General features: G+C 50.3%; 1 pseudogene; it reads right to left on the reverse strand.

Annotated features, from left to right (window-relative positions):
• Nucleotides 1-23,250: 23,250 nt before the first annotated feature.
• LOC116958202 (discoidin domain-containing receptor 2-like) lies at nt 23,251-107,205 on the reverse strand (annotated as a pseudogene).
• Nucleotides 107,206-144,179: the final 36,974 nt, after the last annotated feature.

Genomic DNA, 144,179 nt, shown 5'->3' on the forward strand with positions numbered 1-144,179 from the left:
ACGTTCCAGCGCCTGATGGAGCTGGTCCTCGCTGGGCTCCAGTGGGATTCCTGCCTGATTTACCTCGACGATCTCATTGTCGAGGTAAATCAGAGGATGAGCATCTCGAACGGTTGAGGGTGGTCTTCATGATGCGAGCAGCAAACTTGAAGTTTAAACTACAAAAATGCCACCTGATGTGCGATTCCGTTTGTTATCTTGGCCACATTATAAGTCGCTCCGGTATTGCTACTGACCTCGAAAAAACAGACTGCGTCCACTCTTGGCCCATCCCCAGCTCTGTTGGGATGTGCACAGTTTTGTGGGCTTTGCCTCATATTATCGGCGGTTTGTTACTAGGTTCGCGTCCATGGCTAAGCCCCTCCATGCATTTACAGAAAAGGGATGAGATTCCACTGGGGGGATGCAGAACAGACCTCGTTTGATGCTATCTGTAAGGCCCTGATCGATGCTCCTCCCTTGCGGTATCCCGACTTCTCCGTGCCATTCATTTTGGACATGGACGCCAGTAAGACGGGCATAGGATGGGTGTTATCGCAGGTGGTTGACGGTATGGAGCATATTTTGATTTAAAGCTTTCGTGACTGCAGGGATTCTTATTCTTGGTTCTTTCGGTAAGGTCACGTAGAAGGGAAACAATAAAATAATACAAATATAATACAATAAAATTCTCACGACGTTTCGACTGCAACACAAGCAATCATCATCAGGTGTGAAAACCACAACAAGAAAATTTGAAAAAAGTGGCGTTTTTTTAACGTTAGCATCACGGATAGCGATTTGACAGTTTGTTCAGATGGACAAGTCCATCTATGTTCGGAAAAGAGGAGGGGGGAGACGAAAAATAATGGATGCGGTCTGAAAGCCACCTTAAGCGTGATCAATCAATTAAGACCCGAAATGGTTTATCAAATCCTTCCAATGATTGCTAAGCCAGAATCCATCTTCTTGGTTTAAATTGTCTCTGTGTTTGTATATGTGGAAAGCCTCATGAACGAATCTCTCATGGTAGCCAGATGACTTGCAAAGAACCTCTGTCTTGGAGAAGTTAATGTCATGTGAACCTACTGAATTATAACAGTGATCTGCCACGGCCGAGGAGTTGGTCCTACCGTGTTTCAGGTCTGCTTTGTGTTCACGAATGCGGTCTGAGACATGTCGTTTGGTTTCTCCAATGTCACTACTACCACAGAGGAAACTTTGTTTGTAGACGCCAGGGTACTGTATGTCCGGAATCACATATTTTACAGATGGAACCAGATCACGGATTTTATGTAATGTGTTGAATCGGACCTGGATCTTGTGTTTATTCAAGATTTTGGAGATCTTTTTTGTGATCCCGGCAATGTAGGGTAAAGTGATGGTTTTAAAAGGATTCTCAAGAGGGTCCTTCTTCATGGTATGAGTGATAGCTTTGCGGATTGTGTAGTCGGAATAACCATTAGCCTTAAGAGCTTGGTGTACGTGCTTGAGTTCACTGGCTATGTGTTCCTGGTCGGATATGCATTGGGCTCTATGGTGCAGAGTTTTGATGAGGGAATTCTTCTGGGATGGATGGTGGTGGGAATCCGGTTTCAGGTAAGCATCCGTATGGGTAGCTTTCCTGTAGACAGAGTGGCTCGTTGAACCATCAGGTCTCTTTTTTATTAGGACATCCAAAAAAGGTAGCGTGCCATCTTTTTCGACTTCCATGGTAAATCTGATCGCTGCGTGTATGGAATTGATGTGGTCGAAGAATTGATCTAGAGCAGGCCGGCCATGTGGCAAGATGACAAAAGTGTCATCCACGTACCTCTTCCATAAGGTTGGGCGCAGAGTGGCAGTCTGGATACCGTCAGTCTCAAATTTCTCCATGAAAATGTTGGCTACAACCGGAGATAGGGGGGAGCCCATTTGGGTGCCCTCAGTTTGTTTGTAGAAAGTTTCATTCCAAGTGAAGTATGTATTGGTTAAACAGTGTCTCACCAGGGGGGGTACCTCAGTGTTTAGTTCTTGATTAACCAAGTCTTCAATGATTGCGATGGTGTCCGGTACAGGAACCTTGGTGAATAAGGAAACTACATCAAAACTGACAAGCAGGTCGTCTGGGGACAGGGAAATACCCTTGATTGTCGATACCAGGTGAGTAGAATTTTGTACCACAGAGGTGGTTTTTCCAGTGAAAGGTCGCAGGATTTCAGACAGAAAACGAGCCAGTTTGTAGGTGCGGGAGTTGATAGTAGAGACGATGGGACGAAGGGGTGTATCTACTTTATGTATTTTTGGTAAGCCGTATAATCTTGGAGGCCTGGCAGCAGAAGGTTTCAACGACAACTGTTTGGTTTGATCAATTAATGCGGTTGAATCAGAAATGCTTTTGTTTGTTTTCATGACGAGGCTGTTGGTGGGATCTCTTTTTATTTTTGTATAGCTGCCATCGTTGAGTAATTCTTGAATTTTGTTGTTATATTCTTTTTTATCCGCGGTACAAAATTCTACTCACCTGGTTTCGACAATCAAGGGTATTTCCCTGTCCCCAGACGACCTGCTTGTCAGTTTTGACGTAGTTTCCTTATTCACCAAAGTTCCTGTACCTGACACCATCGCAATCATTGAAGACTTGGTTCATCAAGGACTAAACACTGAGGTACCCTTTCTGGTAAGACACTGCTTAACCAATACATACTTCACTTGGAATGGAACTTTCTACAAACAAACTGAGGGCACCCCAATGGGCTCCCCCTATCTCCGGTTGTAGCCAACATTTTCATCGAGAAATTTGAGACTGACGCCATCCAGACTGCAACTCTGTGCCCAACCTTATGGAAGAGGTACGTGGATGACACTTTTGTGATTTGGCCACATGGCCGGCCTGCTCTAGACCAATTCTTCGACCACATCAATTCCATATACGCAGCGATCAGATTTACCATGGAAGTCGAAAAAGATGGCAAGCTGCCTTTTTTGGATGTCCTAATTAAAAAGAGACCTGATGGTTCAATGAGCCACTCTGTCTACAGGAAAGCTACCCATGCGGATGCTTACCTGAAACCGGATTCCCACCACCATCCATCCCAGAAGAATTCCCTCATCAAAACTCTGCACCATAGAGCCCAATGCATATCCGACCAGGAACACATAGCCAGTGAACTCAAGCACATACACCAAGCTCTTAAGGCTAATGGTTATTCCGACTACACAATCCGCAAAGCTATCACTCCAACTATGAAGAAGGACCCTCTTGAGGAGCCTTTCAAAACCATCACTTTACCCTACATTGCGGAGATCACAAAAAGATCTCCAAAATCTTGAATAAACACAAGATCCAGGTCCGATTCAACACATTACATAAAATCCGTGATCTGGTTCCGTCTGTAAAATATGTGATTCCGGACATATAGTACCCTGGCGTCTATAAACTAAGTTGCCTCTGTGGTAGTCGTTACATTGGAGAAACCAAACGACATGTCTTGGACCGCATTTGTGAACACAAAGCAGACCTGAAACACGGTAGGATCAACACCTCGGCCGTGGCAGATCACTGTTATATTTCGATTTAAAGCTTTCGTGACTGCAATGATTCATCTTCTTTGGTTCTTTCGGTAAAGTCACATAGAATGATAATAAAATAATAAATTGATAAAATAAAATAACACAATAATATTCTCACGACGTTTCGGCCACAACTCAAGCGGCCTTCATCAGGTGAAGGGGGCGAGACTGTCTGGTAGGACAGCGCTGGAGTGAAAGAGCCACGTTCAGATACGGCCTTTTAAGCTGTGTGAGAGGAACAAAGCGCCTTGACAAAGGAATTAGCATATAATTTAGCATTGAAATGGCTGAATGATTAGCTTGTGACTGGTCACAGAAATAGCTATGTTAAAAGTTAAAGCATACACACCTGCAGAGGCACCCATTGTTAAAGGAATTAGCATAGAATTTAGCATTGAAATAGCTAAGTTAAGGCATACACATCTTGACAATGGAATTAGCATAGAATTTAGCATTGAGATAGCTGAGTGATTAGCTTGTACCTGCTGCAGAAATAGAGCTTGTACCTGCTGCAGAAATAGCTACGTTAAAGTCAGAGCATACACAATCACCGAGGCCCTTAGTACAAATTAAACAGGAGAATTTAGCATTGAAATAACTAGGCGAATCCAGCATTGAAACAACTGAGTGATTAGCTAGTGACTGGTCACAGAAATGACTACACATCTGAGCTATTCACAGTACTATATAGTGAACCAATACAAACTAAAATATAAATTACCTTCATGTTATCAATAAACTCTATATTCTCCAATCAGCTAAGCTACCAACAATAAGTCGTTATATATCACAATGCTATATGGCGAAAAAATGGGTGGATTCTTACCCTCAAATTTCAGCACCACGGATAGCTACGGGCCCCGTTCAGACGGACGAGTTCGTCCATGGTCGGAACAGAGGAGGGGGAGAGAGACAGCTGCGAGGCCCTAGTATGCTCCATGTTGTAAAACTATACCATTAACCGTGGTGTGAGAGGTATTAAGAGGCAATGCTGGCGAAAGAGCTGTGGTCTGAAGGTCATCGTAAAAATACAATTAATTAAGAACAGAAATGATTTAAAACATCTTTCCAGTGGTTACTAAGCCTGAATCCATCTTCTCGGTTGAAATTGTCTCTGTGCTTGTATATGTGAATGGCCTCATGAACGAATCTCTCATGGTAGCCGGTTGGTTTGCAAAGAACCTCCGTCTTGGAGAAGTCAATGTCATGTGAGCCCACTGAATTATAACAGTGATCTGCCACGGCAGAGGAGTTCGTCCTACCGTGTTTCAAGTCTGCTTTGTGTTCGCGGATGCGGTCCGAGATATGTCTTTTGGTTTCTCCAATGTAGCTACTACCACAGAGGCACTTTAGTTTGTAAACGCCCGGGTACTGTATGTCTGGAACAGCATCTTTTACAGATGGAACTAAATCACGGATTCTATGTACTGTGTTGAATCGGACCTGGATCTTGTGTTTGTTCAGGATTTTGGAGATCTTTTTAGTGACCCCTGCAATGTAGGGTAAGGTGATGGTTTTGAGTGGCTCCACAAGAGGATCCTTCTTCATGACTGGAGTGATGGCTTTGCGAATTGTGTAGTCGGAGTAGCCATTAGCCCTGAGAGCCTGGTGTACGTGCTTGAGTTCACTGGTAATGTGTTCCTGGTCGGAAATGCATTGGGCTCTATGGTATAGAGTCTTGATGAGGGATTTCTTCTGGGATGGATGGTGGTGGGAATCCGGTTTCAAGTAAGCATCTGTATGGCTAGCTTTCCTGTATACAGAGTGGCTCATTGAACCATCATGTCTTCTTTTAATTAAGACATCCAAAAAGGGTAGTTTGCCATCTTTTTCGACCTCCATGGTAAATCTGATGGCTGGGTGTATGGAATTGATGTGGTCGCGGAATTGGTCTAGAGCAGGCTGGCCATGTGGCCAGATGACAAAGGTGTCATCAACGTACCTCTTCCATAAGGTCGGGCGTAGAGTGGCAGTCTGGATGGCGTCAGTTTCAAATTTTTCCATGAATACGTTGGCTGCAACCGGAGATAGGGGGGAGCCCATTGGGGTGCCCTCAGTTTGTTTGTAGAAAGTTCCATTCCAGGTGAAGTAAGTGTTGGTTAAGCAATGTCTCACCAGGGGGGGTACATCAGTATGCAGTCCTTGATGAACCAGGTCTTCAATGATAGCGATGGTGTCAGGTACCGGGACTTTGGTGAACAAGGACACCACATCAAAACTGACAAGCAGGTCGTTTGGGGACAGGGAAATGCCTTTGATTGTCGATACCAGGTGAGTAGAATTTAGTACCGCAGAGGTGGTTTTTCTAGTGAAAGGTCGCAGTATATCAGCAAGAAAACGTGCCAGTTTGTAGGTGGGGGAGCTGATAATAGAGACGATGGGACGAAGGGGTGTATCTTCTTTGTGTATCTTTGGAAGGCCATATAATCTTGGTGGTCTGGCAGCAGAGGGCTTCAACGAGAACTGTTTGATCTCATCAATTAATGCTGTTGAATCAGAGATTATTTTGTTCGTTTTGGTGACCAGGCTGTTGGTGGGATCTCATTTTATTTTTGTGTAGCTGCCATCGTTGAGTAGTTCTTGAATTTTGTTGTTATATTCTGTTTTGTCCATGATGACAGTGGCATTGCCTTTGTCGGCTGAGAGGACGACAATATCATCCCTATTTTTTAATTGAGATAATTCAAAACGTTCGTCTTTGCTGATGTTGCTGGGTGGCAACTTAGCGTTTTTGATGAGATCAAACAGTTCTCGTTGAAGCCCTCTGCTGCCAGACCACCAAGATTATATGGCCTTCCAAAGATACACAAAGAAGATACACCCCTTCGTCCCATCGTCTCTACTATCAGCTCCCCCGCCTACAAACTGGCACGTTTTCTTGCTGATATACTGCGACCTTTCACTGGAAAAACCACCTCTGCGGTACTAAATTCTACTCACCTGGTATCGACAATCAAAGGCATTTCCCTGTCCCCAAACGACCTGCTTGTCAGTTTTGATGTGGTGTCCTTGTTCACCAAAGTCCCGGTACCTGACACCATCGCTATCATTGAAGACCTGGTTCATCAAGGACTGCATACTGATGTACCCCCCCTGGTGAGACATTGCTTAACCAACACTTACTTCACCTGGAATGGAACTTTCTACAAACAAACTGAGGGCACCCCAATGGGCTCCCCCCTATCTCCGGTTGTAGCCAACGTATTCATGGAAAAATTTGAAACTGACGCCATCCAGACTGCCACTCTACGCCCGACCTTATGGAAGAGGTACGTTGATGACACCTTTGTCATCTGGCCACATGGCCAGCCTGCTCTAGACCAATTCCGCGACCACATCAATTCCATACACCCAACCATCAGATTTACCATGGAGGTTGAAAAAGATGGCAAACTACCCTTTTTGGATGTCTTAATTAAAAGAAGACATGATGGTTCAATGAGCCACTCTGTCTACAGGAAAGCTACCCATACAGATGCTTACTTGAAACCGGATTCCCACCACCATCCATCCCAGAAGAACTCCCTCATCAAGACTCTATACCATAGAGCCCAATGCATTTCCGACCAGGAACACATTACCAGTGAACTCAAGCACGTACACCAGGCTCTCAGGGCTAATGGCTACTCCGACTACACAATCCGCAAAGCCATCACTCCAGTCATGAAGAAGGATCCTCTTGTGGAGCCACTCAAAACCATCACCTTACCCTACATTGCAGGGGTCACTAAAAAGATCTCCAAAATCCTGAACAAACACAAGATCCAGGTCCGATTCAACACAGTACATAAAATCCGTGATTTAGTTCCATCTGTAAAAGATGCTGTTCTAGACATACAGTACCCGGGCGTTTACAAACTAAAGTGCCTCTGTGGTAGTAGCTACATTGGAGAAACCAAAAGACATATCTCGGACCGCATCCGCGAACACAAAGCAGACTTGAAACACGGTAGGACGAACTCCTCTGGCGTGGCAGATCACTGTTATAATTCAGTGGGCTCACATGACATTGACTTCTCCAAGACGGAGGTTCTTTGCAAACCAACCGGCTACCATGAGAGATTCGTTCATGAGGCCATTCACATATACAAGCACAGAGACAATTTCAACCGAGAAGATGGATTCAGGCTTAGTAACCACTGGAAAGATGTTTTAAATCATTTCTGTTCTTAATTAATTGTATTTTTACGATGACCTTCAGACCACAGCTCTTTCGCCAGCATTGCCTCTTAATACCTCTCACACCACGGTTAATGGTATAGTTTTACAACATGGAGCATACTAGGGCCTCGCAGCTGTCTCTCTCCCCCTCCTCTGTTCCGACCATGGACGAACTCGTCCGTCTGAACGGGGCCCGTAGCTATCCGTGGTGCTGAAATTTGAGGGTAAGAATCCACCCATTTTTTCGCCATATAGCATTGTGATATATAACGACTTATTGTTGGTAGCTTAACTGATTGGAGAATATAGAGTTTATTGATAACATGAAGGTAATTTATATTTTAGTTTTTATTGGTTCACTATATAGTACTGTGAATAGCTCAGATGTGTAGTCATTTCTGTGACCAGTCACTAGCTAATCACTCAGTTGTTTCAATGCTGGATTCGCCTAGTTATTTCAATGCTAAATTCTCCTGTTTGATTTGTACTAAGGGCCTCGGTGATTGTTTATGCTCTGACTTTAACGTAGCTATTTCTGCAGCAGGTACAAGCTCTATTTCTGCAGCAGGTACAAGCTAATCACTCAGCTATCTCAATGCTAAATTCTATGCTAATTCCATTGTCAAGATGTGTATGCCTTAAGTTAGCTATTTCAATGCTAAATTCTATGCTAATTCCTTTAACAATGGGTGCCTCTGCGGGTGTGTATGCTTTAACTTTTAACATAGCTATTTCTGTGACCAGTCACAAGCTAATCATTCTGCCATTTCAATGCTAAATTATATGCTAATTCCTTTGTCAAGGCGCTTTGTTCCTCTCACACAGCTTAAAAGGCCGTATCTGAACGTGGCTCTTTCACTCCAGCGCTGTCCTACCAGACAGTCTCGCCCCCTTCACCTGATGAAGGCCGCTTGTGTTGTGGCCGAAACGTCGTGAGAATATTATTGTGTTATTTTATTTTATCAATTTATTATTTTATTATCATTCTACGTGACTTTACCGAAAGAACCAAAGAAGATGAATCACTGTTATAATTCAGTAGGTTCACATGACATTGACTTCTCAAAGACAGAGGTTCTTTGCAAGCCATCTGGCTTCCATGAGAGATTCGTTGATGAGGCTTTCCACATATACAAACACAGAGACAATTTAAACCAAGAAGATGGATTCTGGCTTAGCAATCATTGGAAGGATTTGATACACCATTTTGGGTCTTAATTGATTGATCACGCTTAAGGTGGCTTTCAGACCGCATCCATTATTTTTCGTCTCCCCCCTCCTCTTTTCCGAACATAGATGGACTCGTCCATCTGAACAAACTGTCAAATCGCTATCCGTGGTGCTAACGTAAAAAAAAACCGACAATTTTTTCAAATTTTCTTGTTGTGGTTTTCACACCTGATGATGATTGCTTGTGTTGCAGTCGAAACGTCGTGATAATTTTATTGTTTTAGATTTTTATTATTTTGGTGTGGAGCATGTCGTGGCTTATGGCAGCCAGGTACTATCCCCCGTGGAGCAGCGCTATTGTGTAACCCGTCGCGAACTGCTCACCATTGTCTTCTTCGTCCAGCATTACCGGCCGTACCTATATAGTAGACACTTTACTGTATGTTTGGACCACGCAGCGCTCCAGTATGCCTTGAAGGTCGATCAGCCATCGGGCCAATTGTCGCACTGGCTGGAAGTCCTCCATGATCATTCATTTACGGTTGTCTACCGGAAGAGTATACGGCATGGTAATGCTGACGGCTTGTCGCGGTTGCCTCTCGTCGGGAAATGCGCTTGATTCTTGGGTTCGGGGCATTGCAAGCCTCCTGACCAGGGATCGCCTCTGTCCCTCACTGCCACAGCGGGTCCTGTCGTTGACGGGCAGGTGGCATCCCACGTGCCCGTCGCACAAGACGCACTGTTGGGCCTAAGTTCGGACGAATGGGCACGTCTCCAAATGGAAGACATCTCCCTCCTCGGCTTACGCTACCACGCTAGGGAGTTTTTTGGCAATGGGGGTCGGGGGGGGGGGCCCATTTCGTTCGTCATACGGGATGGCCTCCTCATGATGTGGGATAGTGGGTCGCGAGCATTTAAACTGGTAGTGCCCACGTCCTTGCGAGGTAAAATTGTTTGGGCCACCCACGAGCGCCTTCTTCATTTGGGCATCCCCAAAACGCTCGCTACTCTCCAACTGGAGTTTTTTTTCCGGGCATGGCGAGGGATGTGGCTGACCTCCTCCAAGGCTGCACTGAATGTGCTCACCGTAAGCTGCCCGCGAGACCGCCTTGCCTGTCTTTACAATCCATTTGCGTCTCCCGGGTGAATGAAATTGTCGTGTTGGATATTTGGGACCATTTCCAGCTACTCCGCTTAGTAATAAGTACCTGTTGGTTGGGGTTAAATATTTCACCCAATGGGCCATGGCCTGGCCTCTCCCAAACCAATCGGCAGCAGCCATCAAGGAGGACTTTTTCCACGACTACGTCTTGGATAAGGGCGCTCCCAAACGGCTGCTGACCGATCAAGGGAAACACATTTCGTCCACCTTTTTGCGGAATGTGTGCAGCCTGCTTGGCACACATAAGATTCGCACTTTGCTGTATCATACTCAGACGGATGGTATGGTTGAGCGCCTCCACCGGACGCTCACCTCTATGTTAAGCCACCAGGTATGCGAATCATAGATTGATTGGGACTTCCACATCCCCGGCACAGCTAACGCCTCAGCCCAAGTGCTGGCCAAAGAAATTGTTAAAATCCCCCTGGTGCACAGATGCTCGTCCCCTTGCGTCTGCGGAAACAATTCGACCGGGAAACGACTGCTGGAGGGATGCTGTTAGTCCCCTCCAACAAGGCGGTTTGAGGTCCAACTTTAGTGTATGTGCAGATTTTAGTGGCAAACAACCAGCAACCATTTATCCAGGTTTTGAACGTCGGTTCAGAGACGTCCGTCATACAAGCAGGTACTGTTTTGGGTCACGTGTTGCGAGGGGGGAAATGGCGGGACTGTGGGGCAGGGTGAAAAATGTGACGAGTCATGAATTGATGCGTTCTGGTCTGAGAGCCCAGATTTATCCCAGGCACAGAGGCTCGAGTTGCGTGCACATATAAAGGAATTTTCAGACGTTTTTAAAAAACTAAATAAGATATTGGCTGCACACCGCTGTTATGTCATCACATTGATACGGGGAATGCCGCCCCTATTCGCCAAAAACCCATACAGATTAAGTCCAAAGGAGAAAGACCACGTGCGTCATGCGGTCGACGAGATGTTGGCCGCTGACATCATTTCCCCATCAATCAGTCTGTGGGGGGCCCGCATTGTGCTTATTAAAAAGCAGGATGCGAGTCTGAGGTTTTGTGTCGATTTCCGCAAACTCAACAAAGTCTCCTTGGCTGACGCGTACCCGATCCCACAGATGGATGACTCTTTGGATGCTTTGTCAGGGACGCGTTTCTTCTCCTCCCTTGATTTGTTGTCGAGGTTCTGGCAGTTGCCCTTAACTTCTGTTGGCTCGGGATGGCAGGAGATGTCCATAATATTTGAAAAGAATGCATGGATTGCGCTCGTCGGAAACCTCCGCCAAAAATGGCTTGTCCCCTTCTAAAATCGATCAGCGTGTCCCGTGTGAACGAACTCATCGCGCTCGACGTGCTCGGCCCATTTCCTACCACCCTGCGGGGTAATAAATATTTGTTGGTAGGTGTCGAGTGTCTATCTCGGTGGCCAATGGCCTGGCCGGTGCCGGACCAGTTGGCTGCGACGATTACTGATGGTTACGTTTGGGATAAGGGGGAACACTTTTTTATGGACCAAGGCAAAACATTTTCTTCTAAATTACTGAAGGAGGTATGCGATCTGTTGGGTGCTAAAAAGGTTCACACCTCGCCCTATCACGCACAGACTGACGGCATGGTGGAACGTCTGCACAGGACCCTGACATCCATGCTATGTCAGCAGGTCAATGAGGACTAGTCTGAACTGTGACCCGCACGTTCCAGATGTTCTCACGGCGTACAGATTGGCCCCTCACGCCTCCACCAGCTTCTTGCCATTTCTTCTTATGTACGGGAGGGAGCAGGATCCACCAATTGAGGTTCAATTGAACCTGGAGCAGAGTAATAATAAAATGCCTAGCCCCACACGCCTTACCCTCAAGTGGTTATCAGAAGCAAGGGAAGCTTCTCGAGGGAATTCGGCCTTGCAGCAAACTGCAAACCAACGTCTAGTTGGGCTCCAGGAATCTGGAACTAAATGGTCACCAGGTGATATGGCTTCGCTTCACTGCCCTGAAGTTCCAGTAGGTGCGTCCCCCAAATTGTATAAGCGTTGGTGAGGCTAGGTGGAAATTATAGAGATAACATGTCCACAAAGTGTATGCATCCAGTTCGGTCGCAGGCACTGGTTTGTGCATCCGTCGCGACTGAAACCATTTTTTCCGCCGGACGGGATCCCTTCATCTCCACTACCCAGGGGCTGTGTGTTGGGTGCGCCCGATGAGCTGGGGTGTGTGTTTATGGAGGCTGTCCCTCAGGGGATTTCTGGTTCTCCGTCAACAGGATCCCAGCATCTAGAGCCCTTGGAGCAGCTGGTTGCACTGACCGGATGTTGATTGAGGAGAGAGGAGCGGGCGTCATCCACTCCTCTTGCTGGACTCCCTTCTTCTTCTCGGGAGGGGCTGCGCTCGTTAGGCCATCTTCTAACTGTCCCTGGGACCCCCGTGAAGCCCACCCTCACCCTGCCTGGGGGTCCGGCGATGAGGACTCGCTCAAAAACTGCCCGCTTTAAGTGACTCTCCTTCAGCCGGCAAATTGTCCTTACACCTTCTAGATTTAAAGCTTTCGTGACTGCAATGATCCATACTCTTTGGTTCTATTCGGTAAAGTCGCGTAGGTAAAAAATTAAACAACAAAAATCACGACGTTTCGGCCACAACACAAGCGGCCTTCATCAGGTGAAGGGATCAGGCTGTCTCGAGGACAGCGCTGGAGTGAAACACGGCCACGCTCAGACCGCGGACCTTTAAGCTGTGTGCGAGCAAACAAGGTGTCCTGACAAAGAAATTAGCATAAAAATTGGCATTTGATTGGCCGATTTTAGAAAAGAGGTGGTGTACGTGCCGGTGGACTTGCCGTTTGGCGCGGGGGGGGGGGGAGTTTACCTATTGATGGTGTGAAAAGGGAATTTATAAGAGCTGCGAAAGTTTGGGGTACCACTACTTGAAAAAATATACTGTACCATTGAAATTAGTTTAATGTTTAGTTCCATTTAGAACATCTTTCCAATGGTTGCTTAATTTGAAACCATCTTCTCGGTTGCAATTGTGTCTGTGTTTGTAGATCTGAATTGCCTCGTGAACAAATCTCTGATAAAAACCCGTGGGTTTGCAAAAAACCTTGCTATCGGAGAAAATTATATCGTGATCACCCACAGCGTTGTAATAGTGATCAGCCACGGCAGAAGAATTCGTTTTGCCGTGTTTCAAATCTGATTTGTGCTCGCGAATTCGGTCAGAGACATGTCGCTTTGTCTCCCCGATATAGCAATCACCGCAGGTACAACTCAATTTGTAAACCCCGGGGTACTGTAAGTCAGGAATGACATCCTTCACGGATGGGATCAGATCACGAATTTTGTGTACTGTATTGAACCGGACCTGGATCTTGTGTTTGTTTAGAATTTTGGAAATCTTTTTAGTAACGCCTGCTATATATGGTAGTGTGATGGTTTTGACCGGAGTATCAAGTGGTTGTTTCTGTATGGAGGGAGAAACAGCTTGGCGGATGGTACGGTCAGAGTAACCATTCCTTTTGAGGGCCAGGTGTACATGTTTTAATTCACTGGTCAGGTGGTGTTGGTCTGAAATGCAATGAGCCCTATGGTATAAAGTTTTGATGAGATAATTATTTTGGGCTGGGTGGTGGTGGGAATCAGGTTTCAAGTAGGAATTTGTTTGGGTGGGTTTCCTGTAGACAGAATGCCCCAATGAGCCATCAGGTCTCCTCTCAATAGAACCAAAGAGTATGTCCTTACACCGTCTGGTTATGGTCACACTCGCATGCCGGATGGATCATTGGCTGATCCTGGCTCTTATTGTGCTCGTGGGTGGTGACACACATACAGGGGTGAGATTGTGCTTGCTGCCTGGAGGTCGGGTCGGCCCTTGTACATAGCTAACATTTTATTTTAGGTATCTGTGTGTCTATGGGTCTCTGTGTGAGTCTTTGGGTCTCTGTGTGAGTCTATGGATCTCTGGGTGAGTCTATGGGTCTCTGTGTGAGTCTATGGGTCTCTGTGTGAATCTATGGATATCTATGTGAGTCTATGGGTCTCTGTGTGGGTCTATGGATCTCTGTGTGAGTCTATGGATCTCTGTGTGAGTCTTTGGCGCTCTGTGTGATTCTATGGGTCTCTGTGTGAGTCGATGGATCTCTGTGTGAGTCGGTTGATCTCTTGAGTGAGTTTATGGGTCTCTATGAGTCGATGTACATATGTATGTGTTTATGGATCTTTGCGTGAGTCTATAGGTCTCTGTGTGAGTCTATGGGTCTCTGTGTGAGTCGATGGATCTCTGTGTGAGTCGGTTGATCTCTTGAGTGAGTTTATGGGTCTCTATGAGTCGATGTACATATGTATGTGTTTATGGATCTTTGCGTGAGTCTATAGGTCTCTGTGTGAATCTGGGTCTCTGTGTGAGTCGATGGATATCTGTGTCTATGGGTCTCTGTGTGAGTATATGGGCCTCTGTGTGAGTCGATGGATCTCTGTGTGAGTCGATTGATCAGAGTGAGTCTATGGGTCTCTGTGTGTCAATGGGTCTCTGTGTGAGTCTATGGGTCTCTGTGTGGGCAATCGGTGACTGAAGTGAGACCATCAACGAACAACCCCGGTGCAATTACAGTAAAAGTTAGGGCTGAAACCCAGAGGGAATGCAGGATTTCAGCAGCTCAGCATCTTTGACCTCCGAGCCGCAGGTTTACTGCAATATATGAAAAAAAATGGAATAGGTGTTATCCTTTCTTGCAATAAAATATGTGTTAAGATGTTCAAACACCAAATGAAAATATTTTGCAAGGAATCATGTCTGCATTAACCACACGTACTTGTGATGAACATGCAAACAAAAACATGCTCTGATAATATATAGGCATTGTCTTTGAAACTGATTGGTCTACACGAGAGACAACCTTCTGTAGGGCCTAGTCTCACCAGTGTCCGACCAGAGAACGCCAACAAAAGGCAAACAGTGTAAAGACAATGCACTATCAGGGCATTTATAACTCGCAGTGAACATCTTCACACAACCCATTTTTATTTGTTCATGCTTTGATACTGGCAAAAACGTTCCCGGCAATTCAGTCCCCCCCACCCCCGCCCTTTGATGCTAATGTAGTGCCATTGTTAGGTTGTATGTATATTCACCATTAACCTTACCTGCAGTAGCGGACATGCGTCAACAGGGCGTGGTAAGACAAAATAGGTGGGATGAGTCGGGCCCTTGGGCGACCAGAGACCCCAGACCCCAAAGGGGGGGGGGGGGCTGGGGGGATGCCGTCATGTTCCAGGACCCCCTAGAAAGTTCCAGAAGGAAGGTGTGGCTAGGGGCGGAGAGTCTCTGGAGCGTGTATAAAAGCCATCCTGAAGACCTAAAGAGCCACCCTGAAGAGAAGAGTTCAGTGGGCAGAACCCGAACCCCTGGCTATGATCCGGTTCAGAACATAACCAGTATAGGGTTAGTGCAAAACCAGAGTGGGGGCACATTAGTCCAGAGAGGCTACCTCCTTAGGGTATCGGGTGTGAGGGGCCATGACTCCTTTGTATTGTGTACCCATAGTTGTAATAAACGTGTTGCCTCTAAAGAATTGTCTCTCCTCGCGTTGGACCCACTACATTTGGCATCAGAAGTGGCCATGGAGACAAGATGGAAGAATCGTACCAGGAGCCCGGAAGAGGACGAAGACGAACCAGCAGCCACGGGGTCGACAGCCTCGGCTGCAGACAGCCTTCCTCGGGGAAATCCACTGCGGGGAGGCTGCGGCAGGGGAGGGGGAAGCGGCGCATCAGGCAACGGACGTTGCCGCCGCCGGCTCTACAAATCCCGCCCAAATTTTGAAATTCCTGCCAAGCCAGGGGGAGCTTTTGCCGGAAGCCAGGTGCATCCTGGGGCGCACGCAACTTCCGGTCCCAGCAGGGACCAATCAGAGAGCACCGCGTCATTAACGGCGCGGCGGGCTCAAGAGGCCGCAATGTGTTAAAATTCAACACGGTAAACGGCACTGGTACGGTCCATCCGTCGCGTCTTAAGTCCTTTGTCGACACACATACTTCATCCACACTACACGGGGGCCGAGAGCGTGATGTGTCCGACAAGCCAGGTCATGCGTCCATGGTGCCTGACTCTCAGCCCAGCCATTTCATTGCACCCTTAGGTGACGCAGGAGTGACATTGCCACGGCCGTCCATGCCGGCAGCTCCTGAGGACGAGCACTCACCCACCCTGCCGGCAATCCCCCATGTTGATCTGGTTCCTCCCGACCCACCACTCCAACCCTCTGCCCCTCCAGATGGACCAGCAATGCGGACTCGCTCAAAAACTCAATATTTTCATGAACCTACCCACACTCTCACGGCCTCCGCACCGCACATTTACCCTCGCGTCTGACTGTAAGTTTTTGTTTGATAGTTATTCTCGCCTTTGTCTTGCCGTCGGTCGGCATCTTTGTCTTGATTGATTGTGCGGGTGCGGTTGCACATATGACACCTTGTATATATGTGTATAGTGTATATTTGTACAAGTGGGCTGGGGTATTTATGTGGGACTAGTCGTTTTGTTGCTTTTCTCGTTGTTTGATTGAGGCAAACGTTCTCTTCAATGGTTTGTTAACGTTTTTTAATTGTTATATTGATAGCCAGGATGGCTGGAAGCTACAAGGGGGGGATAATGTAGTGCCATTGTTAGGCTGTATGTATATTCACCATTAACCTTACCTGCAGTAGCGGACATGTGTAAACAGGGGGTGGTAGACAGGCTAGGTGTGATGAGTCCGGGCCCTTGGGCCACCATGGACCCCAGACCCCAAGGGGGGGGGGGGGGGCTGGGGAGATGCCGTCATGTTCCAGAACCCCCTAGAAAGTTCCAGAAGGAAGGTGTGGCTAGGGGCAGAGAGACTCTTGAGCGAGTATAAAAGCCGGACCTCTGAACGGGTCCGGCAGTCCTCGTCCACCTGAAGACCCGAATAGCCACCCTGAAGACCTGAAGAGAAGAGCCCAGTGGGCAGAACCCGGACCCCCTGGCTAGGGTCGGGTTGAGAACATAACCAGTGTAGGGTTAGCTCTATAACCAGAGTAAGGGCAGATTAGTCTGGAGGGGCTACCTCCTTAGGGTATCGGGTGTGAGGGGCTGTGGCCCCTTTGTGTTATGTACCTATAGTTTGTAATAAACGTGTTGCCTCTAAAGAATCGTCTCTCCTCGTGTTGGACCCACTACACTTACACACTGTTACCAACACATTCCGTGAAATGTGTTTAATTCTTCACAAGACCATTTTAAACAACACACATATACACGTGTGTGTATATATAGATGAAGTGGAATAAATAGGCACATGGGGGTAATTGGTGAGATTGCGTGGGAGCAGGACAGTAGGGGGTCATATTGGGACGATGAGGTAACGATTGGGCCAAGGACGGCTGTGATTGGGTGGTGTTGTTGTCAGGGCTGGAGTGTGATTGGCTGGTGTTGTTGTCAGGGCTGGAGTGGCGTCTTGAAGTCTGGCGAGGTAACACGTGCACGGGCACGCGGAGCGTCGTTGGGACGCGGGTTAATTAATTGGAGTGTAATTTGAAGTGGGGATAAATTGGGGAGACGTGAGGAGAAACAGGGGTTGGAGTCGGGGGCTGGACGAGGCAAGACGTGGAGCAGCTGAAGAGAGAAGCAGCCAGCAGTGGAGAGAGCACAGTGGTAGCGGAGAGCAGAGATGAAGCAGTTAGCAGTGGAGAGAGCACAGATAGCGGAGAGCAGAGAGCAGAGACGAAGCAGTTAGCAGTGGAGAGAGCACAGTGGTAGCGGAGAGCGGAGAACAGAGACGAAGCAGTTAGCAGTGGAGAGAGCACAGATAGCGGAGAGCGGGGAGCAGAGACGAAGCAGTTAGCAGTGGAGAGAGCACGGTGATAGCGGAGAGCAGACACGAAGCAGCCAGCAGTGGGGGAAGCACAGAGACATCGGAGCTGACGGAGAAGCGGAGTTTGGAGAGACAAAGGCGGCGAGCGAGTCGAGCGAAGCACGGCGAGCGAGCTGTGGCAACAAGGGAACTGTGGAGCATCGAGGACATGCGGGGAACCGTCAATAAAGTGGCGTTGGGAGAAAGACAATAGTTGTCCGAGTGAAATCAACCACTTCATATATATAAGACTGGAATGCCCCCGGAAAAAAAGACCCATCACGAAAGGACGAGACGCGATCTTAAGCAAATGTGGGGTCGTCCATAAATGACGTCACGCACCTATGGGAAGGGAGGGGGGTCAGACATTTGTGACGATGTGTGATGAGGGGGGGTTTGAGAAATGTGACGTCACATCAAAATGGGAAACTTTAACTAAATATAAACAATAGAATTGTTCTCACAACACTAATTTTGATACATTTTCATTATTGACTATTTGATTATTTAAATGTCTGTCACCTTTTATTGATTCCATGAAGGAGCATTTTGCTTCTCCATGGGAGAATGGAGAAGCATAAAAAAAAAATTTGAATGATTGTTATTAAACATTTTGATTTTAATGATTCTACCAGGGCTTTTCATTCTGTGGAATGAATATGTGATTGTTATAATTGTACTCTCCATTTTGCTTCTACAACAAAATTTCAAGTATTTTTGTTATAGTTATAATTACTTTTAATCTTTTATAATTATAAGATAATTTTAATATAATATTCTGAACAGCTGCAGTTTTAGTTAGACGTTGAATATTTTCAAGTGAATTTTATGCTAAATTTCAGCCTTCCAACGCCTTTTTAATAAATGTTTTCTCCTACAACATCAGAATTCAGCGCCACATTAAATACCCACTACAATGAAAATAGTTTAATGTGATTTTTAGCATGTTTTATTTATATTTTGGGGGGGGGGGGCAGAGCTTTGTGACGTCATATTTGAGGGGGGTCTGACTTTTTGTGACGCCGTGTGATGAAGGGGGGAGGGGGGGGGCAAAAATCAGTCAAAATTGCGTGACGTCATTTATGGACGGCCCCTTTGCATGAGCAGTCACGTGTGGCAAGGGTGGTACTAGTGGTGACTGCTCGTAGCTCATAGCAAGAAGGGCGTGGGTTCGATTTCCAAGTCGGGTGCCTTTCTGTGTGGCGTTTGTGTATGTTCTCTCCCCGTTATGCAGTGTGTGCGAGAGGGTGCCAGTGATAGGGCGTGAGAAGTGTGATATAGTTAACAACCTGCTCACGCTCTCCCCTGCTACGTGTGATAGCACAACGAAATGGCATCAAATCGGCAGTCAAACGCCCGACCTATGGTATCCTTGACTTGATAAGCGACAATAAAAATCGCCCTTCCCAAGGCCCAAGAAATGTGCAACTATAACACATTTAAAAACTGTTGCCGTTTCCCTTCTACCAAATGAATGAGAGTGTGTGAAAGTGAGTTCAGTCGGAGCCATTCCCTGTTTACCTTGGGGTGCGACAGAGATGTCCTCTGGCTCCTGCACTATTTAACGTCTTCTTTGATAATTGGCTGTACCGGAAAAATTTGCACCTGGTACAAATACAATGGGAGGCTGATCGATGCCCGGGTGCGGTCAAAGGATAGCTCCCGATTGGTCAACCATGTTATATGCGGCATAGTTGGGTCTCGCCTCGACTATAGCAACTCCGTCGTAGTCCGGTCCTCCTCTGGCAACCTCAACAAACTTCAAAGACTTCAAAACAACCTGGCACGCGTCGTCATTGGCCGCACTCATCCCCGTCTCGACCCACTTGCCTCTCTCCGTGCCCTCCACTGGCTACCCATTGCCAAGATCGCCTGCCTCTGCCACCATGCCTTCACATCTGCCTGCCCCCCGTATCTCTCTTCATTATTGACGATTTGCAGCACAGCACACCTTTCAGTGCGACTCACGAACTCCTCTTGATACCAAGATCCAGGACGGTCACGTCTATGCGCCGTTTCTTGGTGGCTGCCCCAAAAGTCTGGAACGCCATCCCTCTGCACATTCGCAGCATAACCTCAATCGTCTCCTTCAGGAGACACTTAAAAACTCACCTCTTCAACCACGCTTTCGAGTGAGCCTGAGCTTGGCTCTGCACCTCTGAGTTGCGGCAAATTTGCGGCCATTACGTCCGCAAATTTGCGCGCGTTGTAAATTGCATTATTATATGCCGATGATCTGGTACATGCTGTACACTATGAGGAACTGCAGACTATACTGCTGAACCTGGAGCATGCTAAGAGATGGGGCATTATCATCGGTCCTGCAAGAACAAAGCACTTGCCTGGATATCGTACGTTATTAAATACTAGCTCCCAGTGCTGGATTATCCTAGGAGCAAAAGCAGCTACGGGCCTCGCATTTTCAAGGGCCCCGCGCTAAATGCTTTCAAACTATCAATTCCGGTTCAGTGATTCTGCACTTGCTCTATTACTATAGTACCATTCCGCCTTTAACTTTTATGAACGGCTGGGTGTTTAAGGTTAGCGATTTGTCGCATTATCTGGCTGTATAGCAAATTAAAACATACAATTACTTTACTATGCAAGTAAAAAATGTGTGTTTTAGTATTTACGCGTGTTTTTTTTAAATTTAGAGCCCCTTTATAACATATGCTACAGGCCCCACACTAGCTTCATCCGGCACTGCTAGCTGCAGTGACTGTAACATTTTATTGGAAGGAAGAGCGTTCCAGAGAGCTGCATAAGCGCATTAAGAAGTCGTCTTTGTTCCATGGCTAGCCAAATGCCGCTGCTGCGAGGATGGCCAGGGTAGTTAAAACTAAAAACGATAAAAAATGTTTTTATTTTTATTTTACCAGGTAAGGCCCACTGAGCAGCTATATAGCTCTTTTTTTCAGAAGCGAACTTGGCTATCACAAATGATAGCTCAACGAAGTGGCTTATCATCATGTGGAAATTTATAGCATCAAATACTCTAAACGCGTGATGTTTCTAAATGTAGAGGAAAAAACCGGAGGGACCCGGAGAAAAATCCACGCGACCACAAGAAGGGAGACACACAAACTCCAAAGAAAACAGCAGGCGTAAGAATGGGGATCGAACCGACAACCTCCTGCATACCAGGCGAGGGAGTTAACGGCTCCTAGCCACCGTTGGCGTGGTGTTGGTTTCAGGTACACTGAGATTCAGGGCCTGGCTCCAGCTCCACTCAGATGAGGTTGAGTGGGAGAGGGGCAACAGAGCTGTTGATGTGTGGGAGCCACCAGAGCAGTGATTCACCGATACGGAGAGGAAACCACACCCCGAGAGAAATGATGAAAAAGAGATAGACAACATATGTGGGCGACCAGCTGGAGACGAGATACGGATTAGTGGTCACATGTACGTGTGTGCGTGTACATTAAACTTCTTTCGCACCGTCCGTAGCCAACCGTGCTAATCGGAGGTGCGTGGGAAGGACAACAAACTATGGCTTGTGTGAGTCTATGGGTATCTGTGTGAGTCTGTGGGTCTCTGTGTGACTCCATGTATGTGTAGTGTCAACGATTCAGAGACAGAGTTTCTAGGAGGCACCTATATTAACAACTTCCACGGTCTCGTCCACACACTCTCCACAGCTTAGCCTAGCCCAGGGGTGGGCACATTTTTTGACTCGCGGGCCACAATGGGTTCTAAAATTTGACAGAGGGGCCAGGCCAGGAACAGATGGATGGAGTGCTTGTGTGAACTAATATAAATGACATGTAAAAATCATTACATGAAAGGATTTGGCCTTTAACAGGTAGCAAAGCATTTATTTGCAAGGCAATTTAACAAATTGCACGAACATGAACAATACAAAAACATGTCGTAACTCCCGGTCAAAGTGCGCCATCTAATGGGGAAATGGGGGCATTACAGGAGAAAGGTAAAATTTAATTTAATAATAGTAATATTTGGACAAGTTCGGCAGGCCGGATTTAAAAGCCCAACGGGCCATATACGGACCGGGGGGCCGTACTTTGCCCATGTCTGGCCTAGCCTGTACACAACACTGATGGCGCTGACTGAGGTAGTGGGATATCTAGCGGAGACGGTCAGCGACGATGGCGACGAGACGACAGCAATGCCGAGACGAGTCCACTCCCAGAACCGGCAGCCTCGAGCTCCTGCTCTCAGCTCCTTTTATGCTACCAGCACGGCCTGGCTCCACCCTGCTGCCAGCGCGGCCTGGCGCCTCCCTTCTCGAACCCACTTGCAGGTTCCAGGGGCCTCCCGATGGGGTCCTCCGTGATCCTTACCCTAGTTCCTCCTCTCTGCCAATACACCGTGCACACCCTCACCGGCGTGTGTACTGTCTATCCACCACAATTGCCGCTGCTGTCCACCAGCTGGCGCTATTACACTACATGTGCAATGACATGACACCTGCTGGTTAGAAAAGGGAAGCACGGGAACAGGCACCGCTGAAACAACATCCAATCCGAAAGGGAGAGGTATCTGGGCCAAAGGTAATCGGCGGGCCTGGCCGGGATACTCCGGGAACCCGCTCGAAGATTCCACGACAGGGCGTGGCCAGAGGCGGAGCCTAGCCAGGCTTGCGGTGATATAAGAGGGGGCGGAGGAGGACTCAGGGGTTCATGTGTGGAGTCTTGGGTCCGAACTCCATCGCTGCTCGCCGCCATCTCTCTCCGTCGTGGAAGATCTCTTGCATCTTCCATCACCCTCCCCGGCATGCCGCCATTCAGCGGCGTGGCCGAGTGCAGATGGTGGAACTATGCCGAGTGATCGGCCGTGTGCGTGTGTGTAACCCGTAGAGACGCTAACATCCAGTGTTGTACTCAAGTGAGAGATAAGGTTGGCCTGTGTTGTGCCCGTATATGAATAAAATAAGAAGTACCCTCTACACGAGGTGTCGCGGAAGTCGCTCATTACATGTGTATGTTGAACTTCTTTCGCACCGTACATAGCCAACCACGCTAATCGGAGGTGTAGGGAAAGAATAACAATCTATGGGTCTCTGTGCGAGTCTGTGGGTCTCTGTGCGAGTTTATGGTTTTATGTGCGAGTCTATGTAAGTATGTATGTTGAACTTCTTTCGCATTCTACACAATCATGCTTATCGGAGGTGCTATGGAAAGACAACACACTATGGGTCTCTGTGTGAATTTATGGGTCTTTGTGTGAGTCTATGGGCCTCTGTGGGAATCTACATACGTATTAACATTGAACTTCTTTGGCACCATGGTAATCGGAGGCACGGAGGAAAGAACAATCAAGTATGGGTCTCTGTGTGAGTCTATGGGTCTCTATATATGTGTGTACATTCAGCTTCTTTCGCGCAGTACGTAGCCAACCGCGATAACCGGAGGGGCGGGAGAAGGACGACAGGAGACATGATCATTCCAGGCTGCGCAATTGTGTTTATTGTAATGCTCATTTACCCACGAAATTATTTTTTATGTTAGGAGAATCCTGCCAAGTTTTCACAGTAGGGGGGTAAAGTTGCCACGTGTAATCCCAATTGTAATTCCGGGGGGGGGACCAAAATAGAACAAGGGGAGAACACACAACAAACTACACGAGGAAAGGCACCCGCATGTGTAACCTAGGCCCTTCTTCCTGTGAAGCACAAGGGTCACCACTGCGCCACCCTGCAGACCCTGCGATGCCTACGTATGGTGTAACTTGGCCTGGTGGCAAGCGCTAATTCTATCATTATAGCAGCGATTGGAAACATTAAAATTACACCAGTCCCTCAGTTCACGGTTTGTTTTAATACATTCCACGAAAGAAAAAAACACAAGCGAACCGAAATAACTGTTAATCGAGTACAGGAATGACACGATTGGCTGAGGGCATGGCTCAGCCCCACTTATGGGTGCTCAGATTGGCTGAAATGGGCGCCACCGCGTGCATAACATAAACATGGTACCGTTAGTAAACATGTTAAGGTCAGTCTAAACCATGGGGGTCCCTATGGTAGGTGTAACGTTAACCGCAAAAAAAAAGTTAACCGACAGTCACCGTTAACCGAGGGACTATTGCATATAAAATGACAGTAGCTTCCAGCAGAAACGAATACAAAGCCACGTTAATACATTAATGCTCTCTTACGTGTGCACCAGCACGTGGATTTAAACATTTACAGCTTTCGTCGCAATATATCTCTCACTTAACTTAGCTGAAAGAAAGACGTGGCAATACAGTATATTAAAAAATCAGCGTTCACTACCACTGGCAGTATTGATATGTTAGGAACGTTAGTCCGAGTTCAGTAATTGGGCCCTCAAGCGAAGGCAGCCTTAGATGAAAATAACAAGTCTAGAAAGAATCGATGTGAATCTTAGGCTAATGAACCCTTAGAAGGCCATTGGGAAACCAAAGATAAAAGATGCCTGAAGTTATTTTAAAGGGCACCACAGTGCAAGTTAAGGGAAGGCAAAGTTCAGGGTTCACAGGTAAATGGCCACGTTAAGGCTCAATAAACAAGTTAAAGACCTGAGCCAGGTAAAGGGATCGTTGGGTAAAATTAAGGGAAGCCCTTACTTATGGTGCTGTCACCTTGACGAGAAAACAACCTAGAACCTAATTCGTAGACAAGGGGACGATTGTGGAAAAATCAGGACAGGTGGCATCCCTAACTCAGGCTTAGGTGAAAAGACCTATAAACAAGTGAAGGAATTCTACGTATGTATGCTAAACGTCTTTTGTACTGTACATAGCCAACCGTGCTAATCTGAAGTGTGGCGGGGAAGGATAACAAACTAAACACAAAAAGCAGTTCTAGAGATATGAGTTTTTCAATCTAGATGATTTAAAAGTGCATAGCTCCAGTGGCTTCCAAATATCAGAAGAGCGTTCCAGACGGCCGCGGAATCGCGTCTGAAAGCGCTGCGCGTTGACGTGACCGTCTTTGTTCGATGGTTAGTCGAATAAGGAATTCATAATCGAAGTTAAGAAGGGCTGTCTGACCTAAATGTCCCTTAGTCAAAGGGGAAGCCATGAGCTGAAGTTAAACTGTGCAAACTTCCTGCACGTAACATCACATTCTTCAATGTGCTAATCACCGCAACATAACTACTTTCGTCTTACAAAGTTTTCAAGTTCCTAGCCCATTAAAAGGCATGATGGCCATATAAAGGCCTCAGCTCTAATGATTAACACAGGGCAGCCTATAAGCAGAGCCCGAGAGACCCTGCCCCAGCCCTCCCCCATCGCCTGGACACCAGCTCCACACAGAAGGGTAGGGGATCTAGGCAAGCGAGGGCACGTGCTCGGCCTAAAAGAAAACGCAATGGGGCACAGCCCTGCAAATTGCATTCTCACACTGCTTCAGGCACAAGGACCTCCACTGGAGGGCATTTGGCCTACTCTTCCATGCCAGCCAGACAAACTGAACCCCACGAAAAAAGACCTGCCGGTGGACTGTAGTGAACCCATTTACACCGCTGGGTGGACAGAGGTGGTGGGGGAGGTCGGCATCTGAGAACAATTTTTTAAACATAATTTTCATTTTACCAGGTAAGGTCCCACTGAGCTGCTATGTCGTAGCTCTTTTTTCAGACGTGACCCTGGCTATCACAACGAAGTGGCTTATCATCATCGTGTGGAAATGTATAGCAATCCAAACACTCTAAACGCGCGTTTCTAAAGGTGGAGGGAAAAAACCGGCGGGCCCGGAGAAAAATCCACGCGACCACGGGGAGAAAGAAAGATGCAAACTCCAAATATACAGCAGGCATCAGGGTCGGGATAAAACCCACAACTTCCTGTGTACACTGCGGCCTATACTTAAAAATATTTTTAGGCATTTTAAAGAGGCAAAAAAGGTGAACTTTCGAGTTAATATCCAAGCAGTTTTTATACTAATGAGAACAGAAAATTCCAGTTTTCTTATGGGATATGTGAATTATATACGTGAAAAAACACATGTGACAGCATCCATCTAATCACAGTGTTGTTGTTGAAAAATAAATCAAATAATCCGCGTGAATATTGGGGGAACATATCAACGCAGCACGTGGAATCTGGTCCTTCTATGGTGGGACAATCGTTTTATCATCCATGAAAACATGAGCACCGACTTAGTGATGTCGTGGATCATGGGAAGAATTAAATTTGTGAAAAAATGTGGAGATTACAGGGTAAGCACGGCACGTGACGATGGACTTAATCTCTATTGTTGCTTTTGTAATCCGTGGTACACCACAGCAGAGTGGAAAACACTTCGCGGGCTGCAGAGCCGCGATCTGTCGAAGTGGACGGGGGATAATTCAGAGCTGCAGGGAAATCTGTGACGGTGAAGTCGTTCGCCAGCATTATCTTTTTGGTGTTGTATCAGCGGACTGGCTTTAACTGACGTGACTCGTGAAACGGAAGAAAATAATAAAATTCCATTTCTTTTTCGAATATTTCGATATCAAAGTCCAAAAAAGAGTTTTGCTCGAAATCCAAACATTTATCGAGAATTACTTTAGTCGCGGGTAACGTGCGGCACTTCTCGTGTAATCCACTGACTATTTGAGTCACTGAAATCCAAAAAACATTTCATGGACTCATGGACATTGCGCAGCTCTTCCCTCCCATAATCCACGGCACACCACGGAGGCACGGACATTTTCTGACATCGGCGGTGTTCTACGAATTTCAGGATCTGTGATGATACGGCAACCCCTCTGCCCCCCCCCCCCCCTACAAAATCAATGCAGATTGTTGTAATTCTGTCGTATTATCATAATTGTTGTTGTATAATCGTCGTATTATCATAAATCATTGTTGTTGTATTATCATCATCATCATCGTTGTTGTATGATGATGATCATCATCATCATCATTGTTGTATTATCATCATCGTTGGTCTTCAGGCGATGGAGGTCAATGGACGGCTCGGCTGGGGTGGGGCGGTGTCACGTAGGTGCGTGTTCCGTTCGGCACTCAGCGCGCGATGAATCTCGCCAAAGTCGGGACGCTGGACGGCGTCACGCACCCAGCAGCGCAGCATCAGTGCCCGGACGCGCTCGGGACAAGCCTCCGGCTCTGGCAGAAACACCTGGGGGAGGGTGGGGGATAGGTGAGAGGATCGCACGACGCAGATGTCGATGCGAGAATAAAGGCACGGGCGTCAGTGTCGTCATCATCGAATGGACTAAGTCGATACAATACCCGTAATTCTTAGTCCAGGTCAGAATCAGAATGACAGCAGTCCCTCCTGTAAAGGTAACCGGTTTATGGTTTTTGCGGTTAACGTTTTCGCCTCACGTTAAAATGTTGACTAACGGTACAGTGTTTCCGCTATGCACGCGGTGGCACCAGATTTGGCCAATCTGGGTCTGCCCCGAGACCTCCCGTCAGTGAGCCTTCGACACTTCACGTGGCCTCAAAGTGCACCGAGCACCATGGTGACGTTACTGTCACTTCGTGGCGAATGGCGGGTATTGGTGTGTGTGGAGCAGGAATGTTGTTGTTGGCACGCTGTACTATGAACCTGGTGACCCGAGTCGATTCCCGCTCATGGCCAACACCAGTGGCGATCATCTGAACTGGTCTTGGGCCTCCTCTAGGTCGAATCAACCTCAAGTGAGTACCGAGACAAAGGCGGTCGGGTGTGGTGCTGGCCACCGACTGCCTCATGTGCCGTGCCGGCCTTCATAGGTGCTACTCCCTAAAAGGACTTGCCTCAACGGTCTGCTATGTCTATACGGGGGATGTTTGTCTTTGTGTGTGAGTTTCTGTGAGGTCTCGGGAAAGGAGAAACCCCACAGGTCAGATAACATCATGGGGTTGGCAGGGTGGCGGTTGCACCCGGCTGGGGCTGCTGTGCCTCAAATATTGGGGAAAATAGTCACCCCTTGTTCGTGGCCGGCTGATTTTCCATTTGTTGATGAAGTGCAAGGAGTAATCTGGAGCCTGAGACCAGGTAAAGGACCACTCCAAAATCAATTGTACGGTTGTGCTGCGTGGTTACGCTGTGTGGTTGTGCCACGTGGTTACGCTGTGTGGTTATGCCACGTGGTTACGCTGTGTGGTTGTGCCACGTGGTTACGCTGTGTGGTTGTGCCACATGGTTACGCTGTGTGGTTATGCCATGTGGATGCGCTGTGTGGTTGTGCCACGTGGTTGTGCCGTGTGGTTGCGCTGTGTAGTTGCGCTGTGTGGTTGTGCCACGTGGTTGCACCGTGTGGTTGTGCTACGTGGTTGCTCCGCGCGGTTACTCCGCATGGTTGCGGCCGTGCCCGTCACCTGTTTTCCCTGGTTGCGAAAGAATTCCCCGGCGTTCTCTACCACCTGCTCGTCCGTCATGCCGCAGTACGGCTGCGTGCGGCACAGCGTGAACACCTCCCACAGCGTCACGCCGAACGCCCACACATCGCTCGCACCGGTGAACTTGCCCTGCAGCGCAGCGACATCACAGGGGCAGGAGCGGGGGAGAGGCACAGAGAAGAAACAAAACTATGATGATGATGCCAGTTACCCAGGAAAGCTTCACGGTGGTGGTGGTGATGATGATGATGATGATAGTGGTGGTGATAATGCTGCTGATGGTGGTGATTGTGATGATGGTGGTAGTGAAACAACAATTTTGATGGTGGTCGTGGTGATTATGTATGTATGCATGTTTAACGTCTTTTGCACCATACGTAGCCAACTGTATGTATATTGAACGTCTTTCACACCATAAGTAGCCAACTGTATGTATATTGAACTTCTTTCACACCATATGTAGCCAACCGTGCTAATCGGAAGTACGGGGGTAGGACAACAAACCACACACAAAAGCAGTCCTAAGGAAATGAATTTTCAATTTAGATGACGATTTAAAAGTGCATACCTCCAGTAGCTTCCGAATATCGGAAAGGAAAAGCATTCCAGACGGCCACAGAAGCGCATTTGAAAGTGCACGATGCAGTGACCACCGTCTTTGTTCGATGGCTGAGCCAAAAGCCACTGTTGCTGCTGCGAGGACGGCCGGAGTTTGCATGATAATGGTTTATGCTCCTTGATGAGATCGGCAAGGTATCGTGGCTGAGCCAAGTTACGGAGACTTTCTTGCCTTCCACACAGACGCGCTTTGCAGCTCGCTTCAAGGACAAGATTTGAGTCTCGTGTCGATATTGACAACAGGGTTGCATTCTTTCCCGGCCATGACTAAATGGTCAATCATTTTCCCGGAGTCCCCCTGTCGAGCTTTGCTAGAAGGACTGAATGTTGTCCGCACGTCTCAAGTTGGAGATCCTGCGGCCTTCTTGCGAGCAGCTCACCTCACTTCAAAATCTAAAAAAGAAAACTGGCCCCTTTCTCACGGCCACTTCCTGCCGAGAACGATGAACAAGATGTGACTAGAGGACAAAGAGTGCCCTGGTGGAGCCCTCCCTTCGCAAGGCGAGGAGCCGCACCGACGCACGCCGGTTGCTGCCCAGTCTCGCAAGGGCGTTTGAGCAAGCAAAATGTGGTGGACGCAGGCGCCACTTCCAGCATCGTCCATGGGAGAGGGCGCCACGTGTGGTGCCAGGTGGAGGTGGGGATCAGCGGTGCCGAGTCGAATTCCTTCTTTCTTTCTTGCTCTGCCGGTGATTCAAACTCCGGCATTGGCTCTCCCAGTGGGCCGCCTGCATGGCCTGGTGAGTTTAGTAGTTTAAACTACTAAACTATTAGGTAAACTTTGATTGATTGGTGTACTGAGTTGGAGGCCTCAGCAAAGGCCACAAAGCACATGCAGAGTCGCCGCTACTACACTTCTCTGGTGTTGGCCACTGTGATCCTTGAGGATGGAGATCTGAGATGACGTGCCATGGCCTGGCTGAAACCCCACCTGTTCATCAGCTGCTTTAACCTGCTCGGCCTCCTTCAGGATTCTATCCACAGTCACATTCTTTGGCATGCAACTCCATGGGGATTATCCAGCTTATTGGTTTCACTGACACAGTCTTCGGTTGGCAGAAAAACACAGTCCCAGGCCACACCAAGATTGAAAAATTTCAACAATTTCAATTTTATTTTATTTTACACCTACGTGACTTTAGCGAAAGAACCAAAGAATATAATTTCAATGTGCAATTTTTTTTAATTGACGGACCGTGCGTTGTCTTGGTGTGGTCTGGGGCTGTTTTTGCTGCCGAAGGAAGATGATCTGTGTCACTGAAACCAGCTGCCGGATGATCCTACACGGTCCCTCAATGAAAAAAAACGTACATTAGTTGTGTTTATTTGTTCAATTTTAGTGCACAATCAATAAAACATTTTGCATTAAAATTGCTCAAAATTGTTAAATTTTAATTGCCAATTTTTGATTGAGGGACCGTGCGTTGTCTTGGTGTGGTCTGGGACTTGTTGCTGTCGTTTTACTTCCTTTACAAACCTTGGGAATTGATGACGCAATTTGAACTTATGCCACTTTATTTATTTATTAAAAGGGCACCACAGTGGCTAGGAGGTGTCATCTCCCTCGCCTGGTATGCAGGTGGTCGGGGGTTCGATCCCAACCCTGACGCCCCCTCTATATTTGGTCGCGTAGGATTTGTATCTCTGGGTCCTCGGGGGTTTCCCCTCCACATTTACAATCGACATCACGTGTTTAGAGTATCTAGCTGGTATAAATGTGCACGCGATGATGATGATGAGCCACTTCGCCGAGCTATCAGTTGCTTGCCAGGTCGCTGCTGAAAAATATGTGCACAGTAGCTCAGTGGGCCTCACCTGGTAAAATAACAAAAAGGTTTTTTTCTAGACTTCTGACCGATCTCGAGCTCCTCGCAGAGGTTGTCAACTTGCCGCTGAATAGTTACATTGGCACGGTTGGCCAGGTACGGTGAAAAAGAGGTTCCACATATGGACGTTCTTGTATAGTGACAGGAGAACAATGCATTTAAGGATGGACGAGGCTAGGAATCTGTGGCTCCCTCTCTCTCAGTCTTTCATTGACAGGATGCTCTCCGAGGCACTCTCATTTTCACCCTTTCTCACCTTCTCCATCTCACCCTCAATCTCCATGTCACACCCTCTCTCTCACCCTCTCTCTCACCCTCTCTCTCACCCTCTCTCTCACCCTCTCTCTCACCCTCTCTCTCACCCTCTCTCTCACCCTCTCTCTCACCCTCACTCGTACCCTCTCTCTCTCACGCTTGCCCCTCTCACCAGCAGGATGCTCTCCCAGGTACACTCACCCTCCCTCTCACCCTCCCTCTCACCCTCTCTCTCACCCTCTCTCTCACCCTCTCTCTCACCCTCTCTCTCACCCTCTCTCTCACCCTCTCTCTCACCCTCTCTCTCACCCTCTCTCTCACCCTCTCTCTCACCCTCTCTCTCACCCTCTCTCTCACCCTCTCTCTCACCCTCTCTCTCACCCTCCCTCTCACCCTCTCTCTCACCCTCTCTCTCACCCTCTCTCTCACCCTCTCTCTCACCCTCTCTCTCACCCTCTCTCTCACCCTCTCTCTCACCCTCTCACTCACCCTCTCACTCACCCTCTCACTCACCCTCTCTCTCACCCTCCCTCTCACCCTCCCTCTCACCCTCGCCCTCTCTCTCGCCCTCTCTCTCGCCCTCTCTCTCGCCCTCTCTCTCGCCCTCTCTCTCGCCCTCTCTCTCGCCCTCTCTCTCGCCCTCTCTCTCGTCCTCTCTCTCGCCCTCTCTCTCACCTTCTCTCTCACCCTCCCTCTCACCCTCCCTCTCACCCTCTCTCCACCCTCACTCGTACCCTCTCTCTCACCCTCCCTCTCACCCTCTCTCTCACCCTCTCTCTCACCCTCTCTCTCACCCTCTCTCTCACCCTCTCTCTCACCCTCTCTCTCACCCTCTCTCTCACCCTCTCTCTCACCCTCACTCGTACCCTCTCTCTCACCCTCCCTCTCTCTCCCTCCCTCTCACCCTCTCTCTCACCCTCCCTCTCACCCTCTCTCTCACCCTCCCTCTCTCCCTCTCTCTCTCCCTCTCTCTCACCCTCTCTCTCGCCCTCTCTCTCACCCTCTCTCTCGCCCTCTCTCTCGCCCTCTCTCTCGCGCTCTCTCTCGCGCTCTCTCTCGCGCTCTCTCTCGCGCTCTCTCTCACCCTCTCTCTCACCCTCTCTCTCACCCTCTCTCTCACCCTCTCTCTCACCCTCCCTCTCACCCTCCCTCTCTCCCTCCCTCTCTCCCTCCCTCTCACCCTCTCTCTCACCCTCCCTCTCTCCGTCTCTCTCACCCTCTCTCTCACCCTCCCTCTCTCCCTCTCTCTCACCCTCTCTCTCACCCTCGTGCTCTCTCTCGCGCCCTCTCTCGCGCTCTCTCTCGCCCTCTCTCTCGCCCTCTCTCTCGCCCTCTCTCTCACCCTCTCTCTCACCCTCTCTCTCACCCTCTCTCTCACCCTCTCTCTCACCCTCTCTCACACCCTCTCTCTCACCCTCACTCGTACCCTCTCTCTCACCCTCCCTCTCTCTCCCTCCCTCTCACCCTCTCTCTCACCCTCCCTCTCACCCTCTCTCTCACCCTCCCTCTCTCCTCTCTCTCACCCTCTCTCTCGCCCTCTCTCTCGCCCTCTCTCTCGCCCTCTCCCTCGCCCTCTCTCTCGCGCTTCTCTCTGCGCTCTCTCTCACCCTCTCTCTCACCCTCTCTCTCACCCTCTCTCTCACACTCTCTCTCACCCTCCCTCTCACCCTCCCTCTCTCCCTCCCTCTCACCCTCCCTCTCACCCTCCCCTCTCTCCGTCTCTCTCACCCTCTCTCTCACGCTCTCTCTCACCCTCTCTCTCACGCTCCCTCTCACGCTCCCTCTCACGCTCCCTCTCACGCTCCTCTCACCCTCTCTCTCACCCTCTCTCTCACCCTCTCTCTCACCCTCTCTCTCACCCTCTCTCTCTCACCCTCTCTCTTGCACCTTCTCTCTCACCCTCTCTCTCACCCTCTCTCTCACCCTCTCTCTCTCACCCTCTCTCTGCACCTTCTCTCTCACCCTCTCTCTCACCCTCCCTCTCACCCTCCCTCTCACCCTCTCTCTCACCCTCTCTCTCACCCTCTCTCTCACCCTCTCTCTCACCCTCTCTCTCACGCTCTCTCTCACGCTCTCTCTCACCCTCTCTCTCTCCCTCTCTCTCTCACGCTCTCTCACCCTTACGCTCTCTCTCACCCTCTCTCTCTCACCCTCTCTCTCGCGCTCTCTCTCACCCTCTCTCTCACCCTCTCTCTCACCCTCTCTCTCGCCCTCTCTCTCACGCTCTCTCTCTCACCCTCACCCTCTCTCTCTCACCCTCACCCTCTCTCTCACGCTCTCTCTCACTCTCACCCTCTCTCTCACGCTCTCTCTCTCTCTCTCACCCTCTCTCTCACACTCTCTCTCACCCTCTCTCTCACCCTCTCTCTCACCCTCTCTCTCACCCTCACCCGCTCTCTCTCACCCTCACCCGCTCTCTCTCACCCTCACCCTCTCTCTCACGCTCTCTCTCTCTCTCTCTCCCTCTCTCTCACCCTCCCTCTCACCCTCCCTCTCACCCTCTCTCTCACCCTCCCTCTCTCCCTCCCTCTCACCCTCTCTTCTCTCACCTCGTGCTCTCTTTCATGCTCTCTCTAAGCCTCTCTCGCTCTCTCTCACCTCTCTCACCCTCTCTCTCACCTCTCTCTCCCTCTCTCTCACCTCTCTCTCCTTCCTCTCTCACCCTCCCTCTCACGCTCTCTCTCTCACCCTCTCTCTCACCCTCTCTCTCACCCTCTCTCTCACCCTCTCTCTCACCCTCTCTCCATTCTCTCTCACGCTCTCTCACGCTCCCTCTCACGCTCCCTCTCACGCTCCCTCACGCTCCCTCTCACGCTCCCTCTCACGCTCCCTCTCCTCTCTCTCACCCTCTCTCTCACCCTCTCTCTCCCTCTCTCTCACCCTCTCTCTCACCCTCTCTCTCACCCTCTCTCTCTCACCCTCTCTCTTGCATTCTCTCACCCTCTCTCTCACCCTCTCTCACCCTCTCTCTCTCACCCTCCCTCTCACCCTCCCTCTCACCTCCTCTACCCTCTCTCTCACCCTCTGTCTCACCCTCTCTCTCACCCTCCCTCTCACCCTCTCACGCTCTCTCTCACCCTCTCTCTCTCCCCCTCTCTCTCTCCCTCTCTCTCACGCCCTCTCACCCTTACGCTCTCTCTCACCCTCTCTCTCTCACCCTCTCTCTCGCGCTCTCTCTCACCCTCTCTCTCACACTCTCTCACCCTCTCTCTCTCACCCTCTCTCTCAGCTCTCTCACCCTCTCTCACACTCTCTCTCACCCTCTCTCTCACCCTCTCTCTCACCCTCTCTCACCCTCACCACTCTCTCTCACCCTCACCCGCTCTCTCTCACCCTCACCCTCTCTCTCACGCTCTCTCTCTCTCTCTCTCTCACCCTCCCTCTCACCCTCCCTCTCACCCTCTCTCTCACCCTCCTCTCTCCTTCCCTCTCACCCTCTCTCTCACCCTCTCTCTCACCCTCCCTCTCTCCCTCTCTCCTCTCACCCTCGTGCTCTCTCTCGCGCTCTCTCGCCCTCTCTCTCGCCCTCTCTCTCGCCCTCTCTCGCCCTCTCTCTCGCCCTCTCTCTCGCCCTCGCTCTCGCCCTCTCTCACCCTCGCTCTCACCCTCGCTCTCACCCTCGCTCTCACCCTCGCTCTCACCCTCGCTCTCACCCTCTCTCTCACCCTCTCTCTCACCCTCTCTCTCACGCTCTCTCTCACCCTCTCTCTCACCCTCTCTCTCACCCTCTCTCTCACCCTCTCTCTCACCCTCTCTCTCGCTCTCTCTCACCCTCTCTCTCACGCTCCCTCTCACGCTCCCTCTCACGCTCCCTCTCACCCTCTCTCTCACCCTCTCTCACCCTCTCTCTCACCCTCTCTCTCACCCTCTCTCTTGCACCTTCTCTCACCCTCTCTCTCACCCTCTCTCTCACCCTCTCTCTCTCACCCTCCCTCTCACCCCTCCCTCTCACCCTCCCTCTCACCCTCTCTCTCACCCTCTCTCTCACCCTCTCTCACCCTCTCTCTCACCCTCTCTCTCACGCTCTCTCTCACCCTCTCTCTCTCCCTCTCTCTCTCTCCCTCTCTCTCACGCCCCTCTCCACCCTTACGCTCTCTCACCCTCTCTCTCTCACCCTCTCTCTCGCGCTCTCTCTCCTCCTCTCTCACACTCTCTCTCACCCTCTCTCTCTCACCCTCCCTCTCACCCTCTCCCTCTCACCCTCCCTCTCACCCTCTCTCTCACACTCTCTCTCACCCTCTCTCTCTCACCCTCCCTCTCACCCTCTCTCTCACACTCTCTCTCACCCTCTCTCTCTCACCCTCTCTCTCGCTCTCTCTCACCCTCTCTCTCACACTCTCTCTCACCCTCTCTCTCACCCTCTCTCTCTCACCCTCTCTCTCGCCCTCTCTCTCACGCTCTCTCTCACCCTCACCCTCTCTCTCGCGCTCTCTCACCCTCCCTCTCACCCTCTCTCTCTCACCCTCTCTCTCACCCTCTCTCTCACGTTCTCTCTCTCACCCTCTCTCTCACGCCCTCTCTCCCTCTCTCTCTCTCACACTCTCTCTCACCCTCACGCTCTCTCTCTCACCCTCTCTCTCTCACCCTCTCTCTCACCCTCTCTCTCACGCCCTCTCTCTCACGCTCGCCCCCTCTCACCAGCAGGATGCTCTCCCAGGCGAGCCAGCGGATGGGCAGCACGGCGCGGCCCTGCACCCGGTAGTAGTCGCCCCGGTAGAGGTTGCGGCTCATGCCGAAGTCGGCGATGCGCACGCTCAGCGTGCCGGCGGCGGTGCCCACGAGGCAGTTGCGCGTGGCGAGGTCTCGGTGCACATAGCCCAGGGTGGCCAGGTGACGCATGCCGGACGCCACCTGCACCGCCACCCACAGCAGCCGCTCCACGCTGTCACCACGGGAGAGACGCACAAGGGGGGGGGGGGGGGGGGGAGGGTGATGGTGGGCGAAGGGGGGGGGGGCAGAGGAGTCATGGTGGTGCGATGATCGGGACAGGTGCGTATGTGTGTTGAACTTCTTTTGCACCGTGCGTAGCCAACCGTGCTAAATCGAAGGTGCAGTGTTGAGTCTATGGGCAGTGCTGAGTCTATGGGCAGTGTTAAGTTTATGGGCAGTGTTAAGTTTATGGGCAGTGTTAAGTTTATGGGTAGTGTTGAGTCTATGGGCAGTGTTGAGTCTATGGGCAGTTTTAAGTTTATGGGCAGTGTTGAGTCTATGGGGCAGTGTTGAGTCTATGGGCAGTGTTAAGTTTATGGGCAGTGTTAAGTTTATGGGCAGTGTTAAGTTTATGGGTAGTGTTGAGTCTATGGGCAGTGTTAAGTTTATGGGCAGTGTTGAGTCTACGGGCAGTGTTGAGTCTATGGTGCAGTGTTGAGTCTATGGGCAGTGTTGAGTCTATGGGCAGTGTTGAGTCTATGGGCAGTGTTAAGTTTATGGGCAGTGTTGAGTCTATGGGCAGTGTTGAGTCTATGGTACAGTGTTGAGTCTATGGGTAGTGTTGAGTCTATGGGCAGTGTTGAGTCTATGGGCAGTGTTAAGTTTATGGGCAGTGTTGAGTCTATGGGGCAGTGTTGAGTCTATGGGGTAGTGTTGAGTCTATGGGCAGTGTTGAGTCTATGGGCAGTGTTAAGTCTATGGGCAGTGTTGAGTCTATGGGCAGTGTTAAGTTTATGGGCAGTGTTAAGTTTATGGGCAGTGTTGAGTCTATGGGCAGTGTTAAGTTTATGGGCAGTGTTGAGTCTATGGGGCAGTGTTGAGTCTATGGGGTAGTGTTGAGTCTATGGGCAGTGTTGAGTCTATGGGCAGTGTTGAGTCTATGGGCAGTGTTAAGTTTATGGGCAGTGTTAAGTTTATGGGCAGTGTTAAGTTTATGGGTAGTGTTGAGTCTATGGGTAGTGTTGAGTCTATGGGCAGTGTTGAGTCTATGGGCAGTTTTAAGTTTATGGGCAGTGTTAAGTTTATGGGTAGTGTTGAGTCTATGGGTAGTGTTGAGTCTATGGGCAGTGTTGAGTCTATGGGCAGTTTTAAGTTTATGGGCAGTGTTGAGTCTATGGGGCAGTGTTGAGTCTATGGGCAGTGCTGAGTCTATGGGCAGTAAAAACTTGATTTGACGCTTTCGTGACTGGAGGAATTACTTCATGGTTCTTTCGGTAAAGTCACGTAGAAATAAATAAATGTAATAATATAAAAAGACGTTTTGATTGCAATACAATTAACCGTCATCAGGTAGAACTAAATTTGCGAGAGAGACAAAACACAGACACGGAGACACGCAGACAGACACACAAGCAGAGAGACAACACAGACACACAGAGAGACACACAACATAGACACACAGAGACAACACGGAGACACAGACAGACACATAAGCAGAGAGAGACAACACAGAGACACACAGAGAGAGACACACAACATAGACACACAGAGACCCAATGGCTCTGTGTCGAGGCCTTAAATAGAGAGGGGGGGGGGCAGAGAGAGAGGTGGGTCTGCTGGGGCAGCTGCTGGAACAGAGAAATGAGCATGTCAATGAAAGACCCAACAAGACCGGAACATTTGAGAGAGAGTTGTGTGGAAATCCAGCCCGAAGCGACCGAGGAAGAGAAAGATCGAATGGACCTATGAGAGCCTGGTACATTTTAGAGAGAGACATCGGCAGTTTGAGAAAACAAAATTGTTTAGTGGCAGGAGGACAAAATGTATTTCTACCTGATGACGGTTGCTTGTGTTGCAATCGAAACGTCGTATTCTATTATTTCATTTATTTTCTTTCTACGGGCAGCGTTGAATCTATGGGTAGTGTTGATTCTATGGAGAGTGTTGAGTCTATAGAGAGTGTTGAGTCTATTGGTAGTGTTGAGTCTATGCGTATTGTGTATGCATGTTGAACCTCTTTCGCACCGTACGTAGCCAACCGCGCTAATCGGAGGTGCAGGTGAAGCAAAACAAACTACAACAAGCAGCAGACCTCAAGAAATTATTTTTTAAATGTAGACGATGTAAAAGTGCACAGCTCCATCATTCATTCATCCACAGCGCATCGTCACCGAAGGGCCGCTGCCTCAAACGAGTGACCTCTTGCGACGGCATTCACGTGAACCGCTCTCGCTGCCGCACACCGGCCACTCGAGGGATTTGTTTGATCGACGGATCACGGGGGTGACCACGAGGGTGACCACGAGGGTGATCACGGGGGTGATCACGGGGGTGACCACGAGGGTGACCACGAGGGTGACCACGAGGGTGGCCACGGGGGTGACCACGAGGGTGACCACGAGGGTGACCACGAGGGTGATGACCAAGACCACGAGGGTGACCACGAGGGTGACCACGAGGGTGACCATGGGCGTGACCACGAGGGTGACCACGAGGGTGACCACGGGGGTGACCACGAAGGTGACCACGAAGGTGACCACGAGGGTGACCACGGGGGTGACCACGGGGGTGACCACGAGGGTGATGACCAAGACCACGAGGGTGACCACGAGGGTGACCACGGGGGTGACCACGAGGGTGACCACGAGGGTGGCCACGAGGGTGACCACGGGGCTGGCCACGGGGGTGACCACGGGGGTGACCACGAGGGTGACCACGGGGGTGACCATGGGGTTGACCACGAGGGTGATGACCAAGACCACGAGGGTGACCACGGGGGTGACCACGAGGGTGACCATGGGGGTGACCACGGGGGTGACCACGAGGGTGAACACGGGGGTGACCACGAGGGTGACCATGGGGGTGACCACGGGGGTGACCACGAGGGTGACCACGGGGGTGACCACGAGGGTGATGACCAAGACCACGAGGGTGACCACGAGGGTGACCATGGGGGTGACCACGGGGGTGACCACGAGGGTGACCACGAGGGTGAACACGGGGGTGACCACGAGGGTGACCACGAGGGTGAACACGGGGGTGACCACGAGGGTGATGACCAAGACCACGAGGGTGACCACGAGGGTGACCACGGGGGTGACCACGAGGGTGACCACGAGGGTGACCACGGGGGATGGTAAGGGGAGTCGCTGTAGTGGTGTGATTGTTGGTTAGAGGTGTAATAGTATAATGATAGAGAGAGGTGTGATGGTGGTGTGATGGTAGGGACAGGTGTGATGGTCTGATGATAGGGACAGGTGTGATAGTGTGATGATAGAGAGAGGTGTGATGGTAGGGACAGGTGTAAATGGTAAGGAGAGTCGGTGTGGTGGTGTGACGGTTGTTCACAGGTGTGATGGTGGTGTGATGGTAGATAGAGAGGCTTGATGGTGTAATGTAATGGTTGTGACGGCAAAGAGGAGTGCGATGGCGGAGCGACGGACGGAGTCATCCGGCGGCGGAATTAAAATCGCATCGTGCGCGTTCGCCGCGCCACGCATCGTACCAGATCAGGGGCGCCGTGGCGGGGGTGGCAGGGGTCCCGTTGGGTTGTGGGGTGCCCGGCTCCCCCAGCCGGTGGCGGGAGAGGAACTGGTTGAGGTCTCCCCCTTCCATGTAGTCGGTGACCATGCAGAGTGGCGGCGCGTCCAGGCAAGCGCCGATCAGCCGCATCACGTTGGGGTCGCACATCCGAGACATGATCTTCACCTCCTTGAGAAAGTCGCTCCTGTGGTGACGTCGCCAGCATCGTCGTCATCGTCAACATCGTCGTCATTCCTCGCACAAGTACACAATGGCAACTGACGCCGTTCGCCACGAAGTGGCGGCGACCTCACCACGGCGCGTGTGCCAAGCTAGGTGCAGTTTGAGGCCATCACGTGACGTGTCAAAGGCTCACTGCTGCTGGCAGGAGGTCACGGTACACCCAGGTGTCATGGGTCGATTGATTGAGATGGCTGGCCGATGCACCACCTGTGCCCACTCCTGTGCCAACTTGCTGTGTTTTAGCCACCCGTCGCTCCGCTCGTTGTTGTGAGCGTTGCTCCTCTGCCCTCCGCTGTTGCTTATGGGCGACTGCCTCCAACTTCCCAGTAGCAGCGTCCTTCACGAGCCCATCTTGACACCACTTGTAACATTCAATGGCAAATCCACGCAGCTTCACATCCTTCTGTACTGCATCAATCCATCTCTTCTTCCCTCTATGTGGCCAAACAGAAGCTGCTTGGGCATGCGGTGGCCAGGCTCTGGACTACGTGATCCAGCCAACGTGGCCTCGCCTGCCGGAGGCGCTCACTGGCACACACTTTCACTCACTCTCTCAAACACTTCGCACATACTCGCTGGCACTTAAGCACAAGCTCACGCACTTAATCTCTCACGCACAAAGGACAAGGGTTCCGCTGCACAGCCTAAAGAGACTGTTGGGGCAAGTGCTGTTAGCGAGCAGCACCTATGCATTAAAGAGGCTTTGTTGGGTTAGATCGTAAAGAGATAGATGCGTCGTTAAAATTGCCACCAAACGACACAGCCCACTATTAAGGTTTATCATGTAAACAGAACGTGCCAATTCGTTACTAAGTTCAGCACTAACCGGTTGTGTGTTGGGAGAGTATACCCATTGCTTCATTTACAATGATAGTGTAGTGTATAGCGTAGTGTATGGTACAGTATAGTAGTACAGCACTAACTGGTTATGTGTACCCACTACAACATTTACAATTCGAATGTGAATTCCTGCAGTCACGAAAGTTTGAAGTCAAAATTTACGATTCGAGTTACCGCGACGTTTCACCGGTAATTATTACAACAACAACCAGCCTCGCCAGGCGACAGCTAGAGCACCTATGCACTCTCTACGACTCTCTCCCGTCTCTCATTCTCTCTCCCTGTCTCTCTCATTCTCTCCCTCTCTCTCCGACTCCCTCTCTCTCTCTCTCCGACTCCCTCCCTGTCTCTCCGACTCTCTCCCTGTCTCTCCGACTCTCTCCCTCTCTCTCTCTCCGACTCTCTCAATCTCTCTCCGACTCCCTCCCTCTCTCTCTCTCATTCTCTCCCTCTCTCTCCGACTCTCTCCCTCTCTCTCCGACTCCCTCCCACTCTCTCTCCGACTCCCTCCCTGTCTCTCTCCGACTCCCTCTCTCTCTCTCTCCGACTCCCTCTCTCTCTCTCCGACTCCCTCCCTCTCTCTCTCCGACTCCCTCTCTCTCTCTCCGACTCCCTCCCTCTCTCTCCGACTCCCTCCCTCTCTCTCCGACTCCCTCCCTGTCTCTCTCCGACTCCCTCCCACTCTCTCCGACTCCCTCCCTGTCTCTCCGACTCCCTCCCTGTCTCTCTCCGACTCCCTCCCTCTCTCTCCAACTCTCTCCCTCTCTCTCCGACTCCCTCCCTCTCTCTCTCCGACTCTCTCCCTCTCTCTCTCCGACTCCCTCCTTCTCTCTCCGACTCTCTCCCTCTCTCTCATTCCCTCCCTCTCTCTCTCATTCTCTCCCTCTCTCTCTCATTCTCTCCCTCTCTCTCTCATTCTCTCTCTCTCATTCTCTCCCTCTCTCTCTCTCTCTCATTCTCTCCCTGTCTCTCCGACTCCCTCCCTCTCTCTGCGACTCCCTCCCTCTCTCTCCGACTCCCTCCCTCTCTTTCCGACTCTCTCCCTGTCTCTCCGACTCCCTCCCTCTCTCTCCGACTCCCTCTCTCTCCGACTCTCTCCCTCTCTCTCCGACTCTCTCCCTCTCTCTCCGACTCCCTCCCTCTCTCTCCGACTCCCTCCCTCTCTCTCCGACTCTCCCTGTCTCTCCGACTCTCTCCCTGTCTCTCCGACTCTCTCCCTCTCTCTCCGACTCCCTCCCTCTCTCTCTCCGACTCCCTCCCTGTCTCTCTCCGACTCCCCCTCTCTCTCTCTCCGACTCCCTCCCTCTCTCTCTCCGACTCCCTCTCTCTCTCTCCGACTCCCTCCCTCTCTCTCCGACTCCCTCCCTGTCTCTCTCCGACTCCCTCCCCGTCTCTCCGACTCCCTCCCTGTCTCTCTCCAACTCCCTCCCTCTCTCTCCAACTCTCTCCCTCTCTCTCCGACTCCCTCCCTCTCTCTCTCCGACTCTCTCCCTCTCTCTCTCCGACTCCCTCCTTCTCTCTCCGACTCTCTCCCTCTCTCTCATTCCCTCCCTCTCTCTCTCATTCTCTCCCTCTCTCTCTCATTCTCTCCCTCTCTCTCTCATTCTCTCTCTCTCATTCTCTCCCTCTCTCTCTCTCATTCTCTCCCTGTCTCTCCGACTCCCTCCCTCTCTCTGCGACTCCCTCCCTCTCTCTCCGACTCCCTCCCTCTCTTTCCGACTCGCTCCCTGTCTCTCCGACTCCCTCCCTCTCTCTCCGACTCTCTCCCTCTCTCTCCGACTCTCTCCCTCTCTCTCCGACTCCCTCCCTCTCTCTCCGACTCCCTCCCTCTCTCTCCGACTCTCCCTGTCTCTCCGACTCTCTCCCTGTCTCTCCGACTCTCTCCCTCTCTCTCCGACTCCCTCCCTCTCTCTCCGACTCCCTCCCTCTCTCTCCGACTCTCCCTGTCTCTCCGACTCTCTCCCTGTCTCTCCGACTCTCTCCCTGTCTCTCCGACTCCCTCCCTCTCTCTCCGACTCCCTCTCTCTCTCTCTCCGACTCCCTCCCTGTCTCTCCGACTCTCTCCCTGTCTCTCCGACTCTCTCCCTCTCTCTCTCTCCGACTCTCTCAATCTCTCTCCGACACTCTCCGACTCCCTCCCTCTCTCTCTCTCTCATTCTCTCCCTCTCTCTCCGACTCCCTCTCTCTCCGACTCCCTCTCTCTCTCATTCTCTTCCTCTCTCTCCGACTCTCTCCCTCTCTCTCCGACTCCCTCCCTGTCTCTCCGACACTCTCCCCCTCTCTCCGACTCCCTCCCTCTCTCTCCGACTCTCTCCCTGTCTCTCCGACTCCCTCCCTCTCTCTCCGACTCCCTCCCTCTCTCTCCGACTCCCTCCCTCTCTCCCCGACTCCCTCCCTCTCTCTCCGACTCCCTCCCTCTCTCTCCGACTCCCTCCCTCTCTCTCCGACTCCCTCCCTCTCTCTCCGACTCCCTCCCTCTCTCTCCGACTCTCTCACTCTCTCTCCGACCCCCTCTCTCTCTCTCCCTCTCCGACTCCCTCCCTGTCTCTCCGACTCCCTCTCTCTCTCCGACTCTCTCCCTGTCTCTCCGACTCCCTCCCTCTCTCTCCGACTCCCTCCCTCTCTCTCCGACTCTCTCCCTCTCTCTCCGACTCCCTCCCTCTCTCTCCGACTCCCTCCCTGTCTCTCCGACTCCCTCCCTCTCTCTCCGACTCCCTCCCTCTCTCTCCGACTCCCTCCCTGTCTCTCCGACTCCCTCCCTGTCTCTCCGACTCCCTCCCTCTCTCTCCGACTCCCTCCCTCTCTCTCCGACTCCCTCCCTCTCTCTCCGACTCCCTCCCTGTCTCTCCGACTCCCTCCCTCTCTCTCCGACTCCCTCCCTCTCTCTCCAACTCTCTCCCTCTCTCTCCGACTCCCTCTCTCTCCGACTCTCTCTCTCTCTCATTCTCTCCCTGTCTCTCCGACTCCCTCCCTCTCTCTCCGACTCCCTCCCTCTCTCTCCAACTCTCTCCCTCTCTCTCCCTCTCTCTCCGACTCCCTCTCTCTCCGACTCTCTCTCTCTCTCATTCTCTCCCTGTCTCTCCGACTCCCTCCCTCTCTCTCCGACTCTCTCCCTGTCTCTCCGACTCCCTCCCTCTCTCTCCGACTCTCTCCCTGTCTCTCCGACTCCCTCCCTCTCTCTCCGACTCTCTCCGACTCTCATTCTCTCCCTCTCACTTACTTGGCATTCTGGGATGCGTCGGGGCGCAGGGTTTTGACGGCGACCAGCGCCGGCTTCCCATTGGACGCACAGAGCCCAAGAGCCGCGCTCGTGTCGGGGTCCATGCCCTCCACTTCACACAGGTGGACCTACAACCACCACAACCACAGCCACCACAGCCACTACAACCACAGCCACTACAACCACCACAACCACAGCCACTACAACCACCACAACCACAGCCACTACAACCACCACTACAACCACCACAACCACAGCCACCACAGCCACTACAACCACAGCCACTACAACCACCACAACCACCGTAAACAGCCACCACAGCCACAACCACAACAACCACCACAGCCACAGCCACCACAGCCACTACAACCACTACTACAACCACCACAACCACTACAACCACCACAAACAGCCACCACGACAACCACAAACAACCACTACGACCAGCCACCACCGAGGGACTGGGATTCTGGGCATGTCATGCGCAGACTCCTAGTGTAGTGTATAGTGTATAGAAGTGTTGTGTGTAGTGTATAGTAGTGTAGGGTATAGTAGTGTAGTGTATAGTGTAGTGTATAGTGTAGTGTATAGTGTAGTGTATAGCAGTGTAGTGTATAGCAGTGTAGTGTATAGTAGTGTAGGGTATAGTAGTGTAGTGTATAGTGTAGTGTATAGTGTAGTGTATAGTGTAGTGTATAGTGTAGTGTATAGAAGTGTTGTGTGTATAGGTGTGTAGGGTATAGTAGTGTAGTGTATAGTGTAGTGTATAGTGTAGTGTATAGCAGTGTAGTGTATAGCAGTGTAGTGTATAGCAGTGTAGTGTATAGTAGTGTAGGGTATAGTAGTGGTGTGTGTATAGAAGTGTTGTGTGTAGTGTATAGTAGTGTACGGTATAGTAGTGTAGTGTATAGTGTAGTGTATAGCAGTGTAGTGTATAGTAGTGTAGGGTATAGTAGTAGTGTATAGTGTGGTGTATAGTGTAGTGTAGTGTATAGAAGTGTTGTGTGTAGTGTATAGTAGTGTAGGATATAGTAGTATAGTGTATAGTGTAGTGTATAGCAGTGTAGTGTATAGCAGTGTAGTGTATAGTAGTGTAGGGTATAGTAGTGTAGTGTATAGTTGTGTATAGTGTAGTGTATAGTGTAGTGTATAGTGTAGTGTATAGTGTAGTGTACAGGCGACATGTCGCCGCCTGGTGGCGCTGCTTTGCTCTTCCGCCGTATGCGCATGTCGAGTCCAGCCGGACAGTCTGCAGCGGCATCGAGAGCGATAACAGCGGCATCTCTCAGGCGACGCTCGTCACTTTTTTGTTAACTTTCTATGAAGTTTGAAACGTTGTGCCTTTCGCTGCGACGTCTGAGAGGTGGAAATGCGCGTAAAAGCACTTAAGGATTTTCAAATGTGTTTGTTTTTGTGTAATACATGTTTGTAAAAAAAGTTATGTTAAGTCACATTAAGTGTTTGTTCGTGTTATTTTCATTTATTTTCGTGGTAAATTTTGGTATTGTTACGGTATTTCACGGGGTTTCCTGGACCGGAACCCCAATGTACAACATTGAGCCTATGGGAGATGATGATTGGACTTACAACGGCTCCCCCTCGCGGCCACCTTCCAGGAACCAATTAGGTCATACGTACGTACTACCACAACTACCACTACTTCAACTACTACCACAACTACGACTACTTCAACTACTACCACAACTACTACTACTTCAACTACTACCACAACTACCACTACTTCAACTACTACCACAACTACCACTACTACCACTACTACCACAACTACTATTACTTCAACTACTACTACAACTACTTTTACTTCAACTACTACTACAACTACTACTACTTCAACTACTACTACAACTACCACTACTTCAACTACTACCACAACTACTACTACTTCAACTACTACCAAAACTACTACTACTTCAACTACCACTACTTCAACTACTACCACAACTACCACTACTTCAACTACTACCACAACTACCACTACTTCAACTACTACCACAACTACCACTACTTCAACTACTACCACAACTACTACTACTTCAACTACTACCACAACTACCACTACTTCAACTACTACCACAACTACCACTACTTCAACTACTACCACAACTACCACTACTTCAACTACTACTACAACTACCACTACTTCAACTACTACCACAACTACTACTACTTCAACTACTACCAAAACTACTACTACTTCAACTACCACTACTTCAACTACTACCACAACTACTACTACTTCAACTACTACCACAACTACCACTACTTCAACTACTACCAAAACTACTACTACTTCAACTACTACCACAACTACCACTACTTCAACTACTACCACAACTACCACTACTTCAACTACTACCACAACTACCACTACTTCAACTACTACCACAACTACCACTACTTTAACTACTACCACAACTACTACTACTTCAACTACTACCACAACTACTACTACTTCAACTAGTACCACAACTACCACTACTTCAACTACTACCACAACTACTACTACTTCAACTAGTACCACAACTACCACTACTTCAACTACTACCACAACTACCACTACTTCAACTACTACCACATCTACCACTACTTCAACTACTACCACAACTACCACTTCTTCAACTACTACCACAACTACCACTACTTCAACTACTACCACAACTACCACTACTTCAACTACTACCACAACTACTACTACTTCAACTACTACCACAACTACCACTACTTCAACTACTACCACAACTACCACTACTTCAACTACTACTAACTACCACAACTTCAACTACTACCACAACTACCACAACTTCAACTACTACCACAACTACCACAACTTCAACTACTACCACAACTACCACTACTTCAACTACTACCACTACTACCACTACTTCAACTACTACCACAACTACCACTACTACCACTACTACCACAACTACCACTACTTCAACTACTACCACAACTACCACTACTTCAACTACTACCACAACTACCACTACTTCAACTACTACCACAACTACCACTACTTCAACTACTACCACAACTACCACTACTTCAACTACTACCACAACTACCACTACTACCACTACTACCACAACTACCACTTCTTCAACTACTACCACAACTACCACTACTTCAACTACTACCACAACTACCACTACTACCACTACTACCACAACTACCACTACTTCAACTACTACCACAACTACCACTACTTCAACTACTACCACAACTACCACAACTTCAACTACTACCACAACTACCACTACTTCAACTACTACCACAACTACCACTACTTCAACTACTACCACAACTACTACTACAACTACTACCACAACTACCACTACTTCAACTACTACCACAACTACCACTACTTCAACTACTACCACAACTACCACTACTACAACTACTACCACAACTACCACTACTTCAACTACTACCACAACTACCACTACTTCAACTACTACCACAACTACCACTACTTCAACTACTACCACAACTACCACTACTTCAACTAGTACCACAACTACCACTACTTCAACTACTACCACAACTACCACAACTTCAACTACTACCACAACTACCACTACTTCAACTACTACCACAACTACCACTACTTCAACTACTACCACAACTACTACTACAACTACTACCACAACTACCACTACTTCAACTACTACCACAACTACCACTACTTCAACTACTACCACAACTACCACTACTTTAACTACTACCACAACTACTACTACTTCAACTACTACCACAACTACTACTACTTCAACTAGTACCACAACTACCACTACTTCAACTACTACCACAACTACCACTACTTCAACTAGTACCACAACTACCACTACTTCAACTACTACCACAACTACTACTACTTCAACTACTACCACAACTACCACTACTACAACTACTACCACAACTACCACTACTACAACTACTACCACAACTACTAGCTACTCCACAACTACCACTACTTCAACTACTACCACAACTACCACAACTTCAACTACTACCACAACACCACTACTTCAACTACTACCACAACTACTACTACTTCAACTACTACCACAACTACCACTACTTCAACTAGTACCACAACTACCACACACTCACTACCACAACTACCACTACTTCAACTACTACCACAACTACCACTACTCAACTACTACCACAACTACCACTACTACAACTACTACCACAACTACCACTACTTCAACTACTACCACAACTACCACTACCTACAACTACTACCACAACTACCACTACTTCAACTACTACCACAACTACCACTACTACAACTACTACCACAACTACCACTACTACAACTACTACCACAACTACCACTACTACAACTACTACCACAACTACCACTACTTCAACTACTACCACAACTACCACTACTTCAACTACTACCACAACTACCACTACTTCAACTACTACCACAACTACCACTACTTCAACTACTACCACTACTACCACTACTTCAACTACTACCACAACTACCACTACTTCAACTACTACCACAACACTACAACCACTACTACCACTATACCCACAACTACCACTACTTAACTACTACCACAACTACCACTACTTCAACTACTACCACAACTACCACTACTTCAACTACTACCACAACTACCACTACTTCAACTACTACCACAACTACCACTACTTCAACTACTACCACAACTACCACTACTTCAACTACTACCACAACTACCACTACTTCAACTACTACCACAACTACCACTACTTCAACTACTACCACAACTACCACTACTCAACTACTACCACAACTGCCACTTACTCAACTACTACCAAACTACCACTACACAACTACTACCACACTACCACAACTTCAACTACTACCACAACTACCACTACTTCAACTACTACCACAACTACCTACAACTTCAACTACTACCACAACTACCACAACTTCACTACTACCACAACTACCACTACTTCAACTACTACCACAACTACCACTACTACCACTACTACCACAACTACCACTACTTCAACTACTACCACAACTACCACTACTTCAACTACTACCACAACTACCACTACTTCAACTACTACCACAACTACCACTACTTCAACTACTACCACAACTACCACTACTTCAACTACTACCACAACTACCACTACTTCAACTACTACCACAACTACCACTACTTCAACTACTACCACAACTACCACTACTTCAACTACTACCACAACTACCACTACTTCAACTACTACCACAACTACCACTACTTCAACTACTACCACAACTACCACTACTTCAACTACTACCACAACTACCACTACTTCAACTACTACCACAACTACTACTACTACTTCAACTACCACTACTTCAACTACTACCACAACTACCACTACTTCAACTACTACCACAACTACCACTACTTCAACTACTACCACAACTACCACTACTTCAACTACTACCACAACTACCACTACTTCAACTACTACCACAACTACTACTACTACTTCAACTACTACCACAACTACTACTACTACTTCAACTACCACTACTTCAACTACTACCACAACTACCACTACTTCAACTACTACCACAACTACCACTACTACAACTACTACCACAACTACCACTACTTCAACTACTACCACAACTACCACTACTTCAACTACTACCACAACTACCACTACTACCACTACTACCACAACTACCACTACTTCAACTACTACCACAACTACCACTACTACAACTACTACCACAACTACCACTACTTCAACTACTACCACAACTACCACTACTTCAACTACTACCACAACTACTACTACTTCAACTACTACAACTACTACTACTTCAACTACTACCACAACTACCACTACATCAACTACTGCCACTACTACTACTTCAACTACTACCACAACTACTACTACTTCAACTACTACCACAACTACCACGACTTCAACTACTACCACAACCACTATTACTTCAACTACTACCACAACTACCACTACTTCAACTACTACCACAACTACCACTACTTCAACTACTACCACAACTACTACTACTTCAACTACTACCAACGACTACTACTTCAACTACTAACCACCACTACTACCACTACTACTACCACTACTACTATCACTACTACCACGACTACCACTACTAGAACGACTACCACCACTACTTCAACTACTACCACAACTACCACTACTTCAACTACTACCACAACTACCACTACTACCACCACTACCAACTACCACTACTAGCACGAGGACCAACTACCACTACTACCACGACTACTACTACCACTACTACTGCCACTACTACCACTACTACCACTACCAACAACCACTACTTCAACTTCTACCAACTACCACTACTAGCACGACTACCAACTACCACTATGACCACGACTACTAAATACCACTACTACCACGACTACCACTACTACTACCATCACTACTACTACTACCACCACTACTACTAATACCACGACTACCACTACTACTACCATCACTACCACCACTACAACTACTACCACTACTACTACTACCAATACTACTAATACCACTACTACCACTACTACTACTACCACTACGACTACCACTACTACTACCATCACTACTACCACCACTACTACTAATACCACGACTACCACTACTACTACCATCACTACTACTACCATCACTACTACCACCACTACTACTACCACTACTAATACCACTACTACTACTACCACTACTACTACTACCACTACTACTACCACTACTACTACCACTACTACTACTACCAATTCTACTAATACCACGACTACCACTACTACTACCACTACTACTACCACTACTACTACTACCACTACTACCACTACTACCATCACCACTACCACTACTACCACCACTACTACTACCACTACTACTAATACCACGACTACCACTACTACTACCATCACTACTACTACCACTACTACTACTACCAATACTACTAATACCACTGCTACCACTACTACTACCACCGCTACTACTAATACCACGACTACCACTACTACTACCATCACGACTACCACTACTACTACCACTACTACTACTACCACTACTACTACCATCACTACTACCACTACTACTACCACTACTACTACCATCACTACTACTACTACTACCACCACTACCACTACTACTACCATCCCTTCTGCCACTACTACTATTACCACTACTACTACTACCATCACTACCACCACTACTACTATCACTACTACCACTACTACCAATACTACTACCAATACTACTAATACCACTACTACCACCACTACTACTACCCTCACGACTACCACTACTACTACTACCACGACTACCACCACTACTACTACCCTCACGACTACCACAGCAACTCACCTCCCCAAACTGCCCCTCTCCCAGCTTCTCACGGAACTTGAGGCAGTGGCGCGGGAACTCGGTGGGGGAGCCGCAGCTGCCCCCTACGGGGACCGCGTAGACCCCGTCCCACCCTGCACCAGACAGGGTCACTGTGGGGAGGGGGGCGGGGGAGTTAGCGAGTGGGTGGGTGAGTGGGTGGGTGGGTGAGAGAGTGGAGTGAGATGGTGGGTAGGTGAGTGAGTAGTTGAGTGTGTGAGAGAGTGGAGTGAGATTGTGGGAAGGTGAGTGGGTTACTGGGTGGGTGGGTGAGAGAGTGGAGTGAGATGGTGGGTAGGTGAGTGAGTAGTTGAGTGTGTGAGAGAGTGGAGTGAGATTGTGGGAAGGTGAGTGGGTTACTGGGTGGGTGGGTGAGAGAGTGGAGTGAGATGGTGGGTAGGTGAGTGAGTAGTTGAGTGTGTGAGAGAGTGGACTGAGATTGTGGGAAGGTGAGTGGGTTACTGGGTGGTTGAGTGTGTGAGATAGTGGAGTGAGATGGTGGGTAGGTGAGTGGGTAGTTGAGTGTGTGAGAGAGTGGAGTGAGATGGTGGGTAGGTGAGTGGGTGAGTGGGTAGTTGAGTGTGTGAGAGAGTGGAGTGAGATGGTGGGTAGGTGAGTGGGTGAGTGGGTAGTTGAGTGTGTGAGAGAGTGGAGTGAGATGGTGGGTAGGTGAGTGGGTGAGTGGGTAGTTGAGTGTGTGAGAGAGTGGAGTGAGATGGTGGGTAGGTGAGTGGGTAGTTGAGTGTGTGAGAGAGTGGAGTGAGATGGTGGGTAGGTGAGTGGGGGAGTGGGTAGTTGAGTGTGTGAGAGAGTGGAGTGAGATGGTGGGTAGGTGAGTGGGTAGTTGAGTGTGTGAGAGGGTGGATAGGTGAGTGGGTCAGTGAAATGGTGGATATGTGACTGGATGAGCGGGTGGTTGCGTCCATGAGAGGGTGGATACGTGAGTGGATGAGTGAGATGGTGGGAAGGTGAGTGGGTGACTGGGTGAGTGGGTAGTTGAGTGTATGAGTGGATAGGTGAGTGGGTGAGTGGATGGTTGAGTGTATGAGAGAGTGGATAGGTGAGTGGGTGAGTGAGTGGTTAATTGTGTAAGAGAGTGGATAGGTGAGTGCGTAGGTGAGTGGGTAGTTGAGTGTATGAGAGAGTGGATAGGTGAGTGGGTGAGTGAGTGGCTGAGTGTATTATAGAGTGGATTGGTGAGTGGGTGAGAGAGTGGATAAGTGAGTGAATGTGTCAGTGGTTAATTGTGTAAGAGAGTGGATAGGTGAGTGGGTAGGTGAGTGGGTGAGTGGGTAGTTGAGTGTATGAGAGAGTGGATAGGTGAGTGGGTGAGTGAGTGGTTGATTGTGTGAGAGAGTGGACAGGTGAGTGCGTAGGTGAGTGGATGAGTGAGTGGTTGAATGTATGAGAGGGTGGATACGTGAGTGGGTGAGTGAGATGGTGGGAAGGTGAGTGGGTGAGTGGGTAGTTGAGTGTATGAGAGAGTGGGTGAGTGAGTGGTTGAGTGTATGAGAGAGTGGATAGGTGAGTGGGTGAGAGAGTGGATAGGTGAATGAATGTGTGAGTGGTTAATTGTGTAAGAAAGTGGATAGGTGAGTGGGTAGGTGAGTGGGTGAGTGGGTAGTTGAGTGTATGAGAGAGTGGATAGGTGAGTGAATGTGTGAGTGGTTAATTGTGTAAGAGAGTGGTAGGTGAGTGGGTAGGTGAGTGGGTAGTTGAGTGTATGAGAGAGTGGATAGGTGAGTGAATGTGTGAGTGTTTAGTTTGTTGTCCTTCCCTCGCAGCTCCGGTTAGCATAGTTGGCTACATACGGTGCAAAAGAAGTTAAAAATACATACAGTGAAGGGTTGGGTGGGTTCGTGAGCGAGCGAGCGTGGGTGCGTACATGCATGTGCATGTGTGTGCGCATGTGCGTGTGCATGTGTGTGTGTGTGCGTGTGCATGTGTGTGTGTGTGCGTGTGCATGTGTGTGTGTGCGCATGTGCGTGTGCATGTGTGTGTGTGTGCGCGTGTGTGTGTGCGTGCGTGTGCGTGTGTGTGCGTGTATGTGTCCGTGTGTGCATGTATGCGTGCGTGTGTGCGTGCGTGTATGTGTGCGTGTGTGTGTATGCGTGTGTGCGTGCATGCGTGTGTGTGTGTGTGTATACGTGTGTGCTTGTATGCGTGCGTGCGTGTGTGCGTGTGCACAGACTGCCCTAAATGACATCATAACAACAGTCTGGACCACTGGACGGGTTCCGCAGGATTGGAAGGATGCCCTGGTGGTCCCCCTCTTTAAGAAGGGGGACCGCACAGACTGTAACAACTACAGGGGGATCTCACTCCTCAGTGTGCCGGGAAAGGTCCTGGCAAGGATTATTCAACATTGCCTCGCCAGGCACTCTGAGGAGAGGCTTGCGGAGCCCCAATGCGGTTTCAGGAAAGGGCGGTCCTGCACAGATGCCATATTTTCTATCCGTCTGCTACAGCAGAGGTGTAGGGAATTCCAGCAAGACCTACATCTCTGCTTTATTGACCTGGTCAAGGCCTATGACACCATCAGTAGGCCTGGGCTCTGGGTTGTTCTTCGTGCTTTTGGAGTACCTGACCCTCTGCTCACGATCATTAAGGACCTTCATGATGGTGAGCGGGCCCGGGTAAAACTACGTGGCCGGGAGTCAGAGCCATTCCCTGTACATCTTGGGGTGCGACAGGGATGTCCTTTGGCTCCCACATTATTTAACATCTATTTTGACCACGTAGTTCGTGAAGCCTTCAATAGCTGTACCGGGGGAATCTCCATATGGTACAGATATAATGGGAGGCTGATCGATGCCCGGGTGCGGTCAAGGGATGGCTCCCTATTGCTCAACCACGTTATGTATGCCGATGATTTGGTAATAGCTGCTCATTCAGAGGAGGAGTTGGATACGCTGCTGCCGAGACTGGAGCGTGCTACTAAGAGATGGGGCCTTACCATCAGCCCCATCAAGACTAAGCACCTGCCTGGGTATTTTGTACCATCGGACACTCCACCCCCACAACTCCCAATCAGGGATGGGGCAGTTGTGGAGAGAGTGGAGAGTTTCCCATACCTGGGCAGTGTGCTTATGACCGGCTCCAGTTTAACAACAGAGGTCTCACTCCGAATCAGTCCAGCGGCAATATCTTTTCATCGGTTGCGTAACACTGTGTGGAAGCTACCTGGTCTGTTGCTCCGCACTAAGCTTCAGGTCTTCTCGGCCACGGTCATTCCCTCCCTTCTCTACGCTTGCGAAACGTGGACCCCCCTAATGGAACATCTTCGCCGGTTAGAAACATTTAGGCTGGCCTGCCTACGATCCATCCTGGGTTTAACCAGGCTGGATTGTGTGAGGAGCTCACACATCCTTGAAAGATCTGGGCACGGTCCCATCGGTGAGCTCCTCCAGCAGGCAAGGCTGCGTTGGCTGGGTCATGTAGCCTGCATGCCCAGCCACCGCATGCCGAAACACCTTTTGTTCAGCCGGTTCGAGGGGGCTAAACGGGTGCGGCACGGGCTAGAGAAGAGATGGAGTGATGTGGTATAGGAGGACGTGGAGCTAAGTGGACTTTGCCGATGACTGGTACCAGCGGTGTCAAGATCGGCCTCTGTGGAGGAGGCTCGTGAAGGATGCTATTGGGCAGTTGGAGGCAGTCGCCCTCCAACAACAACGGAGGGCGGAGGAGCGACGCTCACAACAACGAGCGGAGCACCGGGTGGCTAAAGCACAGCAGGTTGGCACAGTAGGGGGCACAGGCGGTGCATAAGACAGTCATCTCAGTCAGTCGACCCGTGGCACCTGGGTCTGCCCCGTGACCTCCTGCCAGCTGGCGTTCGACACTTCACGTGGCCTCAAGGTGCACATGGCCTGGCACAAGCGTCGTGGTGACGTCACCGCCACTTAGTGGCGAATGGCGGTTGTTGTTGTTGTTGCATGTGTGTGTGCGTGTGTGCGTGTGTGTGTGCGTGTGCGTGTGTGTGCCTGTATGCGCGTGTGTGCGTGTATGCGTGCGTGTGTGTGCGTGTGTGCGTGTATGCGTGTGTGCGTGTATACGTGTGTGCGTGTATGCGTGTGTGCATGTGTGTATGCGTGCGTGTGCGTGTGTGCATCTCTATCTACCACCTCCGGTGGAAACGATGACGGCCTCGGCATACGGTGGCACGCTGTCCAGCGCCGGCACACGGGCGCCAGAGCGGGGAAACACATCACCCCCATCATCGCCGGCACCATCCCCACCGTCACCGGCACCACGGCCGTGCCGCGGGGCAGCCTTCGTGAGGTCAGGCTCAGCGTAGCCACCATCACCACCATCACCACCACCTGTATGAGTGACAGACACCATCACCACCATCACCACCACCTGTAGGAGGTGTGACAGACACCATCACCACAATCACCACCATCACCACCGTCACCACCGCCTGTAGGAGGAGTTGACAGACACCATCACCACTATCACCACCATCACCACCATCACCACCGCCTGTAGGAGGTGTGACAGACACCATCACCAACACCATAATTAAAGACAAAGATCCCCCGTATAGCCTTAACAGACTGTTTGGCAAAGTGCTGTTAGCGCGTAGCAGGACCTATGAAGGCTGGCACAGCACCCGAGAGGGTGGGTGGCCAGCACCACGCCCGGCCGCCTTTGTTTCCCCAGCGGCGATGTTTACTACACATTGCACAAGGTAATAATTTTAGGCTGAATCGACCTAGGGGAGGCCCCGGACCGGTTCAGAAAATCGTAACCGGTTTTGGCCATCAGGGGGAATCACACTTGGGTCGCCGGGTTTGTAGCGCAGCGCTCTAACCGCTGCACGACCGCTCCACCATCACCACCACCATCATTATAGCCATTATAACCACCATCATTACATCATCATTATCACTAACATCAACACCACCACTACCATCAATACCATTACCACCACCATCACCACTATTACCACCACCTTTACCACCATTGCCACCATCATCACCACCACTGTCATCACCATCATCACCACGATCACCACTAATACCACCACCATCACCACCTTTACCACTATTATCACCACCATCACCACCACTACCATCACCATCAAAGACAAAGAGTCTTTGGTGGGTGGAGATCCCTCTGTGCGTGAGTGTGTGCATGTGTGCGTGTGTGTGTGCATGTGTGCATGAGTGTGTGTGCATGAGGAAGTACTGAAGGCGATCCAGAGTCTGAGACCAGGAAAGGCACCGGGCAGAGATGATCTCCCAAGCCAATTGCTGAGGCAGGGTGGCGTCTGTGCACAGACTGCCCTACATGACATCATAATAACAGTCTGGACCACTAGACGGGTTCCGCAGGATTGGAAGGATGTCCTGGTGGTCCACCCCTCTTTAAGAAGGGGACCACCCAGACGGTAACCACTACAGGGGCATCTCACTCCTCAGTGTGCTGGGAAAGGTCCTGGCAAGGATTATTCAACATTGCCTTGCCAGGCACGCTGAGGAGAGGCTTGCGGATCCCCAATGCGGTTTCAGGAAAGGGCAGTCCTGCACAGATGCCATATTTTCTGTCCGTCTGCTACAGCAAAGGTGTAGGGAATTCCAACAAGACCTACATCTCTGCTTTATTGACCTGGTCAAGGCCTATGATACCGTCAGTAGGCCTGGGCTCTGGGTTGTTGTTCGTGCTTTCGGAGTCCCTGACCCTCTGTTCACGATCATTAAGGACCTTCATTATGGTGAGCGGGCCTGGGTAAAACTACTTGGCCGGGAGTGGGAGCCATGCCCTGGGGTGCGACAGGCATGTCCTCTGGCTCCCACATTATTTAACATCCTTTCGATCACGTAGTTCGTGAAGCCTTCAATAGCTGTACCAGAGGCATTGCCATATGGTACAGATACAATGGGAGGCTGATCGATGCCCGGGTGCGGTCAAGAGATGGCTCCCTATTGCTCAACCATGTTAAGTATGCCGATGATCTGGTAATTGCTGCTCACTCAGAGGAGGAGTTGGAGGTGCTGCTGCTGAATCTGGAGCTTGCCACTAAGAGGTGGGGCCTTCCCATCAGCCCCACCAAAACTAAGCTCCTGCCTGGGTATTTTTTTACCATCAGATACTCCACCTCCACAACTCCCAATTGGCGATGGGGCAGTTGTGGAGAGAGTGGAGAGTTTCCCATACCTGGGCAGTGTCTTCATGATAGGCTCCGGTTTGACAGCAGAGGCCTCACGCCGAATCAGTCGAGTGGCAATATCTTTTCATCAGTTGCGTAACGCTGTGTGGAAGCTACCTGGTCTGTTGCTCCACACGAAGCTTCAGGTCTTCTCGGCCACGGTCATGCCCTCCCTTCTCTACGCTTGTGAAACATGAACCCCCCAAATAGAACATCTTCGCCAGTTAGAAATAATCAGGCTGGCCTGCCTACAATGCATTCTGGGTTTAACCAGGCTGAATTGTGTGAGGAGCTCACAAATCCTTGAAAGATCTGGACAAAGTCCCATCGGTGATCTCGTCCGGCAGACAAGGCTGCATTGGCTGGGTCATGTAGCCCCCATGCCCAGCCACTGCATGCCTAAACAGCTTATTTTCGGCCAGATAGAGGCGGCTAAATGGGTGCGGCATGGCCTAGAGAAGAGAGGATGTGGAGCTGAGTGCACTGCACGGGACACAGGTGGTGCATTGGCCAGTCATCTCAGTCAGTCGACCATGGCACCTGGGTCTGCACCGTGACTTCCTGCCAGCAGGCATTCGACGCTTCACGTGGCCTTAACGTGCACATAGCCTGGCACAAGCATCGTGGTAACAGCACTGCCATGTATTGGCGAATGGTGGTTGTTGGTGTTGTTGTGTGTGCGTGTGTGTGCGTGTGTTTGCGTGTGCATGTGTGCGTATGTGCGTGTGCGCGTGTGCACATGCGTGCGTGCGTGCGTGCGAGCTCGGCCCCGCGATTACCGGCCGCGTCCTCCGCGCTCTGCGGGAGCTCCGGGAGTTTTCGTCGTGCCAGCGGCGAAGGGAGGCGGCGCTCAGAGGAGGAGGTCCAGGAGAGGTCCGCGGGGGACACGCGGCAGTAGCCCCCCGCCCGCCCCTCCGCCGGCCCCCCATCCTCGGCGGACTCCTCGTAGGCGTTGGGGCGAGGGTTCCCGATGAGGGCGGCGTCATGCGGCCCCGACAGCGAGACGGTGACGAGGTCGTCGCTCAGACGCCGATGGGTGACCTGGGAGAGGGGGGCACAGACGAGGCGGCCGGGAGCTGCTTGAATGAGCCCCGGATTCCCTCGCCGGTCGCGTCAAGGAGCGCAAAGTGTCATCGTCATGTGACACTCCCATCATCATCCTCGCAGCAGCAGCAGCAGCAACAGCAGCAGCAACAACAGCAACAGCAACGGCAGTAACAGTAGCAGCTACAGCAGTAGCAACAGCAGCAGCAACAGCAGCAGCAACAACAGCAGCAGCAGCAGAATCAACAGCAGCAGCAGCAGAATCAACAGCAGCAACAACAGCAGCAGCAGAATCAACAGCAGCAGCAATAGCAGCATCAGCAGCAACAGCAGCAGCAGCAACAGCAGCAGCAGAAACAGCAGCAGAAACAGCAGCAATAACAGCAGCAGCAATAACAGCAGCAGCAGCAACAACAACAGCAGCAGCAGCAGCGGTGGCTTTTGGCTCGGCCGTCGAACAAAAGACGGCATTTGGTCACCGCATCATCATCTTCGTCATCGCGCGGGGCTTTTTGCGGCCGTCTGGAACGCCTCTTCCCCTTCCGATGTTAGGAAGCCGCTGGGAGCTGTGATGCCACTTTTAAATCACCATCTACATTTGGAGTGCCATTGTTAGGCTGTATGTATATTCACCATTAACCTTACCTGCAGTAACGGACATGTGTCAACAGGGGGTGGTAGACAGGCTAGGTGGGATGAGTCCGGGCCCTTGGGCGGCCAGGGACCCCAGACCCCAAGAGGGGGGCTGGGGAGATGCCGTCATGTTCCAGGGCCCCCTAGAGAGTTCCAGAAGGAAGGTGTGGCTAGGGGCAGAGAGACTCTTGAGCGAGTATAAAAGCCGGACCTCTGAACGGGTCCGGCAGTCCTCGTCCACCTGAAGAGAAGAGCCCAGTGGGCAGAACCCGGACCCCCTGGCTAGGGTCCGGTTCAGAACATAACCAGTGTAGGGTTAGCTCTATAACCAGAGTGAGGGCAGATTGGTCTGGAGGGGCTACCTCCTTAGGGTATCGGGTGTGAGGGGCTGTGGCCCCTTTGTATTGTGTACCCATAGTTTGTAATAAACGTGTTGCCTCTAAAGAACCGTCTCTCCTCGTGTTGGACCCACTACACATTGACAAACTCGTTCCTTTAGAACTGCTTCTTGTGGTGTGTAGTTTGTTGTCCTTCCCCCTGGCACCTCTGATTAGCACGGTTGGCTACCTATGGTACGAAATAAGTTCAACATACATTAATACTACACTATACACTACACTATACACTACACTATACACGACACATTACACAATAGACTCTCGGTCAGGAGCATGCTGCCCATGCAGTCGGGAGTGATGTTGCTGCTGTGCGTGTGTGTGCGGTCCCAATTGAGTGATTTGTTGCAGGGAATTTCTCAGCATTGGAATGTTTTTGTCCCAATGCTTGTTACATTTCTAGTGAAATTTGCTATGTGGGGAGCGGTGGTGCAGTGGTTAGCACGCCGCTAATCATTGCACCACCTGTGCTTCCCACTGTTCCAATTTTATGTATTTTACCCGCCTGGCGCTACGCTTTTAATAGACTGTTGGGGCAAGTGCCGTTAATTGAACACCTATTAAGGCTGACACGGCACATGAGGTGGGTTGGCAGCACCATGCCTGGCAGCCTTTGTCTCCCCAGTGTTGATGTTTACACACTGGACCAGGTACTCATTTGATGCTGAGTCAACCTAGGGAAGGCCCATGACCGGTTCAGAAAATCGTCAATGGTGTGGGAATCGAACTCGGGTCAGCGTGCTAATTGCTACACTACCGCTCACACACACATACACACACACGCACGCACACATGCACACGCGCACACACACACACAGACACACACAGGCATACACAAAGACAAAAACATACAGGCACATGCACACACAGACACGCACACACACACAGACACACAACAACAAAGACATACACACACACTCGCTCACCATTCGCAGGACCTTCTTCCAGTGCTGCCTCCATAGCATGAGGGCGATGATGGCGATGAGGACGACGATTATGACCACCAGGGACGCGACCAGGGCCCCCGTGCCCCCCGATGAAGGGGTCTCCAGGGGCCCCGGCTCAAGGGCCCTTCCTCTGGGGGGCCCTGGTGGACGGGAGAGGAGGGCAGAGCGTACGCCGTCGGTTTTTCTTCCGATTCCGTTCACAACGACGTGCGTGCGTGCGCGGTGACGTTCGCGAACGTACACGTGTACGTCATCGTGATCGGAACAGCAAGACATTTTTTTTAAATTAAATAACTTTCATCGGCACACCGAGTTTTCCCCACAAGGCCATTCGGGAGTGCCGTGTGGCGTCGGCTACCGTCAAGCGGCGGCGGAAGAGCCGCTACGGTTCTCCGCGCTACTACTACTACTACTACGCCTCTCGATGAAATGTATGCCGAGTGTGTGGGTGAGTGCTCGTTCGGCAAGCGGCAGACACAATGACTGGGCGATTCCCAGGGAAATTAGTTGTTAATCCGCACACGGTGTCTTTTTTTATTTTAAAGTTGCCGAATCCGTTGCAACTTTTTGGTTCTGACCCTGGCGGCATCTTGTCTCACCCGCGGCTGTAGCTGCTGGCGGTATAGACGATGACGATGACGACGACGACGAGGTTGTGGCTGAGCTCATCGAAGTCACCCCCTTCCCCGTGGTCTTTCCGACGGTGCGAGCAGCCGGCCCGGGAAGGCCGCGCTGCCTGGGGATGGCCGACGTCTTGGAGGGGGCCTCTGGGCCCTCCGATTTTCCATCCGGCCCTGGCTCTGAGCGGAGAATCCGGGGATGGAGGGGGGGGGGTGGATGGGGACGGTGGGGGGGGAGGGTGGGTGGAGGGGGGTTGGGGGACGGGGTGAGCGCTGTCACAGGTGGCCAGGGTCAATCCGCTGCTGGATGAATGCCTCCCCAATAAGCCTCCTCCTTCCTCGAGTGCGTCATCAATTGCACGCCCACACCCTCCCACACTCACTCAGTCACTCGCCCACCCAGTTACTCACCCAGTCACTCACCAAACCAGTCACTCACTCACTCACCCACTCACTCACCCACCAACCCATTCACTCACTCACTCACTCACCAACCCATTCACTCACTCACCCACTCACTCACCAAGTTACTCACCCACTCATCTATCCACTCATATATCCACCCAGTCACTCCCCCATCCATTCGACAATCCAGTCACTCACCGACTCAACAACTCGCGTAACCACTCACTCAATTGTCTCACCCAGTCACCCACACACCCATCCACTCACCCGGTCACTCACCTACCCAATCACTCGCCCACTCATCTATCCACTCACTCATCCTCCCAGTCACTCACCCACTTTCCCACCCATTTACTCACCCACTCAGTCACTCACCCACTCACTCAGTCACTCACCCATTCACTCACCCACCCAATAACTCACCCACTCACACACTTACACACCCAGTGACTCACCCACTAACCCACCCAATCACTCAATTACTCACTCAGTCACTCACCCATTCACTCACTCACCCACCCAGTCACTCACACGATCACTCAGACAGTCACTCTCAGGTAGGCTGACAGATTTCCCAGGGATGCCAGCTACGGTTCTTGGTTAACCTGTACAGTTGGCAAGCCTAGCATAGGTCGGGGTTAATGGACAGAGACAGAGAGAGGAGCAGGAGAAGTTAACTTACGGAACTGGAAGCTGACTTCGCTGATGAGAAGCCACGTGTCGGCAAAGTAGAAGCGGCATTTGATGGCAATGCCCGTTCGGCCGAACAGCGGCATAGGCACGAAGCGAGCCTGGACAGACGGGGAGAGACAATGACATGCAGCCATCTGTGTATGTTGTATGTACGTTGTACGTGTGTGTGTGTATATATACGTTGAACTTCTTTCACACCGTACGTAGCCAGCCGTGCTAATTGGAGGTGCCGGGAGGAAGGACAACAAACTAACCAATCGAAACACCCTCTTGTTGTTGTTGTTATTATCACTGCTAGTACGTTTGTTTACCCGGGACACCTAGAAGCGTCTTTAGGACAAGATCCAGCAAGTATGAGCATCGCACGTTACCCGCTCGGCTGCCTCAATCCCCATTGAGATTGGTGTCAGAAAAAGCGAGCAGTGAATGAACAGGAGGGGAGCGGCAGTGAACGAATGAACAAGGGCGGCAGTGATAGGGGCAGCAATGAATGAAGGAGGGAAGAGGCAGTGATAGGGGGCGGTAGTGAATGAATGAATGATGGGGGGGCGGCAGTGAATGAATGGAGGCAGCAATGAACGAACGAGTGTGGCAATATCAGTAGGGGGCGGCAGTGAATGAAAGAGGGTAGCAGTGAATGAATGAGAGCGAGAGAGGCCAACTCCAAGTATACAGCAGGCGTTGTGCGGGTCAGCATTGAACCCACGACCTCCTGCATCCCGGGCGAGGTAGTTAACATTCTCTTACCTTGGGGTCTGGCCGGGTGCCAGCCCGGGGTCCCCAGCTGCGAGCGGCGTAGGTCACGGGGTCGTCCTCCCACTCGGAGTGCACGCTCGGACGGAAGAAGCAGCGAGCCTCCCGGAATTCCCTCGCCCCGTGGTCAAACTGGTTGCTGCAGTGAACCTGGCTCCCGGATAACGAGGGCGATGACAATGACGATGATGATGATGACAATGACGATGATGATGATGACGATGGCAATGACGACAACGATGATGATTATGATGACGATGATGACGATGATGACGACGACGATGACAATGACGATGATGATGACGACAATGACGACGATGATGATGATGACGACGATGATGACAATGACGATGATGACAATGACGATGACAATGTTGATGACGACGACAATGACAGCTGATTATCATTGTCAGTAGCAGAAATTTAATCGTGATCATCATCATAATCGTCATAACCACGAGGAGACATCACAGCGATGATGATGATGATACACCACCACTCTGCCACTCCCAACGCATATGTCTGGGCTTGACCACCTGAAAGTGAAATGGTAGTCGTTGATGCTCTGCATTTATCAGAATCAGAACATTCATTTATGCTGGGCTATGAAGCTCTTTCTCCACAGATATCCAGCAAGGAGGCACGGGGTAAGAACGTTACAGCAACAAACACGATCGGAGTGAAAAATACCAAGGTCAACAAATTATAAAACTACACCACTAAACCATCCCCCATCCTACCGGGCTAACCACACTGAGGTGTTCACTTATTTTTCAGAAGCGACCTGGCCACCACAAATGAAAGGAGTCATCAACCAAGATCACCATCACTCCCACCACCAAAGACATCTCCCCGTGTAGCTGTTAGCGAGCACCTATTAAGGCCGACATTGTCTTCCCCATGCTATTGTTTTTCACACTGCACCAGGTACTCATTCGAGGCTGAGTCTGCCAAGGGGAGGCCAGGGACCGCCATCACCACCATCGCTACCATCACCAACATCACCACCATCACTACCGCCGCCATCACCACCATCACTACCGCCGCCATCACCACCATCACTACCGCCGCCATCACCACCATCACTACCGCCGCCATCACCACCATCACTACCGCCGCCATCACCACCATCATCACTACCGCCGCCATCACCACCATCACTACCGCCGCCATCATCACCATCACTACCGCCGCCATCATCACCATCATCACTACCGCCGCCATTACCACCATCACTACCGCCGTCATCACCACCATCACTACTGCCACAATCACCACCATCACCACCATCATCACTACCGCCGCCATCACCACCATCACTACTGCCACAATCACCACCATCACTACCGCTGCCATCACTACCATCATCACTACCACCGCCGCCATCACCACCATCACCATCATCACTACCACCGCCGTCATCACCACCATCACCATCATCACTACCACCGCCGATAACCACCATCACCACCATCACTATCGCCGCCATCACCACCATCACTCTGTCTCGCTGTCATCACCACCACCACCACCACCGCTTCAGTCTCTCCGTCTCCCTCAGTCATCATCACCACCACCATCTTCACCACCACCACCACCATCACCAAACAAAAACAAGATCCCTCGTGTAGCCTTTAACAGACTGTAGGGGCAAGTGCTGTTAGCGAGCACCTATGAAGGACGGCACGGCACACGAGGGGGTGGGTGGCCAGCACCACACCCGGCCGCCTTTGTCTCCCCAGTGGCGATGTTTACACACCGCAACCAGGTACTCATTTGAGTCGCATAGACACAACAACCGCCATTTGCCATTACGTGGCAGCAATGTCACCACGGCGCTTGTGCCAGGCCAGGTGCACTTTTAGGCCACGTGAAGTGTCGAAGGCTGGCTGACAGGAGGTCATGGGACAGACCCAGCAGGTGCCATGGGTTGGCTGACTGATATGACTGGCCGATGCACCAGCGGTACCCCCTATTGTGCCAACTTGCTGCATTTTAGCCACCCGGCGCTCCTCTGCTCTCCGTTGTTGTTGGAGGGTGACTGCCTCCAATTGCCCAGTAGCGTCCTTTATGAGCCTCCTCCACAGAGGCTGACTTGTTACTGCTGATACCAGTCATCGGCAAGTCCACTCAGCTCCATATCCTCCCACATCCCATCAGTCCATCTCTTTTCCAACCAATGCCGTGCCCGTTAAGCCAACTCTGTGCGGCCAAACAGAAGCTGTTTAGGCATGCGGTGGCTGGGCATGTGGACTACATAACCCAGCCAATGCAGCCTTGCTTTCTGGAGGAGCTAACTAATGGGAATGTGTCCAGATCTTTCCTGGATTTGTGAGCTCCTCACACAATCCAGCCTGGTTAAACCCAGGATGGATCGTAGGCAGGATAGCCTGAATGTTTCTAACTGGTGCAGATGTTCTATTAGAGGGGTCCAAGTTTCACAAGCATAGAGAAGGGAGGGCATGACCGTGGCCGAGAAGACCTGAAGCTTCGTGTGGAGCGGCAGACCAGGAAGTTTTCACACAGCGTTACGCAGCCGATGAAAAGATAATGCCGCAAGGACTGATTCAGAGTGAGACCTCGGCTATCAAACCAGCTGGTCATAAGCACACTGCTCAGGTATGGGAACCTTTCAACTATCTACACTAATGCTCCATCATCAATGGGCAGCTGAGGGGGTGGAGTGTTTGGTGGCACAAAATACCCAGGCAGGTGCTGATGGTAACACGCCACCTCTTAGTGGCACACTTCAGGTTCAGCTGCAGCGCTTCCTCCTCTGAGTGAGCAGCAATCACCAGATCATCAGCATACACACACACATACACACAGACACCACCGATGCCGCCCCCACCTGCATGAGGGAGAAGTTGCGTGAGCGGTCGAAGACGAACTCCGTCTCCACGTAGGGGAGTGTCGAGCTGTTCCAGCCAACGTAGTCGTAGCCGGGGGGCACCAGGGGGTCGGAGGTCAGGGCCAGGTCGTCGCCACCCCACATCCCGTCCGTCAGCTGACCCAGCCCTCCCGACACGTAGCTGGGGTGAGCAAAGAGTGTGGACAAGCCTCAATCCTCAACTTAACTATTTTGAAATATTTATTTTAATTTTACTAGGCCCACTGAGCTGTGTAGCTCTGTGTTTCAGAAGCGACCCTGGCGATCACAAATGATATCATCATCATCATCACGTGGAAATGTATAGCATTAGCCAAATACCTCTAAACGCGTGATGTCGATTCTAACTGTGGAGGGAAAACTGGAGGACCCGGAGAACAAATCCGCACGAACACGGACAGAGAGACACGCTAACTCCAAATACACAGCATCAGGCAACGTCAGGGTCGGGATTGAACCCACGCAGCACTCCTGTATAGCAGGCGAGGTAGTTAACATCTCCTAGCCACCTGCAGCCCCCCTGACTCGACTGAGACGGTGGCTTGGTGGTGGCGCGGTGGTGGCGTATTGGTGGCGCGGTGGCGTGGTGGTGGCGCGATGATTGCGCAACGGTGGTTGCACAGTGGTGGGGCGGTGGTTGCACAATGGTGGGGTGGTGGTTGCACAATGGTGGGGCGGTGGTTGCACAATGGTGGGGTGGTGGTTGCACAATGGTGGGGTGGTGGTTGCACAGTGGTGGCACGGTAGTAGTGGCGCGGTGGTGGCACGGTGGTGGCACCCACCCACCTCCTGGTGGAGTAGCCGTCGTACGAGTCGTCCTCCAGTGCCAGGGGTGGAATCCCGGCCCCCCGGCTCATCACATGACCGCGGGGCAGTGAGTAGGAGGTCAGCCCCTCTGTGGAGGGGCAATTAGGGAGAGGGGGCGACGGTGAATAGCGAGAGAGGGGTGGCAGTGAATGGTGAGAGGGGCGGCAGTGAATGGTGAAAGGGGGATGGCAGTGAATGGTGAGAGGGGGGTGGCAGTGAATGGTGAGAGGGGCGGCAGTGAATGGTGAAAGGGGGATGGCAGTGAATGGTGAGAGGGGGGTGGCAGTGAATGGTGAAAGGGGGCGGCAGTGAATGGTGAAAGGGGGCGGCAGTGAATGGTGAGAGGGGGGTGGCAGTGAATGGTGAAAGGGGGCGGCAGTGAATGGTGAGACGGGGGCGGCAGTGAATGGTGAGAGGGGGGCGGCAGTGAATGGTGAGAGGGGGGCGGCAGTGAATGGTGAGAGGGGCGGCAGTGAATGGTGAGAGGGGGGTGGCAGTGAATACTGAGAGGGGGGCAGCAGTGAATGGTGAAAGGGGGCGGCAGTGAATGGTGAGAGGGGGGTGGCAGTGAATGGTGAAAGGGGGCGGCAGTGAATGGTGAGACGGGGGCGGCAGTGAATGGTGAGAGGGGGGCGGCAGTGAATGGTGAGAGGGGGGCGGCAGTGAATGGTGAGAGGGGGGTGGCAGTGAATACTGAGAGGGGGGCAGCAGTGAATGGTGAAAGGGGGCGGCAGTGAATGGTGAGAGGGGGGTGGCAGTGAATGGTGAAAGGGGGCGGCAGTGAATGGTGAGACGGGGGCGGCAGTGAATGGTGAGAGGGGGGCGGCAGTGAATGGTGAGAGGGGGGCGGCAGTGAATGGTGAGAGGGGGGCGGCAGTGAATGGTGAGAGGGGCGGCAGTGAATGGTGAGAGGGGGGCGGCAGTGAATGGTGAGAGGGGCGGCAGTGAATGGTGAGAGGGGGGCGGCAGTGAATGGTGAGAGGGGGGTGGCAGTGAATACTGAGAGGGGGGCAGCAGTGAATGGTGAAAGGGGGCGGCAGTGAATGGTGAGAGGGGGGTGGCAGTGAATGGTGAAAGGGGGCGGCAGTGAATGGTGAGACGGGGGTGGCAGTGAATGGTGAGAGGGGGGCGGCAGTGAATGGTGAGAGGGGCAGCAGTGAATGGTGAGAGAGGGGCGACAGTGAATGGTGAGAGGGGGATGGCAGTGAATGGTGAAAGGGGGACGGCAGTGAATGGTGAGAGGGGGGTGGCAGTGAATACTGAGAGGGGGGCAGCAGTGAATGGTGAGACGGGGGCGGCAGTGAATGGTGAGAGGGGGGTGGCAGTGAATACTGAGAGGGGGGCAGCAGTGAATGGTGAAAGGGGGCGGCAGTGAATGGTGAGAGGGGGGTGGCAGTGAATGGTGAAAGGGGGCGGCAGTGAATGGTGAGACGGGGGCGGCAGTGAATGGTGAGAGGGGGGCGGCAGTGAATGGTGAGAGGGGGGCGGCAGTGAATGGTGAGAGGGGGGCGGCAGTGAATGGTGAGAGGGGCGGCAGTGAATGGTGAGAGGGGGGCGGCAGTGAATGGTGAGAGGGGCGGCAGTGAATGGTGAGAGGGGGGCGGCAGTGAATGGTGAGAGGGGGGTGGCAGTGAATACTGAGAGGGGGGCAGCAGTGAATGGTGAAAGGGGGCGGCAGTGAATGGTGAGAGGGGGGTGGCAGTGAATGGTGAAAGGGGGCGGCAGTGAATGGTGAGACGGGGGTGGCAGTGAATGGTGAGAGGGGGGCGGCAGTGAATGGTGAGAGGGGCAGCAGTGAATGGTGAGAGAGGGGCGACAGTGAATGGTGAGAGGGGGATGGCAGTGAATGGTGAAAGGGGGACGGCAGTGAATGGTGAGAGGGGGGTGGCAGTGAATACTGAGAGGGGGGCAGCAGTGAATGGTGAGACGGGGGCGGCAGTGAATGGTGAGAGGGGGGCGGCAGTGAATGGTGAGAGGGGGGCGGCAGTGAATGGTGAGAGGGGGGCGGCAGTGAATGGTGAAAGGAGGTGGCAGTGAATGGTGAAAGGGGGGCGGCAGTGAATGGTGAGAGGGGGGCGACAGTGAATGGTGAGAGGGGGGCGGCAGTGAATGGTGAGAGGGGTGGCAGTGAATGGTGAGAGGGGGGTGGCAGTGAATGGTGAGAGGAGCGGCAGTGAATGGTGAGAGGGGGTGGCAGTGAATGGTGAGAGGGGGACGGAAGTGAATAGTGAGAGGGTGGCGACAGTGAATGGTGAAAGGGGGGCGGCAGTGAATAGTGAGAGGGGGCGGCAGTCAGAGGAGCTGGCGGTTGAATAGTGAATATGGATGGTGGCAGAGGGCGAAAGAAAGTCGGGGTGGGGGGAGGGGAGGGGTGGGCGGGGGGGTTGTTACCCACCGTCCCACGGGCAGCCGAACGCCTCCACGCGCATGCACACACTCATGGAGCGGTCCGCGAGCGGCACAAAGCGCACGTGGCGAGCGATGAGCGGCGGCGTGAGGTCGCGCACCACCACCCGCCTCCACGCGCATGCACACACTCATGGAGCGGTCCGCGAGCGGCACAAAGCGCACGTGGCGAGCGATGAGCGGCGGCGTGAGGTCGCGCACCACCACCCCACTCGTGTCCACGTTGCCCTGCAGCACCTGGGGGTAGCGACGAGATGTTAACTACCTCGCCCGGTACGCAGGACCACGTGGGTTCCATCCCGGACTGTGACGATCCCTGATGCTGTATATTTGTTAGTCTGCATCTCTATCTCATAATTTGGCTGCTGCTGTACATCGCCACGTGATGATGATGACCATCCGCCTCTTCGTTGAGCTGCGATCATTTGAGACTGCGAGGTCGCTTCTGAAAAAGAGCTACCCAGCTCAGTAGGGCCTTACCCGATCAAATAAAAAAGAAATGGATTCCAGTTTTCGCTGTTTATTTCTTGCCATCCGCTTGTTTACCCAAGAGAAGCCACCATGAGTCTTAAGAATCGTTCTCGGGAGGGTCCTGCCAGGCATTTGCCGGAGGGAGCGACGTTGCCACTCCTGCGTGATCCCAAGACGTTCCAACGTCGGAACAGTTTTGGCCAACAGCGTTCGCCTTGTGTGCGGTGTTCGTTTTCGCCATGGGAGGACATCAGATAACCCGAAGGAAGCCCTCTCTTTGCTCTCAGCGTGACTGCAGCGTTCGTCCTCCCTCTCCCCATTCGCCCCCTCCCTTCCCTCTCCATGAGTTATTTAACTGACGTAACTCTGGCTTCTCTCCCACTTCAGTAAAAAAATATTTCTTGCTGCGGTTGGCACACCTGATGATGATTGCTTAAGTCACGAAAACTTCAAATCTAGAATAAGAAAGGTGTTTTTGGTTGGGTTAGGTCGTGTAAATATGAATGTGTCATTGAACCCACCGCCAACACCCGACACAGCCTATTAGTGATGTCTATCAACAAAACATGCCAATTGGTTACCACTTCAGCACTAACCGGTTCTGTGTTGGAGAGTAAACCCACATAAATACTGACACACACACACACACACTGAATTCACATACACATACATACACTCATAATTACTCATACAGTATACACACACATTTTTATATTGTTATGACATACGCATGTATATCCCACATTCCTATGTACAAACACATTTAAACCAGATATACCAGATAAAGATCCCCCGTATTGCCTTAACAGACTGTTGGGCCAAGTGCTGTTAGCGAGCACCTATGAAGGCCGGCACGGCACACGAGGGGGTGGATGGCCAGCAACCACGCCCAGCCGCCTTTGTCTCCCTAGTAGCGATGTTTACACACCGCAACCAGGTACTCATTTGAGGCTGCGTCGAGCTACATACACCATCACATAGGCATAAGAGACCTTTACTCACAACAAAAAACAAACATGAAGTCATACTCTCCCAAGTACATTTACACAATCACAAGCACGTACACACAGAGACACCACCACCACTGACTGCCACTGTCATCACCTTGCCTTCTCCCATTGCCACTGTCAATGTGCTGCTATAACAGCTATCGCTACTGTGGGCCCGAATTTTTTGTTGCGTAAAAAAAGCTGCCACTGAGGTGTCTCCAGAATCGGCCAGCGTGACCCTGTGTGAATCGCGGCATTGTCGCCTAAAGCACCCTCTGGCATCGGCTACCCGTGCTGCGGTCGTGATGCATCGCTGGCCGCCTTGTTCGCGAGGTGGTGCCACTGTAGCACTCCACCGCCAGCTGTCGGGCTGTGGCCGCGGCCCCTCCGTCGTCGGCCGGCCTTGGGTGACGTCCGCAACCCAGTGCTGGCCGGCGTGCTGCCTCACCGTCCGACGTAAATCGCCGGAGCCCGGCCTGCCCTGCTCAGCCCCGTCCGTGGCTGTCGGCCCTTTCGCACCCCCTGTGTGGGGCCTCGCCTCTCTGTCGTGCTGGGATGCTTGGGATAGCATCGCTGCCGTCTACGGCCTGACGCCACCGGCCCGTGTGCCATTCCCTCCTCGGGTCTGTGGTAGTGGCCGCTTGGCGTTGTCGCGGTGCCTTACTGGACCGCCAAGGCCCAGAGCAGCCATTGGGGGGGTGGGGGTCCACCGCACGCTGGCCGCTTCCCGTGACAGGGCGACCTGCGGCCTGCCTCACCATCGCCTGCCATCTAGCCCGCTCACTGGCATTCGTCGGCGCACCACCAGCTTATCGGAGCATGCAACCAGCCTCACACGTGGATATTCAGTGGGATTGTCGCTGGTTTGCGAGGCCGCACTGCCTCGTCGTTATGGGATTTCTTTCGTATTTATATGGTCCCATCGGGTCATATGCTCCGAAATCTCGGCCTAAAGTTTCATTGCTATGCAGACGACACTTAAATGTACTTGCACATCCATGCATCTGCTTCCAAGCTCACTACGGCACTGGCTTACATCAAAAGTTGGTTGCAATAAAACTTCCTGCAATTGAACCGTGTTAAAACGGAGGTGATGCTTATTGGGTCACACCACCAACTTCACAAAGCTTTATCCTTCAACATTACAATTGATGATCATATCACCAGTTTGGCACAGGAAGTCACAAATGTAGGAGTCATCTGGGATCCCACATTGTCCTTCAAGGCTCATATAAAAAAGATTACAAAGACTTCATTTTTCCATCTTTGGAATATCTCCCGTGTCCGATCCCTTCTCTCTGCCTCAGATGCAGGAAAGCTGCTCCATGCCTTCATATCATCGCCCATAAACTATTGCGGTGTCTTACTCCCTGGCGTGGCTAAGAAGGTGCTGATAAATTTGCAGCGTGTTCAGAATGCGGCTGCTGAGGTATTAACCAGAACACCTTCTTCTTCACATCATATTATGCCCATGTTGGCCTCCCTGCACTGGCTTCCAGTTTCACATAGAATCCATTTTAAAATCATATTGTTAACTTACAAATCGGCGAACCATCTTGCCCCAACCTACATCATTGACATGCTAAACCCATACGTCCCGTAAGGTCCCTAAGATCTGGGGGTGCAGATCTTCTCTCTGCTCCGATCTATTTCCCCGTGTAGCCCCCAGGCTATGGAACGCTCTTCCACGAGATATGAAGGACCTCTGAATCTGTGGACATTTCAAAAATGCGCATTAAAGCCAATTTATACGTATCCGCTTATTACACGTTTCGTTCATTTCGTAAATTAATTCTTAAAATGTAATTATAATATAATTATTTGTACGTTATATTCTTGGTTCTTTCGGTAAAGTCACGTAGAAGGGAAACAATAAAATAATAAAAATATATGTTGTCTGCTGCTGCTATGTCCTGTACAGCGCTTTGAGATCCTTGATGAAAAGTGCTCTATAGATGGAATTATGATCATTATTTTACAATTTGAGTTCCGTCACGTTTTGCTCGTGATTACAGCAACCAGCTTCGTCAGGCGACAGCCGATCTCAGTCTTAAATAGAGGGAGTAGAGGTGATGTCGTACCACTGGGAGGCCTATCAGGTGTGAAGACCAGAGGGGGTTCATGTAGTCATGTGAATGACAATGGGTCGTGTTAATCTGAGAATATGCAGTGCCTATTGTTGGTACTGCGCACAAACTGAAACTCCTCGTGCAGAAAAGCGACCGATATTGGGAATAGGGAGGGAGAGGGGAGGGAGGGATAGGGGAGGGAGGGATAGGGGAGGGAGGGAGAGGGGAGGGAGTGGGAAAGGGAGTCAGTGGGAAGGAAGGGAGTGGGAAGGGAGTGACGGGGGGAGGGAGGAGGGCGACTGTGGCGATGCTAGCGGTGCGCTCAGGAGCGGCCCGTCTACATAGGTGAACAAGGCGGTTGCCTAGGGCGCCATGTTAAGTGGGAAGCTAACTTCGAGAAAAAATCCAAATGAAAGAAATACAAATAAAATAACTACAATGTCATTATTTCAATTCCCACGTGCGTACAGAGGGAATATGAATAAAAATGCTTTTCTCGACATTTCTGAGAATGTATTGGTTGGACAGACGGAGGGAAGGACAAACCGAATAAACGATGCCTCTGTTTAAAACAACAACAAAAATACGCTCACAAAAAAACATGAAACGGAAAATCGGGGCAAAATCTTTCCCAATTTACCCAAAAAACACCTCGGCCTAGATCTTGCCCACGGGGGTTTGGGGGTGAGGGGCGCCGGTCACGCGGTTCGCCCTCAAGGCCGCTGCCAGTTGCTGGCAGCGGCTCCTTAGGAGTCCCTCACCTCCTCGCCGTGGCGGTCGTGCCAGAAACTCCAACGCTGCCCGTCGCGGCTGTACTGCAGGCGGTAGTGGGAGGCGAACTCGTTGCCGTGGCCGCCGGCGTGGCGGCCCTGCGTGGCCACGAGGGCCACCACGTGGGCCGCGGGCAGCGTCACCTGCAGGAACTCGGCGGAGCCGGGCAGCAGGGGCCCGGCGGGACACCAGGCCCCATCACCACCATGGCCCTCCAGCCTGGCACCGAGACAGCAGCGGGGACACGGTGGGGAGAGAAGAGGGGGGGGGGGATGAGGGCGAGAAGTAGATAGCGGGAGACGAGGATGGTCAGAAGCCGCCGCTGCTCCGGGTTGTTGACAATGAGGGGGCTGTCAGTGCTGTGTGGCTCCTCTCCCCCGCTCTGCCCCCCCACTGAGACTCGGCGTTACTCTGCTGTGGTTGGGGGCGCCGCAGCGGCTGGGATATGTTAACTACCTCGCCTGGCATGCAGGAGACAGTGGGTTCGATCCCGAACCCACGACCTGTCTGTCTCGCTCTCCATGTGGTGGTCATGTGGTTTTATTTTTCTCCGAGTCCTCCGGTTTTTCCCTCCACATGTAGAATCAGCATCACCACGCGTTTAGAGTATTTGTCTCCTGCTGTTATTATTATTTGTGATCGCCAGGTCGCCTTTGAAAAATAAGTTAATACCCCCAGTGGGCTTTGCCTGGGTATGCTGTCTGGTTCAGTGTTGTATTTGTACGTGCTTGGGTGATTTGTTTACCTTTATTGTACTTTGCACTACTATCGTGCTTTTGTATTGTTTGTTGTTGTGTTTTTTGTATCGTGTGTTGTTGTACGTTCGGACCCCGTGCCCCAACTGGACATCTGTGAAAAAAGAGCTTTATAGCTCATCCGATTCCTCCTACAGTGGAAATAAACACAGGAGTTAAAAAAAAAATCGCCGAGTCTGTACTCGAGGGGCTGTTTCCACTGCCACAACAAAAGACGCCATGTGAACAAAACCAGTTGAGGTAGGGATGCTCACGAATGGCCGTCGCTGATTGGCTGAGGGCGTAGCTCAGCCCCACTGACGAGCACATGGATTGGCCGAAATTGGCGCCTGCGTGCATAACGTAAACACGGTACCGTTAGTCAATATTGTTAACGTGGGTCAAAGCCACAGGGGTCCCTTTGGGAGGCGAAACGTTAACCTGCAAAAACCGCGAACCGATGTCACCGTTAACCGGGCGACTACTGTTATTACATTCCTCAATCAGAGGGTTTGGCCGCGTAATTGACTCTCCTACAGTGCCTCCGTCATTGGCAACTCCTTGCGAGGTGTCCCATGCCCATGAAAAATAAGAAAAGGTTTTACCCTTTCTGGAAATAAAACAGGAGTTGTGTTAAGATGTTCATACAGCAAATAGAAACCTTTCGCAAAGGAAACAAGTAGCCTGCTTATTAACCTGAGTGTTAAGAACCAGGCTACAGTCTGCATTGTAGACTGCCAGTACGCTCACTCAGTAAATAACCATTACTACAGTCTAAATTATAGATTGCCAATATGCTCACCAGCTTAAAAACCAGGCTACAGTCTACATATAGTCTGCCAGTATGCTCACCGAGGTTAAGAACCAGGCTACAATCTACATTATAGACTGCCAGTACACTCACCCAGCTTAATAACCATTGCTATAGTCTACATTATAGACTGCCAGTACACTCACTAAACTGAATAACCAAGCTACAGTCCACATTAGAGATTGCCAGTACACTCACTCCGATTAAGAACCAGACTACAGTCTACATTAGTTTTTGTATTATTTTTGTTTTTTTATTTTTATCATTTTTATTTTTATTCACTTAATTTTTATTATAATTGTTCTACCTGCGTAACTTTACCGAAAGAACCAAATAACATGAATTCCTGCAGTCAACAAAGTTTTAAGCCAAAATATATGCACACTCTTTGAAGCAGATTGCCCTACACCAGAGACAGCCTTCTTTATGGCCTTGTCTCACCAGTATTAGACCAGAGAACACCAAAAGGCGAACGGTACAAATGAAAGCATCAGAGACTTTATAGTACGGGTCGAGCAGTTATATCTATGGGATACTTTTTTTGCCAGTATCCAAAATGAATAAAAGTAAGGATAGGTTTTGCGACATCGGGTAATAATGGCAGGATGAGGATCAGACCATTCACCAAAATGCTGAGCAACCGATGGTTCACTGTCCACCTTGGTGAAGCTGCCAGCAGGCCACGAAGATTGAAGAACGGACTCCCGCAGGGATCAGTTCTGGCACCAGTGCTGTTCAATCTCTATACTAGCGACATTCCGGTAACATCTTGCCGTGAGTTCGCATATGCGGATGATATCGCACTCACAACTCAAGCACGGAAATTGGAGGACACTGAGGCAGTCCTCGAAAAATATCTGAAGACTTTGGAATAATCCTTCAAGAAAAGGCGCCTAAAGCCTAACCCATCGAAGAGCGTCGTCTCCGCCTTTCACCTGAAAAACAGACAAGCTTCGAAAACATTGAACGTTGACTTCTGCGGGGGGGAAGCTAAGGCATGACAAACATCCTCGGTATCTAGGAGTTACCCTGGATTAGACGCTTAACTACCATCACTACCTCAAACAAACTAAAGGTAAAACGAAAGCACGAGTGAATATTATTCAGAAACTTGCAGAAATAACCTGGGGAAGCGATGCCAGCACATTGAACATATCGACGCAGGCCCTTGTTGACTCCACTGCAGAGTGCTGTGCCACGCTGTGGGGTGCAAGCCCTCACACGAACCTTGTCGACGCCGAAATTAACAACGCGCTTGGTATCATCAGCGGTTCCCTAAAGTCTACTCCACTCCCGTGGCTTCCTGTGCTGGTGAATATTGCTCCGGCCAACATCCGACGCAATGATGTGACGACACGGGAGTACAACAAGATAATGAAGAACTTCACGCTGCTGCTCCATCAAGATCTACAGGAACCCCCACGCCTAAGGCTAAAATAGAGGAAACTGTCCTGGATACGCGCCTCCGCTCGAGCAGCCGAAAATAAAGCCACCACCACTCGGTGGTCTGAATCATGGGCAGCTATAGATGTGGCAAAAAAAAAACATCATTCACCATCCGACGATGGAAGTACCGGGATTCTCTCTTCCTCGACGACTATGGACCACGCTGAACCACGCTCAGACACAACACGGCAGATGCGTGTACACGTTCCATAAATGGAAGATCAAAGAATCGCCCGACTGCGACTGTGGAGAGGTCCAAACCATCGAGCACATCACCGATGAGAATGCTCCATCCATGCACATCCTGGCGATATCGCTGAAATCCACACTGCATCAATCACATCATTGGACTGGATGAGGAACTTTTGCATTAATTTATGACGATCATTAAGAAAACTGATGCTTTTCACAATGCCATATGAAAAAAGAAAAATAAGTGCTCAGGGTGTCCCACCGGCCCACACTTCCCCCACGGTGGCCTCACCTGCCGTACTTGGCGGCCGTGCTAGAGTACCATTGGCTGGAGGCCGTGATGTCATCGTCTGGGATGAGCCCATCCTGCACACCCAGTGGATACCGGCACGAGCCTGTAAAGGACAAAGGAACGAATATCAGGTACTAAGTTGTGGTACGGTACGATTTTCTTTTTAAGATACTGCACAAAATGATGGTCCAATTTTTTTTTTCCGAGTAGGAAATACGAAAAAAAAAACAATGATACTGTTCCATACTGCTACCCTAGCTTGAGCTCAAAGACCCCCTGTATAGCCTCAACAAACTGTTGGGGAAAGTGCTTATAGAGAGTGTTGCCTACGAAGGCTGGCATGGCACACAAGGGGGTGAGAGGTGGACAGGACCATGCCCCGCCACCTTTGTATCCCCAGTGGCGAAGTTTTTACAAATCACACCGGGTACTCATTTGGGACTGAGTCAACCTAGGGGAGGCCCAGGACCGGTTCACATAATTTTCGCTGGTGGTGGCCATGAGCGGGAATCGAACTTGGGTTACTGGATTGGTAGCGCAGCATGCTAACAGCTACACACACAGACAGATATATAAAGAGAGAGAGGTATAGAGACATAGACACACAACAACAACAGCCGCCATTAGCCACTAAGCGGCAATCAACCCGGTCTGTGCACACTTCGTGCGATGTTTTTCACCAATAGAATCGTGATGCTCAAGACGGCAGTTTCTAACTTGAAGGCAACGCATTCTCCCGGTCTGCCATTCGAGTTTGATCAAACTGGAGCCACTGCAAAACTCGAGACCTTGGCACCAAAGTCGTAGCCGGAGGTGTCGATGTTCATCACACGGCCGCACAAAAAAAGACACCGCCGCTCGACCGCATCCATATGGCGAATCTAAAATCATGCTCGGACGGCGCTTTCGCCACCGATTGTCCAACTGGCAAATATTTCATCCAGCGAGGGGTTGTTTTGCAGACCGGTTTAAAATTATGCAGGTAACGCCACTCGAGCCAGTGACCCCGCAAACTATCACCCAATCTCAAACCTGAGTGCGATTTGAAGGGTCAAAGAGCACCTTGTGTCTCAAGTGGTTACATCCCCATATCGCTGCGACGGGCAGATTCAACCTGTTGCAGTTGGCGTACCAAAAAATCCACAGCACTGAGACGGCTCTCTTAGAGATCACCGATGACCTCGGCAAGATCATGGATGACCGGTGCATCATAGCGTTGGTTGACCTCGATTTCTCAACACCATCGACCGTGAGATACTCATCGGGTGGCTACGGTCATCAAGGTTTGGTGTATCAGGTACGGCACTGGGGTGGATTGAGTCATACCTACATGATCGATCACAGTTCATCAAGCTTGGTGATCAACAGCCATTACTTATACTAGTTGGCATACCACAAGGGTCCATCCTTGGGCTTTTCCTATTTTCAACATGCATCTTAACGATCGGTGATGTCATCTCATCGCATGACATGCTGATGATACACAATTGCACACCGCAGTGAAGTCAACGTTAGATATGGAGAGCCTCAGTAACATCAAAGGTTGCGCGCGATTGGTGCACGTGTGGTTTTCAGGAAACTAAATGATGTCTGATTCAGGAATATCTCAGGTTCTACTGGTTGGCACTCGGGCTGAGGCAAAAATACGTGTGGGAGATACAGGTGTGGTGGTTCCAGACTGCACAATTCAGTATTCTACTCACATGCCCCAGCCAACGCAGCCTCGTCTTCTTGAGGAGCTCACTGATGGGACTGGCCAGATATCTCAAGGGTGTTCCTATAGAGGGGTCCAAGTTTCGCAAGTATAGAAAAGGAAGGGCATAACTGTAGCCGAGCAGACCCAGAACTGCATATGGCACGATAGCTGAGGTCGCTTCCACAAAGTGCGTTGATGGGGAGGCGGGCTCACAGTAGCATGTGACTTACAGCTTCCCACGCCTCACCACCACGTTCCCACGCCTCCTTCATTGTTTTGTCAGAAGAAGAGCCACTCCATGTTGCTTAGCAGCCTGCTGTCACGAGTAGAGGACTGTCCACCCCTCATTGTGACTGGAGCCAGAACCGGTCCACCGGACCTCCTGGCAGTACCTGTCCAGCTACTGACAGAGGACAGGCAGCTTTCGAACATTCCGCGTGGCCACTCGCAGTGTTTTTTTTCCATTTCTGGAGGAACCCTGAGAGTATGAGTTCAGTCTCCTGGCTCCACCAAATGGGGTTTGACCAGGAGACGTCAGATGCCTGGCCCCCTCGGGCCTCCGGCACAAGTTTAGTTAGATTTTGTCCACGTAGTTTAGCGGTAATTTAATTGAAGGTGGAGAGATTACAAGCCCCTTGCGCCCATCCAGATTCCCAATTGACTGCTGCGGTGGTTACAAAAGCCATGACGGGGTCAACTGGTTAAAATCGGCCTTCCCCCCCCCCCCCCCCCATGGCATTGCTCACCACAGCGTTACCGTCCAGTGTACAACCATAGAGGTAGGGGGGTTGTTTTTGCCGGACACACAGCGAGATAGTCACACACACGCACAAACACTCTCTTTCACACAGACATTCGCACAGCACAGCTGTTCGACTGAGCATCAACTCACTCAGTAGGAACTGCCCATTCACAGCTGCAGCCGAGACAATGAGCAGTACCAGCCCAGAGCACGGTCCAGACGGCGTCCCAGAGCCTGACATGATGGCAGCCGTGAGCTGCGATCCCCCGGGTGGAACTTCATGCGAACTTCAGGGCCTGAACAAAGACAAAGACAGAGATCCCCCGTAAAGCCGTGAAGAACAGACTTTTTGGGGAAAGTACTGTTAGCGAGCACCTATGAAAGCCGGAATGGTACACAAGGTGGTGGGTGGCCAGCACCACGCCCGGCCACCTTTGTATCCTGAGTGACAATGTTTACACACCGCACCAGGTACTCATTTGAGACTGAGTTGACCTAGAGGAGGCCCAGAACCGGTTCAGATCTTTGTCGCTGGTGTTGGCCATGAGCGGGAATTCAACCCTGCTCGCCGGGTTTGTAGCGCAGAGTTCTAACCATGACACTACCACTCCCAGGGCCTGAACACGAACAAACTCACACACGTTGACAAATACAATATCTGTCTACAGAATGAGTGAGTAGAGTTTGTGTGTTCTACCCCTGTTCCACAAAGTGAGTGGAGTTTGTGTGTTCTACTCCTGTTCTACAAAGTGAGTGAGTGGAGTTTGTGTGTTCTACCCGTGTTCTACAGAGTGAGTGAGTGTAGTTTGTGTGTTTTACTCCTGTTCTACAGAGTGAATGGAGTTTGTGTGTTCTACCCCTGTTCCACTAAGTGAATGGAGTTTGTGTGTTCTACTCCTGTTCTACAGAGTGAGTGGAGTTTGTGTGTTCTACCCCTGATCTACAGAGTGAGTGAGTAGAGTTTGTGAGTTCTACCCCTGTTCCACAGAGTGAGTGAGTGGGGTTTGTGTGTTCTAGCCCTGTTCTACAGAGTGAGTGGAGTTTGTGTTTTCTACCCCTGTTCTACAGAGTGAGTCAGTGGAGTTTGTGTGTTCTACCCTTGTTCTACAGAGTGAGTGAGTGGAGTTTGTGTTCTACCCCTGTTCTACAGAGTGAGTGAGTGAGTGGAGTTTGTGTGCTCTACCCCTGTTCTACAGAGTGAGTGAGTGGAGTTTGTGTGTTCTACTCCTGTTCTACAGAGTGAGTGGAGTTTGTGTGTTCTACCCCTGTTCTACAGAGTGAGTGAGTGGAGTTTGTGTGTTCTACTCCTGTTCTACAGAGTGAGTGAGTGGAGTTTGTGTGTTCTACCCTTGTTCTGCATTGGGTTTCCTCCAGGTTCTCAGATTTCCTACCTGAGCAAAGCAAAAGTAAAAACCCCATACAAATGTAACTGGAATAGGGCAAACATTCCTATGGTGAACATTACTTGCACATTTCTCAATTGCGATCACACAAAGACAAATATCCCCCTTATAGCCTTTGCAGACTTGTTGGGGCAAGTGCTGTTAGCGAGCATCGACGAAGGTCGGCTCGGGACACGAGGGGGTGGGTGGCCAGCACCGTGCCCGGCCGCCTTTGTCTCCCTGGGGGCGATGTTTATACACTGGGCCAGCTACTCATTTAAGACCGAGTCAACCTAGAGTAGGCCCAGGACTTGCTAGGATATTTGTTACTGATGTTGTCCACGACCAGGAATCGAACTTGTGTCACCAGGTTCGTAGTACCGTGCACTAATCACCAAACAAAGACAAAGATCCCCCATATAGCCTTAATAGACTATTGGGGCAAGTGCTGCTCACGAGCACATATGTAGGCCGGACGATGGGGTGGGTGACCCGCACTATGCCCGGAAGCCTTTGTTTCCCCAGTGGCGATGTTTTTACACACCGCACCAGGTACTCATTTGAGGGGGCTGCGTCGACCTAGGGGAGGCCCAGGACTAATTCAGATATTTGCAACTGATGTTGTCCGTGACCAATAATGAAACTTGCGTCGCCAGGTTCATAGTACAGTGCACTAACCACGACACTCGGGCATCCACACACACATACTGAGAAATGTTTAGACACGATAATCATTAACTGAAAGATATGTAGTTTAAAAACACACATTCATCCATTTAAACAGCTCCTGGAGTCCAGGTCTCAGGATCGGCGTCTTCAGTTAAGACCGGGTCTCAGGATCAGTATCTTCAGTTGAGACCGGGTCTCAAGGTGAGTATCTTCAATTAAGACCGGGTCTCAGGATCAGTGTCTTCAGTTAAGACCGGGTCTCAAGATCATTGTCTTCACTTAAGACCGGGTCTCAAGGTGAGTATCTTCAATTACGACTGGGTCTCAGGTACAGTGTCTTCAGTTGAGTCCAGGTCTCAAGATCAGTGCCTTCAGTTAAGACCGGGTCTCAAGATCAGTGTCTTCAGTTAAGACTGGGTCTCAGGTACGGTATCTTCAGTTGAGCCTGGCTATCAGGATCAGTGTCTTCAGTTAAGACCGGGTCTCAAGATCAGTGTCTTCAGTTAAGACCGGGTCTCAGGTACGGTGTCTTCAGTTAAGACCAGGACTCAGGGTCAGTGTCTCGAGTTAAGACTGGTCTCAGGGTCAGTGTCTCGAGTTGTCACAGGGGGCTCAGTGTTTGAGTTAAGGCCAGGTCCCAGAACGAGTGCCTGGGTCAAACACTAATCCTGAGACGTAGTCTCAAGACACTGAGACACTGACCCTGGGAGAGTGTTGCCTCACACCAAATGAACCAGACGTCACTTGAAGAAGGGATCTTGGATGTAGCTCCGTGATGTCCGCTTCCGGGGGAGCATTCTCTAACGCCAAGACGTGGGCTGCTTTGCGATGTTTCCGAATGGATTCCATCATCTCACGGAGGCGGTAGCGCAATCGCAATGAAGTTGGGCAAATATCGTTACATTATTGCAAGGGAGTTTAACACGTAGGTTAACCGCGACCAATATCATCCATAATACAGGTTTTTTTGGGTTAGATCGCGTAAATATATAAATGTTTTGTTAAACCCGCCACCACCCGACACAGCCAATTAGTCAGGTTTGTTAGGTAAACAAAACATGCCAATTCCTTACTAGTACAGCACTAACCGGTGTGTTGGAGAGCCAACCCGCAACATTTAAAATTTGATTAAGCTAGTTGTAATTTTAACACGTAGGCTTGGCTCTCCAACACACCGGTGTGCTGTACTCGTGACTAATTGGCATGTTCTGTTGACAACCCTTACTAGTTGGCTGTGTCGGGTGGTGGGGGGTTGAACGACACATTTGTATATTTATGCGATCTAACCCAAAAAAAACCTCTATTATTGCAAGGGATTCCTTCCATACTTCCCATGCAATGTAACTGATATTATCCAAACATCCCGATGTTTAAAAAGACACCACAAAGAATGACTCAATTGGGATTAAATGAAACTGGTATAGGGCAAACATTCCAATGGTGAAGATTATCTGCAACAGTTCTCAATTGGGATCACACGAAGACAAAAAACCCCCGTATAGCCTCTGCAGACTTGTTGGGGCAAGTGCTGTTAGCGAGCGTCTACGAAGGCCGGCACGGCACACGAGGGGGTGGGTGGCCAGCACCGCGCCCGGCCGCCTTTGTCTCCCTGGGGGCGATGTTTACACATTGGGCCAGCTACTCATTTGATGCCGAGTCAACCTAGAGTAGGCCGAGGACTGGTTCAGATATTCGTCACTGAGGTCGTCCACGACCAGGAATCGAACTTGCGTCTCGCCAGCTTCGTAGTGCCGTGCACTAGCCACCAAACAAAGGCAAAGATCACCCGTAAAGCCTTAACAGACTGTTGGGGCAAGTGCTGTTAGCGAGTAGCAGCTGCCACACACAGGTAAAGGTCCCCCGTGTAGCCTTAACAGACTGTTGGGGCAAGTGCTGTTAGCGAGTAGCAGCTGCCACACACAGGTAAAGGTCCCCCGTGTAGCCTTAACAGACTGTTGGGGCAAGTGCTGTTAGCGAGTAGCAGCTACCACACACAGGTAAAGGTCCCCCGTGTAGCCTTAACAGACTGTTGGGGCAAGTGCTGTTAGCGAGTAGCAGCTGCCACACACACAGGTAAAGGTCCCCCGTGTAGCCTTAACAGACTGTTGGGGCAAGTGCTGTTAGCGAGTAGCAGCTGCCACACACACAGGTAAAGGTCCCCCGTGTAGCCTTAACAGACTGTTGGGGCAAGTGCTGTTAGCGAGTAGCAGCTGCCACACACACAGGTAAAGGTCCCCCGTGTAGCCTTAACAGACTGTTGGGGCAAGTGCTGCGAGCGAGCGCCTATGAAGGCCGGACAATGGGGTGGGGTGGCCAGCACCACGCCCGGCCGCCTTTGTCTCCCCTCAGTGGCGATGTTTTACACCCCGCCGGGTTAGCAGCGTGGGCAGCGCTAACCGCTGTGCCACCGCTCGATCGGGATCCCACACAGCACACGGCAGCAGGCGCTGCCTGCCGAGTGCACAAAGAGCCTCGGGTGAACGCTCGGCCGGGGCTAAACAAGCGGAACAATGAGAATCATCCCCGACCACCACCACCACTGGTGAACGCGCTGAGTGGTGGTGAACGCAATGAGTGGTGGTGAACGCAATGAGTGGTGGTGAACGCAATGAGTGGTTTGTGAACGTAATGAGTGGTGGTGAACGTGATGAGTGGTGGTGAACGCGATGAGTGGTGGTGAACGCGACGATGAGTGGTGGTGAACGCAATGAGTGGTTTGTGAACGTAATGAGTGGTGGTGAACGTAATGAGTGGTGGTGAACGTAATGAGTGGTGGTGAACGCGCTGAGTGATGGTGAACGCGATGAGTGGTGGTGAACGTGATGAGTGGTGGTGAACGTGATGAGTGGTGGTGAACGCGCTGAGTGGTGAACACGCTGAGTGGTGAACGCGACGAGTGGTGAACGCGACGAGGAGTGGTGAACGCGAGGAGTGGTGAACGCGAGGAGTGGTGGTGAACATGATGAGGAGTGGTGGTGAATGCGAGGAGTGGTGAACGCGATGATGAGTGGTGAACGCGATGATGAGTGGTGAACGTGATGAGTGGTGAACGCGATGAGGAGCGGTGGTGAACGCGATGAGGAGTGGTGGTGAACACGACGAGGAGTGGTGAACGTGATGATGAGTGGTGAACACGACGACGAGTGGTGAACGCGAGGAGTGGTGGTGAACATGATGATGAGTGGTGAACGCGACGAGGAGTGGTGAACGCAATGAGGAGTGGTGAACGCGACGAGTGGTGAACGCGAGGAGTGGTGGTGAACACGACGAGGAGTGGTGGTGAACATGATGATGAGTGGTGAACGCGATGATGAGTGGTGAACGCGAGGAGTGGTGAACGCGACGATGAGTGGTGAACGCGAGGAGTGGTGGTGAATGCGACGAGGAGTGGTGGTGAACGCGACGAGGAGTGGTGGTGAACGCGACGAGGAGTGGTGGTGAACGTGACGACGAGGAGTGGTGGTGAACGTGACGACAAGGAGTGGTGGTGAACGTGACGACGAGGAGTGGTGGTGAACGCGCACCCTCCTGACGGGACACTGCGAGAGGAATGTGAAGAACTCCCCCCCTCTGCCCGCCCCGCCTGGCACGCCGACAGAGATGCCAACCCGGAGCCAGGATTTGCAAAGACGCTTTCTGCCACACCACTGTGTGGCTGCGACATAAAAAAAAAATAATTAAAATGGTTTCTCATTGCAGAGACGAAAAAATATCGCACCCTTTGCGAAGCCACGGAGTTATACAAACAATAAACAATAAGCAGCTTCGATAAACTCTGGATAGCTTTCACCAACAAGCCAAGAAAAATAGGCTAGTCAGTGTAACAGTACTCAGATTGAATGGAAATAAAATAATAAAAGGATAAAATAATAACATTCTCACGACGTTTCGGCCACAACACAAGAACCAAGAAGAAGAATCCCTGCAGTCACGGAAGCTTTAAATCGAAAAAAATAGTGCTCGGATTGTAAATGTTGTGGATTTGCTCACCCACACACAACTGGTGTGCTGTACTAGCAACGAAACGGCACGTTCTGTTTTCGTGACACAACCCTCATTAATTGGCTATGTCGGGTGGTGGCGGGTCTAACGACACATATTTACGTGATCTAACCCCCCCCCCCCAAAAAAAAAAACTGCATTATGAAATAAAAAGAGGCCTCGAAGCGACTCGACAAAGGGCCCCTTCGGCCGTGACTCACAATCGCAGCCGGCGACGGGGGTCTAAAGTTCAAGGACTGTGGTTTGTTCAGTCACCACTGCCTCGTGGTTACCGTCGTGAAGGCCGAGCGGATATAGTGGTTGGCCGGTGCGTCGGGGGTTCAGTGTGTGGGTGAGTTTGTTGTTGTTGTGACCTGCAGTGTTGTGGTTGAGTGAGTGTGCCGATGCGTGAGTGGGTGAGCGAGCGATAGGGGAGAGTGGGTGTTAGTGTGCGAGTGTGTGGTTGTTGTGACCTACAGTGTGGTGAGTGGGTGGGTGGGCATGTGGGTGTATGAGTGAGTGTGAGTGAGTGTGCGAGTGTGTGGTTGTGACCTTCAATGTTGTGAGTGAGTGAGTGCATGGATGAGTGAGTGTATGAGTGTGTGGGTGAGTGTGTGGTTGTGACCTGCAATGTTGTGAGTGAGTGCATGGATGAGTGAGTGTTTGAGTGAGTGTTTGAGTGTGTGGATGAGTGGGTGAGTATGTTGTTGTGACCTGCAGTGTTGTGAGTGAGTCAGTGCATGGATGAGTGAGTGTTTGACTGAGTGTTTGAGTGTGTGGATGAGTGGGTGAGTGTATTGTTGTTGTGACCTGCAGTGTTGTGAGTGAGTGGGTGAGTGAATGGGTGGGTGAGTGTCTTTTTGTTGTGACCTGCAGTTTGGTGGTTGAGTATACGGATGCGTGAGTGGGTGAGTGCGTGATAGCGGAGAGTGAGTGAGTGGGTGATTGAGTGTGTTTTTGTGTGAGTGTGTTGTTGTGTGAGTGAGTGGGTGATTGAGTGTGTTTTTGTGTGAGTGTGTTGTTGTGTGAGTGTGTTGTTGTGTGAGTGTGTTGTTGTGTGAGTGTGTTGTTGTATGAATGAGTGGGTTATTGAGTGAGTGTGTTTTTGTGTGAGTGTGTTGTTGTGTGAGTGAGTGTGTTGTTGTGTGAGTGTGTTGTTGTGTGAGTGTGTTGTTGTATGAATGAGTGGGTGATTGAGTGAGTGTGTTTTTGTGTGAGTGTGTTGTTGTGTGAGTGAGTGTGTTGTTGTGTGAGTGTGTTGTTGTGTGAGTGTGTTGTTGTGTGAGTGTGTTGTTGTGTGAGTGTGTTGTTGCGTGAGTGAGTGGGTGATTGAGTGTGTTTTTGTGTGAGTGTGTTGTTGTGTGAGTGTGTTGTTGTGTGAGTGAGTGTATTGTTGTGTGAGTGAACAGGTGATTGAGTGAGTATGTTGTTGTGTGAGTGTGTTGTTGTGTGAGTGAGTGGGTGATTGAGTGTGTTGTTGTGTGAGTGTGTTGTTGTGTGAGTGAGTGTGTTGTTGTGTGAGTGAATGGGTGATTGAGTAAGTGTGTTGTTGTGTGAGTGTGTTGGTGTGAGTGTGTTGTTGTGTGAGTGAGTGGGTGATTGAGTGTGTTGTTGTGTGAGTGAGTGTATTGTTGTGTGAGTGTGTTGTTGTGTGAGTGAGTGGGTGATTGAGTGTGTTGTTGTGTGAGTGAGTGTGTTGTTGTGTGAGTGAGTGTGTTGTTGTGTGAGTGAGTGGGTGATTGAGTGAGTGTGTTGTTGTGTGAGTGTGTTGTTGTGAGTGAGTGTGTTGTTTGTGAGTGTGTTGTGTGAGTGTGTTGTTGTGTGAGTGTGTTGTTGTGTGAGTGAGTTGTTATGTGAGTGTGTTGTTGTGTTAGTGTGTTGTTGTGTGAGTGAGTGCGTTGTTGTGCGAGTGTGTTGTTGTGTGAGTGAGTGTGTTGTTTGTGAGTGTGTCGTTGTGTGAGTGTGTTGTTGTGTAAGTGAGTGTGTTGTTTGTGAGTGTGTTGTTTGTGAGTGTGTTGTTGTGTGAGTGAGTGTGTTGTTGTGTGAGTGAGTGTGTTGTTGTGTGAGTGTGTTGTTGTGTGAGTGAGTGTGTTGTTGTGTGAGTGAGTGGGTGATTAAGTGAGTGTGTTGGTGTGTGAGTGTGTTGTTGTGTGAGTGAGTGGGTGATTGAGTGAGTGTGTTGTTGTGTGAGTGTGTTGTTGTGTGAGTGTGTTGTTGTGTGAGTGTGTTGTTGTGCGAGTGTGTTATTTGTGAGTGTTGTTGTTTGAGTGAGTGTGTTGTTGTGTGAGTGAGTGGGTGAGTGAGTGTGTTGTTGTGTGAGTGAGTGATTGAGTGAGTGTGTTGTTGTGTGAGTGAGTGTGTTGTTGTGTGAGTGAGTGTGTTGTTTGTGTGTTGTTGTGTGAGTGTGTTGTTGTGTGAGTGTGTTGTTGTGTGAGTGTGTTGTTGTGTGAGTGAGTGTGTTGTTGTGTGAATGAGTGTGTTTTTTGTGTGTTGTTATGTGAGTGAGTGTGTTGTTGTGTGAGTGAATGGGTGATTGAGTGAGTGTGTTGTTATTTTGACCTGCAGCGTTGTGAGTGGGTGAGTGACTGGGTGAGTCATTGGGAGGGTGAGTCATTGGATGGGTGAGTGTGTTGCTGTTGTGATCTGCAGTGTGGTGGTTCAGTGAGTGGGTGAGTGTGTTGTGAGGAGCGACGCTCACAACAACGAGCCGATCGCCAGGCGGCTAAACCACAGCAAGTTGGCACAGTAGGGAGCACAGCTGGTCCAGTGGCCAGTCGTCTCAATTAGTTAACCCATGGCACCTGGGTCTGTCCCGTGACCTCCTGCCAGCGAACATTCGACACTTCACGTGGTTCTAAAGTGCACATAGCCTGGTACAAGCGCTGTGGGGATGTCACCGCCACGAATGGTGGTTGTTGTGCCCTGCAGGGTGGTGCATGAGCCGGTGTGCGGATGAGTGAGTGAGTGTGTGAGCGATAGGGGAGAGTGTGTGAGTAAGTGGGTGATTGAGTGAGTGTGTTGTTATTGTAACCAGCAGTGATGTGAGTGAGTGGTTGGGTTATTCATTGGGAGGGTGAGTGATTGGATGGGTGAGTGTGTTGTTGTGTGAGTGTGTTGTTGTGTGAGTGAGTGTATTGTTGTGTGAGTGAGTGTGTTGTTGTGTGAGTGTGTTGTTGTGTGAGTGAGTGTATTGTTGTGTGAGTGAGTGTGTTGTTGTGTGAATGAGTGTGTTGTTGGGAGGGTGAGTGATTGGATGGGCGAGTGTGTTACTGTTGTGACCTGAAGGGTGGTGAGCTCCTCTGGCAGGAAAGGCTGCGTTGGCTGGGTAAGGAAGCCCATATGCCCAACCACCGCATGGCCAAGCAGCTTCTGTTTGGACGGATAGCACTAAACTGGCGTGGCCTAGAGAAGCGACGGAGTGATGCGGTATGGGATGAAATGGAGCTGAGAGGAATTGCCAACGACTGGTACCAGTGGTGTAAATATCGGCCACTGTGGAGGAGCATCGTGAAGGATGCTACTGGGCAGTTGCGACGCTCACAACAACAGCGGAACTCTGGGCGGCTATAAAGCGGCCAGTTGGCACAATAGGGGGCACATCTGGTGTGCATCTACCAGTCATCTCAATCAACCCATGGCACCTGCAGGGTCTGTCCCGAGACCTCCTGCACCTAGCCTGGCAGTAGGGGGTACAGCTGGTGGTGCATCTCCCGGTCATCTCAATCGGTCGACCCACGGCACCTGCAGGGTCTGTCCCGGGACCTCCTGTCAGCGAGCCTTCAACACTTCACGTGATAGCCTCAAAGTGCACCTAGCCTGGTACGGGCGTCGTGGGGACGTCACTGTCACTTAGTGGCGAATGGCGGTGATATTGGGATTAGGGTGAGATGACACATTCTGATAGGTCCGAGTCCTCAGCACGGCCGGACTAATCAATGTGTCGAGGAGTAGTGTGATGACGTCATGTCATGGGTACTGTAAGGGGATACCTTCGGGAACAGGGGCGGGTCCGAGTGAAGGGGAGGAGCCACCCAAGGGGTACTTAAGGGGGACCCCGTGACGAAGGCGGCGTCGTTGTGGGAGCCCAGAGTGTGGATCGGTCGCAGGAGGTCTCTACCGCTCGTGACCGGACGGCGTTGGCTGAACCCCCGTCCGGGGTGGACCAGTGGGAGAGCCCAAGGGATAGCCGAGAGAAGGGCTCCAAGGAGTCTGTGAGAATCGTCCGAGAGTGAGTGGGGTTCTTCTCTCCTCGGCCGGGCGGCGTTGGATGAACCCCCGCCCCGGCCCGAGTGAGAGAGCCCAAGGGATAGCCGAGGTTAGGACGAGTAGAGCTCGGGGAACCATGTGAAGGACCGAGTATAGAGAACACCTACCCCTGGTGTGAGCCTGAGTGTTTAAACGTGTTAATAAATGGCGAAAGCCCTTACAAGAAGTTCTGTCTCCGTGTGGTTCTACGACACAACAAATGCATTGAGTTCATGGGAACATTAACCATTGTAGTAGCGGTAGCAGAGTTATAAGGAGGCACCTGGTGGGCGAGTGAGCGGAGCGATGGTGATGATACCGACGTTGATCATGAGGACCCTAACCCGTCCAAGCGCTGTCCAGGCTAACCACCTGCTAAGCTTCAGAGGTCTGACGAGATCAGACACATTGTGGGTCATAGGCTTGTGAACACGTGTTCGTGTGTGTGTACGTGTGTGTTCGTATGTGTGTGAGAGAGTGTTGGTGTGAGTGTGTGTGTACGTGTGTGTTCGTGTGTGTGTGTGAGAGAGTGTGGGTGTGTGTGTATGTGTGTGTTTGTGTGTGTATGAGAGAGAGAGTGTGGGTGTGAGTGTGTGTACGTGTGTGTACGTGTGTGTTCGTGTGTGTGTGAGAGGGTGTGGGTGTGAGTGTGTGTGTACGTGTGTGTACGTGTGTGTGTGAGAGAGAGTGTGGGTGTGAGTGTGTGTGTGAGAGAGAGTGTGGGTGTGAGTGTGTGTGTACGTGTTTGTACGTGTGTGTGTGTGTGAGAGAGTGTGGGTGTGAGTGTGTCCGGCAAAAACAACCCCCTACCTCCTCGTGGTGCCGGGCGGCAACGCTGTGGTGGGCAGTGCCGTGGCAGGAGGGCCAATTTAGATTGGCCAATCCCCTCATGGCGTTTGTGACCACCACAGCGGCCAATGGGGGCTCTGGACGGCTGCGAGGGGCTGGTAACCCCTCCACCTTTCAATTAATTACCACGAAATTACAATTTTAAAATGTAATTAAGCTTGTGCCGGAGGCCCCGGGGGGACAGGTATCTATGACGTCTCCTGGCCAAACCCCATTTGGCAGAGCCAGGAGACTGAATCCTTATCCTCAGGGCTCCTCCAGAAACAACAAAAAGCCACTACGGGTGGCCACGTGGAATGTTAGAATGCTCACTGCGGAGGAGAGGCTGCCACTCCTCTGTCGGGAGCTGGACCAGTATCGCCTGGATCTCTGTGGTATTCAGGAGGTGCTAGCTAAAGTGGCTTCTCGGGATAGAGTTATCTTGTTGGATGACTTCGATGGCTGACTTGGTCATGATGCTGGCACCTGGTCTGGAGTGATTGGAAGGCATGGGCCAGATCAGCTGAAGACTGCAATATATTTTGTGCAGCACATGGGCTTGTAATTACCAACACACTGTTCTGGCATTGGCGCATCCACACAATATCATGGATGCATGCCGGGTCCAAGCAAGAACATCTGCTGGACTACATAGTGATGGAACAGCGGATGCGGGCCCATGTCCTTGACACCAGGACCTACCGTGGAGCTGATCTGCAAACTGGCCATCGACTTGTCATCTGTAAGATGCGCCTGCCATTCTTCCACTCCGGCGGTGGGTGTACACCCAGGACCCCATTCAAACTCATTGCGGCCTGGTCTCAGCTAGCTGATGAAAGTTGCAAGCGATAATTTAATAATAGCTTGCGGTTAGGGTTGGCATCATCCCCCACTCCTCCTGATATCGAGGGGAAATGGGCAACTGCTTTGGGTACACAGTCCAGACCCCCCAGAGACCCTGGCTGACAGAAGAGGCGTTCAGGCTGGCTGAGAAAAAACGACAGGCCCACTCTCATCGTCTACAGCATCCCACATCAGAGATGAGGAGGCTTACCGCAGCCTTCGCTCGGAGGTTTGGAGAGCCGTGAGGCGCAGCAAGGATGGGTGGTGGTCACGGGTTGCTGAGGAGATGGATTCTGCCTCAATGGCCCGTGATTACAAATCGCTCTTTAACGCCATCAAAAAAGTAACCTGCACCATCACACCTATTACTATAATCAGGCGAAAGAACGGTGATTCAATCTCCGACCCCCAGGAACAGGTTTCCAGATTTGCTGAGCATTTCTGTGAGGTCCTGGGGGAGGTGAATTCCCTCAGCCTAGAATACATCATGGGACAAAGTGGGGATGACCCTGCTGAGGCTGCAGTGCCTCAAGTATTGGAAGAAGTCACGCCCTCCAAGTGGCTTGCCGAGGTGCCATCTGTTGAGGAAATACTGAATGCGATCCAGAGTCTGAGACAAGGGTGGCGTTTGTGCACAAACAGCCCTACATCACATTATAACAATAGTCTGGACCATTGGACGGGTTCCGCAGGATTGGAAAGATGCCCTGGTGGTCCTCCTCTTTAAGAAGGGGGACCACACAGACTGTAACAACTACAGGGGCATCTCACTCCTCAGTGTGCCAGGAAAGGTCCTGGCAAGGATTATTCAACATCGCCTTGCCAGGCATGCTGAGGAGAGGCTTGCAGAGCCCCAATGCGGTTTCAGGAAAGGGCGGTCCTGCACAGATGTCATATTTTCTGTCCGTCTGCTACAGCAGAGGTGTAGTGAATTCCAACAAGACCTACATCTCTGCTTTATTGACCTGGTCAAGGCCTATGATGCCATCAGTAGGCATGGGATCTGGGTTGTTCTTCGTGCTTTCGGAGTCCCTGACCCTCTACTCACGATCATTAAGGACCTTCATTATGTTGAGCGAGCCCCGGGTAAAACTACGTGGTCGGGAGTCGGAGCCATCCCCTGTTCACCTTGGGGTGCGACAGGAATGTCCTCTGGCTCCCACATTATTTAACATCCATTTCGATCACGTAGTTCGTGAAGCCTTCAATAGCTGTACCAGAGGCATTTCCATCTGGTACAGATACAATGGGAGACTGATCGATGCCCGCGTGCAGACAAGGGATGGCTCCCTATTGCTCAACCATGTTATGTATGCCAATGATCTGGTAATTGCTGCTCACTCACATGAGAAGTTGGAGGCGCTGCTGCTGAATCTGGGGCTGGCCACTAAGAGGTGGGGCCTTCCCATCAGCCCCACCAAAACTAAGCACCTCCCTGGGTATTTTGAACCATCGGACACTCCACCCCCACAACTGGTGATAGGGCAGTTGTGAGAGTGGAGAGTTTCCCATACCTGGGCAGTGTGCTCATGACCGGCTCCGGTTTACAGCAGAGGTCTTAATCCGAATCAGTCGAGCAGCATTATCTTTTCATTGGTTGCGTAACGCTGTGTGGAAGCTACCTGGTCTTTCGCTCCACTCGAAGCTTCAGGTCTTCTCGCCCACAGTCATTCCCTCCCTTCTCTACGCTTGCGAAACGTGGACTCCTCCAATGGAACATCAGCCCTGGTTAGAAACATTTCGGCTGGCCTGCCTACGATCCATCCTGGGTTTAACCAGGCTGTATTGTGTGAGGAGCTCATAAATCCTTGAAACATCTGGACAAAGTCCCATCGGTGAGCTCCTCCGGCAGGCAAGGCTGCGTTGGCTGGGTCATGTAGTCCGCATGCCCAGCCACCGCATGCTTAAACAGCTTTTGTTCGGCCGGCCAGATAGAGGGAGCTAAATGGGCATAGCACAGGCTATAGAAGAGATGGAGTGATGTAGTACAGGAGGATGTGGAGCTGAGTGGACTTACCGATGACTGGTACCAGCGGTTTCAAGATTAACCTCTGTGGAGAAGGCTCGTGAAGGACGCTACTGGGCAGTTGGAGGCAGTCGCCCTCCAACAACAATGGAGGGCGGAGGAGTGACGCTCACAACAACGAGCGGAGCGCTGGGTGGCTAAAGCACAGCAAGTTTGCACAGTAGGGGGCACAGGTGGTGCATCAGCCAGTCATCACAGTCAGTCAACCCGGGGCACCTGGGTCTGCACCGTGACCTCCCGCCAGTGGGCATTCGACACTTCACGTGGCCTCAACGTGCACATAGCCTGGCACAAGCGTCGTGGTGACATCACCGCCACTTAGTAGCGAATGGCGATTGTTGTTGTTGTTGTTGTGTGTAGGGATTGGTAGTGTAGCGGTTAGCGCTTCGCTGCGCTTTAACCCGACGACCCGAGCCGATTCCCGCTCACGGCCAACACCAGTCACTATTCTCTGAACCGGTCCTGGGCCTCTCCTTGCCGTGACGTGTAAAACATCGCCAGTGGAGGATACAAATGCGGCCGGGCGTGGCGCTGGCCACCCACCCCCTCGTGTCCCACAGTGGTGGCCTTCATAGGTGCTGCTACTCGCTATCATCACTTGCTCCAACAGTCTGTTAAAGGCGACCCAGGGCGATCTTTCTTGTGTTTTTGTCTGGTGTGAGAGAGAGTGGGATGGTGGGTGGGAGGGTGTGGGTGACAGCGTATGTATGAGTGTGTGTGTTAGAGAGTAGGTGTGTGTGTGTGCTTGTGAGAGAGAGTTGGTATGTGTAGGTATGTGTGTGTGAGAGAGTTAAATGGTGGGTGGGAGGGTGTGGGTGTGAGTGACAGCGTATGTATGAGTGTGTGTGTGTTAGAGAGAGTGAGGCGTTGGGTGGGTGTAGGTGTGTGTGAGACAGAATATGTATGGGTGTGTGTGTGCTTGTGAGAGAGAGTAGGTACGTGTAGGTATGTGTGTGTGTGTGTGAGAGAGTTAAATGGTGGGTGGGAGTGTATGTGTGTGAGACAGAATATGTATGTGTGTGTGTGTGTTAGAGAGTAGGTGTGTGTGTGTTAGAGATTTCGAGAGCAAATACAGTAAGTGTGTTGGTGTGAGTGAGTAGGTATGTGTGTGAGCGTAGGCCCGGGTAAAGATACGTGGCCAGGAGTCGGAGCCAATTCCTGTTCACCTTGGGGTGCGACAGGGATGTCCTCTAGCTCCAACATTATTAAACATCATCTTTGACCACGTCGTTCGAGAAGCGTTCATGGGTGTATCGGAGGAATTTCAATCAAATGCAATGTGAGGCTGATCGATGCCCGGGTGCGGTCGAGGGATGGCTCCCTATTGGTCAACCACGTTATGTATGCCGATGATCTGGTGATTGCTGCTCACTCAAGAGGTGTTGCAGGCGCTGCTGCTGAACTTGGAGTGTGCCACTAAGAGGTGGGGCCTTCCCATCAGCCCCACCAAAACGAAGCACCTGCCTGGGTATTTTGTGCAACCAAAATCTCCACCCCCGATTGTGGAGAGAGTGGAGAGTTTCCCATACCTGGGCAAGTGTGCTTATGACCAGCTCCGGTTTGACAGCAGAAGTCTCACACCGAATCAGTCCGGGTGGCATTATCTTGTTATCGGCTGCACAATGCTGTGTGGAAGCTATCCGGTCTGTTGCTACGCACGAAGCTTCGGGTCTTCTTGGCCACAGTCATGCCCTCCCTTCTATATCCTTTTGAAAAGTGGATCCCTCTAATGGAACATCTGCGCCGGTTATAAACATTTAGGCTGGCATGTCTACGACCCATCCTGGGTTAAACCATTCTGTATTGTGCGAGGAGCTCACAAATCCTTGAAAGATCTGGACACATTCCTATCAGTGAGCTCCTCCGGCAGGCAAGGCTGCGTTGGCTGGGTCACGTCGCCCACATCCCCAGCCACCACGTGCCCAAGCAGCTTCTGTTTGGCCACATAGAGGGGGCTAAACGGGCACGACACGGGCTAGAGAAGAGATGGAGTGATGTGGTACAGGAGGATGTGGAGCTGAGTGGACTTGCCGATGACTGGTACCAGCGGTGTCAAGATCGGCCTCTGTGGAGGAGGCTCGTGAAGGTCGCTACTATTGGGCAGTTGGAGGCAGTCGTCCTCCAACAACAACGGAGGGCAGAGGAGCGACGCTCACAACAACGAGCGTAGCGCCGGGTGGCTAAAGCACAGCAAGTTGGCACCGTAGGGGGCACAGGTGGTGCATCAGCCAGTCATCTCAGTCATCTCAGTCAGTCGACCCGTGGCACCTGGGTCTGCCCCGTGACCTCCTGCCAGCGGGCGTTCGACACTTCACGTGGCCTCAAGGTCCACCTAGCCTGGCACAAGCGTCGTGGTGACGTCACCGCCACTTAGTGGCGAATGAATGGCGGTTGTTGTTCTTGTTGTGTGAGAGAGTAGGTATGTGTGTGTGTGTGAGAGAGAGAGAGTAAGTGTGTGAGAGAGAGTGTGTGTGTGTGAGTAGGTGTGTGTGTGTAAGAGTATGTGTGTGTGTGAGTGAGAGAGTGTGTGAGAGAGAGAGTATGTGTGTGTGTGAGAGTGTGTGTGAGAGGGAGAGTATGTGTGTGTGTGGGAGAGAGTATGTGTGTGTGTGAGTGAGTGTGTGTGAGAGAGAGAGTGCGTGTGAGAGAGAGAGTATGTGTGTGTGAGTAGGTGTGTGTGTGAGAGAGAGAATAGATGTGTGTGTGGGAGAGAGTATGTGTGTGTGAGAGTGGGAGAGTGTGTGTGAGTGAGAGAGAGTGTGTGTGAGTGAGAGAGAGAGTGTGTGTGTGAGTGAGAGAGTGTGTGTGAGAGAGAGTGTATGTGTGTGTGAGTAGGTGTGAGTGAGAGAGAGAATAGATGTGTGTGTGGGAGAGAGTAGGTGTGTGTGTGTGGGAGAGAGAGTAGGTGTGTGTGTCTATGTGTGTGTCTATGTCTAGGTCGACTCAGCCTCAAATGAGTACCTGGTGCGGTGTGTAAACATCGTCACTAGGGAGACAAAGGCGGTCGGGCGTGGTGCTGGCCACCCACCCCCTCGTGTACCGTTCTGGCCTTCATAGGTGCTCGCTAACAGCACTTGCCCCAACAGTCTGTTAAGGCTACACGGGGAATCTTTGTTTATCTTTGTCTATGTGTGTGTGAGAGAGAGTGTGTGTGTGTGAGAAAGAGAGAGTGTGTGTGTGTGAGAGAGTATGTGTGTGTGTGGGAGAGGGAGTATGTGTGTGTGTGTGTGTCTGTGTGTGTGTCTATGTGTGTGTGGGAGCGGTAGTGTAGCGGTCAGCGCGCTGCGCTACGAACCTGGCCGCCCAAGTTCGATTCCCACTCACGACCAACGCCGGTGACGATTATCTGAACAGGTCCTGGGCTTCTCCTAGGTAGACTCAGCCTCAAATGAGTACCTGGCGCGGTGTGTAAACACATCGCCACTGGGGAGACAAAGGCTGTCGGGCGTGATGCTGACCACCCACCCCCTCGTGTGCTTTCGTAGGTGCTGCCCGCGAACAGCACTTGCCCCAACAGTCTGCCGAGGCTAAGCGGGGGGTCTTTGCCTTTGTGTGAGAGAGTGAGACAGGAGGTGAACAGGTTCTGTGACTCTGCGTAAGTCTCGACAAGGCAAGCAAAGTCTCCTTCACGTCTCCGTCTCGCCACGCCAACAATTCAAAGAATATTTTGCGCGTCCCATCAGCCACGCCGCCTCCATTGGGGAGCGCAAAGCTTCAGCGACATTCATTCGAACGCAAGCAAAAGCCGTCTCTCGACGTGCCGGGTCTCATCAGCCGGTGAACTGCCGGATGTGTACGGACAAGGACTCAATCTCTCTGTCCGATGCGGCCTTTGCTCGGCACAAACTGTGAGCAGCCGATAATATGGTGTTGCATACCCTCGGCAATCTGTTCGATGAACATAATGCACACCACGTTCCGTATGTCCAGTAAGAGTGAGTGGGTGAACAAATACCACGTGTCCATTGACCGTTCAAATGACTCCATTTGGACCCTCCTCCCTCTGCTCTTCGCACCTGATTGGCGCACAATTGACGACATCACGTTCACCGCTTGCTCGATTTAACACCTAAGCAGCAAGAGGATTTCTCCACAACTGTGTGTGGCTGTCGCCTGATGAGTCTGCTGGTTGTTGTTGTTGTGGTTGTTGTTGTTGTAACCACCGGCAAAACTTCACGGTTACTCGAATTGTGAATGTTGTAGTGGGTTTACTCTCCAACACACACACACACATCGGGTTAGTGCTGTACTAGTACACTCCACTATACACCACACTATACACTACACTATAATTGTGAATGTTGTAGTGAGTTTACTCTCCAACACACACACATCGGGTTAGTGCTGTACTAGTACACTCCACTATACGCCACACTACACTATACACTATACTACACACTACACTCACTACACTATACACTACACGCACTACACTATACACTACACGCACTACACTATACACTACACTATACACTACACTATAAACTACACTACACGCACTACACTATACACTACACTATACACTACATGCACTACACTATACACGAAACGCACTACACTATACACTACACGTACTACACTATACACTATACGCACTACACTATACACACTACACTATACACTACACGCACTACACTATACACTACACTAAACACTACACGCACTACACTATACACAATACACTATATACTACACGCACTACACTATACACTACACGCACTACACTATACACACTACACTATACACTACACTATACACACTACACTATACACTACACTATACACACTACACTATACACTACACGCACTACACTATACACTATACTACACACTACACTCACTACACTATACACTACACTCACTACACTATACACTACACTATACACTACACACACTACACTATACACTACACACACGACACACACTACACACACTACACACTACACTATACACTATACGCACTACACTACACTATACACTACACTATAAACTACACTACACGCACTACACTATACACTACACTATACACTACATGCACTACACTATACACTACACGTACTACACTATACACTACACGCACTACACTATACGCACTACACTATACACTACACTAAACACTACACCCACTACACTATACACACTACACTATACACTACACGCACTACACTATACACTACACGCACTACACTATACTCTACACGCACTACACTATACACACTACACTATACACTACACGCACTACACTATACACACTACACTATACACTACACGCACTACACTATACACTATACTACACACTACACTCACTAGACTATACACTACACTCACTACACTATACACTACACACACTACACTATACACTACACACTACACTATACACTTCAATACACTACATTATATACTAAACAACTATTCTAAATTGAAAACGTATTTCTATGGAAACGCTTTGTGTTCAGTTCCTTGTCCTTCTCCCACCCCTCCGATGAGCACGGTTGGTTACGTTACGGTGCGAAAGAAGTTCAACATATATACATAGTTACATACTACACAATACACTACAACACATTATACACTATACTATACACTTTACAATAAATTAAACACTGCACTATACACTATTATACACGACACTATACACTACTATACACTACACGATACACTACTACACAATACACTATATACTACTATACACAACACACTATACACTACTATACATACACTATACACTTTACAATACATTATACACTACACTATACACTACTAGACACTAGACTATACACTACTATACACTACACTATATACTACTATACAATACACTATATACTACTATACACTACACTATACACCACTATACACTACACTATACACCACTATATACTACACTATATACTACTATACACTACACTATATAATACTATACAATACACTATATACTACTATACACTACTATACACTACACTATACACTACTATACACTACTATACAATACACTATATACTACTATACACTACACTTTACACTACTATACAATACACTACTATAAAATACACTATACACTACTATACACTACACTAAACAATACACTATACACTACTATAGAATACACTATATACTACATACACTACACTATATACTACTATACACTACACTGTATACTACTATACACTACAATACACTACACTATACTCTACAATACACTATACACTTCTATATAATACACTATACACTACTATACACTACACTATACACTACACTGTACACTACACAATACAATACACTACGCTATACACGACGATACACTACACTATACACTACAATACACTATACACTACGATACACTACTATACACTACACAATACACTACACTATACACTACACAATACACTACACACTACTATGCAATACACTATATACTACTATACACTACTATACACTACTCTATACACTACACAATACACTACACTATACCCTACACTATACACTACTATACAATACACTATATACTACTATACAATACACTATATACTACTATACACTACACTATACACTGCAATAAACTATACACTACTATACTCTTTGGTTCTATTGGGTAAAGTCACGTAAGTGAAAATAAAATAACAAAAAATCACGACGTTTCGGCCACAACACAAGAGGCCTTCATCAGGTGTTATTTTATTTTCACCTACGTGACTTTACCCAATAGAACCAAAGAGTATGGATCCTAGCAGTGACGAAAGCTTTAAATCTATACACTACTATACAATACACTATATACTACTATACACTACTATACACTACACTATACACTTCTATACAATACACTATACACTCCTATACAATACACTATATACTACTATACAATACACTATATACTACTATACACTACACTATACACTACTATACACTACCATACACTACACTATACACTACTATACAATACACTATACACTACTATACACTACACTATACACTACTATACACTTCTATACAATACACTATATACTACTATACACTACTATACAATACACTATATACTACTATACACTATACACTACACTATACACTACTATACAATACACTATATACTACTATACACTACACTATACACTACACTATACACTACTAAACTATACAATACACTATACACTCCCTATACACTACTATACACTGCTATACACTGCTATACAATACACTATACACTGCTATACAATGCACTCTACACTACTATACACTACACTATACACTGCACTATATACTACTATACAATGCACTATATACTACTATACACTACTATACACTACACTATACAATACTATACAATACACTACACTATACACTACTATACACTACACTATACACTGCTATACACTACACTATACACTACAATACACTACACTATATACTACTATACACAGCACTATACACTACACTACACACTACTATACAATACTATACACTACACTATACACTACTATACAATACACTATACACTACTATACACTACACTATACACTACACTACTATACACTTCAATACAATACACTATATACTACTATACACTACTAAACAATACACTATATACTACTTTACACTACACTATACACTACACCATACACTACTATACAATACACTATATACTACTATACACTACGCTATACACTACACTATACACTACTATACTATACAATACACTATACACTACTATACACTACTATACACTGCTATACACTGCTATACACTACTATACAATACACTATACAATACTATACACTACACTATACACTACTATACAATACACTATATACTACTATACACTACACTATATACTACTATACACTGCTATACACTACACTATACACTACTATACACTACACTATACACTACTATACACTACACTATATACTACTATACACTGTTATACACTACACTATACACTACTATACACTACACTATACACTGCTATACACTACACTATACACTACTATACAATACACTATATACTACTATACACTGCTATACAATACACTATACACTACTATACAATACTGTACACTACACTATACACTACTATACAATACACTATATACTACTATACAGTACACTATATACTACTATACACTACACTATACACTACACTATACACTACTATACAATACACTATATGCTACTATACACTACACTATATACTACTATACTCTGCTATACACTACACTATACACTACTATACACTACACTATACACTACTATACACTACTATACACTACACTATACACTACTATACACTACTATACACTACACTATATCCTACTATACACTGCTATACACTACACTATACACTACTATACACTACACTATACACTACACTATACACTACACTATACACTACTATACAATACACTATATACTACTATACACTCCACTATATACTACTATACACACTATACACTACACTACTATACAATACACTATATACTACTATACACTCCACTATATACTACTATACACACTATACACTACACTACTATACAATACACTACATACTACTATACACTACACTATATACTACTATACACTGCTATACACTACACTATACACTACTATACACTACACTATACACTACTATATACTACTATACACTACTAAACACTCCACTATACACTGCTATACACTACACTATACACTACTATACACTACACTATATACTACTATACACTGCTATACACTACACTATACACTACTATACACTACACTATATACAACACAATATATACTACTATACACTACACTATATACTACTATACAACACAATATACACTACTATACACTACACTATACACTACACTACACACTACTATACAATACACTATATACTACTCTACACTGCTGTACACTACACTATACACTACTATACAATACACTATACACTACTATACACTACGCTATACACTACACTATACACTACTATACTATACAATATACTATACACTACTATACACTGCTATACACTACTATACAATACACTATACACTACTATACAATACTATACACTACACTATACACTACTATACAATACACTATATACTACTATACACTACTATACAACACAATATATACTACTATACACTGCTATACACTACACTATATACTACTATACACTACACTATACACTACTATACACTACTATACAATACACTATATACTACTATACACTACTATACACTACACTATATACTACTATACACTGCTATACACTACACTATACACTACTATACACTACACTATATACTACTATACAACACAATATATACTACTATACACTACACTATATACTACTATACAACACAATATACACTACTATACACTACACTATACACTACTATACACTACACTACACACTACTATACACTACACTACACACTACTATACACTACACTATATACTACTATACACTACTATACAATACACTATATACTACTATACACTACACTATATACTACTATACACTACACTATACACTACACTATACACTACTATACATTACACTATATACTACTATACACTACTATACACTACACTATATACTACTATACACTACACTATACACTACACTATACACTACTATACAATACACTATATACTACTATACACTGCTATACACTGTCGTTCCTATAATTTGCACTCCTGTCGTGTTGTTGCATTGTTTGTTGACGTAACGTACTGACCCAGTACCCCATACTGGAGATCTGTGACAAAGAGCTTCATAGCTCATCAGATTCCGCCTCCCGCAGTCGACATACAGATTCTGTCTCTGACCTCTGACCCAACCCGGCCTTCTCCTCCCAACCCCCACTCCTGTGCGCGTCTGTGATGCTCGTATGGTTGCATGCGCACGTGACGCATGTGTGTGTGTGTGTCACCGCATGCCGAAGCAGCTTCTGCTTGGCCGGAGAGTGAGGGGCCAAACGGGCACGGCACGGGCTAGAGAAGAGATGGAGCTGATGTGGTACAAGAGAATGTGGGGCTGAGTGTTCTTGTCGATGACGGGTATCAGCGGTGTCAAGATCGGCCTCTGTGGAAGAGGCTCGTGAAGGACGCTGCTACTGGGCAATTAAAGGCAGTCGCCCTCCAGCAACAACGGAGGGCAGAGGAGCGATGCTCACAACAACGAGCGGAGCGCCGGGCGGCTAAAACGCAGTAAGTTGGCACAGTAGGGGGGTACAGCTGGTGGTGCATTCACCGGTCATCTCAGTCAGTCAACCCATGGCACCTGCTGGGTCTGTCCCGTGACCTCCTGTCAGCGAACCTTCGACACTACACGTGGCCTCAACGTGCACCTAGCCTGGCACAGGTGCCGTGGTGACGTCACCGTCACTTAGTAGCGAATGGCGGGTAATGTGTATGTATGTATGTGTGCATATGTGTGTGCGTGCGTCAGCAGAGCAGTGGCAACCCGAGTCTGATTCCCGCTCACGGCAAACATCAGTGATGAATATCCGAACCGGTCCTGGGCCTCCCCCTAGGTCGACTCAGCCCCAAAAGAGTACCTGGTGCTATGTGTAGTAAACATCGCCACTGGGGAGACAAAGGCGGCCGGGTGCGCTGCTGGCCACCCGCACCCTCGTGTGCCGTGCCGGCCTTCATAGGCACTGCTACTCACTAACAGCACAGTCTGTTAAGGCTATACGGGGGATCTTTGTAATTCGTGCATCAGCATGAGTCACAGAGCGTGTATAGTACAACGTGTCAGGATTGACCGGTGGCATAGCCAAGCAGTCGCCGCTCGTTACAGATGCTCTTGGTTCGAATCCAGCAGGCCGCCCTGGTGATTACCACTCCACATCCTTCTGAACCACATCGACTCCATCTCTTCTTCTCTGAGCCCGTGCTTTGGGGCATGCGGTGGCTGGGCATGCGGGCTACGTGACCCAGCCAGCGCAGCCTCGCCTGCCGGAGGAGCTCACTGATGATGGGACTGCGTCCAGATATTTCAACGGTCTGTGAACTCAAACAATGCAGCCTGGTCAAGCCCAGGAAAGATCGTAGGCAGGCCAGCCTGAATGTTTCTAACCGGCGCAGATGTTCATTCTAGACTCTATAGATGATTCAACGTCTTGCAAGCATAGAAAAGGGAGGGAATAACCGTGGCCGAGAAGACCATGAGCTTTGTATAGAGGAAGAGACCAGGTAGCTTCCACACGGCAGCGTTACGCAGCCGATGAAAAGATAATACCGCTCGACTGATTCGGAGTGAGACTGGTCATAAGCACGGTGCTCGGATATGGGAAACTTCTCCGCTCTCCCCACAATAGCCCCATCACTCATGGGGAGTTGAGGAGAGGGGACATTTGGTGACAAAATACCCAGGCAGGTGCTTTGTTTTTGTGGGGTTGATGGTAAGGCCCCAGCTCTTAGCAGCATGCTCCAGGTTAAGCAGCAGCATCTCCAACTCCTCAAGAGTCGGCAGTAATTGCCAGATCATCAGCATACATAACATGGTTGACCAACAGAGAGCCAGCCCTTGACCGCACCCGGGCATCAATCAGCCTCCCATGGTATCTGTACCACATGGATCCTCCAACGGTACATCCGTGGAAAGCTTCTCGAACTTGGTGGTCAAATAAGATATTAAGTAACGTGGGAGCCAGAGAGCATCCCTGTCGCACCCCAATGTGAACTGGGAATGGCTCTAGCACACCCGGCCATGCAACTTTACCCGGGCCTGCCCACCATCATGAAGGTCCTTAAGAAGTTGTGAGCAGATGGCCAGGGACTCCAAAAGCAGGAAGAACAACCCAGAGCCCAGACCTAGTGATGGTATCACAGGCCTTGGGCAGGTCAATAAAGCAGAGGTGTAGGTCCTGTTGAAATTCCCGACACCTCTGCTGTAGCATGACAGAGAAGATGGCGTCTGAGCAGGACCATCCAAGTCTGAAAGCACTTTGGGGCTCCCACACACACACCCACACTCACTCTCTTCAAAACGGGAGGGAGAGCATACAAACTACACGCAGAAAGGCACCCAAGCGTGGAGTCGAACTTGGGCTCTTGTTGCTGTGAGGGCCTGTAGCCCTTGCCAACCGTGTGCTGCTTTAAAACATTGGAATGTGTTCCGTGATAATGATTTAAACGGTTATTAGGGCTCTACAACACATTCGGCCATGACTGCGTCGTGACATAGCCAACACGGTGGTGGTGGCGTGTGGCGTCGTATCGTAGGTCAAGGTTCGATGGTTTCATCGCTGCTCGCTACTCTACGGGACGTCTGGCAAAAAACATGAGCAGGCCGCAGCATGTACAACATTCTCTGGCCACGTGCGGCGTGACGGGTCCCGCAAGGTCCCACCGTGTCCCGCAAGGTCCCACCGTGTCCCGCAAGGTCCCATCGTGTCCGTCCGCTGCTCGCCGAGTGGCACTGGCTTCTGTTTGCCGAGCGAATAGGTGATAACAAGGTGACACTCATCACACAGAAAGTGCTTGACAATAACGATCTCGTCAAGCAGCATGAATCATCGCACCAACTCGCAGCTAGCGGCACTTTTTGGCTGACCATTGAACAAAGACTTGTGGTCACCGCATCGCGCGCTTTCAGGCACTCTTCTGCGGCCGTCTGGAACGCTCTTCCTTCCGATGTCAGGAAGCCAACGGGAGCTGTGCACTTTTAAATCATCTCGACTGACAAACTCACTCTGATAGAACTGCTCGTTGTTGCGTTTAGTTTGTCCTCCTTCCCCTGCACCTCCGATTAGAGCGTTTGGCTACATACGGTGCAAGATAACAAGTGTGACATACATACTACGCTATGCACTACTATGCAAAGATCCCCCGTGTAACCTTAACAGACTGTTGGGGCAAGTGCTGTGAGCGAGCACCTATGAAGGCCGGAACGGTACACGAGGGGGTGGGTGGCCAGCACCAAGCCCGACCGCCTTTGTCTCCCCAGTGGCGATGTTCACACACCGCACCAGGTACTAATTTGAGGCTGAGTCGACCTAAGTGAGGCCCGGGACCGGTTCAGATAATCGTCAACGGTGTTGGCCGTGAGCGGGAATCGAACTCGGGTCGCCGGGTCCGTAGCGCAGCGTAGCGCTAACCGCTACACCACCGCTCCCCACACACTCCTATAGACTACAATTCACTACACAGACGTCACTCCAATTCGAACAGCCCCCCTCATTAATATGCATGAGCAGGTGACGTCCTCCAAATGGACACTCCCCCCACTCATTAATAATCATGAGCAGGTGACGTCACTCCACATGGGGGGGGGCAGAGGCGCCTCCTCCCCCCCTCCTCGGCGTCAACTCCCAACCCTCACTACAAAGGCAGAACCCTCATCACGTCACGTGGTCTCAGTAACGCTACTGAGACATCAAAGTAAAAAGGACGTCACGATGAACAAGGGATTATAACCTTATTAAAATGAAATACGTCCGTGTCACCGCGCCCTTACAAATTGCACGCGAATTGATGCAATGAATATTTGATACTAAGTTGAATATGTTTATACTAAGTTGAAAACACGTTTTTTTTTATAAATGTTTTTTGTGTTTAGTTTGTAGCCCTTCCCCGCACCTCCTGATTATCCATGGTTGGCTACATACGGTGCGAAATAAGTTCAACATATATACATACTACACTACTATACACTACACTGTACATTACACACACTACACTATACACTACACTCACTACACTATAGGCACTACACACACTACATTGTTACTACAATATATACATGATACACAATACACACACTACAATATACACTACACTATACACTACACACACTACACTATACACTACACGGAATGTACTGGCTTCTCGACCCCGACGGGAAGGGAGTTTCAGAAAATCTGTGTGCAATCCAACAACCATCACTGTCGACAAAGTGCCGGATTACAAACCGCGACCAATCAGTGCAAGTTAGCGACACACCTGGGCAGCCATCCGCACGCTCGCCTGCCCGTACGCTCACCTGCCCGCACGTTCACCTGCCCACACGTACACACGCTCACCTACCCACACGTACACACGCTCGCCTGCCCACACGCTCACCTGTCCACACGCTCACCTGTCCACACGCTCACCTGTCCACACGCTCACCTGTCCACACGCTCACCTGTCCACACGCTCACCTGTCCACACGCTCACCTGTCCACACGCTCACCTGTCCACACGCTCACCTGTCCACACGCTCACCTGCCTGCGCTCACCCCAAGGGCTGCTGCCAGCGCCACGCCTCAGGAGTCTTCCGCCTCTCTGTGTGTGACGCCGCCGGTCACACCGAGAGAGGAAGGGGATGAGGTGGGGGAGAGGGGGAGGTACAGGGGGAGGGAGAGAGAGGGGGGGGAGGTAGAGGGGGAGGGAGAGGGGGGGGGAGAGGGGGAGGGAGAGAGGGGGGGAGAGGGAGAGGGGGAGGGAGAGAGGGGGGGAGAGGGGGAGGGAGAGAGAGACAGAGAGGGTGTCAGAGTGGGAGGTGGTGGAGGAGAAAGGGAGAGGAAGGAGAGAGACACAGAGAGGGTGTCAGAGTGGGAGGGTGGTGGAGAGGAGGGAGAGAGACACAGGGAGTGGGAGGGTGGTGGAGAGGAGGGAGAGGGACAGGGAGGGTGTCAGAGTGGGAGGTGGTGGAGGAGAAAGGGAGAGGGGGAGGGAGAGAGAGACAGGGGGTGGGAGGGTGGTGGAGAGGAGGGGGAGAGAGGGAGGGCGGTGATGGAAGGAGTGGAGAAGAAGCGAGAGGGGGAGGGGAGAGACACAAAGAGGAGGAGGAGGGAGCCAGAGAGGGCGGAGACTCGGAGAGACAGAATCACACACAGTCACACACACAGTCACACAGTCACACACACACAGTCACACAGTCACACACACACACAGTCACACACACACAGTCACACACACACAGTCACACACACACAGTCACACACACACACAGTCACACAGTCACACACACACACAGTCACACACACAGACGTAGTCACACACACACAGTCAGACACACAGACAGTCACACACACACAGACGTAGCCACACACAGACACAGTCACACACACACAGACGAAGTCACACACACACAGTCACACACACAGACGTAGTCACACACAGACACAGTCACACACACAGACGAAGTCACACACACACAGTCACACACACACAGTCACACACACAGTCACACACACAGTCACACACACACACAGTCACACACACAGACGTAGTCACACACATAGTCACACACACAGACGTAGTCACACACAGACACAGTCACACACACACACAGACGAAGTCACACACAGACACAGTCACACACACAGACGAAGTCACACACAGACACAGTCACACACACACAGACGTAGCCACACACAGACACAGTCACACAGACGTAGTCACACACACAGTCACACACACAGACGTAGTCACACACAGACACAGTCACACACACAGACGTAGTCACACACACACAGTCACACACACACAGACGAAGTCACACACACACAGTCACACACACAGGCGTAGTCACACACACACAGTCACACACACACAGTCACACACACAGGCGTAGTCACACACACACAGTCACACACACACAGTCACACACACAGACGTAGTCACACACAGACACAGTCACACACACACAGTCACACACACACACAGTCACACACACAGACACAGTCACACACACACAGTCACACACACAGACGTAGTCACACACAGACGAAGTCACACACACACAGTCACACACACAGACGTAGTCACACACAGACAGTCACACACACACAGGCGTAGTCACACACACAGACACAGTCACACACAGAGACGTAGTCACACACACAGATGTAGTCACACACAGACACAGTCACACACACACAGTCACACACACAGACGTAGTCACACACACAGACACAGTCACACACACACACACAGACGCAGTCACACACAGTCACACACACACAGACATAGTCACACACACACAGACATAGTCACACAGAGACGTAGTCACACACACACAGATGTAGTCACACACAGACACAGTCACACACACACAGTCACACACAGAGATGTAGTCACACACACACAGATGTAGTCACACACACAGACACAGTCACACAGACACAGTCACACACACACAGACACAGTCACACACACACAGTCACACACAGACGTAGTCACACACACAGACACAGTCACACACACACAGACACAGTCACACACACACAGACACAGTCACACACAGACAGTCACACACACACAGGCGTAGTCACACACACATCACACACAGAGACGTAGTCACACACACAGACGTAGTCACACACACACAAAGTCACACACACAAAGTCACACAAAGATCCCCGTATAGCCTTACCAAACTGTTGGGAAAAGTGCTGTTAGCGAGCACCTATGAAGGCTGGCACGGCGCACGGGGGGTGGGTGGCCAGCACCACGCCGGCCGCCTTTGTCTCCCCCAGTGGCGATGTTTACTACACACCGCACCAGGTACTCATTTGAGGCTGAGTCTACCTTGGGGAGGCCCAGGACCGGTTCAGATCGTCACTGGTCTTGGCCGTGAGCGGGAATCTAATTCGGGTCGCCGGTTTAATTGTACAGCGTGCCAACCACTACACTACCGCTCCCCACACACACAGGCAAACAAAGACACAGTCACACAGACACACACACACTGGCACACAGCCATACAAAGATCCCCCGTATAGCCTTAACAGACTGTTGGGGCAAGTGCTGTTAGCGAGCACCTATCAAGGCCAGAACGGCGCACGAGGGAGTGGTGGCCAGCACCACGCCCGACCGCCTTTGTCTCCCCTTTTGAGGCTGAGTCGACCTAATCATACGCATAGGTACACACAGACAGAGTCACACACACGCGCGCGCAGGATGATCCAGCGATCCTCGCAAGAGCTCATGACACAAAAGGGTTGGCAGTCGGGTGAGGGTCAGGCACAGAGAGGGAGGGAACGAGGAGAGACAGAGAGAGAGGCAGATTTGTAGAGAGAGTGGCACACACACAGAGAGGCAGATTTGTAGAGAGAGTGGCACACACACAGAGGCAGATTTGTAGAGAGAGTGGCACATACACAGAGGCAGATTTGTAGAGAGAGTGGCACACACACAGATTTGTAGAGAGAGTGGCACACACACACAGAGGCAGATTTGTAGAGAGAGTGGCACACACACACAGATCTGTAGAGAGAGTGGCACACACACAGAGGCAGATTTGTAGAGAGAGTGGCACACACACACAGAGGCAGATTTGTAGAGAGAGTGGCACACACACACAGGCAGATTTGTAGAGAGAGTGGCACACACACAGAGAGGCAGATTTGTAGAGAGAGTGGCACACACACAGAGGCAGATTTGTAGAGAGAGTGGCACACACACACAGAGGCAGATTTGTAGAGAGAGTGGCACACACACAGAGAGGCAGATTTGTAGAGAGAGTGGCACACACAGAGAGGCAGATTTGTAGAGAGAGTGGCACACACACACAGAGAGGCAGATTTGTAGAGAGAGTGGCACACACAGAGGCAGATTTGTAGAGAGAGTGGCACACACTCAGAGGCAGATTTGTAGAGAGAGTGGCACACACACACAGAGGCAGATTTGTAGAGAGAGTGGCACACACACAGAGGCAGATTTGTAGAGAGAGTGGCACACACACAGAGAGGCAGATTTGTAGAGAGAGTGGCACACACACACAGAGGCAGATTTGTAGAGAGAGTGGCACACACACACAGAGGCAGATTTGTAGAGAGAGTGGCACAGAGAGAGAGAGGGGCAGGCAGATCTACAGAGAGAGTGACAGAGGCAGAGTAGGAGACAGAGGAGACAAGGAGAGTGCAAGTCAGATACGGAGAGAAAGGCACAGAGAGAGTCGGGACGAGCGGCAGATACAGAGATAGAGAAAGAGAGGGGACTGAGTGGCACAGAGAGGGAGAGATGCAGACCAAATACACCGTGAGAGACCCACTGAGAAAGGGGAGAGAGTGGTCGGTACACAGATAATAGATACAGGGAGGGGGAGAGCGGCAGAGGGAGATGGGGGAGAGAGTGACAAAGAGGGGGGGGGGGGAGTGACACAAAAAAAGGGAAGCGAGGGGGTGGATGGAGAGGCAGCAGAGCGAGAGAGTGGGAGAGAGTTGTGGACACACAGGGAGAGAGTGGGGGAGAGTGGGGGAGAGTTGTAGACACATAGGGAGAGAGTGGGAAAGTGGTGGACACACAGGGAGAGAGTGAGGGAGAGTGGTAGACACACAGGGAGATGGTGTGGGAGAGTGGTGGACACACAGGGAGAGAGTGGGGGAGAGTTGTAGACACACAGGGAGAGTGGTAGACACACAGGGAGAGAGTGGGAGAGTGGGAGACACACACAGAGAGAGTGGGAGAATGGTAGACACACACGGAGAGAGGGGGAGAGTGGTAGACACACAGGGAGAGAGTGGGAGAGTGGTAGACACACAGGGAGAGAGTGGGAGAGTGGTAGACACACAGGGAGAGAGTGGGAGAGTGGTAGACACACAGGGAGAGAGTGGGAGAGTGGTAGACACAGGGAGAGAGTGGGGGAGAGTTATAGACACACAGGGAGAGAGTGGGGGAGAGTTGTAGACACACAGGGAGAGAGTGGGGGAGAGTGGTAGACACACATGGAGAGAGTGGGAGAGTGGTAGACACACAGGGAGAGTGGTAGACACACAGAGAGAGAGTGGGGAGAGTGGTATACACACAGAGAGAGAGAGGGGGCAGAGTGGTAGACTCACAGGGAGAGAGTGGGGGAGTGGTAGACACACAGGGGGAGAGTGGTAGACACACAGGGGGAGAGTGGGAGAGTGGTAGACACACAGGGGGAGAGTGGGAGAGTTGTAGACACACAGGGGGAGAGTGGGAGAGAGTGGGAGAGTGGTAGACACACAGAGAGAGAGTGGGAGAGTGGTAGACACACAGAGAGTGGGAGAGAGTGGGAGAGTGGTAGACACACAGCAAGAGAGTGGGAGAGAGTGGTGGACACACAAGGAGAGAGTGGGGGAGAGTAAGAGTGGTAGACACACAGAGAGTGGGGGAGAGTGGTAAACACACAGGGAGAGAGTGGGGGAGAGTGGTAGACACACAGGGGGATAGTGGGAGAGAGTGGTAGACACACAGAGAGAGAGAGTGGGAGAGAGTGGTGGACACACAAGGAGAGAGTGGGGGAGAGTGGGAGAGAGTGGTAGACACACAGAGAGTGGGGGAGAGTGGTAAACACACAGGGAGAGAGTGGGGGAGAGTGGTAGACACACAGGGAGAGAGTGGGGGAGTGGTGGACACACAGGGAGAGTGGTGGACACACAGGGAGAGAGTGGGAGAGTGGGGGAGAGTGGTAGACACACAGGGAGAGAGTGGGGGAGAGTGGTAGACACACAGGGAGAGAGTGGGGGAGAGTGTTAGACACACAGGGAGAGAGTGGGGGAGAGTGGTAGACACACAGGGAGAGAGTGGGGAGAGTGGTAGACACACAGGGAGAGAGTGGGGGAGAGTGGTAGACACACAGGGAGAGAGTGGGAGAATGGGGGAGAGTGGTAAACACACAGGGAGAGAGTGGGGGAGAGTGGTGGACACACAGGGAGAGAGTGGGAGAGTTGTAGACACACAGGGAGAGAGTGGGGGAGAGTGGTAGACACACAGGGAGAGAGGGGGGGAGAGTGGTGAACACACAGGGAGAGTGAGGGAGAGTTGTACACACAGGGAGAGAGTAGGGGAGAGTGGTAGACACACAGGGAGAGAGTGGGAGAGTTGTAGACACACAGGGAGAGAGTGGGGGAGAGTGGTAGACACAGGGAGAGAGTAGGGGAGAGTGGTAGACACACAGGGAGAGAGTGGGGGAGAGTGGTAGACACACAGGGAGAGAGTGGGGGAGAGTGGTAGACACACAGGGAGAGAGTGGGGGAGAGTGGTAGACACACAGGGAGAGAGTGGGGGAGAGTTGTAGACACACAGGGAGAGAGTTGGGGAGAGTGGTGGACACACAAGGAGAGTGGAGGAGAGTGGTACCACACAGGGAGAGAGTGGGGGAGAGTTGTAGACACACAGGGAGAGAGTGTGGGAGATACGAGGCTCTGTCGAGTCTAAAGGGACCGCGTTCTCTCCGCCGCCCTCTCTCGCCGAATCCATCCAATCGCAGTTAATTCGATGGGATCGATCGATCGTTGTTTATGTTTCGGACCAATGTCGCCCTCAATAAAGCAGGCGCGTCCGTGCACATGACGAATGTATGGTATGCGCGCGCGCGTGTGTGTGTGTGTACGTATGTTGAAGTGCTTTCGCTCCGTACGTAGCCATCTGTGGCAAATCGGAAGTAGTTCTAAACAATTGAGTTTTCAATTTAGTATAGTGGTGTAGTGTGTAGTGTATTGTAGTGGATAGTAGTGTATCGTGTATTGTAGTGGAAAGTAGTGCAGTGTGTGTAGTGTAGAGCGTAGCATGCACGTTGAACTTATTTCGCACCGTACATAGCCGACCGTGGCGAATCGGAGGTGTGGCGGGAGAAAATACAACAAACTACACACAAAACGAGCAGTTCTAAAGAAATGAGTTTGTCAATCTCGATTATTTAAAAGTGGCATCACAGCTCTCGGTGGCTACCGCATATCTGAGGGGGAAGAGCGTTCCAGACGGCCGCAGAAGCAGCGCGTCTGAGCGCGTTCCCTGGCCTCACACTGGAGGTGAGACGAGGCATTAAAGAAGGCTAACGTCTTCTTGGGTTCTTTCGGTAAAGTCACGTAGAATGAGAATAAAATAATAAAATAAAACAATAAAATTCTCACGACGTTTCGGCCACAACACAAGTGGCCTTCCTCAGGTGAAAGGAACAGACCTGTCGGGACGACAGAGCTTCAATGAACGTTGTTAAGATTCGCAGCGTCTTTTAAGCTGGTTGAGAGAAGTGAGGCACCTTGACAAAGGGGTTTACATAGCAAACAGGAGAATTTAGCATTGAAACACTTGAGGGATTAGCTTGTGACTGGTCACAGAAATAGCTTTGTTAAAGTCAAAGCCTACACATCCACAGAGGCACCTAGTACAAATCAAACAGGAGAATTTAGCATTGAAACAGTTGAGGGATTAGCTTGTGACTGGTCACAGAAATGGCTATGTTAAAGTCAAAGCCTACTCATCCACAGTGGCACTTAGTACAAATCAAACAGGAGAATTTAGCATCGAAATAACTGAGTGATTAGCTTGTGACTGGTCATAGAAATAGCTATGTTAAAGTCAAAGCCTTCACATCCACAAAGGCACCTAGTACAAATCAAACAGGAGAATTTAGCATTGAAATAGCTGAGTGATTAGCTTGTGACTGGTCAGAGAAATGGCTATGTTAAAGTCAAAGCCTACACATCAACAGAGGCACCTAGTATAAATCAAACAGGAGAATTTAGCATTGAAATAGCTGAGTGATTAGCTTCTGACTGGTCACAGAAATGGCTATGTTAAAGTCAAAGCCTACACATCCACAGAGGCACCTAGTACAAATCAAACAGGAGAATTTAGCATTGAAATGGCTGAGTGATTAGCTTGTGACTGGTGACAGAAATGGCTATGTTAAAGTCAAAGCCTACACATCCACAGTGGCACTTAGTACAAATCAAACAGGAGAATTTAGCATTGAAATAACTGAGTGATTAGCTTGTGACTGGTCATAGAAATAGCTATGTTAAAGTCAAAGCCTACACATCCACAGAGGCACTTAGTACAAATCAAACAGGAGAATTTAGCATTGAAATAACTGAGGGATTAGCTTGTGACTGGTCATAGAAATAGCTATGTTAAAGTCAAAGCCTACACATCTACAGAGGCACCTAGTACATGGACGCCAAAGGGGCTGTAATCACTCGACTATCATATAGTAAACCAATGTGAAAAAAACCCAAGTCTAAATTACATCAATATAATAAATGTACTCAATATATTCTTCAATAAGCTGAGCTATTAACAGTAACTGGGTATACACTACACTATATAATGAATATCATATAGTAAACATATAAAAAACTGAAATATTTTATTGTTTTATTTTATTATTTTATTCTCATTCTACGTGACTTTACCGAAGGAACCAAAGAAGATGAATCCTTGCAGTTACGAAAGCTTTAAATCGAAGGCTACTGTCTCTAGTGTAGGCCAATCAGTTTCAAAGCTAATGCGTGTAACGTTGTTATCATCAGAACATGTCTGTTTGCGATTCGCGCGGTTGGGTACGTACGGTGCGAAAGAAGTTCAACACAAACTGAGACGGGTTTGTCGTGCTGTGTTCGTGCCAAGAGGTATGGTAGCTGCTACTGCTGCTACCACCACCACCTATTACTACCACCACCATCACCACCTACTACTACCACCACCACCTATTACTACTAACACCACCACCACCTACTACTACTACCACCTACTACTACTACCACCATCACCTACTACTAACACCACCACCTACTACTACCACTACCACCTATTACTACTAACACCACCACCACCTACTACCACTAACACCACCACCACCTACTACCACCACCACCTACTACCACCACCACCTACTACTACCACTACCACCTACTACTACTACCACCACAACCTACTGCTACTACCACCACCTACTACTACCACCACCACCTACTACTAACACCACCACCTACTACTAACACCACCTATTACTACTAACACCACCACCACCTACTACTACCACCACCACCTACTACCACCACCACCTACTACTACTACCACCACCTACTACTACCACCTACTGCTACTACCACCACCTACTACTACCACCACCACCTACTGCTACTACCACCACCTACTACTAACACCCACACCTACTACTACCACCACCACCTACTACTACTACCACCACCACCACCTACTACTAACACCACCACCTACTACGACTAACACCACCACCTACTACTACCACCACCACCACCACCTACTACTACCACCACCACCTACTACTACTACCACCTACTACTAACACCACCACCTACTACTACTACCACCACCTACTACTAACACCATCACCTACTACTACCACCACCACCTACTGCTACTACCACCACCTACAACTACCACCACCACCTACTACTACCACCACCACCTACTACTACTACCACCACCTACTACTAACACCACCACCACCACCTACTACTACTACCACCACCTACTACTACCACCACCACCACCACCTACTACTAACACCACCACCTACTACTAACACCACCTACTACTAACACCACCACCTACTACTAACACCACCTACTACTACCACCACCACCTACTACTACTACCACCACCTACTACCACCACCACCACCTACTACTACCACCACCACCACCTACTACTACCACCACCTTCTACTACCACCACCACCTACTACTACCACCACCTACTACCACCACCACCTACTACTACCACCACCACCTACTACTACCACCACCACCACCTACTACTACCACCACCTACTACTAACACCACCACCTACTACTACCACCACCACCACCTACTGCTACTACCACCACCTTCTACTAACACCACCACCTACTACTAACACCACCTACTACTAACACCACCTACTACTACCACCACCACCACCACCACCTACTACTACCACCACCACCTACTACTAACACCACCACCTACTACTAACACCACCACCTACTACTAACACCACCACCTACTACTACTAACACCACCTACTACTAACACCACCACCTACTACTAACACCACCACCTACTACTACTAACACCACCTACTACTAACACCACCACCTACTACTACCACCAGCACCTACTGCTACTACCACGACCACTACCTACTACTACCACCATCACCAACATACATACAAACATACTACACTATACACTAGACTTTACACTATTATACACTACGTGTAGTGAGTCCAAATGAGTCGCAGACGTTGTCTTGGGAGCAACATTATTTATTTCAGTAACTCAACATAACCTATCACGACCTACACTTGGGTGTTGAATGCCCATCTAGCCACGCTACGGCAGAACTAGACACGGTTCGCTATCCCGGCCCGGACCACGAGCTGGGTCCCGGACCGCGTGGCTAGAGGCTTCTTTTACCCGACGTGGATCTTCTTCACCAGCAACAGGAAGAACCCCGAGCCCCTCATGGGGGCCCCCGTTATATCGGCCTGGGCTGGGGCCGGCTCCGCCCCTCGCCCCGCCCACCTTCTAGATCTCTCCAGCTCTTTCCCGAAGGCTCCCGAGAGCTCTTTTATACCACGTGACCGCCCAGCGGCCCCCGTCCACGGGTGCCCCCCCTCTAATATCATCCGGTCACGTGTCGGCAGGTCAACTGGCGTATCGTGCACCAACGTAACCCTGGCTGGCTGACGCTCCCTCACCGGGAGCTCGCACCGCACACGGCTCGCGGTGCCTCCGCGCTGACCAGCGCCCACCCAAGCCCCGCTAGGGCCGGTGGTACTACGCCCAGCAAGCGTGCTACACGTAATGCCAACGCGTTATCCGCCGTGGCCTCGCAAGGCCAGCACCACACAGTGACAATCACAGTCACTACATACGTATGTAACGTAAAACATAGTTGAGTTTAATTTGCCTCTACGTTTTTAAGTGATTTGTTTACCTTCATTATACTTTGCACTCCTATGGTGTGTTGTGAGCATTGTGTTTTGTTGTTGTTGTTGTCACGGTCTGACCCCGTAGCCCCTATTGGAACATCTGTGAACAAAGCGCTTTATAGCTCATTGGATTCCTCCTGCAGTGTAAATATTCAGATGTTTCAGTCACCATCAAGTCGGGCGAACAACTGGGAGCACAGCAAGACAGAGCGAGCAGCAGCAGCAGACACAGCACTGTGTGGTTTGGGCATCATTAGGACTCATCAGTAGGATACGGTCACTGGTACCGATGACAAGGCGATGACAAATCGACATGACCACAAGCAGTTCTATAGGAACTGGTGTTTTTTTTGGTGACAGACGTGTGAGTGTGTGTGAGTTATGCGTGCGTGTGTGCATGTTCGTGTGTGTGTGTGCGTGTGTGCATGTGTGTGAGTGCGAGTGCATGTGTTTGTGTGTGTGGGGAGCGGGTGTATCGCGGTTAGTGCGTTACACTCCGAACCTGGCCACCTAGGTTCGATTCCCGCTCACGGCCAACACCGGTGACGATTGCCTGAGCCGGTCATGGGTCCTCACTTAGGGCGACTCAGCCTCAATTGAGTACCTGGTGCTTTGCGTTAACATCACCAACACTGCTGCTCGCTAGCAGCACTTGCCCCGGCAGTCTGCTCGGGCTACACCGGGGATCTTTATCTTTGTGGGCACACGGCGAGTGCCACGTAATTGCGGTTGACGCGTTTGGTTTTGCAGGAGGCACGGATATTATTTTGGTTATTCGCACAGTTTCTCATTTATATATTTTATTATTTTAATTCCCACTTCACACGTAACGACCCGTGGGAGTGCGTGTGTACCGGTGTGTCAATGTGGGGAGCGGTAGTGTAGCGGTTAGCGGGCTGCGCTATGAACCTGACGAGCCGGGTTCGATTCCTGCTCACGGCCAACACCAGTGACGATTATCTGAACCGGTCCTGGCCCTCCCCTAGGTCGACTCAGCCTCAAATGAGTACCTGGTGCGGTGGATAAAAACATTGCCACTGGGGAGACAAAGGCGATCGGGCGTGGTGCTGGCCACCCACCCCCTCGTGTACCGTTCCGGCCTTCATAGGTACTCGCTAACAGCACTTGCCCCTACAGCCTGTTAAAGCTATACGGGGGATCTTTTTTGTGTGTGTATGAGTGTATGAGTGTATGTGTACGAGTGTGCGTGAGTGTATGAGTGTGTGTGTATGAGTCCGGCGAAAACAACCCCCTACCTCCTCGTGGTGCCGGACGGCAACGCTGTGGTGGGCAGTGCCGTGGCAGGAGGTCCAATTTAGATTGGCCAATCCCCTCGTGGCGTTTGTGACCACCACAGCGGCCAAATGGGGGGCTCTCGACGGGTGCGAGGGGCCGGTAACCCCTCCACCTTAAATTAATTACCACCAAACTACGATTAAAATATCTAATTAATAAGCTTGTGCCAGAGGCCCCAGGGGGACAGGCGTCTATGACGTCTCCTGGCCAAACCCCATTTGGCGGAGCCAGGAGACTGAATCCTTACCCTCGGGGCTCCTCCAGAAACAACAAAAAGCCACTTCGGATGGCCTCGTGGAATGTTCAAACGTTCACTGCGGAGGAGAGGCTGTCACCCCTCTGTCAGGAGCTGGACTGGTACCGCCTGGATCTCTGTGGTATTCAGGAGGTCCGGTGGACCGGCTCTGGCTCCTGCCACCATGAGGGGTGGACAGTCCTCTAGTCGGGGCAGGAGACTGCCAAACAACAGGGTGTGGCTCTTCTTCTGAACAAAATAATGAAGGGGGCGTGGGAGCGTGGCGGTGAGGTGTGGAAAGCTGTAAGCCCCAGGCTACTTTGGGCTCACCTTCCCATCAACCAGACGCGAGGAGTGGTGGTCGTGGTTACTTATGCCCCCACCGAAGACGAACATCCGTGGAGGGATGCAGGCAAGGCTGATGAGTCAGATGCCTTCTATGACCTCCTGTCACAGGTGCTTGCTAAAGTGGCCCCTCGGGATATAGTCATCTTGTTGGGTGACTTCAATGCCCGTATTGGTCATGATGCTAGCACTTGTTCTGGAGTGATTGGAAGACATGGGCCAGATCAGCTCAATAACAACGGCAGGAGGTTGCGAGATTTTTGTGTAGCCCATGGGCTTGTAATTACCAACTCGCTGTTCTGGCTGGACTACATAGTGAAGGAATAGCGGATGCGGGCCCATGTCCTTGACACCAGGACCTACCGTGGAGCTGATCTGCCGACTGACCATCGACTTGTCATCTGTAAGATGCGCCTGCCATTCTTCCACTTCGGTGCTGGGTGTACATCCAGGACCCCATTCAACCCCATAATGGCATGGTCTCAGCTCGCTGATGAAAGTTGCAAGCGAGAATGTCATCATCGCTTGCGGCTGGGATTGGCATCGTCCCCGAATTCTCCTACTGATGTCGAGGGGAAATGGGCGAGGTTTAAGACTGTGCCTCATGCAGCTGGAATGGCTGCTTTGGGTACACGGTCCAGACCTCCTCAGTGACCCTGACTGACAGAGGAGGTGTTCAGGCTGTCTGAGAAAAAGCGACAGGCTCCGCTCATCATCTACAGCATCCCACGTCAGAGAATGAGGAGGCTTACCGCAGCCTTCGCTCGGAGGTTCGGAGAGCCGTGAGGCGCTGCAAGGATGGTTGGTGGTCACGGGTTGCTGAGGAGATGGAGTCTGCCTCAATGGCCCGCAATCACAAATCGCTCTTTAATTCCATAAAAAAATTAACCTGCAGCGCCACACCTACTGCCACCATTAGGGGAAAGAACGGTGATCCAATCTCCGACCCCCAGGAACAGGTTTGCAGATTTGCTAAGCATTTCTGTGGGGTCCTGGGGGAGGGGAAATCGCTCAGCCTGGAAAACATCGTGGGACAAAGTGGGGATGACCCTGCTGAGGCTGCGGTGCCTCAAATATTGGAAGAAGGCACCCCTGTGAGTGGCTGGCTGAGGTGACATCTGTTGAAGAAGTACTGAAGGCGATCCGGAGTCTGAGACCAGGAAAAGCACCGTGCAGAGATGTGCTCCAGAGCGAAATGCTGAGGGAGGGTGGCGTTTGTGCACAGACTGCCCTGCATGACATCATAACAACTGCCTGGATCACTACACCTATCACACACACAAAAGATAAAGATGCCCCGTGTAGCCTTTAACAAATTGTTGGGGCAAATGCTTTTACCGAGTAGCGCCTATGAAGGCTGGCACAGCACACGAGAGGGGTGGGTGGCCAGCACCACACCGCACCAGGTACTCATTTGAGACTGAGTCGACCTAGGGGAGGCCCTGGGGCCGGTTCAGATAATCGTCACTGGTGGTGTTGGCCGTGAGTGAGAATCGAACCCGGGACGCCACGTTCATAGCGCAGCGCGCTAACCGTTACACTACCGCTCCCCACTAACACACACACTGACACACGCAAACTGGCACTCACACGCAAACTAAAACACACACACACACAAACACACACAAACTAACACACAAACTAACACACATACGCCGACACACACACACTGACAGACACAAACGAACACACACACACTGACACACACCAATACACACACACACACATTCAAACTCTCATACCCACACATTTTCACACGCCCAGCAAAGTTAATAAACACCTAAGGTTGAAGTTGCTAAACCATTACACAACCATCTTGGTAACACTTGTGGTTCACAGCAACGTGTCTGGGTTCGAATCCCGACTCGGGCACTTTTCTGTGTGTTGAGGTTGTGCGTTCTCTCTCTGCTTTGCGTGAATTTCGTCCCATAGCTAAACTCACAGCCAGCCACTCGCCCACCCAGTCACTCACTTATCCACTCACCCAACCAGCCACTCAAACAGTCACTCACCCACCTAGCCATTTATCTGGCCACTCACCCAGTGACCCACTTAGCCACACACCAAGCCTGCCACTCACCATGTCAACCACTCGTCCACCCAGCCACTCAGTAACCCACCCAGCCACTAACCCAGCCAGTCACTCACTCACCCAGCAACTCACCAAACCAGCCACTCCACCCAGCCAGCCACTCCACCCAGCCAGCCACTTCACCAAGCCAGCCACTCCACCGAGCCAGCCAGCCACTCACTCAGTCAGCCACTCACGCAGCCACTCACCCAGTCACTTATCCAACCAGCCACTCCACCCAGCCACTCACCTAGTCACTCACCCAGCCAGCCACTTCACCCAGCCAGTGACTCCACCCAGCCAGCCACTTCACCAAGCCAGCCACTCCACCGAGCCAGCCAGCCACTCACGCAGCCACTCACCCAGTCACTTACCCAACCAGCCACTCCACCCAGCCAGCCATTCCACCCAACCACTCGCCTAGTCACTCACCCAGCCAGCCACTCCACCCAACCAGCCACTCCATCGAGCCAGCTAGCCACTCACTCACCCAGCCAGATACTCACGCAGCCACTCACCTAGTCACTCACCCAGTCACTCACTCACCCAGCCAGCCACTCCACCCAGCCAGCCACTCACCCAGCCACTCACTCAGTCACTCACACAGCCAGCCATTCCATCCAGCCAGCCACTCACCCAGTCACTCACTCACCCAGCCACTCACCCAGTCACTCACTCACCCAGCCAGCCACTCCACCCAGCCACTCACCCAGTCACTCACTCACCCAGCCACTCACACAGTCACTCACTCACCCAGCCACTCACCCAGTCACTCACTCAGTCACCCAGCCAGCCACTCCACCCAGCCACTCACCCAGTCACTCACTCACTCACCCAGCCACTCACCCAGTCACTCACTCACCCAGCCAGCCACTCCACCCAGCCACTCACTCAGTCACCCAGCCAGCCACTCCACCCAGCCACTCACCTAGTCACTCACTCACCCAGCCACTCACCCAGTCACTCACTCACCCAGCCACTCACCCAGTCACTCACTCAGTCACCCAGCCAGCCACTCCACACAGCCACTCACCCAGTCACTCACTCACTCACCCAGCCACTCACCCAGTCACTCACTCACCCAGCCAGCCACTCCACCCTGCCAGCCAGCCACTCTACCCAGCCAGCCACTCCACCCAGCCAGCCACTCACCCAGCCACTCCACCCAGCCAGCCACTCACCCAGCCACTCACCCAGTCACTCACCCAGTCACTCACTCACCCAGCCACTCACCCAGTCACTCACTCACCCAGCCAGCCACTCCACCCAGCCACTCACTCAGTCACCCAGCCAGCCACTCACCCAGTCACTCACCCAGTCACTCACTCACCCAGCCACTCACCCAGTCACTCACTCACCCAGCCAGCCACTCCACCCAGCCACTCACTCAGTCACCCAGCCAGCCACTCACCCAGCCACTCACCCAGTCACTCACTCACCCAGCCACTCACCCAGTCACTCACTCACCCAGCCAGCCACTCCACCCAGCCACTCACTCAGTCACCCAGCCAGCCACTCACCCAGCCACTCACCCAGTCACTCACTCACCCAGCCACTCACCCAGTCACTCACTCAGTCACCCAGCCAGCCACTCACCCAGCCACTCACCCAGTCACTCACTCTCCCAGCCACTCACCCAGTCACTCACTCACCCAGCCAGCCACTCCACCCAGCCACTCACTCACTCACCCAGCCAGACACTCCACCCAGCCACTCACCCAGTCACTCACTCACCCAGCCACTCACCCAGTCACTCACTCAGTCACCCAGCCAGCCACTCCACCCAGCCACTGACCCAGTCACTCACTCACCCAGCCACTCACCCAGTCACTCACTCACCCAGCCACTCACCCAGTCACTCACTCACCCAGCCACTCACCCAGTCACTCACTCACTCACCCAGCCACTCACCCAGTCACTCACTCACTCACTCACCCAGCCAGCCACTCCACCCAGCCACTCACCCAGTCACTCACTCACCCAGCCACTCACCCAGTCACTCACTCACCCAGCCAGCCACTCCACCCAGCCACTCACCCAGTCACTCACTCACTCAGCCACTCACCCAGTCACTCACTCACCCAGCCAGCCACTCCACCCAGCCACTCACCCAGTCACTCACTCACCCAGCCACTCACCCAGTCACTCACTCACTCAGCCACTCACCCAGTCACTCACTCACCCAGCCAGCCACTCACCCAGCCTCTCACCCAGTCACTCACTCACCCAGCCACTCACCCAGTCACTCACTCACCCAGCCAGCCACTCCACCCAGCCACTCACCCAGTCACTCACTCACTCAGCCACTCACCCAGTCACTCACTCACCCAGCCAGCCACTCCACCCAGCCACTCACCCAGTCACTCACTCACCCAGCCACTCACCCAGTCACTCACTCACTCAGCCACTCACCCAGTCACTCACTCACCCAGCCAGCCACTCACCCAGCCTCTCACCCAGTCACTCACTCACACAGCCACTCACCCACTCACTCACTCACCCAGCCAGCCACTCCACCCTGCCAGCCCGCACCTGCAACTTCGCCTCTGGGACCCCGAACGTGGAGTGAGGCAACTTGACCGCGGGGCCCAGGCATCAGGACGGTGGAGAGCTGGAGGAGCACGAGCGGGGTCAATGGTGAACAACGTGATGAGGAATTTGCGGCGCCAGCATTCCTCGCGGCGGGCGTGAGTTTGACGCCTCACAGTCGCCACGCAAACCTGCCGGGTTCCACTCCCGGGTTTGTTGGTGGCGGGGAGGACGACAGGGAGGGGAGGGAGATCACGAGTCGTGGATAGAAAAAAAAAGGAATGAGGTCACAGTTACGCGAGCTGCTCCGGTAGTTATCATCCTCGCAGCAGCAGCAGCAGCTGTTGGCTAAACCGTCGAACAAAAGACGGTTGGCGGTCACCGCAGCATCGACGTCGTCAACCGCGCGGAGCTTTCGGATGCGCCGCTTCTGCGGCCGTCTGGAACGCTCTGCCCCTTCTGGTGTCAGGAAGCTACTGTGGAGCAATGCACTTTTAAACGGTCGTCTAGATTGACGAAGTAATTTCTTTAGAGCTCGTCGTTGTTGTTGTTGTTAAGTTTGTTCTTACCGCCCGCACCTCCGGTTAGCACGGTTGGCTAACGTACGGTGAGAAAGAAGTTCAACATACATACTGCACTATGCACTACACCGCACACACTGCACACCGTTATACACTACACTAAACACTACAATATACCCTACACTGCACTATGCACTACAGTACTCGATTGGAAACCAATCTCTTTACAACCGCTTGTTGTTATGTTTAGTTCGCTGTCCTCCCCCCTCCACACCTCCGATCATCGCGGTTGGCTACGTACGGCGAGAAAGAAGTTCAACGTACAAACACACACATACAGTCCATGCGTCATCCTGCCCAGATAACAAATCAACACGTTTTAGGCGCGTTTCTGGCTCAGCGGATAGCGGTAGCGCAATGGGATACTTGCAACTATCTGTGCGCAGCAGAGAAAGAGCCCCCAAGGTGAACCGGGCGTAGAGAGAGACGAACGGATAAACGCAAAATGGAACGAAACAATAATGAGGGTAAGCAAAGACCAAGATCCCCCTGTAGCCTTAATAGACTCACACTCACTCATATTCACTCACTCATACACACTCACTCATACACTCACATTCACTCATACACACACTCACTCATACACACTCACTCATACACACACTCACTCATACACACTCACACTCACTCATACACTCACAATCACTCATACACACTCACACTCACTCATACACACACTCACACTCACTCATACTCACACTGACAAAGACCAAGATCCCCCTGTAGCCTTAATAGACTCACACTCACTCATATTCACTCACTCATACACACTCACTCATACACTCACATTCACTCATACACACTCACACTCACTCATACACACTCACTCATACACACACTCACTCATACACACTCACACTCACTCATACACACTCACACTCACTCATACACACACTCACTCATACACACTCACACTCACTCATACAATCACTCATACACACACTCACACTCACTCATACTCACACTGACAAAGACCAAGATCCCCCTGTAGCCTTAATAGACTCACACTCACTCATATTCACTCACTCATACATACTCACTCATGCACTCACATTCACTCACACTCACTCATACACACTCACACTCACTCATACACACACTCACTCATACACACACTCACATATACACACACACACACTCACACTGACAAAGACAAATATCCTCTCTGTAGCCTTAATAGACTCACACTCACTCATATTCACTCACTCATACACACTCACACTCACTCATACACTCACATTCACTCACACTCACTCATATTCACTCACTCATACACACTCACACTCACTCATGCACTCACACTCACTCATACACACACTCACACTCACTCATACTCACTCACACTCACTCAGACATACTCGCACTCACTCATACACACACTCACTCATACACACACTCACTCATACACACACTCACACTCACTCATACACACTCACTCATACACTCATATTCACTCACACTCATATTCACTCACACTCACTCATACACACTCACACTCACTCATACACACTCACACTCACTCATACACACACTCACATATACACACACTCACATATACACACTCACATATACACACTCACATATACACACACTCACACTGACAAAGACAAAGATCCTCCCTGTAGCCTTAATAGACTCACACTCACTCATATTCACTGACTCATACACACTCACTCATACACTCTCACTCATACACACTCACACTCACTCATACACTCACATTCACTCACACTCATATTCACTCACACTCACTCATACTCACACTCACTCATACACACTCACACTCACTCATACACACACTCACACTCACTCATACTCACACTCACTCATACACACACACTCACTCATACACACACTCACTCATACACACACTCACTCACACTGACAAAGACAAAGATCCTCCCTGTAACCTTAATAGACTCACACTCACTCATATTCAACAACCGCCATTCGCCACTAAGTGGCGGTGACGTCACCACGACGCTTGTGCCAGGCTATGTGCACCCTGAGGCCACGTGAAGTGTCGAACGCCCGCTGGCAGGAGGTCACGGGGCAGACCGAGGTGCCACGGGTCGACTGACTGAGATGACTGGCTGATGCACCACCTGTGCCCCCTACTGTGGCAACCTGCTGTGCTTAAGCCACCCGGCGCTCCGCTCGTTGTTGTGAGCGTCGCTCCTCCGCCCTCCGTTGTTGTTGGAGGGCAACTGCCTCCAACTGCCCAGTAGCGTCCTTCACGAGCCTCCTCCACAGAGGCCGATCTTGACACCGCTGGTACCAGTCATCGGCAAGTCCACTCAGCTCCACGTCCTCCTGTACCACGTCACTCCATCTCTTCTCTAGCCCGTGCCGCGCCCGCTTAGCCCCCTAAATTCGGCCGAACAAAAGCTGTTTCGGCATGCGGTGGCTGGGCATGCGGGCTACATGACCCAGCCAACGCAGCCTTCCCCGCCGGAGGAGCTCACCGATGGGACCTTGCCCAGATCTTTCAAGGATTTGTGAGCTCCTCACACAATCCAGTCTGGTTAAACCCAGGATGGATCGTAGGCAGGCCAGCCTAAATGTGTCTAACCGGCGAAGATGTTCCATTAGGGGGGTCCACGTTTCGCAAGCGTAGAGAAGGGAGGGAATGACCGTGGCCGAGAAGACCTGAAGCTTAGTGCGGAGCGACAGACCAGGTAGCTTCCACACAGCGTTACGCAACCGATGAAAAGATATTGCCGCTCGACTGATTCGCAGTGAGACCTCTGCTGTTAAACTGGAGCCAGTCATAAGCACACTGCCCATGTATGGGAAACTCTCCACTCTCTCCACAAATGCCCCATCACCGATTGGGAATTGTGGGGGTGGAGTGTCCGATGGAACAAAATACCCAGGCGGGTGCTTAGTTTTGGTGGGGCTGATGGTAAGGCCCCACCTCTTAGTGGCACGCTCCACTCACTCATACACTCACATTTACTTACACTCACTCATATTCACTCGCACTCACTCATACACACTCACACTCACTCATACACACACTCACACTCACTCATACACACACTCACTCACTACACACACTCACACTCACTCATACACACTCACACTCACTCATACACACACTCACATATACACACACTCACTCACACTGACAAATATCATCCCTGTAGCCTTAATAGACTCACACTCACTCATATTCACTCACTCATACACACCCACACTCACTCATACACACACTCACATTCACTCACACTCACTCACACTCATACATACTCACATACAACAACAACCGCCATTGCCACTAAGTGGCGGTGACGTCACCACGACGCTTGTGCCAGGCCATGTGCACGTTGAGGGCACGTTAAGTGTCGAATGCCCGCTGGCAGGAGGTCACGGGGCAGACCCAGATGCCACGGGTCGACTGACTGAGATGACTGGCCGATGCACCACCTGTGCGCCCTACTGTTACAACTTGCTGTGCTTTAGCCACCCAGCGCTCCGCTCGTTGTTGTGAGCGTCGCTCCTCCCCCCTCCGTTGTTGTTGGAGGGCGACTGCCTCCAACTACCCAGTAGCATCCTTCACGAGCCTCCTTCACAGAGGCCGATCTTGACACCGCTGGCACCAGTCATCGGCAAGTCCACTCAGCTCCACATCCTCCTGTACCACATCACTCCATCTCCTCTCTAGCCGTGCCGCGCCCGCTTAGCCCCCACGATCCGTCCGAACAAAACCTGTTTAGGCATGCGGTGGCTAGGCATGCGGGCTACATGACCCAGCCAACGCAGCCTTGCCTGCCGGAGGAGCTCACCGATGGGGCTTTGTCCAGATCTTTCAAGGAATTGTGAGCTCCTCACACAATCCAGCCTGGTTAAACCCAGGATGGATCGTAGGCAGGCCAGCCTAAGTGTTTCTAACCGGCGAAGATGTTCCATTAGGGGGGTTCACGTTTCACTAGCTTAGATAAAGGAGGGAATGACCGTGGCCGAGAAGACCTGAAGCTTCGTGCGGAGCAACAGATCAGGTAGCTTCCACACAGCGTTACGCAACCAATGAAAAGATAATGCCGCTCGACTGATTCGGAGTGAGACCTCTGCTGTCAAACCGGAGCAGGTCATGAGAACACTGCCCAGGTATGGGAAACTCTCCACTCTCTCCACAACTGCCCCATTACCGATTGGGAGTTGTGGGGGTGGAGTGTCCAATGGTACAAAATACCCAGGCAGGTGCTTAGTGGTAAGATCCAGGTTCAGCAGCAGTGCCTCCAACTCCTCCTCTGAGTGAGCAGCAATTACGCGATCATCGGTATACTTAACATGGTCTAGCAATAGGGAGCCATCCCCTGACCGCACCTGGGCATCGACCAGCCTCCCATTGTATCTGTACAAGATGGAAATTCCTCCTGTACAGCTATTGAAGGCTTCACGAACTACGTGGTCGAAATAGATATTAAATAATGTGGGAGCCAGAGGACATCCCTGTCGCACCCCAAAGTGAACAGGAAATGGCTCCAACTCCCGGCCATGTAGTTTTACTCGGGCCTGCTTACCATCATGAAGGTCCTTAATGATCGTGAGCAGCGGGTCAGGGACTCCGAAAGCACAAAGAACAACCCAGTGCCCAGGCCTACTGATGGTATCATAGGCCTTAACCAGGTCAATAAAGCAGAGATGTAGGTCTTGTTGAAATTCCCTACACCTCTGCTGTCGCAGACGGACAGAAAATATGGCATCTGTGCAGAACCGTCCTTTCCTGAAACCGCATTGGGGCTCAGCAAGCCTCTCCTCAGCGTGCCTAGCAAGGCGATGTTGAATAATCATTGCCAGGACCTTTCCCGGCAAACTGAGGAGTGAGATGCCCCTGTAGGTGTTACAGTCTATGCGGTCCCCCTTCTTAAAGAGGGAGACCACCAGGGCATCTTTCCAATCCTGCGGAAACCGTCCAGTGGTCCAAACTGTTGTTATCATGTCATGTAGGGTAGTCTGTGCACAAACGGCACCCTCCCTCAGCATTTCACTTGGGAGATCATCTCTGCCCGGTGCCTTTCCTGGTCTCAGGCTCTGGATCGCCTTCAGTCCTTCCTCAACAGATGGCACCTCAGCCAGCCACTCACAGGGGGTGACTACTTCTTCCAATATTTGAGGCACCGCAGCCTCAGCAGGGTCATCCCCACCTTGTCCCACGATGTTTTCCAGGCCAAGGGATTTGCCCTCCCCCAGGACCTCACAGAAATGCTCAGTAAATTTGCAAACCTGTTCCTGGGGGTCGGAGATTTGGTCACCATTAGGTGTGATGCTGCAGGTTATGTTTTTGATGTAATTAAAGAGCGATTTGTGATCGCGGGCCATTGAGGCAGACTCCATTTCCTCAGCAACCCGCGACTACCAACCATCCTTGCAGCGCCTCACGGCTCTCCGAACCTGCGAGCAAAGGCTGCGGTAAGCCTCCTCATTCTCTTCTGTACACACTTACATACATACACTTACATACATACACATGTCAAACCGCCGCTCGGACATCGACGAGGTCCCGCACGTCCACCGCCTCGTCGACTGCTGCGTCCCAGCCCCCCCCCCCCCCCCCCCCAGGCAAGTCACGATGCACCGGAAACTCGGCCGCTAGAAACATATTACGCATCGGGAAAATGGGGTCTCTCGGAGACAAATTCCACCCCCCTCCCTCTAGTCGAGGGCAACAGCCGCCTGGCATGGTCAATGCAGAGGTGGCCAAACTCGAGCACGCAATGGCAAAAGCTGGCAACGCCGAGTGGTAGCGGCGGCGGGCTCATCGGTTATCGTCGGGCGCGTACAAGGAGAGGAAGTTCATGTTTTTGTTGACACGGGTGCCTCGGCTACTATCATATCGGAGGTCATTTTTTAAACATTACCCTTTACAAATCGTCGTGTGATGCCGGTGGTTAATGCGTGCATGGCGGCTAACGGGGGAAGTATGTGAATTGTGCGTAAAATAAACGCCCACATCAGATTAGGGGAGATTGAGATATCAGGGCCGATATTAATTTTGAATACATTGGCTGTGCCCTGCCTTTTGACCATGGATTTTTTAGCAGGATGCCCCTGCTGATTTTGACTTACCAGGGTTGTGTTCAGATGCTGTCGGGACAACAATTGTTTTTCTTAAATTCCCCGCATCGGCGCACGAAACAGGGGTTGTCGGTCCAGGCTCTTGTCAAGGAAACTTTAGAGATTCCGCCCAGTACGCAAGTTTTGGTCCCGTTGCGCTACCGCAGACGGTTGGACCTATCTGACCTGGAGGCGGGTGTCCTCCTTACCCCATCTAAGGCAGTGACCCGGGGGTTTACATTGGTGGGTGCGCTGACGCTGTTGCGAGGTGGTCAGGAACCATTTCTTGCAAGTCCTCAATGTTGGGGTGGAACCGGTGGTGGTTCAGGCGGGAACGGTGCTGGCCCATGCAATGTTGACGGGGAGGGACTCACTCGGTGCCACCGGGGAGACGGTGGTAGGCGGATTGGTGCAGGCAGCGGAAGCTGATGAAGCGTGGATATATCAGCTGTGTGGGGAAGACCCTAAGTTGTCTGTGGGGCAACGGGCCTAGTTTCGATCCCTCTTACGGGGATATTCGGAGGTGTTCAGTAAGGGCAAGTTCGATATCGGGAAAAGTAAAGTGTGCAACTGGCGGTGGAGGAAATGTTGGTGGCGGACATTATTTCCCCCTTCACCAGGCCTTGGGGCGCCCCCGTGGTGTTGGTAATAACGTCCTTCAAATGATCACTCAGCTTATACCCATCTTCTCGGTTGAAATTGTCTCTGTGTTTATTTATCTGGATGGCTTCATGGACAAATCTTTGATGGTAGCCCGAAGGTTTGCAGAGTACCTTGGTCTCGGAAAAAAAACAATATCGTGCGAGCCCACTGCGTTATAACAATGATCAGCCACTGCATAGATAGTGGTTCTGCCGTGTTTCAAGTCTAGCCTTGTGTTCGCGAACACGGTCTGAGAAGTTAAGTGTGAGTTGTGAGGATTTCCACACAACTCACACTTAACTTCTAAATCAGCAATCTTTGGAAGAACGTCAACAACCAGGCAAAGCGTTAACTGTTGCATTGCATTACATTTCCAAATTTGACTAAGTTAATTTTCTCAAACTTCCTATTTCTCTCTATAAAGTTTACCAGGTTTGTCAAGTTCCAATTTTCTTTGCCTAAAGGTCAATTTTCTCTCCTCCGCCGCTCTCATTGACATGCTAATTTCTCTGCCCCCCCCCCCCCCCCGGTCTCTGCCCCAACCCCCTCTTCTCTTTATATAAGGCCTTGACACAGAGTCGTTATTTCTCTGTGTGTCTCTCTCTCTGCTTGTGTGTCTGTCAATGTGTCTCCATGTCTGTGTTTTGTCTCTCTCTCTCAAATTTTCCAATCTTGGAAGAACGTAATCAACGAGGTAGGATGCTGACTGTTGTGTTAGCCGACTCTCTGTGTTGTATTATTAAATTTATTTTCTTTTTACGTGACTTTACCGATAGAACCAAATAGTAATTGCTGCAGTCACAAAAGCTTCAAATCAAGTCTACGACACGTACTGTGGATAATAACCAAGTGAACATGACACGTACCGTACATAATAAGAAAGTAAACACGACACGTACCGTGCATAACAACAAAGTAAACACAACGCTGGAGAAGCTACGGAGGGGCATCTGAGCTCGGGGTACCGAGCGGTCGTGGTGTGGTGTTGCGGTTAACGCTGCGCTACGAAGCTGGCGACCCGAGTTCGACTCCCACTCACGGCCACCAACACCCAGTGAGAGCGACTATCTGAATCTGGCGCTGGGCCTCCCCTAGGTCGACCCGGCCTCAAATGAGTGCCTTAGTGTGCGGTGCGTGGCAAACATCGCCACTAGGGAGGCAAAGGTGGCCGGGCGTGGTGTTGGCCACCCCCATGTGCCGTGCCGGCCGTCATAGGTGCTCGCTAACAACACTTGCCTATTAAAAAGTTTATTCAGGGCTATACGGGGGAGTCTTTGTATCTCTCCGTGTGTGAGGAAGCTCAGCTGCCTTGCCGAGTAGCACGTACGGGTACACGACCGCACACACGCACAGAACACACACAGCACACTCCGACACCGCATGGCCGCATTGGCACCGAGTGAATTTGCGATGGGTCGCTCACAAATGTGGGCGAGTGACGATCACTTGCTCGGCTTGGAGCCGGTGACATGGAAAATGCCTTGGCGTGGGGCAGGAGACAAACCAGTTTGAGTGTGTGGATGTCACAAGATAATACCAATGATATTACATAACGATGTCGTCTTCGGCCTGAGCTGTTGCGCAACGGTTATCACACCCGGCCAATTTTATTCTATTTGGAATTCATAAAGCGCCCTTTGCAGGGCGCTTTAAGATGTAAACCGATGGCGTTCAGTTCAGTTCAGTTTCATTTATTAGGTAGAGCCCTGTGAGCCATTCGGCTCTTGAATCGGGTGCAACAGCAACAAACAAAAACATGAACAAGAAAAAACATCTTAAAGTGACTACGCGCAACAGATTCAGTGAGGAAGGTGATGGAATGGATGGAGCGACAGGGGCTGGCAATGGAGCTGATGTGGCAGGGGTATAGCTAAGGCAGAATAAGGTGGAATGTGATGGCGAGTGAGGGTGTATGATTGGTGCAGCGTGTATGAGAGGCAGTGGGGGGGCAAGGCCGTAGCCATGGATTCAACATTGGGAAGGACCAAATCCTCCAGGGGGTCTGGGGGTCACCCCCAGAAAAAATAAATCTCAATTTGAAAATAATTTCCTGCCTAAAATATAAAAAAATTCACTAACACAGTAGATGGACTTTTTAGTTATTTTTTACAATAATGTCTAATCGTGTATTGTATTACATTGCTCTGTTATTTTTACCTTTTCTTGTTGTGTTGCAATCGAAACGTCGTGATTTAATTAATAAATTTATATTTTTAATTATTTTATTTTCTTTACCTACGTGACTTTACCTAGACGAACCAAGGGTATGAGTATTGTTTTATTTTATTTCTGTCTACGTGACTTTACCGAGAGAACCAAAGAGCTTGAACAGACTGTTGGGGCACGTCAGAATCATACATTTTATTTCGAGTGCAGGAGTAATCCGATGGAGCTATAAAGCTCTTTTTCACACACATTTAGGAGGTCACAGATGTCCAGTAGGTCACAGACGTCCAGTAGGTCACATATGTCCAGCAGGAAACACCTGTGCAGGCTTGTCACGGCACGTTAACTCATAACGTCTAACAAAAATCGAATTTTAAGGTTGAGTCGACCTAGGGGGAGCCTTCGGGACCGGCTGACATATTCGCCACCGATGTTCGCCCGCCTCTAACCTACTCCTAGCGGCGCAGTTATCTTCCTCCTCCGACCCTAATTCCTGACCCGGCTCCGACATCTCTTCCCCAACCCTCCACTGCTGCGCGCCTCCATCAGCCACGAGACCTCTGCCCTACCACCCTCCCACCTATCCCCAATCCATGCCCATTGACAACTTCACGCATGTCCCACATACCCCTCACCAAGGCCGTAATTATAATATACATTGGGGGGTATACATCCCAAATATTAGGAGGGACACATCCCCCCCCCCAATTTTCAAATATGCTCAAAATGTTCCCCCCAATATATTGCTATAAAATAGATTTCTGTTTATATGATTGCGGTTATGGTTGTACTTTATTAATCCCTAATCTCTGCCATTACATCCTCAAAAGGTGGAACACCCACGGCAAGAAAAGGCTGCATGGGGGATATTTGTCTCAAACATACACATCTTCGTTCGCACCGTACGTAGCCAACCGTGCTAATCGGAGGGTGTGGGCGGTAGGACAAGAACCTAAACACAAGAAGCAGTTGTAAAGAAATTAGTTTTCAATTTAGCATCGCGGCGCAGTGTATAGTGTAGTGTATTGTAGTGTATTGCTTAATCAGTAGTGTATAGTGTCATTTGTAGTAGTGTAGTGTACAGTGTATTGTAGTGTAAAGTAGTGTATAGTGCAGTGTAGTGGATAGTAGTGTGTGTAGTGTATAGTGTAGTGTAAATTTCGATTTAAAGCTTTCGTGACTGCAATGATTCATCTTCTTTGGTTCTTTCGGTAAAGTCACGTAGAATGAGAATAAAATAATAAATTGATAAAATAAAATAACACAATAATATTCTCACGACGTTTCGGCCACAACACAAGCGGCCTTCATCAGGTGTTTAGTGTCGTTTGTAGTAGTGTAGTGTACAGTGTATTGTAGAAGGCCGCTTGTGTTGTGGCCGAAACGTCGTGAGAATATTATTGTGTTATTTTATTTTATCAATTTATTATTTTATTCTCATTCTACGTGACTTTACCGAAAGAACCAAAGAAGATATAGTGTAGTGTATTGTAGTGTATAGCTTAATCAGTAGTGTATAGTGTCGTTTGTAGTAGTGTAGTGTACAGTGTATTGTAGTGTAAAGTAGTGTATAGTGCAGTGTAGTGGATAGTAGTGTGTGTAGTGTATAGTGTAGTGTATTGTAGTGTATAGCTTAATCAGTAGTGTATAGTGTCGTTTGTAGTAGTGTAGTGTACAGTGTATTGTAGTGTAAAGTAGTGTATAGTGCAGTGTAGTGGATAGTAGTGTGTGTAGTGTATAGTGTAGTGTGTAGCGAAATGTGTATGTTGAACGTGTTTCGAACCGTATGTAGCCAACTGTGCTTAACAGTGTGCGGATGGAAGGACAAGAAACACAACAACAAGCAGCTCTAAAGAAATTAGTTTTCAATTTAGTATCGTAGTGTATTGTAGTTTCGAAGGAAATTAATCTTTGTCTTTATGTGTCCAGATTTGTTGAAACTTTGTTGACACCAGCTACACATTTGGGGTGAGTTTTGCTTTCTTGAATATCTTATGACACGGAGAAAATGGAGATTCGGAATTGTATTATTGTTTAATTATGTTATTATTTAATTGGTATGTCATTATTATTATTTAATTCGTATGTTATTATTTAATTGTTATGTTATTATTGTGCTTGGTTAACCAGAAAAATCTCACTGAGAATTATTTAAGGAGAGTCCTCTCCAAATGTAATGTTATTAACAGGGGGTGACGTTGTTTGACGTCACTCTGTAAAACAGGGGTAGAACACACAAACTCCACTCACTCACTCTGTAGAACAGGGCTAGAACACACAAACTCCACTCACTCTGTAGAACAGGGGTAGAACACACAAACTCCATTCACTCACTCTGTAGAACAGGGCTAGAGTACACAAACTCCACTCACTCACTCTGTAGTACAGGGGTAGAACACACAAACTCCACTCACTCACTGTGTAGAACAGGGCTAGAACACACAAACTCCACTCACTCACTCTGTAGAACAGGGGTAGAACACACAAACTCCACTCACTCACTCTGTAGAACAGGGCTAGAACACACAAACTCCACTCACTCTGTAGAACAGGGGTAGAACACACAAACTCCATTCACTCACTCTGTAGAACAGGGCTAGAGTACACAAACTCCACTCACTCACTCTGTAGTACAGGGGTAGAACACACAAACTCCACTCACTCACTGTGTAGAACAGGGCTAGAACACACAAACTCCACTCACTCACTCTGTAGAACAGGGGTAGAACACACAAACTCCACTCACTCACTCTGTAGAACAGGAGTAGAACACACAAACTCCACTCACTCTGTAGAACAGGGGTAGAACACACAAACTCCACTCACTCACTCTGTAGAACAGGAGCAGAACACACAAACTCCACTCACTCACTCTGTAGAAAAGGGGTAGAACACACAAACTCCACTCACTCACTCTGTAGAACAGGGATAGAACACACAGACTCCACTCACTCACAATGTAGAACAGGCCTAGAACACACAAACTCCACTCACTCACTCTGTAGAACAGGGGGAGAACACACAAACTCCACTCACTCACTCTGTAGAACAGGAGTAGAACACACAAACTCCACTCACTCACTCTGTAGAACAGGGGTAGAACACACAAACTCCACTCACTCACGCTGTAGAACAGGGCTAGAACACACAAACTCCACTCACTCACTCTGTAGAACAGGGCTAGAACACACAAACTCCACTCACTCACTCTGTAGAAAAGGGGGAGAACACACAAACTCCACTCACACTCACTCTGTAGAACAGGGGTAGAACACACAAACTCCACTCACTCACTCTGTAGAACAGGGGTAGAACACACAAACTCCACTCACTCACTTTGTAGAACAGGGGTAGAACACACAAACTCCACTCACTCACTCTGTAGAACAGGGCTAGAACACACAAACTCCACTCACTCACTCTGTAGAACAGGGCTAGAACACACAAACTCCACTAACTCACTCTGTAGAACAGGGCTAGAACACACAAACTCCACTAACTCACTCTGTAGAACAGGGCTAGAACACACAAACTCCACTAACTCACTCTGTAGAACAGGGGTAGATCACGAAAACTCCACTCACTCACTCTGTAGAACAGGGCTAGAACACACAAACTCCACTAACTCACTCTGTAGAACAGGAGTAGAACACACAAACTCCACTCACTCACTCTGTAGAACAGGGGTAGATCACGAAAACTCCACTCACTCTGTAGAACAGGGGTAGATCACACAAACACCACTCACTCATCTTCTTTGGTTCTTTCGGTAAAGTCACGTAGAATGAGAATAAAATAATAAATTGATAAAATAAAATAACACAATAATTTATTATTTTATTCTCATTCTACGTGACTTTACCGAAAGAACCAAAGAAGATGAATAATTGCAGTCACGAAAGCTTTAAATCGAAATCCACTCACTCTATAGAACAGGGGTAGAACACACAAACTCCACTAACTCACTCTGTAGAACAGGAGTAGAACACACAAACTCCACTCACTCACTCTGTAGAACAGGGCTAGAACACACAAACTCCACTAACTCACCCTGTAGAACAGGGGTAGAACACACAAACTCCACTCACTCTGTAGAACAGGGGTAGAACACACAAACTCCACTCACTCACTCTGTAAAACAGGGGTAGAACACACAGACTCCACTCACTCTGTAGAAAAGGGATAGAACACACAGACTCCACTCACTCACAATGTAGAACAGGCCTAGAACACACAAACTCCACTCACTCACTCTGTAGAACAGGGGGAGAACACACAAACTCCAATCACTCACTCTGTAGAATAGGAGTAGAACACACAGACTCCACTCACTCTGTAGAACAGGGCTAGAACACACAAACTCCACGCACACTCACTCTGTAGAACAGGAGTAGAACACACAAACTCCACTCACTCACTGTGTAGAACAGGGGTAGAACACACAAACTCCACTCACTCACTCTGTAGAACAGGGGTAGAACACACAAACTCCACTCACTCACTCTGTAGAACAGGGCTAGAACACACAAACTCCACTCACTCACTCTGTAGAACAGGGGTAGAACACATAAACTCCACTCACTCACTGTGTAGAACAGGGCTAGAACACACAAACTCCACTCACTCACTCTGTAGAACAGGGCTAGAACACACAGACTCCACTCACTCACTCTGTAGAACAGGGGTAGAACACATAAACTCCACTCACTCACTGTGTAGAACAGGGCTAGAACACACAAACTCCACTAACTTACTCTGTAGAAAAGGAGTAGAACACACAAACTCCACTCACTCACGCTGTAGAACAGGGCTAGAACACACAAACTCCACTCACTCACTCTGTAAAACAGGGGTAGAACACACAGACTCCACTCACTCTGTAGAACAGGGCTAGACCACACAAACTCCACTCACTCACTATGTAGAACAGGGGTGAACACACAAACTCTACCTACTCACTCTGTAGAACAGGGGTAGAACAAACAAACTCCACTCACTCACTCTGTAGACCAGGGGTAGAACACACAAACTCCACTCACTGTAGAAAAGGGCTAGAGCACACAAACTCACACTCACTCACTCTGTCGAACAGGGCTAGAACACACAAATTCCACTCACTCACTCTGTAGAACAGGGCTAGAACACACAAACTCCACTCACTCTCTCAGTAGAACAGGGGTAGAACACACAAACTCCACTAACTCACTCTGTAGAACAGGAGTAGAACACACAAACTCCACTCACTCACTCTGTAGAACAGGGCTAGAACACACAAACTCCACTCACTCACTCTGTAGAACAGGGCTAGAACACACAAACTCCACTCACTCACTATGTAGAACAGGGGTAGAACACACAGACTCCACTCACTCACTCTGTAGAACAGGGCTAGAACACACAAACTCCACTAACTCACCCTGTAGAACAGGGGTAGAACACACAAACTCCACTCACTCACTCTGTAGAACAGGGGTAGAACACACAGACTCCACTCACTCTGTAGAAAAGGGATAGAACACACAGACTCCACTCACTCACAATGTAGAACAGGCCTAGAACACACAAACTCCACTCACTCACTCTGTAGAACAGGGGGAGAACACACAAACTCCAATCACTCACTCTGTAGAATAGGAGTAGAACACACAAACTCCACTCACTCTGTAGAACAGGGCTAGAACACACAAACTCCACGCACACTCACTCTGTAGAACAGGAGTAGAACACACAAACTCCACTCACTCACTGTGTAGAACAGGGGTAGAACACACAAACTCCACTCACTCACTCTGTAGAACAGGGCTAGAACACACAAACTCCACTCACTCACTCTGTAGAACAGGGCTAGAACACACAAACTCCACTAACTTACTCTGTAGAACAGGAGTAGAACACACAAACTCCACTCACTCACGCTGTAGAACAGGGCTAGAACACACAAACTCCACTCACTCACTCTGTAAAACAGGGGTAGAACACACAGACTCCACTCACTCTGTAGAACAGGGCTAGACCACACAAACTCCACTCACTCACTATGTAGAACAGGGGTGAACACACAAACTCTACCTACTCACTCTGTAGAACAGGGGTAGAACAAACAAACTCCACTCACTCACTCTGTAGACCAGGGGTAGAACACACAAACTCCACTCACTGTAGAAAAGGGCTAGAGCACACAAACTCACACTCACTCACTCTGTCGAACAGGGCTAGAACACACAAATTCCACTCACTCACTCTGTAGAACAGGGGTAGAACACACAAACTCACACTCACTCACTCTGTAGAACAGGGCTAGAACACACAAATTCCACTCACTCACGCTGTAGAACAGGGCGAGAACACACAAACTCCACTCACTCACTCTGTAAAACAGGGGTAGAACACACATCACTCACTCACTCTGTAGAACAGGGCTAGAACACACAACACACACTCACTGTAGAACAGGGCTAGAACACACAACACTCACTCACTCTATGGAACAGGGCTAGAACACACAACACTCACTCACTCACTCTGTGGAACAGGGCTAGAACACACAACACTCACTCTGTGGAACAGGGCTAGAACACACAACACTCACTCCCTCTGTAGAACAGGGCTAGAACACACAACACTCACTCACTCTGTAGAACAGGGCTAGAACACACAACACTCACTCTGTGGAACAGGGCTAGAACACACAACACTCACTCACTCTGTGGAACAGGGCTAGAACACACAAGACTCACTCACTCTGTAGAACAGGGCTAGAACACACAACACTCACTCACTCTGTAGAACAGGGCTAGAACACACAACACTCACTCACTCTGTAGAACAGGACTAGAACACACAACACTCACTCACTCTGTGGAACATTGCTCGAACACACAACACTCACTCACTCTGTAGAACAGGGCTAGAACACACAACACTCACTTACTCTGTAGAACAGGGCTAGAACACACAAACTCCACTCACTCACTTTGTAGAACAGGGCTAGAACACACAAACTCCACTCACACTCACTCTGTAGAACAGGGCTAGAACACACAACACTCGCTCACTCTGTGGAACAGGGCTAGAACACACAACACTCACTCACTCTGTGGAACAGGGCTAGAACACAAAACACTCACTCACTCTGTGGAACAGGGCTAGAACACACAACACTCACTCTGTGGAACAGGGCTAGAACACACAACACACACTCACTCTGTGGAACAGGGCTAGAACACACAACACTCACTCTGTGGAACAGGGCTAGAACACACAACACTCACTCACTCTGTGGAACAGGGCTAGAACACACAACACTCACTCTGTGGAACAGGGCTAGAACACACAACACTCACTCACTCTGTGGAACAGGGCTAGAACAAACAACACTCACTCACTCTGTGGAACAGGGCTAGAACACACAACACTCACTCACTCTGTGGAACAGGGCTAGAACACACAACACTCACTCTGTGGAACAGGGCTAGAACACACAACACTCACTCACTCTGTGGAACAGGGCTAGAACACACAACACTCACTCTGTGGAACAGGGCTAGAACACACAACATTCACTCACTCTGTGGAACAGGGCTAGAACAAACAACACTCACTCACTCTGTGGAACAGGGCTAGAACACACAACACTCACTCTATGGAACAGGGCTAGAACACACAACACTCACTCACTCTGTGGAACAGGGCTAGAACACACAACACTCACTCTGTGGAACAGGGCTAGAACACACAACATTCACTCACTCTGTGGAACAGGGCTAGAACACACAACACTCACTCACTCTGTGGAACAGGGCTGGAACACACAACACTCACTCTGTAGAACAGGGCTAGAACACACAACACTCACTCACTCTGTAGAACAGGGCTTGAACACACAACACTCACTCACTCACTCTGTGGAACAGGGCTAAAACACACAACACTCACTCACTCTGTGGAACAGGGCTAGAACACACAACACTCACTCACTCTGTAGAACAGGGCTAGAACACACAACACTCACTCACTCACTCTGTGGAACAGGGCTAGAACACACAACACTCACTCTGTGGAACAGGGCTAGAACACACAACACTCACTCACTCTGTGGAACAGGGCTAGAACACACAACACTCACTCTGTGGAACAGGGCTAAAACACACAACACTCACTCACTCTGTGGAACAGGGCTAGAACACACAACACTCACTCTGTAGAACAGGGCTAGAACACACAACACTCACTCACTCTGTGGAACAGGGCGAGAACACACAACACTCACTCACTCTGTGTAACAGGGCTAGAACACACAACACTCACTCACTCTGTGGAACAGGGCTAGAACACACAACACTCACTCACTCTGTGTAACAGGGCTAGAACACAGAACACTCACTCACTCTGTGGAACAGGGCGAGAACACACAACACTCACTCACTCTGTAGAACAGGGCTAGAACACACAACACTCACTCTGTGGAACAGGGCTAGAACACACAACACTCACTCACTCTGTGGAACAGGGCTAGAACACACAACACACACTCACTCTGTAGAACAGGGCTAGAACACACAACACTCACTCTATGGAACAAGGGTGATCGTGGTGAAGCAGGGAGTCGGCCAGACCCTGGCAGCGAGGGCGTGTGGGGGGTACAACGAGGGGAGCTCCCGAGGGACGACAGCGAGCGAGGGGGGTGATTGCCCCGTTTAGCCGCCTGGAGCTGAGCCCAAGCAGACAGCAGCGAATTAATAATTGAGGGCGACAGACGGGTGGGCGAGACGGGGCCATTAAGCGTCGTGATCGCCGCGCGATTTTTCAGAGCTTTGGTTTTATTTTTTTACAGGAGGTCATCATCACGGTGGCTATGAGATGTTAACTACCTCGCCTGGTATACAGGAGGTCTGTGTCTCTCTCTCATCATCATCATCACGGTGGCTATGAGATGTTAACTACCTCGCCTGGTATACAGGAGGTCTGTGTCTCTCTCATCATCATCACGGTGGCTATGAGATATTAACTACCTCGCCTGGTATACAGGAGGTCAGTGTCTCTCTCTCATCATCATCACGGTGGCTATGAGATGTTAACTACCTTGCCTGGTATACAGGAGGTACGTGTCTCTCTCATCATCATCACGGTGGCTATGAGATGTTAACTACCTCGCTTGGTATACAGGAGGTCTGTGTCTCTCTCTCATCATCATCACGGTGGCTATGAGTTGTTAACTACCTCGCCTGGTATACAGGAGGTCTGTGTCTCTCTCTCATCATCATCACGGTGGCTATGAGATGATAACTACCTCGCCTGGTATACAGGAGGTCTGTGTCTCTCTCTCATCATCATCACGGTGGCTATGAGATGTTGACTACCTCGCGAGGTCTACAGGAAGTCTGTGTCTCTCTCTCATCATCATCATGATCATCACGGTGGCTATGAGATGTTTACTACCTCGCCTGGTATATAGGAGGTCTGTGTCTCTCTCCATCATCATCACGGTGGCTATGAGATGTTAACTACCTCGCCTGGTATACAGGAGGTCTGTGTCTCTCTCCATCATCATCACGGTGGCTATGAGATTTTTACTACCTCGCCTGGTATGCAGGAGGTCTGTGTCTCTCTCTCATCATCATCACGGTGGCTATGAGATGTTAACTACCTCGCCTGGTATACAGGAGGTCTGTGTCTCTCTCCATCATCATCACGGTGGCTATGAGATGTTAACTACCTCGCCTGGTATACAGGAGGTCTGTGTCTCTCTCATCATCATCACGGTGGCTATGAGATGTTAACTACCTCGCCTGGTATACAGGAGGTCTGTGTCTCTCTCCATCATCATCACGGTGGCTATGAGATTTTAACTACCTCGCTGGTATACAGGAGGTCTGTGTCTCTCTCTCATCATCATCACGGTGGCTATGAGATGTTAACTACCTCGCCTGGTATACAGGAGGTCTGTGTCTCTCTCTCATCATCATCATCACGGTGGCTATGAGATGTTAACTACCTCGCCTGGTATACAGGAGGTCTGTGTCTCTCTCTCATCATCATCATCACGGTGGCTATGAGATGTTAACTACCTCGCCTGGTATACAGGTGGTCTGTGTCTCTCTCTCATCATCATCACGGTGGCTTTGAGATGTTAACTACCTTGCCTGGTATACAGGAGGTCTGTGTCTCTCTCCATCATCATCACGGTGGCTATGAGATGTTAACTACCTCGCCTGGTATACAGGAGGTCTGTGTCTCTCTCTCATTATCATCACTGTGGCTATGAGATGTTAACTACCTCGCCAGGTATACAGGAGGTCTGTGTCTCTCATCATCATCACGGTTGCTATGAGATGTTAACTACCTCGCCTGGTATACAGGAGGTCTGTGTCTCTCTCTCATCATCATCATCATCACGGTGGCTAGGAGATGTTAACTACCTCGCCTCTGATACAGGAGGTCTGTGTGTCTCTCTCGTCATCATCATCACGGTGGCTATGAGATGTTAACTACCTCGCTTTGTATACAGGAGGTCTGTGTCTCTCTCTCATCATCATCATCACAGTGGCTATGAGATGTTAACTACCTCGCCTGGTATACAGGAGGTCTGTGTCTCTCTCTCATCATCTTCATAACGGTGGCTATGAGATGTTAGCTACCTCGCCTGGTATACAGGAGGTCTGCGTCTCTCTCTCATCATGATCACGGTGGCTATGAGATGTTAACTACCTCGCCTGGTCTACAGGAGGTCTGTGTCTCTCTCATCATCTTCATAACGGTGGCTATGAGATG

This window comes from Petromyzon marinus, chromosome 74 (genome assembly GCF_048934315.1).
Source record: "Petromyzon marinus isolate PM22_M1 ecotype Great Lakes invasive population chromosome 74, UKy_Petmar_22M1.pri1.0, whole genome shotgun sequence".
Classification (NCBI taxonomy): Eukaryota; Metazoa; Chordata; class Hyperoartia; order Petromyzontiformes; family Petromyzontidae; genus Petromyzon; species Petromyzon marinus.